At 39.2% G+C, this 132,461-nt stretch overlaps 2 protein-coding genes across 2 annotated transcripts; one reads left to right on the top strand and one right to left on the bottom strand.

Moving 5' to 3' along the window:
* Nucleotides 1–17,435: 17,435 nt before the first annotated feature.
* Nucleotides 17,436–40,722, bottom strand: LOC140231969 (bifunctional apoptosis regulator-like). The gene is made up of 8 exons (XM_072312119.1): nt 40,618–40,722; nt 33,585–34,121; nt 28,639–28,840; nt 27,583–27,742; nt 23,918–24,072; nt 20,974–21,150; nt 18,817–19,013; nt 17,436–17,658 (listed from the first exon to the last, which is right to left on the bottom strand). The coding sequence occupies exons 2-8, from the start codon at nt 34,085–34,087 to the stop codon at nt 17,496–17,498; spliced, it is 1,557 nt and encodes a 518-aa protein (XP_072168220.1). The 5' UTR covers nt 34,088–34,121; nt 40,618–40,722; the 3' UTR covers nt 17,436–17,495.
* Nucleotides 40,723–50,174: 9,452 nt separating this feature from the next.
* On the top strand, nt 50,175–115,432 carry LOC140231934 (poly(A)-specific ribonuclease PARN-like). Its single transcript, XM_072312081.1, has 19 exons — nt 50,175–50,233; nt 52,593–52,738; nt 53,119–53,186; nt 54,347–54,428; nt 55,613–55,673; nt 56,334–56,517; nt 57,378–57,440; nt 59,637–59,675; nt 61,681–61,726; nt 62,638–62,718; nt 63,869–64,003; nt 65,193–65,279; nt 67,263–67,338; nt 68,990–69,167; nt 76,118–76,173; nt 92,855–93,016; nt 109,458–109,749; nt 111,098–111,213; nt 115,195–115,432. Exons 1-19 carry the CDS (start codon nt 50,215–50,217, stop codon nt 115,245–115,247), a joined length of 1,944 nt encoding a protein of 647 aa, XP_072168182.1. The 5' UTR covers nt 50,175–50,214; the 3' UTR covers nt 115,248–115,432.
* The last annotated feature ends 17,029 nt before the right edge of the window (nt 115,433–132,461 follow it).

The raw sequence follows: 132,461 nt of genomic DNA, 5'->3' as shown, positions 1-132,461 counted from the left end.
AAAAGTTATAAACCTAAGTTGCAATACGAAAGACATTGATTCTCACGAAAGGTACTCAGGGCGTGTCATTTTCGCTTGCTTTAAATACAAAGGACAAGACTCGATGAGTTTAACGTATTGTTCCCATTTTAAACGGATGGGATCGTTACGGGATTGAATGGTGATTTTTAAAGGGACTGTGCATTTAATGCATGTTGACTTTTATTGATTAACAATGCCCTCATCATCACTTATGTGTGGCAAAAAGACACAAGGAATATCTAAATACCATATATTTTCTGATTATATTTCTATACACTTTCCAAACCAAGTTTCTGGATGTCAGTGACATCATCTGTCAATCGTTGCTTAAAATACTAAAATATGCTTAACAAAAGACATTGGAATGCACCTTCAATTATCCTATGTAGATTATGCACAACTTCTTCGCTTGCATTCAATGTCTTTTGTTAGTAACATGGAAACATTATATGCATGTTATGCTCAGTCTATGGTACAGTGCATACCAATGTTTCGACGTTTGTACTTCATCATTATGCAAGACGTCTTCATTTCTACCGACATCAAAATTATTCCATTTTGGAATGCATGCTAGATCCATTAAAAGTTGTTTTTTTTTTCATTACTGTTGCATAAAAAGTTGCATTTTTCGAGTTTTTATGCTATTCAAGTGCCGTCATCGCGTTAATAGGCCAGTATATGTTTTCCGCTTTAAGGGTACATGGAGTCAAGTATTCTCTCATTATACAAGAATATCAAAAGTACATGTAAGTGGAATTCTCTTCAGATTTTTATACCGTTCCACTTCTGTGATTTCACGAACTGAAGCAGTCTTTCTATCCAGGTTATATATGACGACGACACATGGATTCAACCGAAACTTATGATATTAGTGTTATTTTTTTAATGGATTGTTTGATTTTCCTTATACTTCACCGATGTGTTCAGTCTTCCACTCTATTTTCTAAATCAACATAATATTGTTCGGATAAGATGATGCTGGTTATTACGAAGATTCGTCAATCCCAAACACACAAATATGTTGTACCTAGATATTCATTTATTCGAATATGGCTTTGTTCCAAAGGTTCGTTAATTCGAAAGTGGAAAAAAAAAAGCTTCGTTGTTTCAAATATTTGTTAGTCCTAAATAAAAAAAAAAAAGGGGGGGGGGGAGTGCGTTAGAACGCACTTTCGGAATGGAAAGTGCGTTAGAACGCACTTTCGGAATTACGAACCTCATTTCGTTTTCGGATTAACGGATATTAGGATTAACGAACCTTCGGAATAAAGAATCTTGCTTCATTTTCTGAATTTTATGAACCTATAGGAAATAACGAAATGCAACCTCTGAAATGAATTCCCCATGAATCTTATATGAATTGTAAATGCACACAACATCAGCCATAAAGTTTGCCATTTCATTTTGGCTGAACTCTGAAAACAAAACAAAACAAAACAACAGACTCCAAAGTTAACGGACTAAGTAACATATTTCATTTTAATCCAACAGCTAACCACGACTCAGTCTGATTTTTCCTTGTAGAGTCCCCAAAAGGGAACTGTAGCTTTTTAAATACCTTTAACCAAACGTTATTTTGATATGAATTTCCAGAAAAAGAAAATGCCACGGTCTGTTCTCTTTAACCTAGCAACTGTAAATTCTTCACCATCTCTTTCAAATTGAATTTAGATCGCAGTTAAAAAGACTACGAACTCCCTTATTGAAAAACAAGTGACAAATCCTGACAAAACGAGTAAACGAGCAAATGGCAGTTTGGATATTTGGTACAACATCTGCAATTTTGAATTCTTTCTGTCACAGTCTTTTGAACGCCGCAAATTCACACCCGCAATTTACATAATGCTCAGAGTAGAATAAATTAGTTTGCCCTTGCCCCGAAAATCCCTTGATGGCAGAGTAAACTCAAACTCGAACCCCTGGGTAACCTCAAATGAGTTGATGGATATTTCAACGTTCAAGCAATGTGGTCCACAGCTATCAAAGACAATATCGCCTTTCTCTTACAGCGAAGCATCTGTTATGACGAAGGCGTCTTTGCTTTCTTTCTTTCTTTTTTTTCAGATGGCAGGCAAAACATCAGCTGTAATATATCGGTGGTAAGGATACCACCAGTAGCAGTATTTGAGGTAGACTCATCAAACGTAGGACTAAAAGAAGTAAGATTTGATATATTTGAGGGTGAAATATTTATCCGCAGCTAAAATGGGAGCGGATAAAGTCAAAGCCATTGGTGCATGATGAGTACCCTATATTATTATCATTACTACTACTACTGCTACTACTACTACTACTACTATATACTACGACTGCTACTACTACTATATACTACGACTGCTACTACTACTTATACTACGAAAAGTACATCAATGTCAGTAGAAATATCGCTGTCACATTACACCGGTACCCCTCTGAAGCTACTTTAGCTGACATATTCATCTTTTACATATTTGCTTCTGGCATATTATCTGCGACATAGTATGAATCTGGCATCTTTTTTTCCCCTACCGGACCCGCTGTCAACTCTAAAAACAAGCGCTTACTTTGACATGTCCGCTTGGAATGGACAGGACAGTCCCGATTCTTCCAAACTATTTAGGAAATAAATGTCGATATCCTGACATGCCTGAAGGCGACACAGTAGCGTAAAATGTAACTTCATGCACAAGTTGCTCTCGGATCGATAATTGAGCGGGAAAAAAAAACCCGCATTCAGAATGGTAAATATCACAATCGGAGAGAATTAATAAGACAAACCTATGCTGTCACACGACAGTGATAAGTCACTATGTCACCTAATAGCATATTATGCGGAGACAAGAAAAAGTGATAAAGTGATTACGTCATCCTTTGAAAGTCTTAAAATTTACAAAAAGTCATAAATTCTCTCGCTATCTTTATCATATGAAGACATCATCGTAAGATACTATTGACTTAACAATGATATATTTAAGAGAAATAAATTGTTTTTGCCCACTTAGCGAAAAACCCTTAACACACACACACACACACACACACACACACACAATATTACCATATCTCCATCCATGAATCAATGCAATATTAAGACGGTGTCATCGCCTTATAGTTAGTATAGCTGTCTCCGATGACATTTTTTTCTTCAGATAGCATTATTAGTGTCTCGTTTGTTAATCGTGTATACATGAAACCTTACTTAATCACAATTTAACAAGTTTTCTTTAAAAGCTTACTAAATACAGGAGTGATAGATGTGTTACATTAGAAACAAGTTACATTATTTGATGCGTGACCCTTATACTTAAAAAAAAAATGAATTGTCAACGCAGTCAACGATGGTGGTAAGGAGACCATTGTTTGAAATGGCGCGATTTGTTCCTAACTATCAATTTACAAATAATATATTTTTCCCGCGTACTGTGTCGCTCCCCGTTACTTGAGCACCGATGCTGACCAAGCAGCACGTTTCAGCATCAAGATGTTTATTCCAATTCGTTTACCCTTTGAGCCTCGGGTACTCGACTGCTGAGAAATAGGTCAAGATCACGTCGATATTTCGACTTTCTTCTTCACGGGAAAGGAAATCAAACAGATAAGAAGTTTGAAAGATTTTTGCTTGTGATGTGAAAATCGGGAGAAAATTACTACTGAGGTGGGAGACCTTTACAAGAACAACCTCACACAGGTTCTCCCTGAGACTCCATTCGTGATAAACATAAATGAAGAGAAAAATAAATGCATACAAGAGAAAGAGAAAAGGGTTTCAAAAATACTTTCTCTTTCGTGGGGAAGGATCTGAATGACGTTCATACGCCAAGGCTGTTAGGAATACAAATAATACAAGAAAACACCAGCCTTCTTATAGAATGGTTCCAGATGAGATGTTTTTAGTTTTTTTAAAGTGATTTCCCTTTTTAATAATTGGTGATCACGTCAACGGGCAAAAAGGCAAACACCCCTCCCCCGGAAAAACAAAACAAAAATAAAAATAAAAAGAAACACAAAATAAAATAAATTTTAAGCAAAGCGAAAACAACATAAAACATCCTTTAATGGAGAAGAGAATATTTCCCCCTAAAATATAGTAAAAAGGACAGTATCACCAATAGCAACAAAACAAATAACTCATCGACTTCTTCAAAGAATCTTAAAGATGTTTTATCATAATTTCTCAGCACAGCGCAGCGTGACTTGTCTGTCGACCTCAAGCTGGAAACACGTTTGTTTGCTTTTTTTCCCCCACCAGGCGTGATGTACAAAGTAAACACGAAATGAGGACTATACTAGTATGTATTTTCATAATTATATGATGCATAATATCAACGTTTGCCATGACGTCAAACAAGCAAGTGAAATAAATAAGAATATCGGGGCGGTATAGCGGCGGCGCTAACAATGTTCGTCTCCAGAAGGTACTACAGTACTTCATATCCGGTATAGCAAAAATTCTAATGTAAATCAAATTTTATTGAAAAAGATGATAACACCATTTCCTACCTTTAAGTGACGGTTGGAGAGGATATTGCTCATTTTTTAATTCATTTATTTATTTTTTCAATAATATGATGATTCTCTGATGAGGCTTAGTGGATGAGTCCACAGACCCCTAACATTCTAATGGGATAGATATATATCTGACGACAGATTTTGGCGGCGGTCATTTTTGTCTAAGGTGAAAGGTACTAACACTTATGATCTGATAATATCAGATATCATTGACGTGGCAAGATGACAGCTTTCGATAGTTCAACTTAAGATGTATATTAAAGTCCTATTGATTATTTTGTTTTATAGGATGACGATCTGATGATGCGTTTAATGTCTGGCAAGCTCTTTCAAATTCTCTTTTCCGCCGTATGCATTGAATTATATAAGTAAATATTTTTAAAATCTTTCTATAAGAAAAGATAACTTCACAACAAAACGGTGATAATAAGTAATAAAATAAATGTCATTTCTAAAAACTAACAATACTGAATAGGATACGCATTGATGCTATTAATATAAACAAAAATCCTTTAGAGAGGTCTACTTTTTCAACGACAACGGCAAAAAGAACAGGAAAAGAAATTTAATTTGTCAGTATCACTACGCCCTATCGGTATGCCGCAAAAATCTTACGTTTTTATATAGTCTATTGTCCTTTTTCGTTTCTTTGACCCAAGCCTCTTATTAAGGGGTGTATGTTTTTTTTTTGTTGGGCAATTCTATCTATAGAACCCACTTCACGGTCAATAAAATAGGAAGTGGTTTCTTTCCTCCTTTTTTTAATGTTATTTTATCTAATTTTCGCTATCTCCATTTGACCATGAATTAACTAAATGTGATTACGCTGGGACGATTTTGTAAACTTAAATGGTGTTTTCAGCCTCTTTCTTTTTTAAACACCAAGGATGCTTTGACGGTTTCTGTCTATTGCCACCAGCGGCACGGCCCACGCAAAAGTCTTGTTTTGAGTGGGTGAGTTGAAGATATAGAGAATGTTTGAATATTTGGCGGTTGTAGGGTATACAAACTCTTTGGCATGACGCGAAATAGAAACAAGAAACAAGAAGGGGGAAAAAAGATCCTAGATCATATAGCAACTCACCCGAAAGGTGGTAAAGAGATGCGGCTAAAGTTATCGATCGGGAGGACCTCCAAGACGGCTTTCTACCAGTGGATCTCTCTTGCCCGGTTCACGCCAAACTGGGCTCCTCACTGCTTTCACTCCAAGTCTTGGTGTGACGAGCCTCTTCCTACGACCTTGAGGTTAGTTAGACCTTAAAGGATGCTGAGGCCTTTTTTTGCTACGCCTTTTTTTTTCTTACCTGCTTTATCATCATCGTTACCAATGTGAAAAAAAAACTCTATGATTTTTGCTCCAAATTGTCTAAGCTAAATCTGAATCAACGTTTCTTTGCACTTTCTATAGTTATCACATTAACTATTCTTTTTTTTTCTTTTCTAGATACGAAGAAGGCTGTTCAGATGTCTAATTAGGGACAACTTTACTACAGACGGGAGCAGAGACTCAACAACTAAGAGCCAAATTCTAATCATATCGCTCAGTTTTGTTCCCGTGTTTCTACAATGATCAAAAAGTCAGATTTATGCGTTGTCAAAGGATGTTAGTTTCACAAATACTCTTGGGAAATGTGATTGAGTCACATGTTAAATAAATGAGGTTGTCCCATGGGTCACATGTTAAAAAAACTGCTGTACCTTTTTTCTTCTTCTTCATCCATTTGGGACTGTAAATGCAATATTACGCAGATTGCCCGGTTTTGTAACCCCATTTGGCAATGTAGGTCCTTTCGTGTACAGGTAAAGAGCTTTTCTCTTCTTGAAACCCGACTCTCTCGACTTCCAAGACATTTCTCTACAACCCCCCCCCCCTTTATTTTCCCTCATATTCCCAGAACGAGAAAGTGATGATGAAGTTGTTTTGCTCCCGCACGGATCTGAGAAAGCATGTTACCAATTTTCCTTCTCTTTAAAGTGAAACACCTTCCCAGTTGGCAATGAAAAATACAATATGTTGGCTTCTGGTAAAGTTGGTTTTTATGAAATTACAACAAAATCAAACATTTACAGAAAGATAAAAGTTTCCTTCCAAATGAACAGAATATAAGAACGCATAAGGACACCCTAAAGTTGCTGAAATTTGCACGAAATAGTGATGCAAGGACTTATGCAAATTAGATGAGGTCTGAACGTCGTCCTTTCACAGATATCTCATTAACATAATGCATTTGCAATATGCATGATACATGTATGTGCAAGTCATATTTTTTCTGTTTTTAAGCGAAATAAAAAGTATCAATTACGGGGCTTTCGCACTGATTCATTATGAAAAACAAAATAGCGCTGATAACTCTTGAAACGGAGAGGTTTGCTTACTACAATACACATACTACACGATTATGGCAATATTTCTTTATGAAGAAACTTCATCTCATCTTCAACTTTGCAGAAATGACGGGCGCGTCCAGAGTCACTGTCTTGTGAAAACGCGATACAGTGGACTCCCTTTATAATGAAGTCCTCAGGACCGGCAGTTTTCTTTCGTTATTTCGAAACTTCGTTATAACCGAACAAATAAACACTAAAAAATAAAGAGCGGGTAATGTTGCGGCCGGAATTTTTACTTCGTTGTCACCAGAATTTCGTAATAACCGTGTTCGCCATAACGGGAGTGCATTGTAATAGTATCTTCAAAGTCCGTAATTTTTCGTTTCTCGTCCGATTCTAATAAAACTTAGATTTTAGACAAAACTTTACGATGTAATGGTGATGTAATGCTCAGAGAATGTGATGACCTTACTTGGCCGAGGTCCCTTGAGGATGCCAATTTGACCCTACTCAACTTGAAGTGATAGTTACATCATTCATCATTCAGTCTTTTTAATCCAATAATGCATTTTGCAGCTTATCCGTTGAATCCATACGCAAACAAATAAGTTCTCCTTTCTTCTTCAAGTCCTCTTTCATATTTAACATGAGGACCACTTCCGCTTTCCGAAGGGCATCGACTTGTCCACTGAACCACATCGGGTATTGGTATCAGCTCTGAAAGTTTGTTCAACTCGCTCATGTCAAGAGTCTGTAAGGTTCTTTTTGACATATATACAATTGTTTTACACTGAAAAAAGTCATACAATAAATATTTGTGTTAAGTAAGAAAAAAAAACTTTAAAAAAATCACCAAATTACGGGTGTTGCGAGGAGAGGCAACAAAATAACTTACTTAATAATGAAAAATTACGAGAAGATCACTGACAGGTACTACAGAAAGAGTGACATATTAAACAAGAGATCAAGTTTCGTTTACTCTGTGAGACATGAAACCCCGCATAGGGCAAGTTTAGTTCATGAAAGGAGCGCACATATTACAGTACCCGTCAGTTGCGTGTTTGTTTGTTTGTTTGTGTGGTTTTTTTTTTTCTTTTTTTCGGGGGGGGGGGGGGAGTGAGATGGGGTGCAAGAAGTTCCGCCGCCCCTGGCTGCTCCACCCCCTTTCTCTTACTACTCGACACACCCACCTCACTCCTATATACCACCTACTCAGGAGTGACCCTCTCGGAGCAGTTTACCTCATACTGCTTGCCACGTAACAGAGAATCCACGCACATCATGTCACCTATTATCTTCGTGCAGAGGTTAAACAGCAGCCTATTTGGTCTGTCTGGGGGAGAAAAAACCCCACAAAAAACAAAAACGAAAACTAAGAAAAAAAAAAGCAGAGAGAAAGCAGGTGCTTTTCAGTGTCTGACCCAGGTCTATCACTCTCACAACTATCACCATTCCGTCGCATCACCATTAATTTTGTGTGCCATATGCAAAGTCAATTTTCACGATGTCGTATGCCTCTTTCACTTTAACCTCTGGTGGAGGGAGTGGGGTAGAAACAGACAGACAGACAGGCAGACAGACAGACAGACAGACCATGGAGGTGAGACACCTCCCTGGACAAAGAGGCATATAATATAATAGTATATCAATTTATAAAGCGCAAAACCTATAGACATATATTCTTCTGCGCTGCAAAAGGTTCTGATGTGCTTGATGATAATGAACAGTTAAATGAAAAGATGTGATTTGAGTTGTGATTTAAAGACTACTACAGTTGGGGATTTCCGGACAGTTTCTAATGGTAGATCATTCCAGAGTTTGGGAGCTGTACAGGCAAATGCTCTGTCTCCCAATGTTACTTTTGTTTTACGTGTTGGAATTTGTAAGAGAAGAGTGTCCTTGAAACTACCCTGCAGCGCAACTTAGGAGTATGTCTATGAGATTTAAATACTAATAATTCGGATATGTAACTGGGGGCTTGACCGATGAGTGACTTATATACAATCAACAAAATCTTAAACAACATTCGTTTACGAACATACACAAAGACAGACAGACGGATAGACAGACATACACACAGACAAAGACTGAAAGCTGCACATTTTGAGCAGAAATAAAACGTCTACACGGTCCCATTTGTTTGTTTGTTTGTTTGTTTGTTTTTTTTGGTCACACCTTCCGTACCTAAGGGTAATATTCACAAAGTCGAGAAAAGTCGAAGTATTCATTCATTCATTCATTCATTTTATTTAACCACGGTACTAACATCAGCCACGGCTGTTTTTCAGTTAGTCCGTGCAGTATGTAGAGTTCAACAGAGAGAGAGAAAGAGAGAGAGAGAGAGAGAGAGAGAGAGAGGGAGAGAGGGAAGGAGAGAGTTTTTAATACAAGAGGGGCCCACACTCTACAAGCATTGTCTTTTTAGTGGGTCCCTCCGTTTTTTTCACACAGTGCATATTGACAATTCTTTCATTTTCGTTACTTCTGCAACAATTGCAATGTATTGATACTATTAGTTTTTCTCATTATTGTTGGTTTCTTTGTACGAATTTACATACATTGTTTCTGTCACTCAAGAAAGTGAGATTTATGTCTGTATGATTTTATTGTAGAAAAACGAATAAATTCGAACTTGAACTCGAACTTGAGAGAGACGGGGTGAAAAGAAAAAGGCAGCCAAACAAAGGCACGGAGATTCAAGTAGAGTTTCATGTTTATTTAGACATAATTATCCTTATTTAATTCAATTCAATTTCACTCTATTTCCATCGAACTAAAAAAAAAAAAGGATTTTCAACAAAATTTAATGTTTTGGATTATGAAAATCTGAAGTCTTGAATCTTAATATCTGTATTTAAATGTATGTGTGTGTATTTTTTTCTATGAGTGGTTCTATAAATGTGTGTTTCTATGACTATTACATTTGTGTGTCAAATTATCCTTGACATAATTATGTCAGAAACAAGTTGATGGAATGTCTACTTTTTATGTTTGAATGTGGAAGAATAAAGATTATTTTCGTTTAAAAAAAAGTTATGTGGAAGGCAATATAATGATTTCCAATACAAGTAGTTACTATCCTCAAAATAAGTGGCTCCAGCTAGCTTTTAAACCCAAATAAAAGATTGAGCAATGTACAATATTGAAATATTGACAATGAAATAATTTCCAACTGCCACTCTTCTCTTGATACACCCACAAGAATGTTCACACTCAGAGAGTTTGAAATAACATTTTCAGTTTATTTACATAAAACTACTCATTCTTGATAAAAATATTCATGCTCTTGTACATTTGAAAATAAATGTACAAGCTATCCATAAAGCATAATCATTTTCACTGAAAGAAAAAAAAAATACATGAACTCAGTAAAACTTTCATCAGTGGTAGGATAGCATGAAAGTTCACAAAGTCACTGTAATTTGCCAGATATTACGAATATTGTATGATGGTGGAAGTGATGTAATAATGATAATAATAATAACAGTAATACCAATAATGATGAGACCAATAAAACTTTATTAAACTTTGGATCTAAATGTCCTGTACTGTACTGGGTTTTTGTGATTTTTAAGCAGATCTAAAATAAAATAATGTTGAATTACCAAAGAAGAGTTCGTTTAGCGGGTATATCACCTTTATACGTTTTTTGTTTTTTATGTGTTCAAGATTCTCATAAAATTCAGCATACCTGCTCTTTAGTTCCTTAACAAAACACAATAACATAATTTCAGACAGCTTCCCTGCATAATACCTTCATAATGAGAAACCACACAAAAAGCATCATACAATCTCGCCGAGAAGGTACAAGTGATGCTGTATAGATGAGCATTTACCTACAGAAAAGAAACACAAAATTTATAAAGGACTCGGATATAGGTGCAAATAAATGCGCATTCTCACAGGGTATTTGAAAAGAAAACGAAATAAGCAAACAGACAAAAAAGATTAGATTCATACCAATGATCAATTCTGCAGCCATTAATGGAGATGTACATGTCGGAATTTCTACTTCCAGAGGTACTGTTAGCAAATCCTCTTTGCTTATTTTTTTAAACATAATAACTACATAATTCAAATTGGCAGCAACTTTGGAAAAAGTATTCTAGTTGGTATGTACTCTGATTGAACAGCTTTAAAAAAAAACCCAGTGAAATACATATATATTTAAGACCCCAACTATTCAAAGTGCATAGAATCTTTCTTCCTTTTCATCTGCGTGTCATAATGATCAAATTGAGAGATGGACTTGCCAAGTGAGGCATCCATTAAGATGCTGCAATAAAATGAATTCAGCTAAGAGTTTCCCATCTCCCCGTCCTCCCCTCCCCATCCTTTCTCTCCACCCCATGCAATGTACACCCCTTCCCTCTTTAATACTTATCCTCAAAAAAGAAAAGCATAAAAAAGATAAAAACCACCATCCAGTCTAATCAAATGCATTATGAAAATAAAGACTCTAGAACAATATACATACTTGCACAAGTGAAACAAGAATAATAATCTTTGGACAATTAACCTTATTGTCCAATGACAATAAGGTTAATTGTCCAAAGATTATTGAGGTCAAAGGTTATCATGACAAGTGTCAAAGTCGGGAGGGGAGGGGCATGTGGTAGCAGGGCAATATTTCTGTGGCAAGCATTTCATGTGTAACTGTCAAATCAGTGAAATTAAATAACAACAATCTTGTTCAGAAATTTTTTGATTGTATTGAATTAGTCATATACATAAAAGTTACAAAAAAGGACATGACCACTCATTCAGGCATGAAATTTTGTAGACATATCTTTCTGCAACAGTGTAAAAACTGTATTTACAGTTTTATACACATCACATGCAATTAGTATCATACTAATTGCTGTGTAGAAATAATCTACAGATCACCATCACATTTAATGTAACATAATTCACAACGCATGGCCAAAATGATGCCAAATTATCAAGACTTGTGTGCAACTCACTGCTTAGAAATATTCTGATATCTTTAATTTCTTCGAATGAAGCAAGGAGATTCACTCCCCCTCAAACCTCATGCTACGATAACGACTGAAACCTGTTGATTACAGGACAATGTCATAATTAGCCAACACAGGATGCCATAATGTTACAAATTTCACAAGGAATCCTGATTTTGGGGCATTCCTTTTTCACTCAATACATCTCATTGAGAGTTATATATCCAGCTAAAAACCATTAACAATATGGCCACATTGCAAGTCAAAACAATATACAAGACTAGTCCTAAACATATTGAAACTGAGCTCTGTGAAATTTCCAAATCTATAAATTCTGGGACTGTAAGACATGTAACAGTATTTGTGATATAGTATGCCCTGACCTGAACATTTTGTATGGGGGATTGTTTCTTACACTTTATAGAAATATACTTATTCAAAAAATCCTTAAACAATATCATAACATCATCAGAGTATAAGAAACTCAGTAGTGTTGTATACAGGCTGCTTGAAGAATCAACACTTTCTACCGCTTCTTCAGATATTCTATGGTATGAATGTAACACTTGCCGCAAACTTATAGAACACATGTCATATACTGTTAAAATCAGTTTTCTCAACATACATTGTAAGCTTGACATCTATAGATTAGGCTAAATTATTTGATATACACAGAGCTATGGGCAGACAGACAGACAGACATACTGTAAAACATGATATATTCGCAGCACGAAATTTTCACGAATTGGAGCCAACAGCCTTTTTTTGTGGCATGAAATTGTCGCGAATTGCCACTGGCGTTCAATGCATATCGTGTAGACAAGAAATATTGCATGCATTTGAATTTCGCGAATCTTGGCGGTCGCGAAATTCGCAAAATCAAAATGCATGCGAACATTTCTCGTTTTACAGTACTTTTTTTTCTGCAGTTAATTCTACACAGGCCACAAGACATACTGTCCATCCTGTCACATCTGCAAGAAGTACGTAATGAACAATGAGAAGCTAGAAAGTTAGATGTGAAAGTCTTCATAACCTTCAAGAAGAAAATTTTACAAGATTGAATTTCTTTTTTCACTCACTGCCAATTTTGGTGATCTTCAATTATACTCATAGCTCTGTTGATAGAGAGTATTTTGGTCAAAATTCTAATATGCAAAAACAAAAACAAAAAACAAAAAAAATAAAAAATGCTTGTTATTGTTATGCACTAATTCTGTAGTGCACAAAATTCCCCCCCCCCACAAAAAATAAATAAAATCACTGCAAAATACTTTAAATTTAAAGTGTTAACTTTTTGCCTGTTTCTAACATGCTCCATAAAGTAAATGAATACACCTATATTTTGAGAAAAGTGTGGTAAATATCTCAATTCCTAGCTTCCAAAGAATCACTCTATCGATTTCAAAGTGTTCACCTCTTTTTGAACACCACTCCACATCTGCTCCTTAACAATTTCATCATCTCTGTAACATTCCCTAATCCCGTAACTTTCCACTGGCATTTTGACATACTCCCATAAAGAGCCTTTCATATCAGACACAGAATTCTGTGCATTCGATCATTAGAAATCACAGCACACATACAGGAACTTCAGGAACTCAAATAAGGACCCTGGTAGTCCAATATAGACACAGGTATTCCTAATACTTTCAGCTGCTACAGCCCAATTGCATTGCTACTAGTCACTTTGTAGACGTGACATATATGATACACTTTCAGTTATCAAACCCCTTTTTGTTGTTCTTGTCTTATGTTCGGTGCACGTGACACACAATACAATCGCCATGGTAACAAATGCACAGTTTTCATACTACACCAGAGATCTGTCCCAGTTGGGCTGACAGAGCACTTTGGTCTATCTCATCCCACATTTCCACAAAACTGTGTGGTGCAACCCTGTCCCTTGAGGACAGCAGTCCCTTCGGTTCCAGATTCTGGATTTTTCCCCAATAAATGATCTCATGGCAATGGTTTTTGACTCTGCTGTACCATTTCACTGAGAAATGTCTACGATTCTAGCATGAAAGGATGAAGCTTTTCTGAGCTGTTTCAACACACGATACCAGCTTTTGTCATTTCTTTTTTTTTTGCATCTTGAAATAGCAGAAGGTGGAATACTGGAAACTGGATCAACAAGTACTTTGGCAGAACAGCTCAATTTTTTGACTGTACGATCTGAAATATACATTACGAAAGTACACATACAGTTGTATACTCAAACTTGTCTTCAAGAAGTATAAGATAACCCTGCTTTTTTTCTGTCAAAATGAACAGAAAGTGGACACTCAAACTGTCCCTTCTGCTCCCCACTAGTTACAAATGGATCACCTTTCTCCACTGTGTAACCTGAATCACTGACCTGCAGCTGTATAGATCTATCTTTCTTAATAACACACTTATAATATAACTTACACATGATATCAATAACATCATTTCATTTTTCAAGCAGAAAAACAAACAAACAAGAATCATACATATCATTTTTTTTACCTGAAGATATTTCAAATGACATTTGATTCCACAATATAATCGATTAGTTCAAACAATGCACACACAGCATCGATAAAATCTAAAGGAGTGAACATCGCTAAGTTTAGGAAATGAAAACTACTCACAATGCCCCTGTGTGACTGGTCAAGGATGGGATAGTCTGATGTCTTCCCTACAAATCATGAGTCTTGAAAAAGTATAAACTGGAGAGTTTTCTTGTCAAATATGTCTGCTGTGAATGTTTCCTTCTGCATTTGAATGCTAGTTGTAAAATATAACCATCCTCAGAGTAACAGGACTAGAGATCTGAGCAAAAGAACCTTTAGAAATAATCAGGAAGAGAAATAAACTGTAATCATGTGTATGATGCAATTTGGTAAGTTCAGTGTGGTAGTCACTTTGCAACTGATTGTCAAAGTGCCCAACATTGACGTAAATAAGCACCATATTAATCAGTGTTCAGTCGTAGCCACAATCAAAAAAAAAAGAGGGAAAAACATAAACGAGCAGAATTTGAACCTATGATCTCCTGATCACCGAACAGGTGTCTTATCCCCTCGACTACCACACTTTCACCCGACAGCCAGTGCTGGTTCTTATCCTCATAGCATGCAGCGGGTTCTGCATATTTACTCAAATTGATAAATTCTTTCATCTAGATGTCTTTTATTTATCATAAATACGACATTGTTGAAGGGCAATTTGTCAATCAGTTGCAATATAAATCAGCATGATGCAAAAATTTCATTAATTTAGATATTCATTTTATTCTAAAAATTCAAACTGTAAAATCTTTGAATGCATGTTATCAATCAAGTTCTTTTTTGAGATGAAGCTCCAAAATGATGGATATATTTGCCATCATCGCTGCTGGTTGGATTTTGAAATAAACATGTTCCATGCACTCCCCTTATAAAAAACATGGTTATACCAAAATTCAGGTTACAATGAAGTAAAAATAAGGGCCGCAATGTTATCCACTCTATGTATTTTTATCGTTTATTTGTTCCGTTATAACGGAATTTCGATATAATAAAAGAAAACTGCCAGTAAAGTGGACTTCGCTATGACGGGAGTCCACTTCACAATCGTCTGCCACAACTTTCGTAGTGATATACGAGCAAGAATCATTGTCATCTAAGGTGTTAATCGTCTCTTTGGGCAAATTAAGACTTACATTACGTGGGAGTATTTCATACATGATTAATCTAAGAATATGGAAAGTTCACAAATGAACTGCAAGGTAGAATGTCTTGCCCACATAGAATATGACATCCACTATTACAGCCATCTACAAGATTACTTGCCCATTTTGCCTATTTTTTTTTTTTTTTTTTGGGGGGGGGGGGGGACGGATAGGGCAAAAAAACAACAACCCAACAACAACAACAGAAGGATGGCACAATCAGCTTCATTCATAATCAAATGAGAATCATGATAATGAATTATATCCAAAGAGGGACTTTGGTTGTACAATAAAAGTCTCAAGGAAAACTTATTTCCTCTTTACCATCTATTGCTGAATTTTAACACCCCTTGAAGAATTATTTTGTTTTGTGTGAGGGAAAACAATTTCTCTTAGCAGCAATTCCATTTAGGCAGCTATGAAAATTATCTATAGGACTAGCATTAGCAGCTAACATATACAGACACACACAAAACAAAAAAGAAAAATAGCTCATGATAACAATGAAATGTTGATAATAAAAACTCAGGCAGGTAATTAGAATATCTTTATAACTAGTCTGCCCTCAAGTAATGCCAACAGTGTAAGTTTCTCTCATACCACGCCCATGGTTTTCACTGCTGTGGCTACAAAGCAGGGACACATTGACCAGGGGGTGGGGACACAGCAATGCACTTGTCAATGTAATGACGCACCCCACTACCCCCGGACATGGGTGCGTCATGGTCATTTTTTGACTGACCACGCGGGGTTTTTGACGGACACCACAGTCACTTTTTTGACAGACAAAACGCTGCAAGTGACGAACACCACGGTCACTTTTTTGACGGACAACACGTTGAAAGTGACGCACACCTCGGTCACTTTTTTGACGGACATCCTCGGTACATTTGACACACCCCCGTAAATACTGAAACAATTTTTGCATATGTTTTATTCAAGCAATTTCATTTTCTTTTGGTTCTTAAACATAATTTGTAAAAGTTTCGGCAAGTTTCCCTTACCATGGCCCTGTAAGCACCGTACCGTCATTCACCGTACATCACGCTGCTGCTATGATATTCCGTACAGTAGTATGTATTCTGTGCATGCAATCCATACATGACAATCACATGTGTGCAGATGCGCTGTGTGTGCACGGCCATTGCTAGTCCGGTGGATGCATACTGCTGCAGCGCAGGTACACACCACGCCACGGCATTCCCGCGAGTAACTACATACAGCCCAGTCGCTGTACGTAGAGATTTGCACAGTTAACAGCGTCGTGCGTCTGCTGGTCGGGCTATCCCGCGAGCAGAAAATGGCATGCGGCAGGCAGTTTCTTCTGCTGCCGCTTCTTTTACTGTCAAAAATTTGCCTTTGTCACCACAGAACATCATTTAGACGCACATTGTATTGGAATGTTAACGAACTTTCTTCGATAGCGATGTGTGTTGGTGTTGCATCGCAATATGCAACAGGCACTAAGTGTTCAACAGTAAAGGTTGAACTAAGTTGTTACATCGCTGAACAGTCCCTGGTTTGAGATTGAGTATGCATGATTTCATGGGTTTGTTGGAGGGAAAATGTAAGGAGAAAGGGTGGCTTTTAAATGATTTGCTTGCCAGATTCTGGCAAGCATTTTTCCCTCTTATTCCAAAACGCTTCCCGACTTTGATTTTCACTTGCCGCGGGAAAGCGCTCACTGTAATTTCACTAGCGGTACGTGTATCCGGTACTGGTAGCGTGCAAAAATGCGTGCAGTTTTCCATAGCCAAGTGACGTACCATGACGCACCCCTTGGTCAAAATTTTGACCGACAATGATGGGATTTTGACGCACCCCTCGGTCAAAAATTTGACGGACAAAGCTGGTAAAATGACGAACACCTGGGTCACAAGTTTGACGGACCAAACGAGGAAATGACGCACCCATGTCCGGGGGTAGTGGGGTGAGTCATTACATTGACAAGTGCATAACTGGGGGGTGGGGCCTGGTGCCTGGGGGCGGAGCACAGTGATTGGGGGGCAGAGCACAGTCCTGTGCTACTGCATAAAGACCTCATAGAAGTTGATGCAGGGCGAGTAGTACATGGAGATGTAGAACATGAGATCGGTGACGACGGTGGGAATGATCGGCCACAGCAGGCAGCTGAAGAAGATGACCACCAGGGTGTTAGTCTGTCGCTTCAGGGAGAAGAACGTTGTCCTGTCGTGCAAAGAGGACGGAGAAATCCTATGAGGGGAGACCTCAAAACACAGGGACCAAGTTCATGAATCCTCACAGAAAAGTTCATGGAGGGAGTTTTCTGGTTGTTTTTTGTCCGTTTGTTTGTTTGTTTGTTTGCTTTTTTTTTTTTGTTTTTTCTGTTTTTTTTAAAGAAATCCCTACAGGGAGGAAGAACAAATTCCTGTCTGGCAAAAAGTGGAATGAAGATAACAAGAGTGAAACTGCCAACATGAGTTCAAGGGGGTTCATATGAGGAGTCCATGACTCCTTTCAAGCAGAAAAATTTAGAGTTTATGAACAATGTACACGCCATAATATTTGAGTATGTAACAAAAAGCTGCATCACTTCGGTGATACCTTGCATTTATCCCCAAGTTTCTTATAGGTTATCCTTCAGGTTTATGTCAGGTTCAAGTGTGTGCATGTGTGTCACACACATACACACTGCTATAGCTTCTGACCATTTGAGCATTGAGAATTAAGGGTTTCTGGGATAAAAACTTCACTAGGGCTTTCTATAACTCAGTTGGTAGAGCACCGGGCTAGCAATCGGGAGGTCTCCGGTTCGAATCCCGATGGAATCCCATTTTCTTTGCTCATTTTTCCGCCATAATATTGAGCTAGTTTAATCTTTAAAATCATTACCAAAATTGTGACCCATCCAGCCCAAAACCCACAAAAAGTCGCAGATTAGGATTCTGTGTAGTAATGGACCAAAATACGTCATTTGGGTTGACCAACTAAAATTTTCAAGCGTGTCTTACCCGAGAGAGTAATCTCTTCTCTTCCTATGTAAAAATTTGGCAGCTTAAAACAAAGCTAAAATTGAGATATTAGGGTTTTTCTAGACATTTTTTTTTTCATTGATGCTTCTGCACAACATGCCCAAGTGACCCTAATTTTTATGAATCCTCTTTTCTCCCTTTTCTATGAAACTGCACCTTCTAACTCTCGCCTTTTTCAATCACTCTTTGAAAGGGTCAGGATGGTGTAAAAAAGTTACATATATCACTTCAAAGCTTGGAGCTTATTTTTCTGAACTATGCAGAGAAGTGGAAACACATTTTGGGCTTACTTTTTGTGGGTTTTGACTGGGCGGTCACGATTAATCTTGGGAGTTTTCCTAGCCACACCTACCTGACACCTCTCCTAAAGAATGCGGTGATGGCTTTTGCCTCGACCATGGTGAGAAAGGCACAGTTAGCTAGAGTAAAAGCTACGGGCAGGGCGTTGACGTCGGCGAACTGCCACGAGAACTCGGCATACAGGTAGTAGGGGAGGAAGAGGAATTTGGGTATAAACTCTACCCACTGCTCCCAGGCGATATCCTCACTCTGCAGAAAGAACCAAAGAAAACATATAAAGAAGATGTCAATTTAATACCTCCGAAAAGGAAGGAGGTTATGGTTTCATCGGCATTGGTTTGTTTGTTGGTTGGTTAGTTGGTCTGTCTGTGTGTAAAATAACTGAAAAGATAATGAACGGATTTGGATGAAACTACAGGAAAGGTTTGAAATGACACAAGGAACAGATGATTAGATTTTGGTAGTGATCCGGGAATTTTTATAAATTTTATGAAGGTTTTTTAATATTTTGGCTGGTAGGGTTAATAAACATGGGAGTTCCATCTTCATGTATTTGAAGTTTGCATACGTGCACTAGGCCGGTGATGTGCAGCGCAGCTGGAAGTCGATGATCAATGTAACAAAAGGCTTATATATTGGGAAATTGGGTGACTTTTAGCATGCATACGTATGGGTGGAAATCACTAATCTCATTCATTTGGAGAACACGATCAGTAGTGGAAATGAGCTGCTTGGCAGAGGTATGCAGTCTCAGAGTGCTTCTCTATTTCTATTTTTGATTTTGCTTTTGTTTTTGGTTAAAACAAAACATTTATTCAGTTGGAAGCTGTTTCAAGTCCAAAATATGTTTGCTCTGCAAAAAACTGTTTGCAATCAGCTGCTTTCAAAAAAGCTGTATTTTTTATTTTAAATGAAACTCTTGATTTAGATATTGAAGTTATAAATTCTTGCACTATAATTTCAAATCAGATAGAGCTTAAAAGAGAACTCCACATAATTTTCAGACTTTTGCACTTGAATAGCTATAAATCAGACAGAGTCAGACCGAGTACAGACTTACAAAATTCATAGTGAGTGGGATAAGGAATAAGAATGTTTTAGATTTTTATAACAAGTCACAATGAACGAGGATGATGGCATATCAGCTTCACCATAAGAATGTGTGATTGGGCACTCATGGAAGCAGAACAAAAGAAGAAAGCAGGCATAAATTCTACACAGGTGAACTTGTTCAGCAAAGTGGTATGGTAATGGAATTTCAGTGCTACAGGTATATGTACTATGTGAACCTCCTGTGTCATCACCATTGTTCAGTGCAATTTGTTTTGGGTTTTTGAGAGTCTTGGTTTGTCTGCTCAGAAACCACAATCAAATTCCACAAATCTATACATGGCACTATCGATTTATGTACTAAATGATGCAAAATTATGAAATTATCTGGGATTCCCCTAATAACAAACTATCCATTTAGGATGTCATTTTCTAATATGCATGGCTCAGGTCCATAATTCTCATCTGAAACATTTATTGGTTGAGCATCATTACCCAGAAGATTCAAAATGGGACACTGTCTACCTAGCTGCTGGTTATTTACTGTGACATCTACAGACTGCCATACACAATAGACATCAAACCAAGGTTATGCTGCAAATACATGGATGTCAACCTTTTAAATAGCATTACAGTATACTGAGCACTGAAAAGGCTTTGTGCGTGTGTGCATGGAAATAATAATTGTTACCTTCCCTGCATGAGACATGTGTATTCACACAATTTCGGAAAAACTGTATTTTCCATCAACCCTGCAGTATTTTTGGCAGAAAAGCAATACAAAATTCTGAAAAAAAAAGCAAGTTGGCATCTCTGAAAATACAGTTCCTCTTTATAACGCTATGACTAGGTAAAAAAAAAAAAAAAAGTCTTGTATCCGCTGAGGCTTTTAATTGATTTGCTGCAATGTCAGTCTTTGTGCAAAAAGGTATCCAAATAAAAAAATAACACAGACCAACAAAACTGCTCTACTTTAAGATATACTTAGTGTTTTCACAGATTTTACCCAAAGAGTATACGTACACAGAATCACTACCAGTACATCTGTGCGCTTAGAAACATTGTATTACGCGCATTACAAATGTAATGTATTATTATTATTATTATAATTTGTCTTAAGTTTCTCAAAATGAGCCGATATGTCAAGGACAGTACTCACATAATATTGCACTATGATGTCAGTGTCTCCCAGCTTTGAGGATTGCACAGGACACACCATGTGGATGAAGGGAAGGAAGACGTCTTCGTAATAGAACATGTACATGCCTGTCATGGTGAGGCGGGGGAATTCCCTGACCGTGTACGACAGGAATGTGGCCAGGCCTTGGTGTAATGCCTGGAGGTGGAGAAAATGAGTCACAAATACAATAGTTACGTTCAGACAGTGATCCTTAACCTCAAGGATAGCTAATCTTCGAGGATAAACAGGCCCCTTAACTACAACACTCGTTCACACGACAAAGTCTATCCTCGAAGTTATCTATCCTTAAGGATAGGCTCACTGCCCCCTGTAACCACACTTATCCACAAGTCCCCATCGAGAAGTTCTGTCCACACGATGCATAACTTCGAGTGGGGGGCTTGTTGATATATAGAGCGCTATATAACCCTGAGATATCTCATGGATAGCTGTCTTTGAGGTAACTTCAAGTTAGCTATTAATGAGTGCATCTAAACAGTGCTTAACCATGAACTTATCCTCGAAGATAGCTTTCCTCGAGACTAAGGATCAGTCTGAACATAACTTATGTACCCTGGTATATTAGACATCTTGAAGGTATGCCTACATATGTTGCAGTCGTCAAAAGGAATGTTGCTGAGACACCTTTCTGGATGAGCGCCTGGCGCATATCAAAGAGGATTTAGATGGACAGTTTACAATATGTATAATATCTCGGTGCAACTTTTGCTTGGGTGTATGATACAAACTGTGTCATCCTTTGATGGGTGTAGGATCTTGGTGTAATGTTTAAATGGGTGTATGATATCTTTGATGGGTGTAGGATCTTGGTGTAATGTTTAAATGGGAGTATGATATCTTTGTGTCGTGCTTTGATGGGTGTAGTATATCTTCGGTTGTAATGCTTGCATGGGCATACGATATCTTAGTGTAATGCTGGCATGGCTATATGATATTTTGGTACAATGCTGGGACAGTGTACGATATCTCAGAGCAATTCTTTTGCGGGTGTATGATACCTTATTATAATTCTTGCACAAGTGTACATCCTGGCATGATTTTTGTATGGGTGTAGAATGTCTTAGTGTAAGTCTAGTATGGGTGTATGGTATCTCAGTGCAATTTTTGTAATGACATAGAAGTACATCTTGTATGGGAGTATGAGATCTTGGTGTAATTCTTGTATGGGTGTAGAATGTCTTGTTTTAATTCTTGTTTGGGTTACACAAAGCAAAATATACCTGTAATCCAACTGTCAAAGTTGCAAATAGTATAACAATAATACAGGCGACTGCGTCTGTACAAAGTCCTTGGGAACAGCCATTTGTCTGTTGTTTTTTTCTCCATTATAATGACATGTCGTTATAGCCGAACAAATGAAGAATATTAAGATATACAGATAATAATTTGGGGATCTGAATCTTAAAGGGACTGTACAGTACTGGTTGAGGTGGGGATTCATGTTTTGGACATTCCTAAGTGAGGTAATGAGAAACCTCTTATGAAATATGAAAGAGCATGTATTCTTAAGAAGGATTCAACGTTTATATGATAAAAGTTGGTTTCCAAATGGCTGAGATATAAAAAAAAAGTGATAATAATAAAAGGCGACAGGCCACGCCTTTTATTAGGATATCTTTGTTTCACCTTGTTTTGGGATATCTCAGCCATTTCAAAACCGATTTTCATCAAATAAACTTTTGATACCCCTTAGAATTGCATGCTCTATGACATCTCATAGAGTGGTTTCTGAATATCTCGCAAAACTTTAAAAGCTAAATCCTAACCTCAACCAGAACTGTACATGCCCTTTAACTTCAATGTAACAAATTTGAAACTTGTTATGACTGTGTTTGTCATAAACTGTAATGGGAGTGCACTGTAAATGAACATAAATGAAATAAGACAATGGAAATGGTAGTGGTGTCACCTTTTCAACTCCTGTATTGATAATGGCCTCTTTTTCTATTTTTTTTTTCTTTTGACTGGGTTGCACCTAACAAACATCCACTGCAAAAATTGGCACCTGGAATTCTATGAACTGCTTCAGGCCACACAAACAGACACATTTCTGCTGAGGCATGTTAAATCTTGCACTGGTCTTCTACAATTGCCCAGTAAATTTCACACAGAAATTGGTTTGTTGTACTACATCTGGAATGATAATTGGTAAACTACAAGTTGTAAGAATATCAGACCACTAGTTTGTGGTTGCAATCTCTCATAAAAGAAGTTTTCACCTGAGAACATTTCTCTGAAGATAGAGAAGAACTAAAAGCTGAATTTTCTGTTTGGAGACATTGATATCTTACTGCCACCCCCCCCCCCCCCCATTAACATCATTACAAGAAGCTGTACGTCTCTGGGTTCCATGACATCTGCTCATGCGACAATTGCTCCCATGAAATATCTGCACCAAATATAAATTCTACCCACAAACATATCCCTAACCCTAATCCTCCAATCAAACTAAACCAAAAACTCTATCACAACCCTAAGCCTCATGGTGTGTCCGTGGAGAAAACAAGATCGGAGTAATTGTCGCAGGAGCAAATTCTTCTCTGACCCCACTTGCCATCCCCAGATGTCTGAGGCTTGTTTGAATTATTAGAGTTGATAAGCAGGCAAACTTGTAGAGCCTTTCCCACAAACTGTAAAGCTTGATTGCTGTCTGGAACCTTTCGGGGCATGGGAAAACAGTACATTTTGGTGCATCGGAAAGCAGCAGCAGATGACATATTCAAATCCTACTGGTTCCTTTTCCCTCTGTTTTTTAAAATGGAGATCAGCGGTTGCGATCTCACGAATACATTTGTAAACAGGGTGAAAATTGATAATCTGTCCTACAGCAGCACATCTCCATGCCTCTGCATTCATAATCTCTTCCTTTCAGATGACGTTTCTTTTCCCAAACTTTCATCACCTTGTACTCCCAGAGGTCCCGCGGAGGTTTGCCCCCCAGCTGCTTCACTTTCTCCAGGGCGATGTGGATGGCTTGCCTGTGCAGCGAGTTGTTGATGTTGAACGGCTCTGTCTCCAGCTCAAACTCTGATTGGAGACCCTCCAGGAGCACACCATCTGGGTGAGACAGGATTTCAGATTTGGGAGAACAGGACAGGGAAGAAAGAGAGTTAAACAGGAAATGAGATGAGTTATTCTCTCATGGTTGTTGTAGAGGAAGTACACTACTACAATTTAGAAATGCTAGATTTGTTTCTTCTGTTTACATTAAAACTTTGGAGCAAACACAGTAACTTTTGTGTAACTTCCCCTATGAATTTGTCAGTGTTCAATATCAGTCAATATGAGATTTTAACTTACAAAATGGACAGATGAAGCTACAAGAGTATCCTGTAAAGATCCTGTCTTATGTAAATACATTCAAAACTAATTTCAAGGTAAAGAATGGACCCTGGTGGGAATTTGCAGAAGTCTAACGTAGAATTAAAACGATAATATCAATGAAATAATAACTTTTCAACAAATGCCATATCTCCCGTACTCTTCCCATTTAATTTGATACTTTTACACATTCATTATTGTATCCCCCCCCCCATTTTTTTTTTCTTTTTCATTTTGCAAATTTCAAAAAGTTCTTTGGCTTTCTGGAAATTCATTGCATGTCAGCAGGAAGTCTGTTCAAGGCATAATTTTTGCAGATGAAACAAAAACCCAGCATTAGTGCTTTAAAATAGTTCTAAAATGTTAGGGATAGAAACAACCACTGTAAAAAATTTGAATTGGTTAAATCGATGTTAATGATTGTTAAATATACAAAATGTGAACAGTATAATAAAAATGTTTCCAGTCTAAACCGTCTACAGTTACGGTTTATTGAGAAAAATACAGATATCACAAAAATTGTAGGATAGGATGTTTTTTGGTACAACAGACCTACACATATGCATTAAATGTCATATCTTGAATCTTTTTTTAATCACTGTTCCCAAAGGTAAACAGGACCTTTAAAATCCTCAAGTCTAACTGAATTCAGTCAGGAAATGTTCCATCATGGGGTGCAGAGTCTGGCTCAAGATCTTTGCTAAATCATTCATAATATAGCATTGTAGCACTATTAACCTGTAGTATCGGGTAACTGAAATCATTGGGGCACCAGCCAGAAAATTTCATGTAAATTGTTTAATGTGTGTTGCAGCTACAAGTATTCACAGTCGCATCATTACAGCATGTTTGCACAAATCATCTGTGGAAGGTGAATCCTAGGGAACTTAATAACCATGCATTCAGAATTGTGGTCCACACAGTGTATTGATTGTTGGCCACACTATGCATATACAAACTGTACAATATACTGTGAATTAGATCTTGTGCAGGGCAGAACTCTAGCTTGTATAGATATGCTGACTGTGGACTAACCAACAAAGTTTCCTGTTCAAATTCCTGTTCACCTTCTACTTAATATTCCTATTACTGTATACGCCATGTATTCAGCGGGATCTTATTTTTGCAAATTTAGTCAACTCTGGTCCCGACATGAATTTGATGTACACTACTCTATCCATTTAATACTGTATGCCAAGACCACGTACTTTAACCAATTGAGAAATTGTTGGAAGCCATGAATAAAAAAAAAAAATAGACTCGTCAAATATGGCATATTATACAGTATGCTGATCCTGACTATATCACACTATTCTTGTTTCATTTGATTCTTACTCTCAACATTTTACATCATCTCATGTGATTCTGAAAAAGATTCTTTCAGACATTAATTTGACATAGAATCTCACATAAAGAACTCGCAATTGCTCTCATTAGCTGATTGACCCTACGTTGGTATAAAGGCTGCCCTCCAACAGGCAAGTCATATGTTTCACGTTGATGAATAACATAATTTTAAACAACTGGAGAAATATGACTGAATAATGACCCAAGTGTTGTTGTTTTTTCTTTGGTCATAAGTGTAAGGCACAATGACTTGGTTCTTTTAGAATTATAGCCCAACCAAAGATAACTGTTCCTTCAGTACATTAATAGGAATAACCCTACAAATTGGGTTTTTTAAACAAACAGACAAACATACAAAAGAAAACAAACTGAGAAATAGAAAGAGACAATGAGAGACAAAGAGACAGTCAAATCTCGGTTGACAAAACCAAAGGTGAAAGCTGCTGCTCTGTCTCAACAGCTCCCATCATTAGTTCACCCTGGTTGCACAACTTAAAGGACAAGTTCACCTTCACAGACATGTGGGTTGAGTGAATGCAGCAATATTAGTAGAACACATCAATGAGAGTTTGAGGAAAATCAGACAATCTATTCAAAAGTTATGATTTTTTGAAGTTTCTGCTCAGTCACAGCTGGATGAGAAGACTACTATAGCTTGTGATGTCACATGTGTAAAACTACATGTATATAAAGAAAGTACATACGTATAAAGAAAATTCAACATATTTTCACTTTTCATGCATAACAAAAGAACACTTGACTTCTCTCTCTCAGAAGGCAGGGGGAATAATATTACCCTTAACATACATCAGTAACAAGTCGAAGAAATGTGCACTTTATTCAAAAAGTAAAGTTTTGTGAAATTCTCTTTTATTTTCCTTATATCGTTGTACGCTTGTGACATCATACACCGTAGTAGCCTTCGCATCCAGCAGTGATTGCACAGATACTTTAAAAATTCATAACTTTTGAACATATTGTCAGATTTTTCCCAAACTTTCACTAATGTGTTCTACTAATATTGTTGCATTCACTCAATCCACATGTATATGAAGGTGGACTTGTCCTTTAAGCTTTGATGTGAGAGAAACAAAACTTGACTAGACTCAGACTGCCTTGATAGTACAAGGGAATTTAACAGAACCAAGGATATCTGGTGCACATCTAGTGTTACACTGTACAGGACGTGTGACGTCAAGGGTTACAATCTAAATGACACAGGGGTCACTTTTGATATGGAGCTGTGCAGTAGGAAGTGGTGGAAGACATTGGAGGTAAATGTAGGACTGTGCTCTGAGTGCACTATATATGAAGCTGCATTCACACACAGGAGTTCTCAGTTTTTTGCATCGCACTGCAAAAATGCAGCACAGGCAAATTATCACTAGAGTATTCGAAAAGAAAAAATCTTCACTTCTACAGTACTCTGAATCTTAGCCCCAGGCATCCAAATGTGCAGATCTACATACAGCAGGAAGTTGCATGATGGGATTTTAAAAAATGCTGGTGTCTTTACAAACACTCAGCAGGGCAAATCATTGCGAGGTGTTTTTCTGGGGTTTTTTTTTTGTTTTCTGGTTGTTATTTTTTTTTTTTCAAAGAAAATCTGGCTGGACTGATTTTCACTCATGACGATGCAAGTCGCGAGAGTTAACAATTTTGTGTGTGTGTATACACACACACACAAATGAACAGTTTTCACATCATGTTGCAAAACCTGATTTTCAAAAACGGTTCATTTTGTGTATGTGCCATTGTGGCTAATCAGACATTCTGTTCTGGTCTCGGGTTTCTCATAAAGATACACTGTACAAGAATGCATTCACATACATAAACACCTACACCTAGATTGCATAAAAGAATAGGAAAAACATGTGAATGTAATGCTCAGTTTCTTACTTATTCCGTTTTCTTCAAAATGATGGCAATAGCCCTCCGCTGCCCACGTGCCCAGCTCAGACAGCCACTGTGAGACGTCCGCTGGTTTCCACCTGGCGAGGGGCTTGTACACCAGCATTTCGCTGTCCTGGCGATTCCAGTTGAGCAGAATTTGGAAAAACTGGAATGGGAAAGAGAATGGTTGTATCATTGCACACCGGTGTGCCTGACTGCACTTTCAAGACCTTACATTAAAACAAACAAAATAAAGATTACACAGGACAGCTATTCAACAATCATGAGTCATGAAAAACTGAGTCTTGTTAAGATTTTACAGTTCAAATCTTGAAACAAACAAACAAACAATTGAGAAGTCTGCACATGTGTACACCTGCATATATAGATTTCTGGAAGAACCTATCTGCTTGCTACATTTACCATAAATCTTCAAACTGGGATAATATTCATTTCTTTATTTTGTCATACTGTAACATTGCCCATCTGATCTCACTGGGCACCCTTCTACAATGTACTTGTTAAAGGCAGATGCAAGCAACCAACCACTATGTCTGATCACACAGCCCCTTGTAAAATGACTCATCAATTCTCAATATCTCCAAAACCAAGGTGCCGTGCGCAGAGCTGCATTTTAGATGCATTATGGGATAGCTCAGGGGATAAAACTGCCTCGGTTTTTGCTGCATATGCACTCAGGTCACGTTCCATCTTCATCCAGGGGTATTTTTTGCTGAAGATTTCTTTGCTTTCCATCATGTGACCAGCACAATGAAGCCTTGCAGTAGAGAACCATGACTTTAGTGACCGAAAATCAGTAAAATTTTGAAATCTTACACTTTTTTGTTGACTTTTGATACGTGTTAGCAAAGAAAAAAGTAGCAACGAAAGAAAAGCAGACTAAAATTGCATTGAATTGCATGGAAACTAAGACACACATGTGCAAGACAACCGGAAGCGACAATGGCACCAAGAATTCCACAGTGCATCCGCGACAGGGCTTTTTGGCGTGCGCAGAAGTTTTCTGCACACTTGCGATACCGAAAATTTATAGAGACTCACAAAGACAAGGCCGAGGGTGGTGAGGACGCCCCAGACGAAGCCCTTTCTCAACCTGTCCTGCCTCCCTCCAGCCTCCTGCTGCTCTTTCTCCTGCTGCTCCCCAAACTCCTCAAACTCCTGCAGGAGCCGGATGTTTTCGTACGAGTCCAGGGAGGCGGAGCGCTTCCTCACAGTGCTGGGGTGGATCTTGTCTAGCGTATTCCTGGAGAGGGAAAGGAAGGCAGGGGATAAGAAGAAATGGGGATGCAACAGTGACAACTACAATGTAATCAGAATAGGATTTGGATACAGTGTATGCCAACAGCACCACATCTTTGCATTTTCAACTGACAGCTACATTCTGCATTTATATCATGCCTTCGGTGTGTGTTTTTTTTTTTTTCAAGCGTTTAAAGATCTAAAAGGCAACAGTGGAATGAGGTACACAAATTGTTACAGTTCATTTTTGTTTGTTATTTTTTTGGCAGGTGTATAGTCTACCATTGTTGAAACACTTAGATGTAAAACCTCCTCATGGATGGAATGCTATTGCAGACATTGAATTTATTCTTACTAATAAAGGTGCTATGTACACTGTATGTCAAGCTTTCCACCATAAATCCGTAGCATGCTTGAGGGCTCATAAAGGTCCACTATGGTTGTATAATGTGTTATAAAACAAGCATTGCCACAAAAGCAGGTATGGCACACATTACGATAAAAACACAATGAAAGTCATCCATGTGAGTACATAAATACCCTATTAAAGGTATGTGTACATTTGAAAAGTACACAAATCATTCTACGGAGAAAGCCTCTGCAGTATGCAATATGATGCTGGCACACACAGACACACACACATAAAGGCAGATTTTAATGCTTTGTTCACTCAGGTTTACAAAAGCACACATGATGTTTTACTGTTGCTAGCGGAAATAAAAACCTGCAAAATTCATCTTGTCTGACTGCTAAAAATCCTATTGGAGTTATGCTAATACTTTCATTTTCACTACGGGGTAGAAAATTGTCAGCCAAACATAATTTCTATAAACAAGGCCAAAGGTAGATACTGGAAGTCCTGAGGAAGATTAGTAAAATGAAACAGGACTCTTCTTTCCAAACAAAACACTCCTCTCTTTATAAATGTTCCATTTCTTTATTTTTGTATGAAAGAATTCTGAGTCATTTCAAGGATATTTCAAAGATTAACTATATTACACATGACTCAGCTCCATCAACAGTTCAAATTCAAATAATATGGCACCTTTCTCATTGAAAATGGCACAGGTTTCTTCAAAACCATCACAATGATTTCACACATGTATGGTGGGCATAGGCAGTGCACACTGTTAGACAATATTTAGACCTTCGTGCATAAATGGCTGCTACAATGATGATACGCTTCAATGGCATATGAGACAGACTTTTGGTATGGCCAACTTGTTTCTGGCAATAAGCCAGTTCAGGGTTTCACTTTGCACATGAGTAGAAAGAGGTCATTTGACCAACAGGGCATGCTGGTTTTTTAATTCACTGATATATTAAAGGGGATGGCTAACTGATCAGTGGGAATAAGAGGGAATGTTGGGGGATGATTGTTCCAATTCTTGTTGGATTCATATAAGATTACATTATGTACATCTGTATCTATTGTTGTGTGGAAATTATTTGCTTCAGAACGGTCTCATATTCAAGTAATGTGCAGTTTAATGCCCCGTCACTGTACAGGCATGCTAAACCTGGAAACATTAAACTCCACATTACTTGAATATGAGACCATTCTGAAGCAAATGACTTTCACACGACAATAAATATATAATGTACTCTTAAATGAATTCCACAAGGATTGGAACAATCATCCCCCAGCATTCCCACTGATTCCCACTGACCAGTTACTAGCCACCCCTTTAAGCATCTGTGATGTAATGATTATTCAATACAATATAATCCATATAAATGGTGTTTGCTAAGCACTTTATCCACCTGACAGCAAAAGTGGTATTTGGCAATTCTCTATCATTATCAATAGAAAAAGAATGTTTATACAGTCAATGCAAACTAATAAAATGAATGTTTTCCCAAGTGTTAACTGGTGGAGCATGTTGGTCACATAGTCTACGCAAGTTCATCCTTTGTTTGGACACGATTGATGTATTCCATAACTTGAGCTTGTGAAATGCATTACCTTGCTTTGAAAATGACAAATAAAAGAAGAAAAAAAAAAGGTCATTTGTACCCATACGCACACTGAGCTAAACTCTGAACTGGCTTAATGTAGGCTCCATGTTAAAAGTATGTTTAAGCATTGGGGGTTAGAAATTCACATGGTCTGGATTATCTTTGTGCAGGGCTGAAAAATGCATTGTATTGACGCCCATGCTGCAAATCTGCCAACAGTAAAACTCTACTGTTACAAATCTCCATAATCTGATAGTCTTGCTTACGTGTATTGAGTCAATGAAGGTACCTGAGAATTTAGAAGAATTAAAACTGATAATTTTCCCTCCTTCCTTCTCTTGCACCTTTTTGCTTCTTTCTTTTGTTCCATTTTTTCTTTCTTCAGTCCTTCTCTTCTCCTCCCCCCCCCCCCCACCATGTTGGTACATTTTGGCCGCCTGAAACCCACATGAAATAGAGGTCATAAAGATTGTACACTTGAGTGGGCTTACTGTGAAAGCAATCAGGTCTGATTGTCCCCTAGTCTACAATACAACAGCAGAATCTGAGCTTGTCCTCCCAAATCAAAAGACTGCAATGACAGCCACAGCAGAATGACCAGTTGTATGGAGGGTCGTAACTACAATGGAACTACAAGCTAGGTGTATGACAGACCAAGGAGCTATTGTGTAATACTGTATCATGTAGCTCCTTGGACAGACTTCCCAATCTGAAGTTGCAAAGTGGCTTTATACATCTATTTATCAAACAAGGGTATCCAATGTTTCTTTGTCCCTGGTTTGATCCTACACTCGAAATTTGACTCATTTTTGGTCTGACTATTGTACGGTCCATGTACTGCCTGTATTTGCAATACATAACAGATACAATTCATATGGGATAGGACACCCCCACCCCCATTACATGTATGTCAGCCAACTCTTCTGTACATGTATTTCAAATATTTGTTTCTCCAACAACTACAACCATGTACTTCTTAACATAATGTATACGCCATATATTTCGCAAGTCTAAATTTTTGCGAATTGGGAATTCCCAACAATTTCGCGAGTTGTTAAATTCGCGATCGTGGAGTCCTGTACTGAATGGAGAAGTGGGATCAGGACCAGAATATTTTCACGTGTCTTTAATTTGGCAAATAGCACCTCACTCGCGAAAATAAAAACCTCGCAAAATATTCGCCGTATACAGTACATGTATGCTGTATTGTATTCAGCCTGCATGAGATGTTAGGGACATTTTGGAGAAAGGTACTCTTACTACTGCAAAACTTGAAGAAAGTAATGAAAATGGAAAATTTCTTTAAAATCCTTCCCACATTCTTCAATTTCAATTCTGATTACTCTTGAAAGGATAGTGCTACAGTTTTTGAAAGTCAGTATGAGTCATGAATGGAATGTGCGAATAGAGTGTACAGAATTTCAGCTTAACCTGATAATTCCTTCATTGTAGATGCTACAATGTTTACATAGAGTTTTGCATCCTGTTTTTTGTCCCACTCATTGCACAGAGCACAACTTGGTCAAATTAAGCACTTACATACATGTACACCCTAAACTTCCTGGCCTTTTTCCAAGTACTACTAAACAATTTTTCCAGTGTATACTTTCTTTACGTTATTGCGATAGGTGACGGAAGTCCATTTTTGCTGAATAATAGATCATTATAAAGCTAAGAGTCTGCTCTTTCAGGTTCTATCCTTTTACTGGAAATCCATGTCTGGTGACGTTTCGGTGGTTTTGTGATGCAGGGTCACATATTATCAGCATTTCTGTGTCTACCCACATGGGCCACAACAACTTCAGCTGCCATTCGAACCATGTAGAGCAGAACAATATGGATGATAGGTCAGGCCAACAGCACAATACACACTCTTTTGTATGTTCACTTTATTCATGTTCACAATTTCTGATGCTGACTTACTTTCAGGAAATTCCAGTCAACTGAATGCGCACTTGTGTTGCAAGTTAGTTTGGGCTTATATTTGCTGTTTTTCCCCAATGACAGTTTACTCCATATGTTTGTTTGACCACTGCTTAGTAATTGTTTGGTGTGTACTTGCAATATGTTTTGGAATGGCAGTATGCTGAATAAACTACAAACCCTGACATGAATGACAGGATAAAAGCCCAGGCAGATGGATGCATTTATCATTCAAAAGAATGAGAATTCATCATGTCTGCACATGAAGGAGATACAAAAAAGATAATGCCTCCGGCACCACTTTGTGGCGGAGGCTTAAAAACAAAAAACTTTCTTTCACTTGAGAGGAGAAAAGTAACTTCATTGAAGTGTTATCAAAATTGATGCACAGAATATCATCTGTGACTGAGACTCTGCTGAGCTACACGTACAGTATAAGAAAACACCTTTGTATGAAAATCAAAGAAATATCAAGAAAGACACACTGGCACCCAAAATGTACATTACCAGTGTTCATCCCATATTCTCTAAAACCTCAAATAATTGGTGCTTTTGTTAGTTTGGCTTGTTCGCTTTAGACTATAAAAGATATCAATAATCAGGAGTACAAGCCCTCAAAATACAAACAAACAAACATGAAGTATTGATATGTTGTCACTGTCTGGCAACAATATGGTTTGGTGTGCTGTATACAAAAAAAAAAAATAAAATAAAACAAGCAAAAAAAAAAATAATAATGATAATAAAAAAACACCAAAATGTCAAATGCAATGTACCAACTAAACTTGACTTTGCTAAAAGACTGGTGTAACAATTGCCTTTGTGCGCCAAAACGCAGCTCCACTACTTTCCTTCATAATAGATACCTGATGATAATGTTCACGTGCGGAAAGCCAGACCACGGTTGCCGGCATTGCGGACATGTGGTTTTTTGTGAGGTCCTCCACCATTGAGCCAAACACAGCCGGCAGAAACTGTGGCCGCAGTTCAGTGTCGTGGGCTGCACCATGAGATCGTAGCAGCACGCACAGAGAAAGTTACTATCCAACGAGCTCGTCTCTTCCTCGTATGCACCATCCTCGTCCTCAACGTTCGCGGACGGAACCGAAATTGAGTCCTCCGGTCCCAATCCTCCTGATGGGGGGAGTCTCCTGCCCCGAAACTTTGCAGCTGGGATATCGTCCGTCGCGTACAACCGATCCGCCGAGTGCTGGTGACGCAACTTCCCATTCAGTTTCATGACTGTTAATGGCAGCCGTTTCTTTGAGTGACGGCCGGACGACTTGTCCTGTAGTGAGCTCATTCTCGTTGGATGGTGTGTGTCACATGAACGCCAACGTTTCTGCTGTAAGAGGTTGCCAACTGCCATTGCTGTACTCTCCCGTCATGGTTAATATCCCAGTCTGTTGAGAGAACAGAATTACACGTATTTAAGAGCATGAAACATATACTCTCATGGCTGTGTATAAAATGACTCTTCATTCAAGCTGTGTACGTATGTGTACATTAGCTCCCAGCATGTCTTTGCACAATCTACTAATCATTCCCATGAAAACTACTAAAGTGTGTTGTTCTGCATAGAAGCACAAATATATCTGATCAATATAAAAATTAAAACAGAATTTTAAGAGGCCAAAACAATTTCATAAAATGCTAAAATTACAACAATGTTTATCATAACAATCTGTTCAAGCAGGGTCAAGTACAATTTTTGTATGTATACTGTAAGATACAACGGTGAACCACACACTTATTATTCAAAACGTAGAGTCATTTACACCGAATCTGCTGATGGTACATACAATAGACAGATCCTATGCCATGATATTGGTACCTACTGGTATTTGGATTTCATTCCTGGTGGCTGTATTATCTGCCCTTAAACAATTATCTAACCAAAGCAAGCAGACTGTTTGCTTGTGAACCGCCTTATCTTTAAAAAAAAAAAAAAAATAGTACATGTATTTGTGAACAGTACTCAGGTACAATGTACGACCAGGGAGGTGTGGTCCTTCAACCTCCCTGGTACATGTACTGTACGACCCACATTGCACTGATATATCTAGACCCATGGCCTTCAAGAAAAAAAAAAAGGGGGGGGGGGGGCTTGCATGATCTACAGGCCCTGCATGGGAGCCCAAAAGGTAAAGGTTAAAAAGGCAGTGGATATTTTTGAACTACCCTTTAGCTCTATGGCTGCAATCTGAGAATTTTCAAGACACTATCCACATTGTACAGTGAGCAGTTTAAAATCCATGAGATGCTTATAAATCCATGAGACCGACAATGCAGCCATAGGCTTAAAAGGGATGGTGAAGTACTTGTATCAGTTGAGATGTGGATTGAGCGTTTAACTTTTTGCAAAATACTAAGAAACCACCCGAAATTTTACAGAGCATGCAACTCTAAAAGGAATTAAAAAATTATAGGGATTACTTTGTTTTACTTTGTTATTGGATATCTCAGCCATTTCAAAACCGATTTTCATCAAACCAATTTTTAATTCCTCTTAGAAAACAGAATTGTAAGTCGCCACCTACAGCTGTACATAAGATGACAATATAAAGAAAACGAAATTTAGCTACCACATACATGCACAAGTTCCCTCCTTTCCTGTAAGGTAGACTTTGCTGTGCACTAGAATTTCGAGGAAGAAGATGCGGATTTCTGCGTCGCAAAGTCAAGTCTAGCAGTTAACAATGCCATCTGGTTCCTCGGTATTACAACAGACTGACTACAATATTGTTCATATGTCAATATGGTATGGCACCCACCTGGAAGTTTAATACAGCTGTAATCTTTAAAAAGCCACATGAATTGAAGACGACTCCTGGCACTCTGAATGTGGCTACATTGTACAACATTTGCAAAAAGCAGCTTGCACCATTCTGCTAAACTTTCACAAATGCGGTGTGTTAAACCCATACAGGATGTAATAATGATAATATGGTCTTTTTATCCAGGGGAGTCTCTCCAGTATTAGCACTACTCTTCTGGAGGGGCAGCCCTACCATTATCATTATCTTAGCATTGCCAAGTACCTAGGTATATTTATACACTTGGGTTAAGAGGGATATGGTGGGCAAAAAATTCTCAGCTACAGTGTAAGGACATTAGTTTTTGTACTTGGCAGGATTCTAACTACTTGTAAGTGCTTTTATTTTTGCAAGGGTTTTCTTTTTGCTAATTCTGCAAATCACTGTTGGACAGTGAATTTTACCAACGTGCAAAAACGTCACCATTTGCCAGGGTAATAGTGCACTTCTGAATAGTCTCAGTGTTAAATCACAGAAACAACATATTAGAAAATGTCTGTAACCTCTTCATTCAATAGCAAAAATAACAGCTTACTGTATACAAGTACATATGTACCTCTGTTGAGTGATGAGTCCTGTGTGTGACCATAATCCCAATAAAGTTCAAAGTTCAGGTATCTATCACATCTCTTCATCGCAATCCACATCCCAGAGTGACAATAAACACAGCTCACAGACACTACGAACAGGACAATGACCATGATAACAGTCAGTGACATACTGATGACAGTGACAGTATTTGAGGCCCTGGCTGGAGTGGAGAGGTCTACAAAACATGTAGATCTAATATGATACAGCACCAGGCCCACTGGTTAGAACTATGTGCATGAGATGATCACTTCAATAGTACTATTTTCTGAGGGGCAGAGTCCCGAAAAAAAAAAAATAGTGCTTCTACAGTCACTGAAGGTACATGACCTTAGTTTAACCAAAACCTTGAACAATGGCCTGGTATATGTTTTACTTTTACAAATATCCCTCTAAACGAATTTAAACAGTAACAGCAAAGTACAGTATGAATAGGGTGTCTGGAGTATTTTTCTAACTTTTGAAATTCTTTCAAAAGCCGATTATGAACCATTTCATATGAAAGAGAATTATGTTATTAAGACATATTTCAAATTTCATGACGAAATGATGATGATCCTATCTCGAGAAATTAAGCTTTGAAATTACGCCAATATTAGAACTTTTTCTCGCTGAGAACGAGCAAAACACGGCACAAATTATGTTCGCAAATAGCGCTGAGAAGCTGCTTGAGCGTGCGGATCTTGAGTGAGAAGTTAATGAGCGCACAGCGGTTAGCTAAAACGCGTAACCAGCGCAGAAGCCACTCCCCCTAATTGTGTTGTCATACCCATGTGCGCTAGCGCGCTGTGTGCGTTCGTACGTGCTCGCTATGGTACATGGTCGTATCGCAGGCGTAGCTAGCCCCACCGGTAAAATGTGGGAAGCTGAGCGGAGAACATCGCGATTTGTCGGTGGCAAGGCGGCCAGGGCAGCCGGCATGGCGAGCATGGTTCGAAGAAAATGTAGCCAATTGTCGAGAGCAGGTGCAAGCAGCTCGCGTGAAATGTAAGCTGTACTACAAATACGAGTCTTCCGAAATCTTTTGCACGCCCTTTTTGTCGATCGGGTATTCATACATTTGCAGAGTACCGCTACCACAATAGTACAGTACGTACGTTGGCAAGCAGACATTCACAATCGACTTCTCCGTGCCAATCTAGACTCGAGCATCGCGAGTGCACTTTCGAAAAATTAACAAGAGACCCGCGGGTCTAGCGCTCACCTGAGTATCACAAGTTCACCTTTCACGCAGTCACAAATCTAAATTGTTCGCAGCTCTACTAAAATTTGACCAGGCATTCTCAAGCAGAAGATGAAAATGTACAATAAGGGCCCAAATTTTTTAAGATTCCTTAATTTGGGGGGATTGGGGCCCCCTGGGGTCCTCTGGGTGGGGCATGGAGCCCATTTTGATAAATTGAGATCCTGACCCCCTAGGGATGCTACCTGCCAAGTTTGACAAAAATCCATCATGAGGTTTTCAGGAAGAAGATGAAAATGTACAATTCAGGCCCCAATTTGGACCTTCCCAACCCCCCCCCCCCCCCCCCCCGCCCCCCAAGAGGGGCGCCCCTGGATCTGCTATGAACAAACTTGAAACTACAGTCATTAATGTACTCACTCATAGTATTATCTTAGCTCTATAACTTCTGATTCTAGAGAAGATTTTTAAAGATTCCTTCATTTTGGGGGGGTTTGGGCCCCCCTGGGGGCCCCTGGGTGGGGCATGGTGCCCATTTTAACAATTTGAGATCGTAACCCCCTAGGGATGCTACAGTGTACCTACCAAGTTTTGGTGAAAATGGGTCATGGGGTTCTCAAGAAGATGATGAAAATGTACAATTTAGGCCTCATTAGGACCCCTCCCCACCCCCCTCCCCTGGGTCCCAAGGGGGGCACCCCTGATTCTGCCATGAACAAACTTGAAACTACAGTCATCAATGTACTAACTCATAGTATTAACTTAGCTCTATCACTTCTGGTTCTAGAGAAGAAGATTTTTACAGATTCCCTAATTTTGGGGGGTTTGGGCCCCCCTGGGGGCCCCCTGGGTGGAGCATGTTGCCCATTTTAACAAATTGAGTTCCTAACCCCCTAGGGATGCTACCTGCCAAGTTTGATGAAAATTGGTCTTGGGGTTTTCAAGAAGAAGATGAAAATGTAAAAAGTTTACACCCGGCGGACAACGCACGACGGACGCCGGACGAAGGGCAATCGCAATAACTCACTTGAGCCTTTGGCTCAGGTGAGCTAATAAACAACTATAAGAACATTACCAATCCACATAATACCGTAAACTAATACTAGTACATAGAACTTCAGTAGAGTCTAGAGCTAGATAGATGTTCTCTGTTTTCAAACTGATTAGCCACGGTACGTGATTTGTGAGCGTGACTGTATCCAAATGTACAGAGTGCTATGTGTGATGTGTGTTAAAGAGCTATCGCAAGCGACAGCTCAGTTTCCTGCAGCTGCTCACTGATCGGCCGCATACACACACACACACACACACACACACACACACAGGTAGCTCGCTGCAGTGCTGCATGCGCGCACGCGATTCACACACACCACAGCAGAGGCCATGTGGCAGACGCGATGCGTATTGAATTTACATAATGAGTGCCTTCGCGCAAAGTTACTATGGATTCTTGCATACGAAGCCACGTCTAAAACGTTCGATGTGACCAAAGAAATTATTGCAAGGGGTATCTTCAAGGCGATATCCCCACACCTAGGCGTGGAGCTAGCGAAAAACTAACCACACCATCGGATTCAGCATATCCTCAACTACTAGCGTGTCTCGCGGTGATACAAGTACCAAAGCAGACGCTGAGATATGGGGATAGATGTGCTTCTATCGATTTATACATCAATTTATCGTCGGATTCATATACCGCCCTTCTGATAGGATATGGAGAAAAACTTCCTCTTTCATATGATACCAAATTTGTCAGGATTCGTTAATGGTATGGTCTGGGGATTTGGCAATAAAGGCGAAATTTGGCTAAAAAATGCTGGGTCAAAACAGCGTAGGCGTGCGGCTCCATTGCATTCTATGGGACTTGCGTGTTACATTGTATAAGATAGGGGCGCCTCTTGTTCGAGGGTTAGCAGTGCGTGATCAGACACCCTAGTATGAATGAAAGTGGGTGGCTGACCGATCTACAAATTACAATTAACAACTTTAAAAATGTTAGATCTACATTGTACGTTATCTAGGCCTACCTTCTTTATCTTAAGTGGAAAAATGAGCAAAGAAAATGGGATTTCATCAGGATTCCAACCCGAGATCATGAGACCTCTGGATGCTAGCCCTGTACTCTACCGACTGAGCTACAGAAAGCCCTAACATGTTAGTTCAATGTTCATCCCCAAAACCCTAAATTCTCAATGCTCAGATGGTCAGAAGCTATAGCACAGAGCTACCAAGTCTCACGCATTTTGCATGAGACTCAAGCATTTAGGGTCCGTCTCACGATCTCACGCATGACACCCATTTATCTCACGCATTGGGACCATACAAATGTAGCCTAAAAGGATTAAAGTGAGAGTTGCAGTTGAAGGCATATTTCCCTTGTCTTTCAAAATAAATAAAAAATAGTCACTTAAGTATGCACTACTAGCTTGCACCATTAAGAGCTAAAAATTGAAAAAGCGCCCTACTGTGGGAGGGCGGACACCCCCTCCCATACCCTCCCCTCGCTCAGCTCAGTCACTTCTTCTTTGCTCCCTCGCTCACGCACATGCGCGTGCGCCAAGACATCAAGTAATGAAAATCTCACTCATAAAAATTTTTTAACTTGGCATCTATGATAGCAGTGTGTGTAAGACACACACGCACACACTTGAACCTGGCGGACAAGGCATAATATATGCCTTGTCCGCCTTGGACTACTTAACATAACAATGTCGGAATTTCGGAGCTTGGATATTTGTTCCATGTTCATCGTGTCACTGCCGGCAACCAGGGACAGCCTGGTGGTAGTGTCGCTGCCCGGAAAGCAGTAGATGACAGGTTCCAGTCCCACTGGTTCCTTTTTTCTGACATGTTTGTTAATCTACAGATCAGCAGTTGTTGCGATCTTAATTCATCATGCTTTAACGTTACCAGGTTACTAGGTTCTAACGTTACTGCATTGAAAACACCTGAGAATGCCGACACATGGATGCAGCCCCAAACAAACACATACATCAACGCAAGTAAAAGACACAACTACGGTACCGTACATGAAGATAAAAAACCGTGAGGTCAAGGTACAGAGATGATTTGTACAACTAGGCCTATATTATAGTTATAGAACCCAACCTGCAGCTAGCTGCGAGATGTAGAGCCGTAGAGGCTCGTTGGAGAACGCGTACGGACACAGTCCAGTGGCGGTAATCATGAGAGGAACCCGACTGCGACTTGTATCCACCACCGACCACGGCCGTACCCGTGCAGCAGACAAGTCTGTGCAAGACACCAATCAGCAAGGAAGAAACTGCTACGTTCGTATGTCATTATACTCACCTTCATCTTTCGAATACGATCACATCTCAGTGAAGAAATCCGAGAATCACATCGAACCTCTTCTGACAGGAGTTATGATGCAGTTGAAGACAGCAGAATTTTCTTTCGATTGCGTCACAGTCAGTATTCTCAAAATTGAGCACACGTACACGAACGTACACACACTATTTTTACACAATTCACATACTTTTCTACGCATTTTCTCTCGCGCTCATCTCGTTGTGAGAAAACTGGACGTTAGTGCTGACTAGAGGGCGCTATTTCTGATGGAGAAGAGAAGCAGTTTTCTTTCCGAATCCTGCTGAGACGAATGTATGCGACTTAATATAACCTTCAGCTTTTCTGTAACTTGGTATGATTTTTGATTGATTGGAAATGCATTATAATCTATTAAGGGAGATGTAAACCACGATTGACACAGAATCATATGACGATATAGAAAATTGCATAACACTGAAATATAAACAGGCTAGATGAACATAAGCTAAGGGAGAGAAAGTCAGTGAGTGAAGAAAGTGAGTTAGGGGATAAGTCATTTGATCAATATGATCAATAAAATATTTCAAACATCGTTGTCATGAACTATGAATGATTCCATTTCACTTGTGTGATTATCAAGTTATTCCATTTACTATTAGTGTATAAGGAACAACAATGCCCTCAGTAATACCGCCAACACAGTGCAGACGCGAGGAATTATAGGGATTGAAATTATCATGTCGACAATTTAAAAGGATATACTTTTGATGGGGATGGCAGTAATAAACATTCGTGGTGATGAATAAAAAGGAGGATGGAGATGGGAGGGGGATCCACTAAAGAGCAAAGCTTGACTGTATAAGTTATTTGGGTCCCACCACTTACGCTACACAATGATAATTATTATACAATAATTTATACTTTATTATGCAAAACAACCTAGAAAAAAGAAATGCGCTCATGGTCACCAAATCCAATTCTTTGATGAAATGCTTAATCAGTATTAACGAAATTAAACGTGAATAATGTAAATAGAGTGTTGTTTAGGGGGTTGATAAAGCCTAGTGCAAAAATCCAGCAGGGCGACTAATTTACAATACTGATTGTATTGATCCACAAAATTACTCATTAACTGCAGTGGACACGTTTTATTATGATTGCAACAATCTCCATTCTAGTTTTCTTTTCATACAAATGACGGGGGCAGTCTGAAATCATACAATAAATCGCAATAAAACGCATGCAATCATAACGTGATTACTTTTCGTTTTGATCTTGTTTATAAATAAAATATCCAACCTAACTTGTCAATTTCTACAAACTGTATAGTATGTTAATACAATCATTCAAACGCAGAAGCACCGAGGTCTCACTCGGGCAATGGATTTTGAATAATGCTGAAAGTTGTGGAGATCATACGTAAATGAGAAGCAGACACAAATCGAGTTTCCGAGTAAACAGTCACCTTGAAGGCATTTAATGGAACCCAGCTTCAGACCAGATACCCAGCAGTGTGTAGCAGACAATAACGCTACAGTCACCGAGAGGTGGCGCTATATAACAAGCTTGACTTGTAACATTGATAATCATTAACAACACTGGCGTGATTGCCTTTCTTTTTTACTCTTTCATTTTTCACCTGAATGATAAAGAAAATATAAAAGCTCTACTTGAGCTTAACAAACCATTACCTTTAAAATGAATAAAGGTGTAAACTATTATAACATACAAGTAGTTGCACTGTTCATGACCTATGATACTTTCAAGAGTAAACTGCCATGAACTATAATAGGCTAGCTGGCTTATAAAAACACTAAGCTAACACCTGAAAATAACAATTACACTAACACCTGACTTAGACACCAAGAGTGTAATCATAAAAACTTATTGGGTACCGTACGTTTAACAATAACACCAGATACGCATTCTACCATCAATTCTTCTCGTCAACGTTAAAGAAAACAAAAACAATCATGAATTGTTACAAGTATATAACCATCACATCATACCAATACCTCTCTCAGACGTGCTGACACTGAGTTATACAGTCCTGATTGACATGAAACATACCGTTCAGCAAAAACAACAAATTTGACAATCATGTACGACCTGATGGGGCAAGCTAGGATGGCATGAAATAAGTAGCTCCTATAAAGGCATAGACTTACACAGTATAAACAAAAATATGAAATGATGTACAAAATGTTCATGAGGGGACACAGGAAATACACATATCTATATGAAAATAGAATTACATATGCACGTAGCAGAAAACATTGATATGTACGAGTAAAGGTGCAATTAGGGACAGGCACCAAACAGACACCAGAGAAGTAAATATATAAAGGTAACTGGGAAATATTAAGAAGATAAGGGTATGTGATAATAAACCTGGTATTACATACACTCAGAAACAAGAAGGCGTATGCACCCACTAAGGATATAAGCATCATATGTTATACACAGCACAAAGGGGCAAATCACTGAGACATAAGCGGGGTGACTGAAAAAAAATACACCTATAGAACATATCCACAACTAAATTATACGCAGAACATACCAAGACAGCTAGGTGAGAGACAATAAAGATAAACAAGGATGTCATACAAAGACGGTTTGGTAGAAATGAAGAATAAACATGATACAAGTACAGCTTAAAAGAAAAACAAAAAACGCCCATTTGGGGCACCTCAGAAAAAAGGTTATGTTAAGGGACATAATGTAATAAACCAGATGGGGGAAATGAAATAACATATGCGGCACCAGGATAACATGGCTATAAGAGAGGTACATTGTAAGGATACACAGTGAGTGAGGGGGGGGGCATTAATCTGAGGTAGCCAACAGTTCGCACAGAAAACAAAATACATGTACATTGTATATCATTGATTAATACATCAAATAATCATCAAACCTAGGTGGGAGGCGTCGGGAGCGCTGAGGGCGCCCAGTGGGGGTCACATGGGTGGGGGGACAACCTGGACCGTTAATAGTCGGAACAGTGGGGGCAGGTTCCTGGGGCAGAGGGGGAAGGGGGGCTTCAGGAGGGGGCTCCTGCAGGGGGACACACGGGACATCTGGCCCAGGAGGCAATGAGAGTTCCTGTGGAATGTCTCTGCAGGTGTCCGGGGGGAGCAAATCTCGCTCGTCATCTGGGGAAAGCAAGTCTGTCTCATCTTCGTCGGACATCTGGTGCTGGGGAGGAGCCACAAGGGGAACAGGGACCCTCATGCATTGCGATGTCTTTACACGATATGACGATTTTCTGAGCTGAGAGCCAATGAATTTGCGAATGTTACACCACTTGCCATCTATTGATGTTACAAGGTATCGAGGGCGTGCGGAGGACTTGCTGCGATCTGACCGGAGATAAACAAGGTCCCCAACTGCGAGAGGGTCATCATTGGGGAGGATGCGGGAGGGAGCCTTGGAACGCTCGCTGTGGGGATGGTTCGAAAGGCGCTGTTCATGTTGTGAAGAGATGAGGTCTGCATCCGACAGTGGAATTTGGCTGTGCGTGAATTGGTCGCGCTGAGTCCACATTTCACGTGCAGAAAGGCCACGCGAGCGAAGACGGCTATTGAGTCGGGCAGTGGCGAGGGACAGGGACAAGGATGTCAGTGGTCCTCCGGAGGGCTCATGCCGCAGGATTTCATCTTCGAGTTCACGAATGGCCTTCTCAGCAACCGGGTTCTTATTGGGATTTTTGGCATGACCTACTTCAATGGAAAGGTGAAACTGGGCGAGCAGGGCATCATCTTGTAAGGAGGCGAAACCAGGGGCGGGGTCGGTGCGGATGACAGCAGGGGGCCCATCGAGCGGGCGAAGTTCCACACAGAGACGGATCAAGGTATCGCGAAGAGTATCTCTGCGCTCATCTGGAAGGAAACAAGTGGCGGTGTAGGAAGTGACACATTCGCGGAGAAGTAAAATCAGTTGTTTCGAGCGCTTGATGACATCAGCGGCGAACGATGTACCCACGGCTGCGGGGGGATCGCCAGTGGTCTGAGGGACAACCGTGTGTGGAGCATTCCGCAGGGATGCACACTGATGGCAAGTGTCGGTGACACGTGTGATGGCAGAGTCCATGTCCAAGGCAAAAAAATGCTGGTTGACAACGGTCTTGAGTTGGTGGTGGGTGGGATGATCAAGTTGGAGATGGAGTGAAGTAAGCAGGCCATCAAGAACGCTACGGGGGATGATGATGCACTCGCGAGGTGACAGGAGAGCCTGTTCACGGCGGACAACCAACAGCCCATCTCTAGCTATGGTAGCAACACGGAGATAGCGTTTGACGTCTTTGATATTGGTCAGTTTCTTAGAAGGTCGGGTGCCCTGGAGAAGGTGAGCATGAGTGCGTCGCAAGTCTGGGCACTCAGATTGTATGCTGACCCACGCTGGACGGGAAGTGAAGGGTAACTTCTGCTTCCCTGTGAGCACGTCTGTAGGGGACACTCTGTGAACAACAGAATCCTCTGTCTGACGAATGAAGAGGCATACCTGACAAGAGGAATCAGTGCACTCTGGGGCATTCCTGCTAGCAAAATCTGACGGAACATTGGCGGATCCAGCCAGATGGAGCACGGCACATTGGAACCGGCTAACTGTGGACAGGAAGGTTGACACACGTGGGCTGGCAGAGAACTCACCACGACAGAGTTTTTCAAAAGCCTGTACACAGGGCTTGCTATCTGTGAGAATGCATGGCCGGTGCTTGGACTGCACAATGTACGGGCTGAAATACTTGCAGGATGCTGCAATAGAAAGGGCCTCTATCTCACATGGGAGCCAAGTAACCTGCCGATCACGAAGTTTGGAGCTAAAGAAACCAGCTACCTGTGGCTTTCCTTGTCGTGTTATGTACAATGTGGCACCAATACCATGATCTTTGACAGCACCATCAGTAACAATCCAAAGCTGGTCGGATGGTCGGGGAAGGGTAATGGCACGGGGGGAGGCTAAGGCTTCCTGAGCGGTCTTGAAAAATGAACGCAGGTCATCGGACCAATCAATGCGATCATTCGACTGACCACCAGCAATTGCGGCGTCCAGTGGTGTGAGGAAGATAGCGCAATGTGGGAGAACACGGGCGAGCATCTTATATGCCCCAATGAAGGAACGCATTCCTTTCACAGTAGTAGGAGGGGGGCATGAGGCAAGCGCCGCAATGCGATGAGGGCTCGCTTGTAGGGTCCCTTGGGACCAGATCCAGCCCAGGACCGTGGTAGACTTTGGGCAAATCACAGTCTTACGGGCTGAAAGATGAAGGCCTGACTTTCGGAGGGCATGCAGGACACGTGACCAATTCTGGAGAAGCTCCTCGGGGGTATCACCACCAATGAACAAGTCGTCTGCAAGTTTCACAACAATACCTTCCACAAGTAGATCCCCAAGCACGCGACACATCAGCTCTTCAAGAGCAGTTTCTGAGCCTGGCATGCCCATGGCACAGCGTGTATACACACGGACTCCACGATAGGGGGTTGCAACACCACAATACTTCATCGAGGCCTTGGACAGGGGAATTTGATAAAAAGCATTGGTGAGATCTGTGGCAATGAGATGTTTCCATTGACCAATTTTTCTGAGGGTGGAATCCACATCAGGCATAAGGGAGGGCTGAGGCTTGGCATAACGGCCTACATCGGCAAAAGCTGTAACAAGGCGGAAGCCGCCGTTGGCCTTCTTCACAAGGAAGGATGGATTCAGGTACTCAACAGAGATGCCCACATCTTCTGGGCGAGCAAAGACACCCTGTTGTTCTAGTTCATCGAATTTCTCTTGGAGATCAACCAAAGAGTTACGGGAGTAAAGTGGCAAGCGACCCTTGCGTTGGGGAGGCTGAACCGGGCCCATGTTGACAACGGCCTCAAACGGGCCAACAGCACCATTATACCCAGTGAAGGCAGGGTCAAAAACATCATCGAACTCCGCATGGAGAGACTGAAAGTCATGTTTCGTACCAATGGGGATAATGCAATCAGGATCGAGCAATATTGGGTCAGAAAAACGATGCTCAGTATCACGTGAGACACCACTGGGCACGGGCCTATCGGGTACACGGGGGAGGTCATCAGACTGAGGCTCTGAAGGAACGTAGACCGGACGGACCTGGCAGAAATGTTCATGTTTACGGATCAGGCGGGGTTGAGGCGTAAGATTAGGGATACGCACTTTGCCTGCTACACTGGAGACCATGCACGGTTCAGGCCAAGATGGATCAGTTGGGGGAACACCTTTCTGAGGGACAATCCTGGGCTCAAGGGCAAGTGTGTCATGAGACAGTAGCTCATCAGGAACTGACAGCTCGACGAATTCACCAGGCAAAAGCACAGTAGACTGAGATGGGGCACGAAGGACATGAGCACGGCGAACTGCATGTGTCGCATTGTCCGAAGGCCTGCGAGAACCATATGAAATGATCATGTCATCACCCACACACACCTGGCGTTTAGCAGGACGAACCGACACATCATTGTGCTCCATGAATGGGGTACCTGCGAGTACTTCTACATCAAGATTATCAATGACCAAACCCTCAAACACGAATGACTTGCCGTCACGAGTGAAGGACAGAGTGGTCTCCCCAACAACATCAAGGGGGGAAGACCCATCGGCTTGATGAGCAGACTGCGAGCTGGGTTTTATGACACCCTGGAGGGACTGGACAGTAGAAGCTCTGATCATGTTACCAGTAGCACCACTGTCGACAGTGATGCGAACGACCTGGTGCCCGCAAAACGCATCAAAATATGGAGACTGACGGACCTGGACTCTGAGGGCCGATGAAGAGTCGCTGGTAGCCGTATCATCCTTCAGAGGGACAGGCTCAGACAGGTGGACCTGTTCAACTTGGCACAAATCATCAATCTCATCATCAGACTCTAAAATATGTGCAACCTGGCGGGCCTTAGCAATGAATCGCCTGTCTGCTTCGGGTAAGTACGTACACTCACTTAAATAATGAGTGTCTGGCCGGCGCGCTTCACGACAGAGAGGACAGTATTTACTGTTGCGCTGGGGGGTGCGAGTCTGCAGATTGCGGCGACTGCGGGGCATTGGAGCACGCTGGGGGCGTAGGCCTACAGGGCGCGGGGAAGGGGAGGTCAGGGTGCGCATAGCACGAGAACTCTCTGTGGTGTGGATTTCATCCAAAAGACTATCTAATGCCTGAGAGATTTCGGGTTTCAGTGAAGCTAGGGTACGAGAGCGCAATTCTGTCCCGTAGCGCTGCTTGACCAGGCGAGGAAGATCTGAATGAATGAGTTGGAGCCAAGTGAGGACGATAAGGTTTTCCAACGTGGGAGTAAGCTCCTCATCTTCGCTAACACGCTTACCATGGTGAGTTATGCCACCTGCGGATGTGAGCAGGTTGTCTTCGATAAAGGCCACCACCCTTTGGTAGAGGTCCTCAGGACGCTCATCCGGCTCTAGTTTGATGTCACTGAAATCAAGAAAGTGAGCGCCGGTACTTTGAAACCCATAATGAAGCCTGATCTTCCCCCAAATATCGTTGAGGGAGGTGGAAGTCTTGACTATGGAATTGCGTGAGATAATGGGACAATAATTAGCAATCTGTCCGAGCATAAGCTCAAGCATACTGGCTTTCTGGTGTGCTGATTTTCGAGACCCAGTCGGGACGCTTTCTGGGTCATCAACAAAGCCACGGAGTGGGCAAGATTTAGATTTTTGAGCCCATGAGCAATCACCATCTAGGAACGGCGCAAAATTTGAGTCTAGGGTGAGAGTGTACACTAAGTTTTGTCGCCAATTTTCGAATGAATTGACTGTTTCACGTTTGGTGAGACACCATTGCTTGGGTGCTCTTGGAGCTGAGGCCATCACTAAAGCCTATAGGTGGGACCGTAATGTAAGAGAAAAACAAGGAACTTACACCAACTCTGGATCGTTGGCCGATTTGGAGCTCAGCAAGCTTAACGTCTGCTTGTGCAGGTGAAAACAAATCCTCAGGAGTAGGTAACGTTTCCAGAGCTGCCACCACGTAAATGAGAAGCAGACACAAATCGAGTTTCCGAGTAAACAGTCACCTTGAAGGCATTTAATGGAACCCAGCTTCAGACCAGATACCCAGCAGTGTGTAGCAGACAATAACGCTACAGTCACCGAGAGGTGGCGCTATATAACAAGCTTGACTTGTAACATTGATAATCATTAACAACACTGGCGATACAAACTCACACGTCTTCAATATACATACCGAATATTGATCTTGTTTGCAACCACTCTTCAGACGTGAAAATCTCCTCACGTATAGATAACCACAATAAACTCATAACTTTCGATTTCTCTTTTTTAAACATAAAACTAATTTTTGACCGATAATGGCATTAACTAGTATTTCCCTCTTTAAAAATAAATATTATACACGTTGACCGGAAATTTCTGATTTTTTGTTTTGTTCTATGGTTTGTATACTAATATCACAACAACTATAATCTATCATGAAACCAATATAAAGGTCATTAATAGCCTATATTCTATCTCGCCATCAATTCACTGTTGTAGGCCATAGGAGGGTATGAAAATGACACGTTTGTTCGCGGGTCGCTTTTAACCACTGTGTTGGCTGCCAGATTTAACACTGACTCTGTGTTAGACTAAGATTCCGGTGGACGCTATTGGTTTGTGATGACTCGTGCGATAAACCCATCACAAGGAGAAAATCAATTTAATCAAATTCATGGCTCAACGGTTTTACCAGGAATAGCTGCACTTTAAATCAGAATACATCAGCTTGCTTACTAAATAAAGCAACCCCCCCCCCAAAAAAAAAAACAAAAACAAAAACAAAACAAAACTTGAATAAACAGATGATGTAGGCACACTGACTGCGCACTTCACGGTATAAGATTATCATTTGTGTAGGCCTGTATGGAAGAGTATGAAAAAAAAAACAAAAAAACTCAAGGAACTGTAAACTTGCACGTGGTTTTTCATTGCTCAGTCTATACATTTGTGGGTAACAACTGTTCCTCTCGAGACCGTCTCTTTTAGGGTCCTACTGAGGAATCTCTCGATGAATTTAATATGTTATTATACTGCTTATTTGTCGATATGATTTATCAATTGTATTATGCTTTTGTGATAAAATGCGTATAAAACGGATAAGAGTTATTGTAAAGCGCATAGGGAACACTGAATTGTAATGATAGGCCCTACAATCTGCTATTTCATGTATTATCATTATGAATTAATATGAGAGTAACATCGGGATGTTTTTTTTTTAACTTTCCGTTTTGACGGCTCAAGTAGAGCTCATATAGTATTTCACTCTGGCATAAGGCTTTAGCTAAGCTATAATCTGGCCAATGGGGGGGGGGGGGGCGATGGGCGTGAAAAAGGGACAATATTGATACAGAAAAAAAAAAAAAATGGCACATACATGGGATTGTGTAGTTGCGTTTACTGTCCAATCCCTCTCCCCGCGGAATAGGCCTATTACGCAATGAGAGTGCCTGCGAAGCGCGAAGTTGAGAAATCCACATCACACACACACACTACAATGAGTATAGAAGCGCACGCGTGCGCTTCTATACTCTTTGCATGGTATACACAAACAAGTGCGAAAGTGCCGAAGTTGAAATCTACCAATCAATCATGGAAGTAACCAGGGAAAGTAAGTAGAACCTAATTATGAAGTCTGTCTATTGTACTAGAATTTTAGACGACAGCTAATTTCTCATCGAGTCATCTGCCACAATTAAACAATTGTAGTTCTGTTTGTGTTGGAAAAAAATGGAGGGTAAGCTGCGCTAGTCTAAGCCGAGGGCAACCACGAGCAGCGATATCCTCTCGCCGGCGGCGTAGGCGGCCAAAGGCTCGCCGTGCTGTTGTCGATGTGACTGCTTGCTTGAATGCTGGACACGGCACTGCATGAGTATCCGTTCTATCTAACGTTAGTTGGATAAGCTGTACATTACAATAATATTCACTGATGTGATTTCGAAACACCTTGAATTCACGATTGTTTCTTTTTTTTTCAGTGCATAAAGTAAATGCTGAAATTACTCTCAGACTGAGTCTAATATTGTGTAATAAAGAACGGAAACGGCGTCAAGGCAATATTAGTATCGCTTACACAATATACTACGTATGGGACTGAGTAAATGTGTCCATGCCTAAATCTTGTCATGACTCATAGTCGAACTAAAGACATGGCACAGACCCACAGTTGAGAAATGTTAGCACCCTTCTTGTTGTGAACAATCAAGATGACTGTGTAAAATATTTTGAAGAGAATCTAATCTGCTGTCTGCCACTGCACACGCACACCGCTTTATACACAGACCTTTTTTCTTTTTTTTGTAAATTGTAGGAAGTCTTGTGTGGATATTAAACAAAAGACAACTACGAACTCACTCTAGTCTGACTAACATAATGCGGTAACAAACGGTTCAGTCTCTATTTGGTTTGTAAATTTTGGTGACTGTCTGTCAATTTGAGTGAGCTTTTGATTTGACACCTCTCTGTCTGTGCTTGTCTCTTGTACACAATAAAAATTTAACACAGTCTATGTTTAGCAGTTATAGATCTAGCAGTAATCTGAGAATGAATGTCACCATACATGTAACAGGCTGTGCATGCTATGCACTAACAAAATTATCATCATCATCATCATCATCATCATCTGTACGGGAGTTGAGGGTGTCCTGTAGTTCTCCCGGTCGAACGCCTTCGATGCAGATGTCTCGAAAAACTAAACTTTAACTTTGTGTGCAGCATGCGTGGATGTCAGACATAATCGAATTGCTTATCTGCCCAAAAATTGTCGAGACCATTTTTGAAAATATTCAAACTTGAAGCAGTAACCAATTGTTCTGGCAAACTATTCCAAACATTAATAGTACGTTTGCTGAAAAAACTGCTTCTAAGATTAAGTCTGCAATGAGTGCTGAAGAGTTTCATAGAGTGACCACGGGTATGCTGATACTCTGCCCTCTTGAAAAAATGTTCAGGATTTAATCTATCCATGCCATTATCGTTATTATTTTAAGTATGATATGCCAGACTATATGCCAAGATATTTAAAGGACAAGTTCACCTTTGTAAACATAAGGATTGAGAGAATGCAGCAATATTAGTGGAACACATCAGTGAAAGTTTGAGGAAAATTAGACAATCGATGGCAAAAGTTTTGAATTTTTAAAGTTTTTGTGTTGGAACCGCTGGATGAGAAGACTATTACAGCTATTACAGCTGGCGTAAATACTCAATCTTGAGTGATACATGCCATTAAAACCAAAACAACAACAACAACCACAACAGTCATATGCGTACAACAGTATAAAGAAAATGTAAAGAAAATTCAACATATTTTCACTTTTTTCCCCATTTTAAAAGAGCACTTGACTTGCCTCTTTATAAAGGCAGGGGGAATAATATTACCCATAACATATGTCAGTAACGAGTCAAGGGAATGTGTACTTTTTTCAAAAGATGAAATTTTGTGAAATTCTCTTTATATTTTCCTTATATTGTTGTACACATGTGACATCATACACTGCAGTAGTCTTCTAATCCAGTGGTGACTGGACAAAAACTTCAAAAATTCATAACTTTTGAACGGATTGTCCGATTTTCCTCAAACTTTCAATGATGTGTTCTACTAATATTGCTACATTCTCTCAATCCTTATGTTTATGAAGGTGAACTTGTCCTTTAATTTGTCAGAATTTTGTATGCCAACTGGTAAATTGGTGATCACATGAAAAATGGAAAGGACAGTATGTCTGATTTTGTTATAAATGTTTGAGAAATTTGTGCTATGTACAATTGTAGGTCTTACTCTTACCTTATGTTTTTTGCAATGCTCAAAGTGAATGTTTGATAGGGCCAAAGATGGCAAGGTGTACAATGTTATGATATCACTCAAGATTACATTCATTCTATTTTTATATATTTTTTTAGTTTAGGCTAGATTTACCTAGAATACAGAAATTAATATCCAGCTCTGTATTGCCCTCTTTTAATCATAGACCTGAATGAAGCGTTGAAGTTGATGGCAGCAGCTCTGGATCACTCATCGTTTGTTGCCATCGACGGAGAGTTCACGGGACTTCATTGTGGCTCTGCTGCCAACCTCTTTGACACGCCGGAGGAACGATACCAGTACCTGAAGAATGTAAGTGATCCGCAGCCAATTTTGTGAAAACGTGATTGAAGTAAAATGTGAGGGCTTTCATTCTTAAACCAAAGTTGACATATTTCATTCTGAAGAAATGTCTTCTATCTTTGTAAATTCTAAAAATGTGCATTTTATTTTTCAAAAATTAAGGCTATGACATTGGCATAAATGGTACTTATATGTCTACAGTATTTTATATTTTTCCCCCTGAAGTTAGACAAATTTTACTAGTAATGATGTTACTCTGCTCTTATTGAATTAGCACAAATGAATCATGGTGTCTTTAAATCATGAAATATGTTGTATTACTTGTTATAAAAAAAGAAAAAAAAAGAGAGGATAGATTGGCCAAATTGTCGCATTGATTTGCTTTGCAGAGTTGCATGGACTTTTTACTGATACAGCTGGGGATATGTATCTTCAAGTTTGACAGACAGAAGAGAGGGTAAGTGATCTAGATATTAGTGTGGAAGTTGCAGGCCCATGACATTTGCTCCTGCGATAATTGCTCTTGCAACAATTGCTCAGACTGTGAAATATCTGCACGCTCAGGCAAACACAAATGCTAACCACAAACTTAACCCGAACCCTTATCCAATTCCTTACATCAAACTAGACCTAAAACCCTATGACAACCCTAACCCTATCCCTATGTCCTTAGAGAAAACAAAATCAGAGTAATTGTTGCAGGAGCAAATATTATGTTACCACTCATTTCCTTTCTCCCTCAAGTTTCCCAAAGAAGGGTAATAACAGTACATTCTATATCCTACAATTATGTAAGAAATATGAGAATTATGAGAAAACAGGGAATAGGCAACAAAAAAGTTTCAAAAGTGGGATACTGTGATTTCCTAATCAAGAAGTGAGATATTCAATGTGTATTATGATTGGATTAATGTGATTATATGCAGATGGGCATGGTGGGAATAATGTACTTCTTGATGCAGAGCCAGCGGAAGGGGGGGGGGGGGGGATGTGAGGAGGTTCAGGCCTCCACTTTTTGCACCCCTATAGAGGAAATACATAGGATGTCATCACTTTGGGCCCCCCACTGTTTTTTACCCCGGAAGTGGCACTAGAAAAAAATAGAATGAAAGGAACATTTGAGCATGTTAACGCCTTTGTTTTTGAGCGGAAGTTGCACCAGAAGGCCTTTTTTGTTTTTTACTTGTTAGCTCATGACACCCGGAAGTGGGCCCCCACCCCCACTTTTGAAAATGTTGAAAACGTGCCGCCAGCCAAGTGATGTTTATGTTATGTGAATTTATCTGGTTTCAAGCTTTGTTCTGATTAGTGTATATTAGCAATGTTGTAGAGATGGTACCATTAATCAGATGGAATGATGAAGGATGTACGTATATTTGCTGTAAATTGAGATTCTTCTTTGGTTTATCTCAAACTTTCATTGCCTATTTATTAGAAAATAAACAGAGACCCATTCCAAAACAGAATTAGCAATGAGTGAAAGAAAGAAAGAAAGTGACTGTAAAAGAAAAAGTTATACATCTTCCATGTATGATTAAAATCCTTACTCAGAATTGCTTTGTAAGCTGTGGTTATCCATCACTAAAATGTTTAATCTTTTTCCCCTTGCCCAACCAGATATGCGGCTCATCCATTCAACTTCTATGTGTTCCCAAGACCGGCAAGTCGACAAGCACCTGATCAGAGGTTTTTGTGCCAGGTACACTAAAATGGAGCTATGCTGTCCTTCCTTCTCGTACGGCACAATGTATCTTGGTGATACTGTTAGCTGACTATTGCGAGTCACCTGGGGCAGACCGTGATGGGTCGGCATCTCCCACCCATTTCCTGTGTGTATTGGGGGCAGACCACTTTACCGGGTCCGCACCCTGCTCTTTGCGAGTACAGTGGACTCCTGTTATAAGGAAGTCCTCGGGACCGGCAGTTTTCTTTCGTTATATCAAAATTTCGTTATAAACAAACAAATAAAGAATAAAAGAACATAGAGCTGATAATGTTGCGGCCTGAATTTTTACTTCGTTGTGTTGGAATTTCGTTATAACGAGAGTGCACTGTAGTGAAGCGGGATTGTTTACATATGTGGGTTGTGACTCTCTCACACATGGCACTTCCATTTTATGTCCTATTTGAGAGACAGAGTGTTTGCAATACATTTCATGGGTGGTGATTACTTCTTCTTCTGATTCAGATAGTCATACATTTAATGCTCTTAAAATGGTTTGCTTAATGAGTCTGTGACATCTTGTATGATGTTAGCAGCAATTTAGCTGTTATATTCCAGTATCTTGGCATAGGAATTGGTTTGTAATTGTGAGGGCAACTATGAATATTAGCTAAATTTCTTTTTTTTTTTTTGCTGTTGTTTGTCATAAAAAGCACACATTCCATTGACTTGTTACTTACATATGTGAAGAATGATATCATTACCCCTGCTTTCTGAAACACGTAAATCAAGTATTCGTAAATTATGCCAAAAAAAGTTAAAATATGTTGGATTTCCTTCATATTTGCTCTATATTGTTGTCAATAATGATGTCATAAAGTATAGAAGTCTCTTTATCCAGCAATGATGGCACCGAAACTTTAAAAGTTTGTAACTTTTAAATTGATTGTCTTATTTTCCTCATACTTTTACTGATTTAGTCTACTAATATTGCTGCTTTCACTCAATGCAAATTTCTATTTAGACTTTGATTTCCTTTACATTTATATTTGTATTATAACACTTACCAGGTACAAGAATATAACAGAAAGTATTTGATATGGGCTAAATGTGTGCACCCATACTTCTATTAGACTTTCTCAATACCTATAACTATGTTTGCTCTGAATGTTTGTGATATTGATATGTTTATATGCATGTGTTTATTTCTTTTTCTGTAGAGTTCAAGCATAGATTTCCTTGTGTCACATGGATTTGACTTCAACAAGGTATTTTACAAAGGTTGGTATGACACTACGAAAAATAATTCATTCAATTCTTTTTGAACATGTACGCCTTTTATACACTTAAATCAGGACAAGCAGCTCTCGCATTTTTAACAATCAATGTGATTGAATGACGAATAATTTCGACAGGATATTTTTTCACTGTGGTATGAGGCTGTCTCCTTAGCTGTAAAACTTTGACTTGTGCTCAGAGCATTTAAGTTAAAGGGTGTGTACAGTTCTGGTCGAAGTAAGGATTTAGCTTTTAATGTTTTGTGAGATATTCAGAAACCACTCTATGAGCTATCCAAAAACAAGGTGAAACAAAGAGATCCTAATAAAAGGCGTGGCCTGTCGCCTTTTATTCTTATCATTTTTTTTTGTTGGTATCTCAGCCATTTGAAAACCAACTTTCATCAAGTAAACGTTGAATCCTTCTTAAAATTACATGCTTTTTCATATTTCATAAGAGGTTTCTCATTATCTCACTTAAGAATGTTCAAAACATGAATCCCCACCTCAACCTGTACTGTACAGTCCCTTTAAATGTGATAGGAATGATTCTCTTTCTGCAGAATTCAAGCATAGTTTTCTTAGTATCACATATAATCTGTCACTTTTATCTATGAATCTTTGAAAATGGTCAAGAAATCCATGCCTCTCATGCTTCTTCCAGGTATCGGCTACCTGTCGGCCGTTGACAGGGACAGGGTCAAGGAGTTGATTGTGCAGAGGCATTCTCAGTATGAGGGAAGCGTTAGTCTCCTTTCAGACACCAGCCCCAATTTCAGCTCGCCTTCTGTGGTCAAGAGGCCAGTGGAGGTGCCTGAAGAGCATAAAGAGTTCATTGACGATGTGATGTGAGTATAGCATATCTATGTAATGATACCGGCTGGCCTTGAGGGGGACTCTTGAGGAGTTTCATTGCAAAATGGGCTAAGTGCGATTTTAAAACATTTTAAAGTAAGTCCGTCATCAGATAGAGCAAAATAAAATCTTTCCAGTGATACCTCACTTGTAACATAACAAGGAATATTTGTGAAGTTATGATTAGATATATCCCATATTTTCTTACTATTTGCTGTGTTTTATTAGCAGCTTTAACTGCAAATATCTAAATTTGGTGAGAATGGAGTTAGCTCGTTTTGCAGTAAAACTCTTCACTTGAATGTATTGCCCATGCTAGGACCAGGTCATCCTAATGACAGTATAATTCTTCAGTCCACTGCAAATGGCATGCAATAGTACAATGTATTATCAGTATTTATTCATGTATGAAGTGATTTAGTTTAATGCTCATGATTTAATCTAAGTCTTAGTAGAGTATGATATTGGAAAATTGACAAGTACTCCATAAAGTACTAAGCTATTTTGTTACCCTCAGCAGTTCATTGATTGGTTATCTCAGTGATGAAGACTTTGATTAAGTCATGGAGAGATGAATGGATATGAAATAATGAAATATAATGTAAATGGCAAATACTCTTCACAATTTGAAGATAAAAATTGTTTGTGAGCTACATATCTGTTCGTACTTTACTGCTGAGATTTTTTTTTTCTTTTGTAGATAAGGGTGAGTTTCATTCTCATCTCATCTTTTTTTTTTATCTCCCAATCTCGTTTGTGTGAGCGCATGATTGCTAACATCACTTTTTTTTTCTCAGTTATTAATATTTTTTATCCATAGTGTATTATTGATTGCTGCTATTGAATTTTTCAGCACCCAGGTTCAGGAATTCAAGGCAGGCAGTGAGGAAGAACTATCACTGAAGCCATGCTCAGGGTAAGCATTGGATGAGTCATCTTTTCAGACTATTTACATATCAGTACCGTATCCATTCAACATGCATCATCCCGCCTGGATTTTGGCAATGACCTCTTGTTTGGTGTGCCGCACAACTAATCAGCAAAACTTCAAAAATTACAAAATGCAGCTGCTTGTGTTGTAACTGTTTCCAACAAACACATTCACATCACTTCAGTTCTAGAATCTCTCCATTGGTTGCCTATTGAAAAAAACCACATCATTTTTAAGATTCTTTTGCTTTTATTTCACTGTTTAAATGGCTCTGGTCAACCAATACATTCCTTCTAGATATCTACGTTCTCAGAACTCTGGTCTCTGTGTCATCCCTAGATTTCACACAAAGTGGGGGGAGGGGGGGGGGGGAACAAACTTTTGCTAACGCCAGGTCTTCTTTGTGGAACTCACTCCCTCAATTCTTTAAGAATAGTAATTCTGTTGAAGTATTGAAGAATAATCTCAAGAAGTATTTGTTTGATTTGGTTTATAATAATTGATTATCATTATTTCATAATGTCCTGTACTGTTTCACTTTGTCATTTTCCCTCTCTCTTATGAATCTGTAAGTAATTAATATCTTGCATATGGTTAAGTCTAGAGCATTTAATTATTAGACAGACATGGCACCTTCCAATGGGCCCATATATTATCATTATTATTATTAGAGAAGAAGGATTGGTACAGGAGTTGACCACAACAACAACATCATCAGTAGTAGTCATACCACAACATTTATTTTGAGGTCCTGTGTATTCTTTTTTTAAATGTGAATTTCCTCCTTATGGTATTTGGTTATGCAGTGTCTTAAATTGATATTCCCATGAAGAATTCCTAAATGTTGACAGTGTAGTTACAAAGAAATGGAAAAAGCCAACAGCAGCTGGAAAAATCACTAGTATAATTGTGAAGCAGGGACTATTTTCCCTCCCCCTTCTTTATCTCACACTGAACACACCTTTTGAGCCATTCTGGGCTGAAATCTGACTTATCATGGTTTTCTACCAAATGCCAATCATTGGGAACATCTGATTTAAAAATTATGGAGGAGTGAAAAGTATTGTCAACTTCCCAAAACTGTCAGGACATATTGACATGAAAATGAAAAGCTCCCTCTTGTGATGGGATATGACCAATGCCTTGAAGCCCACAGGTTTGTTTTAATAAGCTGACATTTATGAGACTTTTCCCCCAGGACTGCACAAGTAGGTCTATAGTCAGATGAAAGGTGTTGTTTTATTCCAATTTTTTTTGTTGTTGTTGATGAAATTGAAGTGGAGTGTATATTATGTGTTTGAATGTAAGTGGTTGTAAGAGCAACTTGTGGATTAGCTCATGATTACGGTGTAGATCAAGTGTGTTATTCTGTTTTGTAGGAAAACACACTTTCTTGAAGATCAAGTATCACAACTATACATGCAATCGTAACCTCTCACTATCAGTCAGTTGTGTTTATCCTCATATATGGCTTGTTTTTTGTTATTGTATGGAATTCACTCTCTGTAAAATGAGAAAGCAAAGAAAATTCTATAAATTTTAGATGTATGGAATGTATTCATACAAAGTATACAGGGTATATAGTCAGTGTCATGTAACAGCGATTGGCTGAAACAGTTGATTATAAGATACTGTAATACAGAAACATTCATGGCATGAAACTTTTGTGAATTGCCAGTGGCATTGAGTGCATTGTGTAGATAAAATCTTTTGCATGCATATTACTTTCGGGAATCTTGCTCCTCTCGAAATCCGCAAAAGTTTCATGCACAACAAACATTTGGGGTTTTACAGTACTTTGAAGTTGCACACAGGTTTTTGTTTTGGGGTTTTTGTTTTTTTGCGGCTGATTGACAAATGACTCTCCATTGATGTAAGTAAGCACTGAATTGATCAATGTTTCAGTAGTAGCTATGACAAGAGAAATCATGGGCATACAACTGTACATACTTGAGCAGGATTCGAACCTATGACCTCCTGATCTCCCAACAGGTGTCTTGTCCACTAGATGATCAAGCTTCCGCCCATTAGCCAGTGCTGGTTCTAATCCTTGTAACGTGCAGCGGGTATTGCATAATTATTCAGATCAAAACAACTCAGTGAAAGAATTTCATGAATTTGATTAATTAGATTGGGAAATTACAAAAGTATATCAATTTTATGTTTGTTTGTTTTTTTCAGATTCCAGCGGAAGCTCATCTACCAGAGTGTTAGAGCAAGGTATGATGGGATAGAAAATAACATTGAGTCGTGTGACATAACGAATGACATAGCAAACCATCACACCACACTGTACAACAGCATGACATGCTTCACAGCTCTATACTTTACTACACCATGCCACAGTGCATCACATCACATCACATCACATACCCACTACACAAACTCGCAACACTTCATACCACTGTTGCTGCACCACACGACATTATCATACACCACACCACACACACCACATCAGAGCCCTGTTGCATGAAAAGTTGGAATCAAACATAAGTCAGAATACGGTAGTATCAAACATAAGTCAAGTATCAGCCAATCATAATTGAGTATTCAGAGGCTTACGATTGATTTTCTGATTTATGCTTGATCTCAACTTTTATGCAACAAGGCCCTTGTGACACAATGGCATGCCACATCACATCATATTTATTATCGCATTATACTTCACATTATGTGGCATCACACACAACCCACATCACCACACTACATGTACACTGTACCACACCATACTACAGCACGCTATGTTGCACCTTTCCACACCCAACCACACCCATTATACTTCATCACACTACTCTACACCACACCTTACAACACATCACCAAACCAAATCACATTATATTTCACCACACTGTGCATCCCAACATCACATTATACATTACATCATATTACATTTTAGTATATTTCATCCAGAATACCTTATCTCCGGGTATTTAGCCATTTATATGGACTTAAATTGATATTTAGTGATTTAGTGATATTTAGAGAAGTATGGGAAATGATAATGAAATGATCAGTTTATTGCAATGGTTATACAATGTATCTCTTAAAGCACCTGCATTAGGGTTTGTGTTAGCCTGATTTGATTGGTTACCTTTACTTTAACTTAAAGGGGCTTTCCAGACAAATTTCATAATTTCACATCATGTACACCCGTGTAGTACATGAATTGACAGCTCCGTGTATAGATTTGTGGAATTTATTGTGGTCCTTGAGCAGAGAGACCAACACTCTGAAAAATCTTGAACAATTTACGCTGAACAGTGTTGATGACATAGGAGCCTCACATATTTCAGAAATCTAGCCGTGTAATTCCATGACAATACCACTTGCTTAACAAGTTCACCTGTGTAGAATCTATGCATGCCTTCTTCTTTTGTTCTGCTTCTTTGAGCCCCAACTTGTGCATTCTTATGATGAGGCTGCCATGTCATCATCCTCCTTCATTGCAATTTGCTTTAGATTTTGAAAGCATTCTTATTCCTCATCCCAATCACTATAAATTATGAAACTCTGTACTCAGTGTAGAGTTGTTAAAATATAAAAGTCTGAAAAAATCATCCGGAGGTTTCCTTTAATGTCTGTTGGTCACCGACAACAGTTGTCATTTTGTAATATACAGGGTGGTCCATCACTTGAAATTATCACATGTTGCAAGAAAAAAAAAAATGTATAAGGTACAAGTATATATGTTAAAAAAAGAGACAAAAATCAGGAATGTATTTGGGTGAAGTCCCTTCCAGCTAGGCCTATGGACCACTCCAGCTCAAGGGTTCTAGATGCTCTCTGGTGTTATCGTAGCCTTATTCTTGAATACTTGATTACAGTGAATGAGCTGTATTCCTAAGGTAGATAACTCTGTTGTCAAATATGTATGTATGTATATGTTTCTTTTCTCTTCTCTGATAAAATTGCAGACACATTAAACTCGTAGGTAAATTTTTGTTTATATTTTTAGCTTGTCAGTGTATAGTACGGTGTTTGAAATGTCGCATGTTGTTGTAGGATATTCAGCAAAAATGTTGGCTTGTTGCTGTTATACATGGCAATTCCTGTTGGACCACCATGATATAATAGAAACAAAATGCTATTATTGTTGACCGGTGTATTGCTGTATATGATGTAATTTAGTTGACATTTCAGCACAGGAAATGCAAGTGGCCACAATTATATCATCTTTCATTTTAAAATGTTGGTATGCTTTTTTTTTACCCCATAAATCTTGTAGATTTCCCACTGGCTTGCACCTGGATACACACACAAGTGAAGACAAGGTAAGCTGTCTGTGTGTTGCCTTTGGCTGACCACACACAGCAGCTCAGTATGAGTAGTAGTCAGGGCTGCATACTAACTCATGTTTTCTACTCGTCCAATCTGCCTGTCAGACCAGTAGGTACCCAGTTTTTCCCTTTTTTTTTTTTTTTTTACTGGTCCATTCCTGAAAAAGTTTCTGGTCCGACAGTGATTTGTACTGGTCCCTGACAATTGAACTAGTGCCAGTGTGCAGCATGTAGTATACATGTATACAGAACCACCAACATATCACGGTATCGCTTATTTTCCGGCAGACTCCTTGAGAAATGCATTAGTCTCCAGTCTGACCTCCAATCCCAGTGTAAAGCAGCTTCATGATTATGATTTTAAGAGGTTAAGACCTTTAGCTCTATGATTACCATCATACGTTGTATGTAGTATGCAAAATGCTACTTGGGCACATTTTGACATGTGTAGTTACAAAAGTATCCTTTTTTCGCTGTTACCAGACAATTTATTGGGTCACAATGTGTTTGGTAAATGCCATAAGTGTGTAGCTGTCACAATATTGTTTTTCTCATAAAATATATGATGATTCTCTCAACAGCCATTAAGTCATGGGGATGCACCAGGAAATTGAAAACAAAACAACAACAGAGAGAAGAGATCTTTGCCTTGGAACTCAATTTCCTGTAGATATAAGCAGATCATTTGGGGAAAGAGGGGAAAAAAGAGTCAGGACAGGGAAATGTTGGCAGATTGATGGAGTAGAAAGTTTTAACCCGAGATGAGTAGGCTGCATAAATATTTCATTATCAAGCGTCATACAATTTATTCTTTTTCATGTTCAGACACAGTGGAAATGCAAGTTGATCAAGAGATAAGGTAGTAGATAAGGTTTTACCCTTCTCTCACCATCGTATCTTTGCAGAAGGACAGGTTCATCGTCATCTCCAGGGCAACAGAGGATGATAAGAAGAGATTGGCACAGGAGAAACTACAGGCGGAGCTGGTACGTAGACATGCTCAGATGTGTCTGACATGCCCAAATAAATGTACGCAACACACACACACACACACACACACACACACACACACACACACACACACACACACTCACTGGCAAACATTCACAGATATGGCATACCTGCCCATTTCTGTATACCAGGAACATCCCTGTTTGTTTCAAGAAAGCATAAGCCTTGGTCAACGTGGTGTTCCTATTGTTGTGAAATCTTAACCCATTGAGGACGGCCTGATTTTGCTATAATGCACATTTTCCATAGACTCCTGCCCAAGTATTCTGGGGACTCGTCTTCAACGAGTTGATAATAACAAGTATCATGAAAATGATGATGATGATGAAAAGATGAAAATTCCTCTTATAGCAAAGTTTACATGCATTTGCTGAACACCAAAACCACTAAATTGTTCCTGTTAAATTAGAGTTATTAATGTTACGCCAATCACTCTGGCCTCAATTTTGAATTAACCTTATCTTAACCCGTTGAGGAAGGACTGATTTTGCTACAACACGAGCATACTCGGGACTAGTCCTCAATGGGTTAAAGTCATCAAGCATACTAGTGTCTTATTTTCTAGGCTTTAATTCATCACTCTCAGAATAAGGATAAGATATTTAAGATAAGTTAATACTAGATGTATCAGCAAGCTTCAGGCTTTAGTTTTTATGGTAATAATGGTAATCATAATTATGGTAACACTCAAAGTCCATGCCATTTTCAATGTCAATTTGGATGTCTGTTGCTTAGAACTGTAAGTTTAGAGCTATTTGGTTGCTGCGAATCAAGCAAGGTGTATGTTCCCACATACTAAGAAAATGATTTTAAAGAGTGAAGAATTCATGTCTAGTGGAATCTCGCTGTAATGATAGTGATTTTCTTCCCAGATATAACAAGATGCCTGATATAACAAAGAAATTTAGATGGTCCCAAGCAGCATGCTATAATGAGGTTCCCCTGTAGTGGTATAGTGTAGCTGGTGTGTTGTGGCCAGTTGAATATCTTCACATTCTGGACTCGGTCAGATATACAGTATATCACTTCTGACCACCAGATAAACCCCTTTCAGAAAGATATGGGCATTCAGTGACACTGTATTCTTTTCAAGAATTTGATGGAAGGTTTCGCCCTCTCACACAGGATGAGGTCGACGAGGCGTCTGGAATGAGCCGTGTGCTCAAACTGATCTCGGAGTCCGGTAAGGTCGTCGTCGGCCACAACATGATGCTGGACGTTCTCCACATCATGCACAAGTTCACTGGACCCCTGCCAGATGTGAGTGCCACTTTTAATTCCTTTTTTTTATTCTTTGATTTACTTGTTTGTCTCCGTTTATATGTTTCCTTTAATACCAAGTGATCAAATAAAATTTGTTTTTAATGAATATAAGAGGGTATACACATGAGAGAAAATTCGTCCGAGAAATGATCTGTAATGAATTAAAAAATCAGAAAAACGACATGTGTAACTAAACTAAAATTATAATTACATTCATATCACAAATATGAATTTAAATTCTACCGTGGAGGGGATTTCTAGTAAAAAAGAACAAAACACTGAAATCATGCAAATCACAGTGCGGATTCTCACGTCTAGCCTTGACTTCTAAAACATGATTCGGGAGGCAGAGCTTTCGTGATCTTCCATTGATTGACCTGATATAAAACATGTAGTAAACTTTAGTTTGCACAGGGATTTAATGCATAGCTGCCACTGCCCTCTGGAACTCAAACTTTTGATCGATGTGGCACGGGGGATTAGGCCACACCTCCTTGAAACTTTTGATTGACATGGCACAGAGGATAAGGCCACGCCCACTTTCAAGAATTCACATTCAAATCATATGGTTTCCGAGGTACCTTGTGCATGGCCTGATTATTCTAATTCGAATTACAATCATCATTTTAATGGTCATCGCAATAATGATTTGTCTTGTTTGTAACCACTCTAAATACAATGAATTTCACAAGAACTCTGCCAGATGCGCGTATCACTTTCATCCTTAATTTTGTCCCTGTGTTTGTTCAGAATAGATTTGTATTATGTTGAACAGCAGGAAACATCAAGCAATCAAATGTACAATATTTTGTCTGTCGTACTGTCCGTCCACTGAGAGTCTGTCACGAAAGAAATAAAATGTGATATTGTTCTGTCTATTAAACTCAATTTGCATATATTGGAGGAATTACATTGTTAGACCAGACTTTTTAATGATTTTGTTTTTTCAATTGAAAATTAATTTGTTTTTGTTTGGAGTTTTGCTCGATTTGTAAGTGGTCAAAGCCCAACTCTGATTTAGTGTTCTGTACCTCTTCTAACTCCAAGTCTTCTACCATAATCTATGAATTGCATTACTTTTTCTCCTACTTTTGTGGATATTCTTTTAAAATTGTGGTACAACAGGCAACCATATTTTGCCACAGTGACAATGTTTTGTGTCGTGGTATTGTCACATTTGGTGCAGGATCTATCAGAGTTCAAGGCCATGGTTGGCTGTGTCTTCTCGAGGCTACTAGACACCAAAGTGATGGCCAACACACAGCCGTTCAAGGTAGGTGTATCCAGTGGTTCCATGATATTTGTTCCCACAACGATTGCTCCCATGAAATAGAAGCACTCTACGCCAAACATAAATTCTACCCACAAACACGCCCCCGACCCTAATCCTAATTCTCACATCAAACTGAACCTAAAACTTTTTCACAACATAGACCGGAGCAATTGTCACAAGAGCAATGTCGTGTCACTCTATAAAGTACTAGTGTGTATCATAGTCTCATTCAAAGACCCAAAGTTGAAATAAAAGCCTAAACATGAAACAGCTATTTGTGCCAAAACTGTTGGCCAAAATGTTCAGATGTTTAAATATTAGAATGTGGAGCTACAAATTAGACAAGTATTTTTGGCAAATGTGTAAGTTAGAATATTCAAATGTTCAAATATGAAAATGTAGAACTACACATAAGACCACTATTTTTACCAACTGTGATAATGAATTGAGTGTAGACACCAGTATTTGTGTGTGTGTGTGTGTGGGGGGGGGGGGGGGAGGGGGAGGTTAGGAAAGAAGGGTCTACCCCTTTCTGGCTTTGAGTTGAGACTATTCTCGATCCAATCCCCCTTTCCATCATTTTCCATCATTGGTCTCGGATAAACAAAAAATAGTATGTGCTATGCATTCAAAAGCAAAATTGGTATGACAAGTTGCCATGGACACCATTACTTCATGCATGAAGTCATTATTTGCAAGCTTGTGTTAGCGATGCAACCCGACCCTTTTGTGTATAGCGTGGAAAGCACAGCACTCCATGGATTGTAACACATACATGTGTATTAATGTTCCCCATGCATTGTTATGTGGGCCATTGTTGATCCACAATTTTTTGCCATATCTCCATGTTCATGTGAAAAGATCTCCCCAAAAGAGCCTCCTGCCCCCCCCCCCCCCCCAGTTTGAAAGTCACTTTATGTTCTTATCTATTTTCGTGATGGAATTTAAACCCTCTCACGGTGGAGTAACTGTCTGGGCACCATCGTAATCTCTGTTGCGTGCAGCAGTGTGAATACACGTACTTACTGAAATACACTGTAAGGCAGGTAATAGGGAACCAACGGCTATGGGAAAGCCAAGCAAAGTCATTGTTGGTGTCTATGGTGTCTTCTCAATGTGTAGAGTGCCAATACCACACCCTGGTTAAAGGTGCATATTCCTGGTGTTTTAGTCAAATGCATATTCTAGTAGAATAATGTGATTAGGTGTTTCTCAATGAGTCCTCTTTTCATTTCTTAAGAACCCTGTCCATGCTCATCACTTTCAACTCCAATAACTTTAGAAGGGATGATGCTACTGCTTTGAAAGTTGGCATTGATCATTAACAGAATGTGCTAATCAAACAGGCAAAATTTCAGCTTAATCTGATAATTTCTTCATTGTTGTTCCTCTGGTGGTTATCCTGTTATTTGTTCCATTCATTGCACAGCTCATGCGGCTTGGTAAAGATTAAGCGCTTGAATAGACCCTGTTCTTCAGAGCCTCTTTTCTCAGTTCACACTTACACAGAGTGTGTACCTTCTTTCCAATATTTAGATAGGTTAGAAGAGTCCATATGGATTGAGTTATATATCATTTTAAAGCTTAGAGTCTGTTCTTTCAAAATCTGATCTAAACTAAAAATCCATGTCTGGCAACTTTTTGTTGGTTTTGTTGTGCAAGGTCACATATGCACAATTCATACAACCTGTTTCCATGGAAGAGCGGCAGCACTATGATTGTGCAACTGAATATAGGTTAGCTGGCTGTCCTGTCTTGTACAGATGGAAAATAAGAACAAACAAACAAACAAAACATCACCCAACTTTATTAGATTTCATAAATTTTGTATTTCAAGACTGGTTTTGACGAGACTTCAACCAGTCTGCTTCTGTGATTGTAGTATATCTCATAAAACCAACCCAAACTTGGTGTGTAAACCCACTCGGAGAAAAGTGGCAGTGCAGAGTACAGTATATTCTATTACCTTTTCCCGTCTCTCAGGAGCTGTTCACGATGCATGCACTCTCAGATCTGCTGAACAAATGCCAAGAGGAGCCGTTCAAGAAACCAAATATCGGTAAGTGGATGCTTTCAACATCTTTATTGACAGGTTGATCCTCTATTGCTTCTTCCTTTGCAATCGATGTTCAAGCTGAACTTGAAATAATTCACTCTGATGTAGTGGCATAGTGATGAAATGATATGCATTAAGCGTTTCATCTGCAGTCATGTTCAGAATATATTCACTCTCATATGTATTCTATATATAACTACATGTATGATTATGTGATTAGAGTGACGTACTGATGAAATGCAATGTATTAAAACATTTTATCTGCGATCATATTCAGAATACTCCAGTATATTCACTGTCTATTCCATAATATTATACACTCTATATACTCGCTGAGGCAACCTAATATAGAAGATGAGAACTCAAATGAGCACAACTCTCTTGAGAGAGGCATCGATTTGTGTCAATAAGTTCCGAGTGACTGGTTTTATAGCAGCTAAGTATCTGTTCAGCTCTACCAAGCCAGAAATGTTGATATTTTGTGCAGTTTGCTGTGACTCAGATGAACGTGAGTTTGTTTTATCTACCCAGAGAAGGAAGACGTGTTTGTCAGTGGTTAGAGTGCCTGCTGTTTATTTCCTCAGCACTATTATGTTCTTTTCCTTCCTGCAATTACCATCACATGCGGTTTTCATATTTGCGTAAGCTTGGTATAAACTGTTGGAGCTCTATTTTGCACATAATCGATGAATTTCCAGAAATCTTGCAAGGTCTCCAGGTTTTTGAAGCCATTTGTATTTAAATCAAATATATTTTCTTCCCCATGCGCTCTTTTTCTGCCCAAATTTCCATAAAATTACATGCATCATGCAAAGGCATATAGACTTGCCTACACATGCATATGTTTGAAAGACTTTGAATATGCTCTGTATACACACAGCATATTTTGCTAAAATTTCATTTCTGCAAATTTTGCAAGTCAACTGAACTGTGTGGAAAATTGACAACTCACAAAAATATTGCCAGCCATAACACAAATGCTGTAAGTATTGTCTCCATGGCAAATAATCAAAAACTTTTCTACTGAAATAAGATGATACTTCCATAGTCCACATTGTTTGCCGACTTTGTTCTTCTCTTGGTTTCATGAATCTTCACTTCTCTCTCCTATCTCCATGATTTTCCAACATTCAACTCCTCCCTCTTCCTCTTCCCTTTCATCCCTATTTCATCTTTCTCCTTCTAACGATGTCCGAACATCTTACTTGATTCTCACTCTATTCTTCCTTACCACTCTCTCTGTTCCTTTCTCTACCGTCTCCACTAGTGCAACTTCAACTTCTAGCCCATTACTGTCCCCCACTCTTCACTTTTTGCCCTCCTTACAACCCCCATATGTCGCTTCCCTCTTCAATTCTCTTCTTTCTAGGCTCTTCTGCCAAACAACGATCCGGTTAAGGACTACATACACATGGTGTCACCGCAAATCTTTCTCCCTCATTTACTTCACCATGCAAACCTTCAAACAACACATACGATGATACTTCTTTCTCATTTCATCATTTTGGTTCTTAATTGAAAATTCATCCACTAGTAAAATTGTCTTTCAAACTCCAATTCGTGAAATATTGTACGTGTGAAATATATGCCGTATACAGTACATTTGGGTGTGAATGCTGGCTGACATGCACGTTGCCATCTTCTGAATTCACAGCGATACCCTCCCACTTCCCGGACTACACGGCCAGCGAGAAGTTCCACGAGGCGGCCTACGACGCCTACGTGACCGGGGTGTGCTTTGCCACCATGGCCAACTATCTGGGGACGTTCTTGACCCCGCCCAAACCCAGGGTGTCCCCAACCTCCAATCTCATAGAGCCGTTTCTGAACAAGTAAGAGCAGTGTCCAGTCTGTCCGTCTCTTTTTATCAAATCAAGGAAAATTGTATAAAAAAATATCTGGCAAAAGGTGTCTGTTTCATGAAGTCATCACATAAAAGTCTGTACTTAGATTTTGTAATGGCCGAAGTCGCTCATATGTACCTCTGAGAGACTTTCAAAGAGAAGTAAAATCCATTTCATGAAGTCTCATAAGTGTATCTTATGAAGTTTCGTGAAAGGACCACTGATCACAGATATATGATTTCATGGTTGTTGTGTTGATTAATTTTTTTTTTTCATGTATATAAGGTATGTGATGCATCTCCATCTATAAGAGTAACATTAGTCAGGAAGGAATCTCACACCATGATGTAAAGGTTCCATGAATTTGATAAACAATACATGTTTTCATTTTTCATTTTCATTTGATTTATTTTCATCATTCGACAAGGAAACCCCCCCCCCACATTTATACATAACGTACAAATCAAAACAATAATGACACAAAGTATTGATACATGTACTATGCAATTCAGCACAAAGTATACAATAGATGTAATGATGAAAAATGGAATGTACATAAAAAAGCCTTTATATGGGCTGTAAGACTGTACATACTTTATAGTGTAAAGAAACAAATTGGAACTGGCAAAAAAGAAAAAAATGAAATAGTCAAAATACATAAATATATCACAAAATTTAAAACCAATACTTTAACACAGAACATCAGTATGAACTCAGAAGAATCTTTTTATACTGTTTTGTAAAAATATTATTGAATTGTAGATTAAAAACATAATTCACATTCAAATAATTCCACAATACAGGTCCAGTATACTGTAGTGAATATTTAGACTTATCACTTAAAAAAGACCATTGGTGAAACTGATAACATGATCTAGTATAATAAGTGTGAACATCAGCATTTATCACAAACACTTTCATAAAATACGGAGGAAGAGTTTTTGAATGATAACGTTGCATCAACGAAGCAATTTGCATCTTATTTACATCTATTAACTTCAAAAGTTTTTAATGATTTGAATAATTCAGATGTGGGTGCTTGATATGCAGAGCCAGTGCAAATAAGTATTGCCTTTTTCTGTAAAACTATCAGCTTTTGCAAATGGGAAGAGTATGTATTCCCCCAGATAGAGTTACAATATGTCAAATGTGACAGAACATAGGAATTGTATAAAATAAATGTTATGTTAGCTGTAGGTCCCAGGTTAAAATCAGATACAGTGGACTCCTGTTATGTGGGCCAGGTCCCACTGCACTTATGGATGCAAAGAGGATGTAAAACGTAAAAAAGATCTTGCCATCCGTTGGAAAACGCTACGCATCCGCTGTGTTCTCATCGAATACGTGTTTCATACGCTCTATCCATCGAGCATTCGTCCATGCCGATTTCATCCGCGCAAAAAGTTTTATGCTGCTTAAAACTTTTAGAACGGATGAACTTTCCGCCGTGTACGATGTAAATCCGCGACATATACGAGCAGCAAATGTTGTATGTCCGTTATCATCCGTTAAACGTCCGCTGTATCCTCTCTGCATCCTCTGGGCATCCTCGCAACTAACATCCGCTGCAGCTTAAAACGGAAAGAGTGAGGAAAGATATCCTACGTGGAACGTCTATACATCGTTAATAGCACGGAAATAGAAAGAATGTAAGCGTATGCATTTCGTATATAAAGTATTTAAAACAGACAAAGCGTTTGTTTCCGCTAGGCGTACATGATGCATCCGCTTCATCCGCTCTGCATCCGCTCTTTCCGCTATACGTCCGCTTTGCAATTATCCCCGGTAACCCCTTCGGAACTGTCATCCACTTCCATCCGCTTTCATCCGCTAGGCTTCCGATGAACATCCGTTTAACATCCCTGCTGCATACTACCCACGTCCATTCGTTTTCCGTTCTGTTTTCGCAGATTTTCTTCAATTTTGTCAATTTTTGGAGTGGATGAAAGCGGATGGAGCCATCCCCGAAATTTTGCTCGTCCGCTGTGTCCTTTCTGCATACGTTTTGTGTCCATCGGCCAGTGGGACCGGGCCTTAAGGAAGTCCTTGGGACCGGCATTTTTCTTTCATTATATTGAAATTTGTTATAACTGAACAAATAAACAATGATAAGCAATGAGTGGATAATGTTGCGGCGTGAATTTTTATTTCGTTGTAACTGGAATTTCGATATGACCGTGTTGGTTATAATGGGAGTGCACTGTACAAGGAAATATGGAACGTCGATATCTATTCAGACCATATGATTGAGAAAAGAAATAAGATTAGAAATGTAAAAAAAAAAGATAAAAAGAAAAATCTAGTACACAGGAGATAAAATTAATCATTTTGTGTGTGTATGTGTGTGTGTGTGTGTATGTTTGGTATCCAGTAATTGCATTTTATTTCATTTAGAAAGGAGGTTTTTCTATTATATCGTCACAGAGGGACCATTAACCTGTTTTGAGCCAAGCACATGTTCTCACTTGCCAATTTTTTATTCATAAGCATTCAGTAATCCATGCAACCTTGGCCTACTTTTTAGATTAACAAGTCCACTCAGGTATAGCAATACGCCTGAATCCACGGTGACGCAGTACAGATGGGGGAGTAGGTAATCGTTATTCATGGACAATTGGCTTCCAAACATCCGTGCAAGTTGGCATAGAAAGCGCCCCAGCCTGCATCCTAATGGGGGGAACAAAGCGCAATAAGAGTCGAAGAAAACTGCAGTTTCACCACACAAAGAAAGTAATGAAAGCAATGAAATCTTCATCTACATTTTAACCTGCTGAGGATGAACCGATTGTGCTATACATACATTTCCCACAGACTCCTGCCCGACTGTACTTGGGGAGCAGCCTTCAACAGGTTTTAAGGAAAACGTGCAGTTCCCACATGAAGAGCAAAGTTTATTTTTCTTCTTTTAAAAGGAGGATTTCACCTTCCTCAGTGTACATGAGCAATTAGTTCTTGTGAAGTGTCATCCTTTATTTCGTAGTGAGTTCTTCGCCCAGTTTATATTATACAAATATACCAGGCCTGAGAGGCTCTGGTTGAAACTATGCGCATGAGGTGACTTCAGTAGCACTATTTTCTGAGGGGCACAATCCCGAAGAAAATAGTGCTACTGAAGTCACCGAAGGCACATAGTTTCAAGTGGTGCCTTGAAAAATTGGCCTGGTATATTTGTTTTATATCCCTCCCAATGAATTTAAGAGCATTCGACTGCTGGTATTCTGTAATTTACCTCTTTTTTTAAGGGCATCTTGCTTTACTTTTCAAGAAGATTGACTAGTCGTTCACGCTCGGGAAAGCAGCTCAGCAGGATCACGGCAGCGCGTACGCGTACTATGAAGAGACAACTGCGCGCTCAGCCGCTGAAGTGTACTCGGTGCATTGCTGTTCAACGTACTGGTAAACATGCGCAAACTGCAAACTCACTACGCGCTTCATACATGCAATACGCCTATCCGATCTGTCAACAAGTACGTTCGGTTGCCAGTGCGGTGATTGTGCGTGCTCGAGCTGATCAACGATGCGACTGTGAGCTGCAGTTGATTGTGTTTTCTGTCGTCTTTCTACCTAGCTGTCTGTACATGAATATGGACTATCATTTCCTGTTAAAATGCAAGTATACATTGTAAATTTGGGTAGCATTCAGTAACAGCGTATAAGGTTAGATTAGGCAGTGGAAAAATTCTAGCAATTAAAGCATCGAGTGCCACTGTAAATTTGTGTGATTCTTACGGTGTTCTAACGTAAACAGTAAACAAGTTAAATAGACTGTAACTAACTCGCTAGACACTCTAAAAAATAATTATTAGGAATGAGATTACGGGAAATAGGGCCTACTGTTAGACAAGTAGAACTAACGTTAGGCTTAACTAGCGCTAAACGTTAAAGCAGGCCTACTATCTACTGCAGTTTCGTTTGTCAACATCTTTTGTTTGGGTGGGTCGCTCGAGTTAGTGAACTGCGAGACTAACTTTCAAACGGCGAAGCATGAACTCCCCAAAGGCCTACGGTACATGTACGTCGAAGAACCCTAGCTTGCTTATTGTTGTCTAATTATAGAGCTACGATATCGCCTACTCTGTTGTAACGTAATACAATTTTGTTCTTTTTAGGTAGAATGAGGGCTTTATAAGAGTCTCTCTGAGTCTCTCTAACGTAACCCGTGTCGCATTGAGTGTATGCGTGCTTTGTGGTTCTCGCAAAGTGCAGTGATCTAAGGCGCCGCGATACCCATTCATTTGTACATGAAATCTCTCGCGAAGCAATGGTGCTGCGATACCCATTCATTTACACGTGAAATATTTCGCGACGCGACGCGAAGCAAAAAAGGCGCGAAAATCACCAGCGTGGTATAGTTTTTACCATTTTCCCTAGGGAGTATAGTCTTTCGCGGATTTGTATGGTAGAATTATGTTTTGAAGTTTACAGTGCTCTCGACCAATCAGAGGACGAGAAGCAATTTGTGAGGGATATAACAGTATCTTTGGTGCAACAAAGTGATGTGGATAAATGTATGGAAGGCTCATTGTATGCAGCGTTTTACATGTGCGAGACCTATCTGCACCAATCACTTTATGTTATCGCATATCAAAGAGCATTTTGTCCTTCAGTTACTGTCACCGGGACAGCAACCCTAAAGGTTTTGCTGGCAGCAGGCAATTCCTTGTTTCCCACCCTCCAGTGTCCTTTTCAATGAGTGTTAAGTCCCAACAATGGCATAAACTCGCAATTTTTTTTTTTTTTTTTTTTTTTTTTTTTTTTTTTTTTTTTTTTTTTTTTTTTTTTTTTTTAATGTTCCCTATCATGCTGGGTTTTTCCACACTGGGTCCGTCATAGGGGTCCTGTTGGTCCATGAGTTTTTGCCTCTTTTGTGACACATGCTTTTTGCAACACCTCTCTTGTTCGATTGTTTTCCCTCTGTCTCTGTACCTGGCAATAAATGTAGTATATTTTCTGTATTTACACAGTATGGGTAAAGTTTTGTTGCAATTATACATTCAAGTGAATATCTGAAGCAGATGTGATATGATAATGGCCTGATGGTAACATACACGAACTGCCCAGTGATCAATGGGAAAATATACTTTGTACCATTCTTATTTTTATACATTTAGGTCTTTTAAAACACATCTACATAGCATTTAAAGGCGTTGGTCCCGTGGTTGTGTACCCATAAGTATTCATTGCTTCCATAGTGGCCATGTAAAACAGGTTGAAATAACAAAGTTGTGCTGTTTGGGAAAACGCATTCGTATTAAGAAATAGAATATCATTCTAATTTCCATTGCTACCGAGAGAGAGAGATATTTAGAAACTGTTTATTTATACTGTAATTTCAGTCCTTCATATTATACAGTACTAAACCAGGGATCTAAAGAAATACCAACTAGAGAAGCACTCTGAGAGCGCAGACCTCTGCCAAGTAGCTCATTTCCACCACTGATTTTGTTTTTCTGTGGAGATCAGTGATTTCTACCCATACGTATGCATGCTGAAAATTGCCCAAATTTCCCAATCATAGAAACCTTTTGTTATGTCATCAAAACCAGCTGCGCGGTGTGCCTAGCCATGAACCAGAAACTAGAGCATGCACTCTCAAGCGCATATGAAAACCTCAAAAATATGCAGCCTGAACTCCCAAGTTCTTTGATCCTACCTGCCAAAATATCAAAAATCCTCCATAAAATCCATAAAAATTCCCGGATCACTACCAAAATTTAATCATCTGTTCCTTGTGTCATTCTCAACCTTTCCTGCAAGATTCATCCAAATCCGCTCACAACTTTTTGAGTTACTTTGCACACGGACAAACAAACCAATGCCCATGAAAACATAACCTCTTCTTTTGGCAGAGGTAACAAGCCATGTGACTAAGGCAGGATTTTTTTTTTTTTTCACTGCCCAACATTTAGAAGTGTCAAGTGAACACCGTGATAGTAAAAAAAAGAAAGAAAAACAAAACAAAACAAAAAAGGCAAAAACAAAAGCAATCCTTGAATGTGGTATAGCCCTTTTTACACTTGTGTTTCTTAACCCCGTACTTTCTCTGACCCAGGACTATCGTTAGTCCCGTACCAATTTTTCCAGCTTTTTACACTCGCCAATAAATCCCGTGCTAAGCTCTTGTCCTGGGCCAAGGAGAAAACTGACCTTTTTACACTCGTATTTCTTAGTCCCGTACTTTCCAAACCACATGAATATTCATGATTACGCTGTGCACTGTACAAGTACACGCACGCACTGGCAGCACTTGATTACCTCGTTTCTGATTGGTCAGTGGGGGGTTGGACTTCGTCTCCGTCGCTTAGCCCCAGATTATTTTTTCGTTCTGTTTACACTCGCTAACCCTGCTTTTTTGCGGGGCCAGATAGTATGGGATTATCGGTGGGGCTAGCCCACTTTGGCAAAAACAAGTGTAAACGGAAAGTGGGCTAAGGAAAGTCTGGTACCAACGGTGGGGCTAAGGCCCCCCCTTAGCCCCACCGTTGGTGCGGGATTAAGCAAAAATTTGCAAGTGTAAAAAGCCCTTTAGTTCTCACTTCTTCATTCTTTCAGGTTTTCTGTGATCTATAGCTTCAGCCTCAATACTCGTGTAATTCAATACAGAACAAATTCTCCCATAACAAATGTGGAATGTGTGGTATATTAATGGGACATAAATGCATAACTTTTCCCAATGAAAACAAGGTAAAGAGGCAAATTTGGCCATTGTGTTACTATGGATTTTCCCCACCTGTAAAAACAAGATCAAAAGTGATAGATTTGGCAGACATATGCATAACTTTTCCCAGTGAAAACAAAGTAAAGAGGCAGATTTGGCCATTGTATGTAAAACCATGGTTTTCCTAATGATGTCATCACAATTTTTCACTATTAAGTTCCTCATCTTTGGTTGTCCTCCATCATACTAAAGTTTGTTTGTTTTTGTTTCCCTCACACAGGATGTTTATTCACAGGATTGCTGACATTCCATACCTGAATCTTGCCGGCCCAGACTGTGAGTACCTCTGTCTTCTCTCTGCACTCGTAATTTTAAAAGCATAGTTATTTACCGTAAAAGTGGATATTTTCGCACAAATAATTTTTCGCGCTTGGCCGGGTAAGAAGAGTTCGGCATATTTTTAATTCTGCATAATCAAGACATCAACTACTGGAGTATATGGCAAGCAAGGAAAAATATTTGCAAGCTTTTATTTTCGCGCTGGTTTCTCGTTGTGCGAAATGCGCGAAAATTTCAACACTGCGAAAATGTCCACTTTTACAGTGTGTCTGTGTCTGCATACAATCACATAGTGCACATCTTTATCGTCTGTGTAGAATATACATTGTATGTATGCTGTCTTTTTATAAATACAGACATACAGTACATGCATCTATGTGAACATACAAATGTGTGTGTGTGTGTGTGTGTGTGTATATGTATGTGTATATGTGTGTATGTATATAATAGAGAGAGAGAGAGAGAGAGAGAGAGAGAGAGAGATATGCATGTATGTGACCCCTTTTCATGACAACTTGTGGGAGAAGATCTCAAACTATATCCAATCTTATACTTTTTTTTTTAGATCGTGATTTTTTTTTTCAGTACTCATGCTTTCTTGTAATGGTATATTGTTCAATTTCTTATGTAACATTTCATTGTAGTGTTTCTGAGCTCCATAATCCTCATAATTAACTGAAAGATTGATATTGACCATAACTCAGTTATGATAGAAAAATAAATAAATAACATCTAAAGAAATTTTGAAATATTTTCACTTTTCTAGCATGATGAAAGAGCACTAGACTTACCTCTTTCAGAAAGTAGGGAGAATTATGTAACCCTTGACATATTAAAGTCCGTAACAAGTCCAGGAATGTGCACTGTTCATATGAAGTGATTATTTTGTAGAATTTTCTGTATATTTTCTTTATATCGTATTGCAGATATGATGTAATGATCTTTAGTAGTCTTCTGATCCAGTGATCTCTCTCCAAAATTTCAAAAATTCATAACTTTTGAATGGATTGTCTGATTAATCTCCTAGTGCAAAAGCAAACATAATTCTAAACACATTCACCTTCATGTTCATTATGCTATGCATGTACACTCACATTGCTATATATTTAAAACATCAGAATTAGAGTTAAAATCTTCATGTGTTATTAAATTTGCAAGTAGTACCTGACTCAAACATTTCCGAAAATAAAAACTTTGCAAAATATGGTGGATGCAGTATATTGTCACTATCACAGTCAACAAGGTAGTTTACTGTTCAACACATTAAAGTACCAAAGTGATGAATGAAAATCCAATTAAATGTGTAGACTCCTATGCTAAAAGAAATAAAAAGGAAAAAATGAACTGGGTATATTTGTTGAGATATTGACTGTTTTAAATACTGATCATTTTACAGTGTCCATTTCACACCCTGAATAATTCAATCTCCTGCACTGCTGGTGAAGGTTTACTTCATGTAATGCCAATTTGAGGATCACTATTTGAAAGGAACAACAAGAAACTATTGCCTCCTAAACAGCAACAATAGCAACAAGTCAACATTTCATTGCAGTCGATTATCAATAGATCTGTGATCCTGGATGCCTGCAGCCATATAACCATTGTGAAAGGCTATAAAACAATACTCCTAGTAATTGCAGAAAAAAAAGCAATGTGTGTGGGTTTTTTTTTCTCATACTCTTGATATTGGCACCCAGAACATACACAAAACCAAGCTACAAAGTTATGACTTACTTGTCATTGATGGATATGAGGTGATATGGGGCATTTCTATTTATAATGTGGTTTGATTGATTATTGCAGTGTGTCGTTTATTTTTTATTCCCCGGGGACTCTGTTCCACGCTCTAGATGACATGACCATATCCCTTTCGTCACAGTCTGCTTATTAAGGGTAGTCTTGATGAGTTTCCTCATTTATTTTTTCTTTACCCCATTACACATAGGAATGTGAAATTTTCTTCTGATTTGTTTTTTAAAACTCTTTATGTGCCATGGTGGAAACTCCCTGTGTGCTACATTATACTGAGACACCAATGTAATCATGCTTTGAGAAAACATTCTGTTTTTCAAATCTATATAACTTTTATTGATTTCTGTTAGTTGGGCATGTAGCGAGCAGAGTTGCAGAGACCGCCAAACTTTGCTTCAAAATGACGTAAATTGTATGACAAATCTATGAGTCTTTTTCTGTCAAAGGACCAGTAGCTACATTACTGTAAAGGCATGACTTTTGCACACACGAAAAAGTAACAGGAACTTGTAATTTACACACAAATCGAGTAAAGAACACCGCTTGCTAGTCAATCACTACATAAAATGCAAGCTACATCGTATATATGAGAGGAACGGAATCGCGAGATATGCTTTACAGTGGCATTTGGCGATTGTATCGATCAGTTTGGGCGGGTTTGTGCATTTGAGCAGAATATGCGAATTTAGGCACACTGTTGACCGAGCTGGGTGTGCGAACGTGGTACATAAATAGTTAAGTTATCAACAAGCAAACAAACAAAAAATGATCTCACCCAGTCCCTATGTCACCGAGGGTCCTCAGGCATTTTTGCTCATTTGGTAGCCTATCATTCCATCTTTATTAACCCTTTATGTGCCAGGGACTTTGGACAGTGTGAACAGTGCTACTTGGATTTTCTGTGCTAATTGGTACTCAAAGCAGACAAAGATTACCTCAAAAGTTTCCCTGAATTTCCTTGTCTTAGTTTTTTTTCAGGTTAAAGTACCTTTCATATAACTAACACTGTGAGACTTTGTCGCCCCAAAGTGCTCTCATGTCTTAGTAATCATGCAATAATGGTTTCGTACCAGAGCCGCCGCCGTACGGCGGCGGCGAGGTAGTACACGTATTGTGCGAAACCATTATTGCATGATAACTGCGACCAGCAGCGTGCAGCCCCATACGCATACTGTGTAGCTAACTGCGACCAGCAGCCCCATACGCATAGCTAAATGGGGCTTCGCATTGTAGCTTACAGGATCATGACAGATTTAGTATCGCGGGTAAATATCAACTTAAAATCCAAAAATTTCTTCAATTTGAAGACTTACCAGTTAAGTTGAAGTATTGAAAACAGGCTGTGGGCAACGTTTGGTTTTGCCAATAGTCCCTTTCTGTTCGAATTGATGACTGAATGTGACTCGGTCGAGAGGACCTTGGGAGAGCTACACTGAATTGACGGCCAGCGCATGCGCACACAAACATCTTATCCGTTCATGGATTTGAAATTTGTTCGCATGTGATGTGTGCGTATGCGCTGGCCGTAGTAATCAGTGTATGTAGCTCTCCCAAGGTCCTCTCAACAGAGTCACATTCAGTCTTCAATTCGAACAGAAAGGACTATTGGCAGAACCAAACGTTGCCCGAAGCCTGTTTTCAAGACTTCAACTTAATTGGTAAGTCTTCAAATTGAAGAATTTTGTGGATTTTAAGTTGATATTCACCCGCGATACTAAATCTGTCATGATCCTGAATGCTACAATGCGAAGCCCCATTACGCTATGCGTATGGGGCTGCTGGTCGCAGTTAATTGCATGATTACTAAGAAATGAGAGCACTTTGGGGCGAGTAAGTCTCACAGTGTTAGTTATATGATAGATACTTTAACCTGAAACACGGAAATTCAGGGAAACTTTTGAGGTACCAAAACTTTTTATTATCTTTAAAGGTCCTGTTTACCTTTGGGAGCAGTAATTTAAAAAATGTTCAAGATATCACTTTTGATACATATGTATCGGTCTGTTGTATCACAAAACATCCTACCATATAAAATTTTTGCAATAAAACCTAAAATATGAGGAGATATCAGTATTTTTCTAAATAAACCATAACTGTAGGCGGTCTAGTCTGGAAACATTTTTATTATCATTGTTCACATTTTGTGTATTTAACAATACTTAACACCGCTTATATGCGGAATCAAATTTATACAGTTAGTTGTTTCTATCCCTAATTCATATTTTAGAACAATTTTAAAGCACTAATGCTGGGTTCTTGTTTCATCTGCAAATGGTAAATCATGTCTTTAAGTTCCATTGATATATTAGTATGCAAAAACCAATTGTGTGAATTTCAGCAGAGCATACAATTGTACGTACATTGACCTGACATAAGAGGGCAATTGTCAAAGTAGATTTCAATCTTCTCACCTTTCTGAGATAATCACTTTTCGATGTGATTTATTGAAATTAAATGTAAGTAAAAGTACATCTGTACATGTGATATGATTTTATTTTACATTTTAATTGCACTGCCAGGTCAGTGAGAAAAGTTTGTCAATTTGTATCCCCAAATATAGTGCTCAAATGGCATCATACATTGAATCATATTATATAGATGATGACTGGCGGGGGAGGGAACATACCAAATGTTCCACCCGAAGGGTTTGAAATGCTATTGAGGGACTTACACAGCTTCCTGAAATAGCATTTCAAACCCTGAGGGTGGAACGTTTGTAGGCCTACGTTTGGTACATGTTCCCAACAACAAAAGTCATCATCTATTATGTTATATGGGTTAGTCAAATTATCACACTTTTGTACGCATTTAATACAATAATCGATCATCTGCTTTTCGATTGCGTGAAAAATTATTATCGTTCAATCGTTTGGTATCGTTTGTCATTTGTTAAGTAAAAATTTTTTCCCATGGGAATACATTACAAAAATGTTCTGCCCATGGGCGAACATAAGCAATGTACCTCCATCACGTGACTATGTTAAGCCAATCACTAACCGGTATTTGACTAACCCATTTAATATAATATTATACTGTATTTATGGTAATGTAGAACATTCTGTTTATATCAGGTTAACTTACGATCTGGCATGCTGTTATGAATGCATTCTTTTTTTCTTTTCTTTTCTTTTTTTATTCCGCCAGTATTGACAGTCTTTTGCCTTTGTAGTCGGGCATAGTTACACAAAATGGTCTAAAAAGCAGTGATTTAGGACTTTTACTATTCCCATCATCCTTGACAATATCAATATAAAGTAACACTCAATTAAAACTCCATCAATCAATCAAGAAAACACACGTTTTACCTTGAAATATGACTTTTACAAAGAAAATCTTGTTTTGCAAATTGTTTAATGTATAAAGTGCTCTTTTGACATATTGGTCATTTTGTTGTGCTAGATCAAGCATATAATCCATTTCCCCCTACCTGTAAGTCTGTACTTATGCACATAAATATAATATGTATGTATCTTCAGGGAAGATTATTATCTTTCATGTTTACATGATACAGTAAAGGAAAAAAAAAGTAGAAAGGCAGGTGAATAGATAGATGGTTAAGCTCACATGAAATGAGGAATTCAAGTGTAACGCATACGATGTCAGTAAGAATTATCCCTTTTATCACAATCTGCCGCTCTTCACTGAGTAATTGAGTAAAGTCTCACCATTGTACACCACCGTCTCACTTTAACAATACGCTCAAAATGCATTCATGCACGAATACATAGCTCTTTTCTCTGAACTCTGGGATGTTGCTCTGTTTGCGATGGCTCATCGGCATGACAACAAAAGTGCATGGCCGGGATGTCGCTCGCTCCGGGGTTGCCATAGGGTCTCATCTGCCCCCTTTTGTGTGTCAGTCGATCTGAAGTGAGCGACCATGGCGACAAATAGAACAATGTTGTACGTGCCGTGTCATTTCGTGTTATGTCACTCTTTGTCCACGATGAGCGTCGGCTGACTGTGCACTTTTTTTGTCACAGAAATTCTTCTAGTGGCTGTGGATAACATTCAACAACAGCATCATCAACAACAACAAAAAATATTTAGAAGTGCATATTTTTCACAACATTCCCAGTATTATTGATAGCCCAGCTATTTTTAAATGTAGGTTTCATGGACATGTAGTGCTTCAATCCCTTTATCTATGTACAAAGAAGGTAGAATTATATTGGAACCCCACCTCTCCCCTCCCCCCCCTCAAAAAAAAAAACAAAAAAAAAAAACAAAATCATTTTGTGTTAGTTATAAAGGATTTAAGCTGTTGTTCCCTTTAATCTTATGTGATATGTTTCAATACTCCACTATCAAATTAAGTTAGAGCAAAGCTAAGAGGGAATAGAACAGAAAAGCCATACCAATTCTGATTAGTTTCTTCAAAGTGTAATGTTGTACAAATGGCTGAAATACTGTCAGAAAATGACATGGGAAAAATATCTTTGTGGTTTATATTGAGGTTTTCAGAGATCCAGGGTAGCCTAGATTGTGTTCCAGAAGTTTTTTCCGTGATGACCTTATGTGAACTATACACAAACATCACACGATATGACGCATTATGGTCAATATTGCAGTATCAATATGCCCCGTTTTGCTATTGTATGGGCTGAAATATATTGCACAGTATGTTGGATGTTTTGCAGACACTGCACTGTGTAATGATGCCGGGATTTATCAGACCGTGAAATCAATCGGATTCATTGTCACGACAACGAGAGCATCTCCATCCATTGGGCCCTGTTTGATGCGTGGTCGCCATGGCGCTGCGGTGGGCCAATGTGCACTGGCGATTTCTGTGGCACGATACATTAAATTACAATGAGGACTCGGGTGGTTTAAGCGATTGACAGACTGAATTCCTGCTAGCGGAATTGGTCATCGTGGGATAATCATGATATATCTATTATCACTATCTATTGCTATCAAGGTGGAGGAGGCAGTTACTAGGGAACCATTACATTGCTAGGGGGAGGGGGAGAGGGAGAAATGATGTAAGGGGGTTCTGTGCACACAAGTGGTATCCAACATCCATTCTCCACAGGTGTCCCATTGATGTATGTAAATCTGATGATACACATGCGTGTCACCAGCCGGCTTGAAAGGGACTGCACTACAATGGCGCTTTTCTTGCCAAAATGGCACATCAAAAAATTTCATGTGCCGACACACACAGAAAAAGAAGGGCACCAGATAGCGTGCGAAGTTTTGTTCTCCACCAACAAAGAAGAGATCTGCGGGCATTATGTGCTCAGCTTCCCTGGTAAAGTGAGGATTATGAAATTTGGGGATTGTTCATGGAATATGGAATTGTATAGAGTCCAGTGCAGGCAGGGTCCCAAAAACATCTAACATAGCTCGGATGAAACCGTAGATTGCGTGTTACATATCTTCTTTTGCAGTTCTACCACAACACATAAATGATTTCGCCTTTTCAATATCGAGCATGCACAAAGTTCTGTATTAAAGCTTGTTCTCATTTCACTACCTGCTTATGATCAAAATGGCTGTGAAATTTTGGTAGAAACTTTGTTCCCTCTTTCATAATTATAAATGAATATGACTGGCATAAATATATCTCAATGCAGAGTCAAAGCTGGCTACAAGTTGGACAGTTTGACTTCAGCATCAGTTGCCTGACTCAACAGTGGAGGAAAAGTAAATGAAAGATTGGTATTGAGACTACTTTTCAACAGATGGCCACTTTACCATGATTAGGCTCATAAATTTTCCTCTGTTTCTCTGAAATGATAAAAGTTTCATGTAGTCTTTGAAGGGTTCCATTTTTGTTTATTAATGACTGCACCTGAATATTGATACGAAAGTACTGTTTAAAGGGATGGCACGGTTTCGGTGGAGATGGGGCTTCAGGTTTCTGACATTATTTGATGATAATTTTTTGAAATGAAAAACCTCTTATGAAATATAAAAAAGCATATCATTCTATGAGGAATTCACAGTCTATATGACATGTGTTTGATGAAAATTGGTTTTGAAATGGCTGAGATACGCTGTATCCATAAAGAAGTGATCCTGATAAAAAATGGGTCCCACCTTTTATTAGGGTGGCTTTATTCTTCTTTGCTTTTGGATATCTCTGCCATTTCAAAACCGAATTTCATCAAATAATCCTTGAATTCCTCTTAGAATTGTATGCTCTTTACCATCATGTGAAGTTTTTTCTATTAAAAAGTACTTTGTAGGTTAAAAGCTGAATCCTCACCTCAACCAATACTATACCATCCCCTTAAACAGATTTCTATGCTGATGCAGGGCAGTCACCTATACCCAGTTTATACAGGGCATTTAAAGGGGTCCAGGAGCACTCCTGAATCCATTAGAGCTCTGTATGAACAGGTAATTGGGCCCTGGAGTGCTCTAAAGTTTATGCCCCTCTCCTAGAGGCTAGCTTCAGGAGTGCTTATAAAGTGCTATACACTCTAACCCTAACTCTTAGAGTTTTTAAACAGTCTCAAAGTTCAGAGTGTTCCGAAAGAGAAATGCAGTATGCACTGTGCATGCAGTTTATATGTTAGGAGTTCCCGCTTACATTACAAGAGTGTAGCAAAAAAAAAAAAAGCTGCTGAAAACTGCTTATCCAATAGTGGCGAGCCACTGGAGTAAAATGGAGTCAAAAGGGGCCTGAGCTTTCGTTCCTAGCAGAATCTTCGTCAGAGGCAAAATGACCTTCATTTTGTGCAGTGACCTTCATTTTGCCTCTGACGAAGATTTTGCTAGGATCGAAAGCTCAGGCCCCTTTTGACTCTACATTACAAGAGAGTAATGTACCCCTTTCAGTAACCCTACTGGCATGGATCAGGCCCGAGCTAAGTCCTAAAATATTGAGTTTATGAATGGGTCGGGCCAAAGTGGCCCGCGCCAGGCGTGGACTATTTTGGTGCTGCTGCAGCCTAGCACTGTCCAGGCGCGGCCCAGGCTCGGGCCTGGCGCCAATCGAAAAGTTTATGAACGATAGCAGCGCCAGGCTCAGGCCAGAATTCCCTGCACAGTCAAAGGTCACAATTACCTGGCCGTGCCTCCGCCGGAGCACGCGTTCAGTTACCATGGTAGTTATTTCGTGAGTGGGTCATCGTTAAAGTAGCACTGCTCTGCTACAGTTACTGAGCGCAATTTTTACTGCTTAGCGCAGGCCAATGTAGCTTGGGCCAGGAGCTGGCCAAAAATGCATGAGTTACTGAAAGGGGTATGAGTGACAGTTCTGCCTCTCTCAGCTACTTTGCCTGAGGTCACAGCGAGCAGTGATTCTCTGTATGAACAGACACACAGGGGCATAAAGTCGAATGCTTTAGGAGTGCTCCTGATCCCAGCTTTGTGTATGAATGGGGTATTATACACTCTGTCCAAAGTCTTCCAACACCTGTTATTTGTTGTGTGTTTCTGTCAACATCTACAATCAATTTGAAGTGACTGCCATGGTGTAAAGATATTTGATGTATGTTTCTGTCAATATCGACAATCAAATGACTGCCTACCATGGCATACATTTTGCGGTCCACCTCCCTCGAAAAAGAACACATTTTCCCCCCTTTTTACCATGTATCTTACATCTTTTTGTCATTTCTTACCTTCACCTTGAGTATCCAGTAACACAGAATGAAAAGATGATGGGATCTTAATAGTTGCTGCATCCAAAAATATGGAATAGTAGCATGAACTGAAAAGAAATTAAGATGATTTTCCTCTATGAATATGCCAATCTGCATCTGGCAGTTTCTGTGAGAAACCCTTTGTCTCCTTTTTAAGAGAACATCTCGGATGATATCATCTAGGTATCATCAAACTTCAATATCATATGATTTTCAAACATGCACAGTTGTTGCATCTGATGTATAATTTCATTTTGTTATTACAATTATTATTTCAAACATATGCTTATTAGGATGAGCTTTTTGCATATTTGAGTGTGGCAACATTTAACAATTCTCTTCATTATTTTTAGTTTTCTACAAGTTGATTAAGAGACGGCCATCATTTGGTTCCGTAAAAGAAATTTTTGTCACTAAACGCTACTCTAACCGTAAAGAGGATGGCTAGTAACCGATCAGTGGGAATCAGTGGGAATGCTGAGAGATGATTGTTCCAATCCTTGTGGGATTCATTTGAGAGTACATTATATATCTATTGTTGTGTGAAAATTATTTGCTTCAGAACGGTCTCATATTCATATAATGTGCAGTTTAATGCCCCCATCACTGTACAGGCATGCTAGCCTGGAAACATTAAACTGCACATTACTTGAATATGAGACCATTCTGTAGCAAATAATTTTCACACAACAATAGATATATAATGTACGTATTCTTAAATAAATCCCACAAGGATTGGAACAATCATCCCCCAACATTCCCACTGATCTTACTGATCAGTTACTAGCCATCCCCTTTAAATGAGAAAAGAAAAATATGATTGTAGTATTTTGCTGTTTGATTACATATGATGTGCCTAGGAACTGATTTGGCATAAGTGAGTAAAAATTATCATTTTATCTCTTATCAGTTGAGTTTGATTATTCTGGGGTCAGGTTCTTTAATCGAATGGAATATTTTTCCCAGGCAAGATTTCGTGACATGCATGAGATGCTCTTGACATTATTATTGACCGTCACTCTCTAAAATGATATCAAAACTACAACTTAAACCCTCTTCAGAATTGCACTTTTAAGAACTTGTAAAGTATGTGAAATATATCCAAATACAATATCGTTTCTCTCATCTGAAGAGAGGTTTTCCCAGATTACTGGAAACCTATGGATTGCTGTTTGTCGTAGCCGTTTGGTTCTGGCTTTGAGGAAAAGAAATCTGACATCATGCTCTTCATATTGTTTACGGATCAATATATTACATTGCACAGATTCACAGTGAATGAGATTATGTACATCGTCTTCACAAAAGATAACATCATCAAATAAGACCTTCTTGATTCAAGAGTGTACCAATTTAGCACAGGCAACCTTTCATCATATGACATTTCTTGCTGCCTCTGGCGCAAGATCATTCGTGTTGCCCTCCTCTGAACTTTCTCCAACCCATCTGTGTGTTTCCTGGCATGAACCATGGAAGGTGAGCACCTCCCTGCATGAACAAACCAAGCTGGTACCCCATACTCCAGAATAGGCAATACATATGACCCCCCCTACCCACAATGCATCAGTGCTCGCAGTCATATGGTTTGGTGCTGTTTGATACCGAATCAGTTAGACTTTCCACTCTACTGGGATCAAGGGGAGGAAACCCAGGAGCTTACTGCAGATATCTTTCATGACTTTTGGCCTGTGAGATGTAGGCTAGATTAACAAATTCTCGGAAATTTGTAGGATATGTTTAACTCAGATAACACCTGCTTTTGTATGTTGTTGAATTACAACTGTTTGCTCAAGATCTCATCCCCAATAGGAGCATCACATGGGGGTAGATAAATTACCAGACTTGTGGACTTTGGTGATACTAATCGCCAGGCATCCTAGACCAGCCCGCCACTCAAGTCCATGGTGCACCAAATCAGTAGTCTCATTCACACGCACCCGAAATTACCGGTTGTGAAAAATGGTTTTGCAATGTGATGCAAAAACTGTTTTTAAATTCCTGTGTGTGGACACACAAAAAAATGTGTAATCATTGCGATAGGCATTACCATGCAAAAATCAGTCAAATTTGATGTTTTTTTTTTGGGGTTTTTTTTTTTTGAGGGGGGGGGGGTAGGGGGTGAACTCTCATGATAATTTGCCTGCATGGGGTATGTGAACAGCATGCAAAAGAAAAACCTATCAAGTTATCTAATCCCAGAATGTGACTTAGCACACGCTCTGGTGCTCTGGTCACAAGTTTGTAGTCATTTTATTTTAGGCAGTGAAAATTCACAGTATTTCATTTTGAGCTTAGTGATTTTTAGTTTTTTGTTTATTTGTTTGTTTGTTTGTTCTTTTTTTTCTTTGGTCATGTGTGAGTAGAGGCTCATAAATTGATTCTTGCCACTGAGGAGGAAGTTGATCAAACTTGCCAAGGTGCCAAAAAGCCAGGGCAAAGTTTGAAAGTCACCTTCTTGAGTTCTTAACCTAAACAAGGTGTAGGCCTCCCCAAGCAAGTTCCAAAGAGTCACTCTCCAACCTTCTCATGCCCCCTTACTTCCCCTCCCTGTCCTCAAAAAAGAAAGAAAGAAAGAGAATAGAATGAAACTAGAAATAGAGAGGGCCTAGACGAGTGAAAAAAAGTTGCTTCCTTGTCTGAAACAAGGCGCTAAAGCGAGTTTCAAAAAGTTCCTCGCCTTTTCTTGTTAAACAAATCTCTCAGGAGAGAGTGAAGAGAGTCGCCTCGGTGCCTAGGCCAGTTTTCAGAGAAGTCCCTTTATTGCGTTTTGTCCAGAAGGCCATCTCGCTCACTGCAACTTCAAGCCTCTGAACTCATTTTTAATACAATATGTTGGAGATGTAGACATCACAGTGATGTTTACTCATTAGAATCCAGACATGTGTTGGATGAGTAAGTTCTTATTCCGTGAAAGTTCACTGGCATGAAGACATCTTTTGTCTGAGGACATCAAAGCTATGTTACCCCACTGTTCAGACGCATGCCATTTTATACCAAAACTCTATAACGAAACGATGTATAAAGAATCATCGTATAGCCGACAGACTGATCAGACACTAATTTCGACCATTCTGGGAAACGTCATATAGATGTACAGTTTCCCACTGCACATGCTGTTATAGTCATGATGAGTGACGGCCGTGGGGTCGCCTTTCCTGCGCGCTCTCATTAAGCCCCACCCAGTTATACCATTCTATGGTCACAATACATTCAGACATGCACAGAATGCTGATTCGTTATCGAGTTCTAGTTCAAAATGATGCTCTGACCGTCAGTTCGCTATACGTCATTTCGTTAGTCGGCTTTCAGACGTATAAATTCATCATATAGCTATACTGTTTTGGTATAGCTATGCCGTTCTAGTATAAATCTTTTGCGTATGTATGCCTTGTTAGTTTAGCATCAATAACTGCGTTAGGAAACCAAATGCTGTTTAACTTTGTCCAATAAATTATTGAGGCATGCAATTACTCAAATGTCATCAAGTCATGAGAGAAAGACATAAAGGGGAAAAAAAAATGTACCGGTTATTTGTTCACTAAAGTGCTATTACTCCAATTACTTTGTATTAAAAGTTCATTTGCTCACCTTCATACACATTCACCCACTTGGGTGTGTATAGTATATATGTAATATGTATGAACAGAAAAAGAGGGATATTGTCAAATTCTGATGTTATGTTTCCCTAGTGTCAAGAGGATCACCAAAGTTGATCCTCAAAGTCAGTGGGTGAAGATGAGAGTGTGGCGATGTATCAGTTAGTACAGTAATTGCATGAGAAGGCAGAGACATGATTGCTGTCAACTGCATACTGTAAAAACTAAAAACGAACTAGAGAAGCACTCTGAGAGCGCAGACCTCCACCAAGCAGCAAATTTCCACCACATGATCTTGTTCTTCAATAGAGATCATTGATTTTCATCCATATGTATGTATGCTGAAAATCGCCCGAATGCCCAATACACAAGCCTTTTGTTACGTCATAAATCCTGAGCTGTATGGCACGCCTTGCCGTCGCAGAAACTAAAGCATGCACTTTAGTGCGCATCTGAAAACCTCAAAAATGCACAGCTTGAACTCCCAAATTTATTGACCCTACCTGCCAAAATGTTGAAAATCCTTCATAAAAGTGAAAAAATTTCTGGATCACTACCAAAATTTAATCATCTGTTCCTATACCCCGTGTTCACATTGGTCCCCGCGTCGCGGGGACAGTCACAAGAGATCTTATCTTTTTTACGACTGACCGTTCACATTGGTATCTCATCTGTCCCCGAGCTGTGGGGGCATTTTGGGGCTTGGAGCGAACTCTGCCACTTGAATCCAGGCATAGCGCATGCGCACATTTGATGACCACAGCTGGACGCTATCAATTGCGCCCCAAGGTCACTCTCCCCTCCAAATCTTGTCCCCGTACCCGACTTGCTTCGCGGGGACGAGGGGACAAGTCCCAGCGAGCGTTCACATTATGGTTTTTGAGGAGAAAGTCCCACAGCTCGGGACTTTCCCCGCGTCGCGGGGACCCATGTGAACGCGGGATGTATCATTCTCAACCTTTCCTGCAAGTTTCATCCAAATCCGTTCACGACTTTTTGAGTTGTTTTGCACACGGATAAACAAACAAACGGTAATGAAAATATAACCTCCTCCCTTGGTGGAGGAAACAAAAATAAAAAAATCATCATTTATTTCATTGACATGTGTTCAATCCACAAAGTGTGATGGGCTCTGGACAAAGAAGACCAATACCAGTCACTCTCTGATTAAATATGAATTTGTTTGCTGTATCACTCTGTTCTGAGAAAAACTGTGGCAGGATTTCTGAGAAAACAGAGCTGCAAACATGTCGGGTTTTTTTTTTTTTTTAATACAACTTTGGCAGGATTTCTGCAGGATTTGTAGCAGGATAAACTGCAAGGACAGATTTCCTTTGCTTCACATGTGATAGATACATTGTAGATCAGCAAAAGCTGAAATTACAGGTCCTGGTCTAGCCTCCGCCTCCGATCACTTGAGCAGTGCGGTGCAACTCGCACTTGAAGAATCAGAACATGTAGGATCAGTTAATCAGTCAGTAGAGTGTGTTTTGGCTCTTGTAAGAATTTTGCTGTGCCCATGTTTAGTGTATTGCCCTTTAAACACAGTACTTGCAAACACCGGGAAGGGGTATCTGCAAAGAGGAAATGTTTCCCCTGTAATTACCATACATGAGAGGCTTTGAGGTTCAGGTGAGCGTCCACACCCCTCCCCCTTCCCCTCCTCCGCCTCTTGCATCTTACACATAGTAATCGCTGTTCACTCTTCAAGAAACCTGTCAGATTACCAAGCACTAACATTGTCTTTGACATCTTCTATCTTTAACCCGTTGAGGACGGACTGATTTTGCTACAACATGCATTACTCATAGACACCTGCATACTCGGGACTCGTCTTCAACTGGTTAAAAGTAGGTCAAAGGTTTCAGCTTTCATTCAGAATGGTGCTCGGACTGTTTTATCATACATGACATCCTGCAATCAATCATATAATTTAGTTTTCCACCCCTCTGCAATCGGCAGTTGTAATAGGATAAGTTTGTGTATTTAGCATTCCTTGTATTCGATGGCAACCGACGTGCTTACGTGCTGAAACGTAATGGCAGGTGCACGCTCCACCATCGAAACCCGAGTATATCTAGCTTTAATAACACATTCTATGTATACATGATATGTCCTCTATGCAAATGTGCACTTTGGACCTTTGAAATATGCCGCTCATAATACTAGTACTTTGTGAATGAGGCAGCGATTAATGTGTGGGCTAAGGAGGGTGCACAAGCTGGGAGCATAATTGTAAAAGGAGCATCTACCTCACTTAGCCCCCCTCCCCCCCCCCCCCAAAAAAAAGAAAAGAATGTCTATATTAGCGTCACATGCATGTCTGACCCTAAAAGTGCAAAATGGAGGTGTCTGGCATTGTCTTGTGGATTCGATAATCTAGGTGGAGGATGCAGCTATGGTCTCTACTGTCAAGCTTTCAAAATGTCTTTATGTGGCGAGACTATTGTCTTTGCAAAGCATCAAGTCTGATGTGGCAAGACTACAAACAGTGGAAGCGTGCAAAGCATCCACCACCTATATCCACTCGTCTTGCTTTATAGTCGTTGTTTTCTTAGTATCGACTATGAATCAGTGGCAGTTTTTCACGTCCCACTGTTTGTAGTCTCGCCGCATCAGACATATTGCTTTAATAGCAAAGACCATAGTCTCACGGCATCGGACGTTAGCATAACAGCAAATACAATAGCTGCATCCTCCGCCTAGATTATAGGCTACGCAAATTGTGGATACAGCTCTTTTAATAAGAAGCTTCAAGTTCAGGCCCTGTCTGTAGCATTTTCATCCCCATGCAAGACACTTTGTACACAAGTTGCCTCTCTTTGCTGTACATGGTACTTGCATGGTTGACAGCTGAATGTCATTGAAAGTAGCCACAGCCACTTGAAGTTTTAAGTTGTCACAGTTTTGCCAGAGTGTGACCAAAAACTTCCTGCAAACTCCTTGTGAAACTTTCCGTAAAACTCTCCACTAAAACGAGGGAAATATTCCTGAACCTCCACAAATCTTCTCAAAGTTTGTATAGTCTGAATGTACGTAGCTGAAACTTTATGAAGCTTGTCTCGAGACCAATCCACTCCATGTTTGCGGTACCTCAGAAGCTGTCAGATGGCACACGCTTTCTTCTTTGTTAGGCATGTGCACCAGTGACCCAAACTTTGAGAACTTTTCAAGAACTGAAACTTTGAGAAGTCTGGCTGCCAGTATGACTGGAGGAGCGAACTTCGTGGAGTGTTCTTGAAGTTAAACTTCATAAAGTTTTGCCAGTGTAACCACGTGTGTTAGTGTGATTCCATTATCAAACCAGGGTAACAGGTGTTGGAAAGATGCCCGAACAACACAGTATGGTAGAAAGGCACTTCGTATCAAACACCAACATTGATATATTATATTTTTGATGACAATATAAGGACAAAGATAAGAATGATAATGATGAGTGATGATATTGATGATGATAATAACACTGATAGTAATAATGACGATTGTCGTACTGTAGTAATAGTTATGATGATGGTTTAATGGTAAGAATCATTACACTTATAGTAGTAATGATGATATTAATTGTAATCATTTTTACACTGTATCATCATTGTCATTATCAATGCAATAATTTTTGCTACTTGTTTATTGACATGCTATTATTGTTATTTCTTCATAGTCATTAACTGCTCTCACTCCTGTTACCTATGTTATTATCATAAATCATTATCATTCTTTTACGAATCAATTCAGTACAGCCATCCAGAGACCATGTCTTCCATGTGACCTTCCCTCCTGAGTGGAAGGCCGTCGACCTCTACGACCTCTTCTCCCCCTTTGGGTCCATCTCAATCAGCTGGATAGATGACACCTCCGCCCTGGTCGGCCTGGCCAAGAAGGAGAGGGCATCATCGGGTGAGTCCAACAGTGATGGTGTTAGTCTGTCTCTCATCCAGTCTAGAGTGTTGTGGTGTATTAAAGGAACTGTACAGTACTGGTTGAGGTGAGGATTCAGCTTTTAATGTTTTGCGAGATATTAAACCACTCTATAAAATGTTAAAGAGCTTACAATTCTATTAAAGGGGAATCAGAAGTTTATTTGATGAAAATCGTTTTTGAAATGACTGAGATATCCAAAAACAAGGTGAAACAAAGAGATCCTAATTAAAGTGGTGACCTGTCAATTTTATTAGGATCGCTTTTTAGCTCACCTGAGCCAAAGGCTCAAGTGAGCTATTGCGATCGCCCTTCGTCCGGCGTCCGTCGTGCGTCGTGCGTCGTGCGTAAACTCTTTACATTTTCATCTTCTTCTTGAAAACCCCAAGACCGATTTTCATCAAACTTGGCAGGTAGCATCCCTAGGGGGTTAGGAACTCAATTTGTTAAAATAGGCACCATGCCCCATCCAGGGGGTCCCCAGGGGGCCCAAACCCCCCAAAATGAAGGAATCTGTGAAGATCTTCTTTTCTAGAACCAGAAGTGATAGAGCTAAGTTAATACTATGGGTTAGTACATTGATGACTGTAGTTTCAAGTTTGTTCATGGCAGAATCAGGGGTGCCCCCCTTGGTACCCAGGGGGAGGGGGTGGGAAGGGGTCCTAATTGGGCCTAAATTGTACATTTTCATCTTATTCTTGAGAACCCCACGACCCATTTTCACCAAACTTGGCAGGTAGCATCCCTAGGGGGTTAGGATCTCAATGTGTTGAAATGGGCACCATGCCCCACCCAGGGGGCCCCCAGGGGGCCCAAACCCCCCAAAATGAAGGAATCTTTAAAAATCTTCTCTAGAATCAGAAGTTATAGAGCAAAGATAATAGTATGAGTGAGTAAATTGATGACTGTAGTTTCAAGTTTGTTCATAGCAGATCCAGGGGTGCCCCTCTTGGGGCGGGATGGGGGGGGGGGGGGTTGGGAAGGTCCAAATGGGGGCCTGAATTGTACATTTTCATCTTCTTCTGAAAACCTCATGATGGATTTTCGTTAAACTTGGCAGGTAGCATCCCTAGGGGGTCAGGATCTCAATTTATCAAAATGGGCACCATGCCTCACCCAGAGGGCCCCAGGGGGCCCCAATCCCCCCAAATTAAAGAATCTTAAAAAAATTGGGCCCTTACTGTACATTTTCATCTTCTACTTGAGAATGCCTGGTCAAATTTTAGTAGAGGTGTGAATAATTTTAATAGATTAGTGACTGCGTTAAAGTTGAACTTGCGATACTCAGGTGAGCGCTAGACCCGCGGGTCTCTTGTTTGGATATCTCAGCCATTTCAAGGCTAATTTTCATCAAATAAACATTGAATCCTTCTTAAAATTACATGTTCTTTCATATCTCATAAGGAATTTCTCATTATTTCACAAAAAATAATGTTATAAACCTGAATCCTCACCTCAACCAGTACTGTACAGTCCCTTTAAAGAAGACTTGCTACAAAGAGATGTCTTTTATCACATGCTCTAAGTTTTTTTCTTCAATCAAAAATGAGAAGGTGTGACTTTCAAAGGTGACCCTGCATCACAAAACCACCAAAAAGTTACCAGACATGAATTTTTAGTAAAGGGAAGACTTATGCGGTAATCACATCTGATTTTCCCCTTTCTATCATGACTGAAACATTCTCACTCCACAACAAGGATACATTTCAGAGCTTACGGTTGATATTTCTTTTCACAACAGGTAACAGTTGCTTTGAAAAAAATCTACAAAACTGAACATGTAGTTTCGAGATAGAGATAATGCTCCGTGATTTTCATATAAGACCAAACAGAGCTCACGCCACTGTGCACTGGCACAGCGTTTATGGAAGTTAAAGGACAAGTCCACCTTCATAGACATGTGGATTGAGTGAATGCAGCAATATTAGTAGAACACATCAGTGAGAGTTTGAGGAAAATCGGACAATCCGTTCAAAAGTTATGAATTTTCAAAGTATCTGCGCAGTCACTGCTGGACTACTACGGTGTGTGATGTCACATGCGTACAACAGTATAAGGAAAATATAAAGAGAATTCCATAAAATGTTACTTTTTGAAAAAAGTGCACATTTCCTCGACTTGTCACTGACGTATGTTATGGGTAATATTATTCCCCCTGCCTTCTGAAAGAGGGAAGTCAAGCATTCTCTTATTATGCGAGAAAAGTGAAATTATGTTGAGTTTTCTTTATATTTTCTTTATATCGTTGTATGCATGTGACATCATCAGCTGTAGTAGTCTTCTCATCCAGCGTGACTGAGTAGAAACTTCAAAAATTCATAACTTTTCAATGGATTGTCCGATTTTCCTCAAACTCTCACTGATGTGTTCTAATAATATTGCTGCATTCACTCAAGCCACATGTCTATGAAGGTGAACTGATTTGAGTTGTTACAGTTATACCTGCACCACAAAACCAACAAAAAGTTGCCAGACATGAAATTTGAATTAAGAGCATATTCTTAAAGAGCAGACTCTAAGCTTTAAAATGATGTATAACTCAACTCAAATTGATTATCCTAACGTATATAAACAGTGGAAGGAAAAGTCTGAACTGAGAAAAGAGGCTCTTAAAGGACAAGTTCACCTTCATTGACATAAGGATTGAGAGAATGCAGCAATATTAGTAGAACACATCAGTGAAAGTTTGAGGAAAATTGGACCATCGATGCAAAAGTTATGAATTTTTAAAATTTTTGTGTTGGAACTGCTGGATGAGGAGACTACTTAGGCTTGTGATGTCATATGAGTACAACAGTATAAAGAAAATGTAAGGAAAATTCAACATATTTTCACTTTTTTTGCATAATAAAAGAGCACTTGACTTGCCTCTTTCTAAAGGCAATGGGAATAATATTACCTATAACATATGTCAGTAACGAGTCAAGGGAATGTGTACTTTTTTTCAAAAGATGAAATTTTGTGAAATTCTCTTTATATTTTCCCTATATTGTTGTACGCATGTGACATCATACACTGCAGTAGTCTTCTCATCCAGCGGTGACTGCGCAAAAACTTCTAAAATTCATAACTTTTGAATGGATTGTCCGATTTTCCTCAAACTGTCAGTGATGTGTTTGCTACATTCTCTCAATCCTTATGTTAATGAAGGTGAACTTGTCCTTTAAGTACAGGGTCTTTCAAGCCCTTAATCTTTACAAAGCCATGCTACCTGTGCCATGAATGGGACAAAAGACGTGATGTAAACTACTGTTCAGTAGCAACAACAATGAAGGAATTATCAAATTAAGCTGAAATTGAGTATGCTCTATTAACACATTCTGCCCATGATAAATGTTGACTTTCAAAGCAGTAGCATCATCCTTTCAAAAGTTATAAGAGTTGAAATGGAAAAGTGTGTACAAGGTTTTTAAGAAATGAAAAGGGGACTCTAAAGACACACCTAATCACACTATTCTACCAAAAAATGTTTGAGATAAAGTGCTAAAAAAACACACTTTCCTGCCCATTTATGATTCCAAATTTTAGCATGATGTAGAAGAAGACTTGCTCTTTCAGAAAATATGAAAAAATCAAGATTGGCTAGGTTGACCCATTTCACCTATTTTCAGTCCTCACACAAAATCAGTGTGTGCGACTTTTTGTTCGTTTTGAGGTGCACGGTCACATATGCAACAGCAAGAACTGTCTTCTAGACCTAAAGAAACTTCAGACAAGGAAATTAGAGATCATATGTGAAATTCACAGCCACTATATGGAAAAAATGGACATACAGAATTGCAACTCAGTTTGAGATGGCTCATAAAAAGAAAAAAAAAAAGGAGTGTCACAAGGAAATGTTGTCTTTTCTGGGAAAATGAAATTGAAACAGGGACAGCCTCAGTCTAACCTGACTCTCATAAAAGAAACAAAGAAAAAACAAAACAAACAAACAGACAGACTTCATCCAAAATTATCTTTACAGGAACCCAGTCCAGAAAGTATGAGGAAAACACTTCACGAAATAGAAATCTTATTTCCTCCATACACGCACAGATGTTTGCAGGGTTCATTACAGTTCTTAAGTTTTGTCAACTCATTCAAGAGTCTTTGTGTGCCTGCAGCAAAGTTTGGATTTTAGTTTCATCACTCTGAGTGCCAGAATTTGTCAGTCATTGATTCTTTGGCGAGAAATTGCAGAATCAAAGAAAGCTTTCAAATCACAAAAATTAAACAGCACAGTATGGGAAATCATCTACAGAATTATCTACTTCAGTGGAGAACTTAAAGGCCCGGTCCCACTGGCCGACGGACACAAAGCGTATGCAGAAAGGACACAGCGGACGAGCAAAATTTCGGGGATGGCTTCATCCGCTTTCATCCGCTCCAGAAATTGACAGAATTGGCGAAAATTGGCGGTAACAGAACGGAAATAGAACGGACGTGGGTAGTATGTAGCGGGGATGTTAAACGGATGTTCATCGGAAGCCTAGCGGATGAAAGCGGATGGAAGGGGATGACAGCTCCGAAGGGGTTACCGGAGATAATTGCGAAACGGACGCATAGCAGAAAAAGCGGATGCAGAGTGGATGCAGAGCGGATGCAGAGCGGATGCAGAGGGGATGCTTTCGAAATGCTTTATATACGAGATGCATACGCGTACATCCTTTCTATTAACGTGCTGTTAACGATGTAAAGACGTTCCACGTACCATATCTTTCCTCCCTCTTTCCGTTTTAGCTGCAGCGGATGTGAGTTGCGAGGATGCCCAGAGGATGCAGAGAGGATGCAGCGGACGTCTAAGGGATGCCGCACGGACATACAACGTTTGTTGCTCGTATGTCGCGGATTTACATCGTACACAGCGGAAAGTTCATCCGTTCTAAAAGTTTTAAGCAGCTTAAAACTTTTTGCGCGGATGAAATCACAGTGGACGGATGCTCGATGGATAGAGCGGATGAAACACGTATGCGATGGGTACACAGCGGATTCGTAGCGTTTTCCAACGGATGGCAAGATTTTTTGTACGCTTTACATCCTCTTTGCATCCGTAAGTGCAGTGGGACCGGGCCTTAAACCTGTATCAAACTGGCATTTGATGTCCCTTGTGTTAAAGGACAAGTCCACCTTCATAGACATGTGGGTTTTGTGAATGCAGCAATATTAGTAGAACATATCAGTGAGAGTTTGAGGAAAATCTGACAATCCGTTCAAAAGTTATGAATTTTTAAAGTTTCTGCTCAGTCACGACTGGATGAGAAGACTACTATAGCTTGTGATGTCACATGTGTACAACGACATAAAGAAAGCATAAAGCAAATTCAACATATTTTTACTTTTCTCGCGTAACAAAAGAATACTCGCCTTCTCTATTTAGAAGGCAAGGGGAAAAATATTGCCATTAACATACGTCAGTAACAAGTCGAAGAAATGTGCACTTTTTTCAAAACGTAAAGTTTTGTGAAATTCTCTTTTTATCTTCCTTATATCGTTGTACGCATGTGACATCATACACTGTGGTAGTCTTCTCATCCAGCAGTGACTGCGCAGATACTTTAAAAATTCATAACTTTTGAATGGATTGTCCGATTTTCCCCAAACTTTCACTGATGTGTTCTACTAATATTGTTGCCTTCACTCAATCCACGTGTCTATGAAGGTGGACTTGTCCTTTAACTCTGTGGAGACTGCTATAGCCACAGTCACACTAGCCTGTTGTCAAGGCCCTCTTGCTGTATAGTGAAGAGAGCCCAGCCGAATGGGGTTGCACGAGTGCCTTTTGAGATCTGCTTTGCATCCTTTTGTTAACTCTTTAAATTACTAACTTTTGCACCCCGATTTCAGGAGCAAAAGTCGACCAATCTGCTTGTCTGTCTGCCGGAGCCCAATTTGCATACGACGAATGCATGCCATAGACCTCCACAGGTGGTCAGTGATGCATGCAAACAGGCCGGACAATGCCAAGATGGAGGATGTTGGGAATGTGGCATTCCATTGGTCGACCGAAACCCATTAATATGACCATTCAGTAGGGTTCATGTGTCATGAATAATAATGTGTGAAGCAGATCTCAAAAGGCCTTTGCGCTGTTGCGCTTGGCGGGGGCTCACTTCGCTTGCCTATTACAGCCATCTTGTGGCAAGAGGGCCTTGACAAAAGGCTACAGTCACACTGGCAAAATTTCTATCTGTTTAGGTTTTCATAGTTTGGTCAGTCTGAATGTAAACTTCTCAGAGAACTTCTTGTGAAACATCCCTCAACCCCAAACCCAGGCAAATTTTAGATGAAGTTTGCGCTGTCTGAGCGCACACAGCTGAAACTCTGCGAAGTTTGTTACATGACCAGTCCACTTCCTGTTTCCTATGCCTCCAAAGCTGTCAGACAACACACACTTTCTTCTTTGTTTCTCTTACGTAGACCAGTGATATCGGTCACAGTCATTTTGGTCACAGCCACAAATTGCTAGTAACTTACATGAGCAGATGATGTAATCACTGGACAAGTTTCAATCTGATATGAACTTGAATGAATATGTTTGATCCATGATTCAGCAAATATGGCTTCACCATAAAATATCATTGGAAATGATGGGAAGGTCAGAGGTCAAAGTCACTGAACTTTGGCTGCAAAGTTTTCTAGCTGTAATTTCAGCTTGGAAATCTGGTAGGGCTGTGATTCAATAAGAGGGAGAAAAATGCAGTCAAACCTGTCTATAGTGGCCACCTGAGAGAGACAGAAAAGTTGGCTGCTATAGACAGGGTCTTTAACCCATTGAGGATGGGCTGATTTTGCTACAACATGCATTTCCCATAGACACCTGCCTGAGTATACTTGGTACTAGTCTTCAACAGGTTACATGGCTTCTCTTGGAGGAGGGGGAATTCTTTAGTGATCCCATGAGTCAGGTTTGCAGGTTTGACTAGAGATGGGTTCTCAATGTCAAAGGTCATGGTCAATGAACTGTCTTTAGTATACCATTAAAGAGCTCATTCTTTGGGCAGAATATAGTGATCATGTGAGAATGTGGAGGCATCCTGGTAGACCACATGTGGCAGTTGAATTGCTCTTATTCTGGTAATAAAACCATCAGATGGAATGTCAATCCAGAATTCCAATTTGTTTCATTGCCGCTTCGTCTCAGAGAGCACTAGGTCCTTCTGGTTATATGGTACAGATACATTCAGTCCAACATCCTGTGGACTAGTTCTCTGTAGGGTATTCATGTATCACAAACTTTACCCCACCAACTCCCTTATAAATCCTTATTTTCCTTTAATGCTGCAGTAGGTGATTTTGTTTGGCATTGTCCGTCCGTCCGTCTGACTGTCCGTCCATCTGTTCATCTACCCTCTTGACTGTCCGTCCTTCTCTCCCAGCTTAATTTTTGTTTAAATTCAAACCGGAATTAAGATGAAGAACCAGCAAGATACTCTATCCGTGAATGAGGCTGATTAAGAAAAATACTGTGGACCAATGACTTTACTTCTTTAGATCATATAAAACAGAACATTCTAAATATAAAGACACTGGCATTCTTTCTCATCTTCCAAATCCTTTGTAGTCCATTTTTCTCTTTAGGTCAGAAGAGAAATTATAATTTGTGTTGATGTTTTATAAGAATGGATGAGACATTCAGTTTCTGATTTTTATTCAAAATGCAACAAAGAATGAGACTATTACAGAAAAAAAAAATCACTTTTTGTAAGTGTATCCATCTTCTTTTTTTTTTAATCCTAAAAACATACCTCTAATGGAGTCGTTTGCAAATCTTCTTTTACAAAGCAAATTCATATAATTTGTAGAACTGTTATGGCAGTGTCAAATCACCTCAGCATTGGCATGATGGTTACTATTCATGTCGCGATCATCACATTTGATTATCCCAAATTAGATGATATGATAGGTATTGTTGATATGAACATACAATGTACATGTCATCTCTGACAAAATGTATTGTTGTTAAAGCAGTTTTGTTGTTTTGAACTTTGTGGTTGTTATAAAACCATCTTTTTTCTTCCATCAACCAATTCATACAAACAACTTTCTGTGAATGTTGACAATTCAGCTGGTACAGGAAGGTGAAATAAAGTCCACGAGTGGCTTCTAATTACTGTAAAAATCTCTTTTTTTCTCATGCATAAAGTGTGGATTTCATTTGTGAGTATTTACGCCATAACTCCTCCCATATCTCATAGAGAAGAATGGATAAGGATATTCGCTTCTACTCTGACACAGAGTTTCTAGGAACAAACCTACCAAGTTAGCCCGGAGCGATAGTTAAATTGATTCTCAATCTGGAGGAAATCTACGTTTGTATGTGTACATGCGATCACATGAATATGTGCATGTTGGAAAGAAATACCAGTACAGGTCTGACCTACAAAGGAAGTATTACAATCATATTATTTTTTTCCTGTTTTTTCCCTTGTTTCATTCTTTCTTTTCTTTGCTTTCTTTTTCTGATCAGTGAATTGAAATATTCAAAACCTGATAATGTCATCAGGATGCATTTTGTGGTGTTGAACGTTCTTTGATTTTTCCCCCCATCTGGGGTTCTCATTCTCGAAATACATCCTGGATTGCCTCTCTCTCAGCCAGATGTCTTTTGCGGGTCTCAATGTATTTCTAGCCTTTATGGCGGGCGACTACCCCTGCTCTGCCTGCAATAGAATGTTGCCGCCGTTCTCCATGTGCAACTTTTTATGTTAGAGGGCAGTAGTATGTTATGAGGAAGAGATAAATGTGGTTTAAATGTCAGTGTCTGTGATGCTCACTTCCTTAGAATTTAACTCATGGTGTCCTGGGAAAAGTTTGCAGCAGATGTTATTGTCTGATCATTATTAAATTGACTCCTCTAATACCCCCTTTCACCGTAGTCACTCCGGTGATCACCTGGGAGATTCAGCGGGGAATCAAACTGGTACCCCTTTCATACCAAACTTCTCAAGACGTCACCCGAGCGCACTCTAGATGGACGTCTGGGGTGTGATTTGTTAAGTAAACACAAGGTATGAGGCGAGACCTTTCATACCGGAACGACATCCATTGTTCATCCATTGTTCATCCACTGTCCATCCGCTGTTCGTGCTAGACAGTCTAGCACGCATCGCATCCACTGTTCATCCACTGTTCACCTGGTTGTTTTTTTTTTGTATCCCTTTCATACCAACAGTGGTCTAGCACGAACAGTAGAAGACCTCCGGACGTCATCCACTGTTCAGCATCTGGTATGAAAGGGGTAACTACATAAGAGTTAGCATATGAGTTCCCACTCAAATTTCTCTCACCTGCTCTTCTGCAGTGCAAGTACACGCTATGGCGCACATGCAAATAGCTTGCAAGACGCTGTAGACCTGTATGCTGACCTTTGCTTTTCACTCAGGAATTTATCCATGATGTTCATGCTATAGCATCACCCTTGAATTTGGGGGCACACCTGTGGGTTTACCAGGGAAGGTTGGAGGGTAAGGTTCCTGAAGAGTCACCCGGCATTTTACCCAGAAGTTTACCTTCGATGCCTTTTATGCTACAGCATCACCCCCGTGTCCCCGGGAAATCTTGGGTGAAATTTGCTGAGCGTGAAAGGGGTGAATAATTAATTTCAGAGTAAAACAACTCGGTGAGGATGAGTCCCGAGTATACTCGGGCAGATGTCTATGGGAAATGTGTGTTGCAGCAAAATCAGTCAATCCTCAAAGGGTTAAATGAAGAAGGTTACTTTGTGGGACCGATTGGATTCATCAAATCTGCACAAAATGAGAGAGAAAAAAAACAAAAAACAACAACAACATCAACAAGATGCCTTTACATGGGAAAGAAACAGGAAATGTAATTTTTAAAAATGTGTGGCAAATTCAAGAATTATTTTATTGATTTAGCAATCATGAGGCTAATTGAAAATTCTGCAACCAAAACAAACACTTATGAACACAAAGAACTCAAAGTAAAAATGTGTACTTTGTATAATGAAACCCCAGCAATGAATAGAGAAAAACAAATGTAACAAAAGACATCTCCAGACCACAGAAATGTCAACGGTTTCTGTGACATGAGGGGCTCAATAGCCACTGCGGTCACACTGGCAAAAGATCTTGAAGTTAATAAGATCTCTATAGATGTCCTTGCTATCTTCAGTTGTCCATCCATGCTGGCAGCCAAACTTCTCAATCTTTACGTGTTTGAAGTTTGGGTTGCAAGTGCACATGGGCAAGAGAGAAGAAAGTGTTCACTGTCTGATGGCTAGTGATGTGGCGTAACAAGGAACACCTGTACATCACAATGGCTGAGCGCTTCCAAGGCACCGCCCACAAACAGGTGGTGGACTAGTCACATATTAACAAATTTCGCAGAGTTTCAGCTGCTGACGTTCACACTGCCCAGAGATTGAGAAGATTGGTAGATGTCCGGGAAATAACCCTAGTGCGAGTGGGAAGTTTTTAGTCACACCATGGTCACAGTGGCAAAACTTTGATATCTTAAAGATCATGATCTTAAACTTCCCAAACTTTTGCTAAGTGTGACCATGGCAATTGAGATTCTAAGTTTACTGTAAAACAAGAATTCTTCTGCAAATTTTGCGAGGAGCCAAGATTCGCAAAGTCAAAATGCACATGAAGGTTCTGGTCTGCTCTGTGCTTTAAAAATTGATTTTCAGGGTGGACTTGTCCTTTAAATCCCCAGAATCAGAACCACTGCTGATAAAAAACAGTGAACAACCCCTTTCCTTACTCATGTGGAGTGTGGATATGTGGAAATTTGCTTCTTTTTTTTTCTTTTACTTGGCTTTGTTTTTATCATCCCAGTATCACTCCACTCTTTGATGTGATCTGCAGAGATAGTTTTTAATTTAATGCATCCTCCAGTGAGTAGAGGTTGACGATGTAAGAAACATCAAGGTCCCAGAGCCTTTAAAGGCATAGTTTGTCATTTGCAGATGAAATGAAAACCTAGCATTTTTGTTACTGCTTTAAAACAGTTCTAAAATGTGAGTTAGGGATAGAAACCACCACTGTAAAAATTTGAATCCATATAATCGATGTTAGTTATTTTTAAATGCCCAAAATGTGAACAATAGCTATAATAAAAATGTTTCCAGACTAAATTGTCTACAGTTATGGTTTATTGAGAAAAATACCGAGATCTCCTTATATTTTAGGCTTTATTGCAAAAATTGTATGTGGTAGGAAGTTTTGTGACACAACAGACCTACACATGTTTGTCGCCCCGTCAAAAATTGTCGCCCCCTGAAACAGGCAACAATTTTTGACGGAGTTGGCGGCTAAATTGTCGCCCCGTCACAAATTGTCATCTGGCGACAATTTATGATGAGGGCTGACGGCAAAAATTGTCGCCTGCCCTTTGCTGGGTAATATCATTCTTGACATAGTCATTGAAATACCAAAACATAACTTACATGGCTACATCCATGCAAACAAGCCATGTAAGAAGTCACAGTGAGGTTTCAAGGAAGTGTGTATGTGCGCGCGCACATGATATTTGAGTGTCCATTCGTGCGTGTGTGTGTGTGATGGAGCGCTGTGCGTGTTGTGGGAATTGTGTCGCTTGAATGTTTTGTTCCTTTTATCTCCTGTGGGCTTACGTAGACACACGAACGCTCGCACACAACACACATACGTATGTAGCCCACGTACACCATACCCCCAAGATAATTATACACTCATGCAGGCACAAAACTGCGCCCACGAACACGCATCACCACACACCCTATGCGCATACGTCACGTACCCACATACACACGTACGCATACAGGCACACGTATACACACAGACAAACAATCCACTACCACTGTACAACCACCACACATGCACAGTTTCCACATATTGTATTATTATACTCCAAACACACACACACACACACACCATCACAAATTGTCGTCCCGAGCCGGGGGCGACAATTTTTGACGGGGCGACAATTTATGTCGCAACAATTGTTTTTGCCATCACAAATTGTTGCTATCAAGGTCAAAAATTGGGAACTGCCCAAGCATAAAAAATTGTCGCCAGACGACAATTTGTGACAGGACGACAATCTATGCTGCCAACTCCATCAAAAATTGTCGCCCCTAGCCTGGGGCGACAACTTTTTAACGGGTGACAATTAATGTTGCAACACATGTACACAAATGTGATATCTTGAAAAATTTTCAAATCACTGCTCTCAAAGGTAAACAGGACCTTTAAAGGGTGCATTTATCGATTCACTTCCAGCACAGAATGAGTTAAGGTTTCCAAACAACTTTCAGAGTGTTTTTAGCAGTTGATAAATGCAAAGCTGTTTTGATTATGGGGTTAGAAACATGTTTCTAAAGTGCTGGAAAAAAGTGCAATTGCAAACAAGTTTGAGCCAGAAATGTGTTTCTAGGGCTGCATTCTTGCGAAACTGGAATTGCGTTTCTCAAAGCGTTTAGTCGCTAAACGTGTTTAGTTGCGTTCATGCGATTTTTCCATTTAAACGCATTTCAAAATGCCGATCTGAAATGCGGAAAAAAGGGCGTTTTGAATCATGATTCTGCCAGAATCACAATCGCAGAAACCGCATGAACGCAACCGTGATTTCAATCATGATTCTGGACGTCATTGTTCGCTGTGCGCATGCGTGTCTCACGGGGTATCCCACAGCTTCTGGTTAATTCTGTTTGTGCGCTTGTGTACGTCTTATGAATCGTGTGTTTCGGTACCATACCTGCACTAGTTTGTTTACATCAACACCATACACCGATTCTATGCTAGTATCTAGCTGGTTATTATAATAATACATGTAATTTCTCTCCGATTGAGTTGATAATATAATGGCTGCAGCTGTGTCTACCAAGGGAAACAATTGGAGAGACGAAGAATTAAGATTATTCCTCGATCTGTGGACAGAGCCTGAATGCCACAGCTTTTAATAGTGGAAGGTATTCACCGAAATAAAAACGTAAAGGCCTACAATAAACTGACTGATCAGTTGGCAGAAGGATTTAACAGGAGGTCAGGCTCGAGTTGCAGAGATAAACAGGGTAAAACTGCGCAGTGCGCTGCGCAATGGCAAAGGATGAGCTGAGCCAGAATCAGCGTTGCGCAAGCCCACATGAACACTCTTCTGAGGAGACCGTGATTTGAAATGCCGTTTTGAATCACGAAATTCGCATGAAGGCGCCCCAGAAATGTGATTAACACAAAATTGTTTTGAAATGCATTTAGCTCTGACGTGCCCATGCCAACCTCTGCCAACTTCTACACATCTCTACTCCTCCGGTCAAACTGCGCAGTGGAGCTGCAACATTTCAAGAAATCGAGATCAGAAAGGCATTTGCAAATATGCATTTGCAAACGCATTTTGATAATGGGTATTAAAACGTGTTTCAAACATGGGAAAGTTGATAAACGTAGCCAAAGACCGACAGTAGTGAATGTAATATGCACGATCATATTTTTTCGCTTGTTTGCGCCTAGTAGGACACGAGAGTTTGTATCTGTGCTTAAATGTTTAATTATCATCAATATTGATGCTATATCATTATCATTAACATCATTATGTAGGATGAGAAAGCTTACATTAGTTGATCAGTATGTGCACGCCTGTAAATGACTGCGACTGGCTAGAATGCTCCCCAGGGAGTGGAGAGTGAGCACTGTCAGTGCTGGTTAGAAATAATGTATCCAATGACCGGGGGTAATACAAGTCTGTAAAGCGCATTGAGATACTTCACAAGTGTGAAATGCGCTATATAAAAACCAGCTAATATTATTATTATATTATTTGTAGTATTATTAATATTATCATTATTTCATTATTAGTATTATTAATATTATTATTATTATTGTTATTATTATTATCATCATCATTAAATAATGTTATCACCATCATCATAAACATGTCTTCCTGCTGACACTTGCATTGGTAAAACATTGGACATCTAGAAGTTTGAAAGTAGACTTTATTGTAGAAATTGCACTGTGTGATAATGTGAGTGCATCATATCATGTTTAAACCCCTACGTTATCTGTAGATTCTCCTAATCTAATTCTGTGTTATAAGTCTAGTCTTACCAAAGTATATCATTAGATGTTACGTAGTTTTTCTATTCGACAATTACTGTCAGGGCTGTCTCAGTTATTTCTGCATATTTCAAACAAATTTATCTTGCAATATATTGAAACACTCTACCAAGAAATTTATCTGGCTGAAACAACTTACTGGGATAATCAGTTGTTTTGGATTATTTTTAGATCAAACAAATGTGTGACATAATAAAAATTGACATACCGGACTTTATTCTTCTTTATTCCTATAAAGTGCCCTCCCCGTTCAGTAGTGGGTACTTGTAGAACACTACAAAACATGATGATTGATTGAATCGTGCCCTAGCAGTGGTATTGAATTGCATGCAGCTTACAAGCTGTGGATACATGTACTCTTGCTTGTGATGGATAATGCATGCTATGGCCCAGTGCATTGTAATTTATGTAATTGTATATAAAACTTCACATAGCAACCACAACTGGGTATCCTCTGAGATTGCATTACTTTCGACGTACCCTTTGGGGTAATGTTTCACATTTTTGTCGTTACCAGACTGAAATTGTGTTATCAGTGTTATTTCACACATGTCCTTATGCATTTGTCTCTCTTTTAGAGCTAAAATCGACAGTTTCTGCAGTCATATGATAACCATGTTTTGGCTTTAAAGTTAGTTACTTTGTTTTGAAAGGTCATGGCTGATAGAGATCTCACGTAGGTGGCACATGATTGGTACAGAACAAAATTAGGGCCCATCACAGGTCATGCCATGGCTATCATCCATTCAATTGCAAAATATTCCTCGTGTAGGCAGGTCTACCTCATGCAATGAAGCCCCCCTCATTGATTTTAGCACTGCCTTGAAGAATACGGTAGTGCAAAAATAGGAGGCATAAATAGATTCAATGTCACCCGAGTGTGACAAACCGTGTCACACGCCTTGGCATGTTGACGATAGTGTTTTTGTAGAATCGCCATGCATTTGTAGTTTCACAGCCATTTGTAATGTGGTGTCCTATCATCTGTGACGTGAAGACCCAAAAAGATGAGGCTAGAAAAAAGAAATAGATTCTTGAGATCTGGAAGAATTTCCCTCTCCTGTACAGACATTATTAGGTCAGACTTGGATTCTGTTTATGGCATTTGGACTTCAAACTGTGGAAAAAAAGAATTGCAAACCTTTGTTCACACTCATATCTGAATCTGGAGACAGTCTAGGGAATACATCTCATTTGTTATATTGGGGAGCATTCACATCTGTTCCTTTCTTTCTAGAAATGATGATGAGTGAGAGTTCACACGTGATCATCACTTTGGGGCAACCAGCTAGCACAATGAACAGTGAGGGAAGGAGATCTTGCCGTTCAGTTTGTTTGCATTCTCCCATGCAATGTTGATTAGGCATTTTTACATTAGCCAGATGTTTCAAAATACTGCGCTATTTTCAGAATCTGGAGCTTGGATTTTCATAACCCGATGATGAAATACCGCGCTATTTGATAAATGTTTTGAAAGCTAAGCTCGAGAAAATTTCCCGATCCAAACACGGTGAATTTCCAGAGCAGCGGGATGATTTGCAAACTAGTGCGCTGTTTGATAATGTGAATTCGCCTCAAGAAATGAGTGTGATGCATCCCATCCTGCCGAACGAGTGTGACCTGATCGATCAAGGCAACCTCCCCACAAATCGTGGGTAATTTGTTGAAGGCGCGGCGCACTTTGCCAATGCTCTGCCATTAGAGCCACGCAGTCATGCAAAAATAAAGATGTTTACAATAGTTGGGATATTGATGTCTGACAACTACTTCATCAGGCTTTCATGGCAATGGATCATATGGATTTACAGTCATATAATTTGCTAAATTAATATATATCTTAAATTTATATGTTCAAGCATACGGACACTTACGGTCATGTATGAAGTTTGTGTCATTTGTCTTTTTAAAGGAAAACTCTGGATGATTATCAGATTTTTACATTTGAGCAACTATAGATTAGTTATACTGGGTACAGAGCTTTAGAATTTATTGTGATTGTGATGAGGAATAAGAATGTTTTCAACATTTGTTACAAATTGCAATAAACAAGGATAGTGACATGGCAGTCTCACCACAAGAATGCTTGAGTTGGAGCTCAAGGAAGCAGGACAAAAGAAGAAGCCGTGCATAGATTATATACGGGTGAACTTGTTAAGCAAGCGGTATTGTAATGGTTTCTGAAATATGTGAGCCTAGTATGTCATCATCATTGTTCAGTGTAATTTGTTAAAGGTTTTTCAAAGTATGGGTTTCTCTGCTCAAGGAAAAAAACAAATTCCACAAATCTATATGTAGCTGTCGATTTATGTACTACATGATGTGAAATTATGAAGATTGTCTGGAATGCCCCTTTAATTTCTGTCATCCTTCTATCACCACAGTTCTCTCCAGCATTGAGAAAAATCCTATCTACCAAGTCACAACCTATGCAGACTTCAAGAAGAGACAGTACATGGATGGGGACTTCACACCGTACCCCAACTTCCCCGACGCAGCCGAGCCCGCCGAGGAAGTCGGACCCACGGAAGATGTCCGGCCCTCGGCCACCGGAGATAGTCCCCGAGGCAAGAAGCGCGCCCACGACCACTCGCCAGACAAGCTGGATGAGTTTGATTCAGAGGTGGCGGGATTCATGGCCAGCAGTGCCAAAAAGACTAAACAGATGGACCCCAAGTAAGCTCTTTTGCTTTTATCCACAAATAATGAGCTCCGTCCCTCCCGTACTTTAAAGAGGAAGTCAACCCTTAATTTCTTTATGTGAATAGGAGCAGAAAAGTTAGAGGAACAGAGCAGTGACAGTTTGAGTGAATTGTGATCGAAACTAAGAAAGTTTTGATTTTTTTGAAGATGTGATCGATCAAACACAAATTGGCAATTGTATGATATCACATGCAAGCTCAGTCCCTGTTAGCTCTATACAATGAAATGACAAATTTTCATTTCCCATCAAGTAAATTTCCAATCATACCTACACCATTAATACAATCGTTGTAAATATTTTTCTGTATGACCCCTGCGTGAAATATAAATGTACTATTTCGTCATCAATAGTGAAAAAAAAAAGACAAACAGTGAATATGTATGGGAAAACTCTAATAGAGTGTCTCTCTTGTACTTGAATATCACACACTATGTTGTATCATGCAGATAGAATACATTGCAAAAATATCATTTTCTCCACACTAGTTTTTGCCTGCAAGCTGATAGCAAAGCAATTGTTTCTATTTACACTTATGTATTTTGAGAGAGACTGCAAATCTCTTTCTATCTATTTCATATATATTATGTCCTTCGCACATCTCTGCTTTTATCATTCGCTTCCCAATTCTTCTTTTTATTCTTACACTATCTGTTTGTTTGTCAATTTTCTTGTTTATCTATTTGCCTATCTCTATCTTATTGTTTTGTTTTTAATCATGACTTTATTCAAGTTCAAGAAAGTGTGAGAATAACAAGTATACAAAAGAACCAGGTCCACCGTTTCATTCAAAACGAATTATATGTGCCTAAATATCCATTTATCTGTCCATCTATATATCTGTTTGTTGGTTTGTCTTTTTATCTGTTTGTCTATTCATCTTCTATGCATCCATATGTCTGTTAATGTATTGGTATTCTATGTTTCTGTCCATTTATCCTTATCTATCTGTCTCTCTTTCTTTCTAATCTGTCTCTATCTATCTATGTATCTATCTCTATCTATATAATCTGTCTATCTATTTATCTATCTATCTAATCTATCTATCTATTTATATAATCTATCTAATCTGTCTATTTGATATTTGATCTGTCTATATCTATCTTTCTATCTACATGTATCTATATGTCTAATCTTTCTATTTGTCTATCTGTCTATCTTATCTATCTATCCCTTTGTCATTTAACCCGTCAATGCATATAACCATTCCTGACTCTTTCACCCAATCTCACTATCTATCCATCTCTCTACCCATCTTGCATGACTCCCACTCATGGTCCCAATCCTCTCTCTGCCCCTTCCTTTTCCTCCCACCGGTGGTAGCGCTGCTCCTTTTGTGTCCAGGAGAAGTGTGACTCCGCCCAGTGCTGGCTCCTCCTCCTCCGCATCCTCCGCCTCCGCTCAGCCGAAGATGGTTCGGACAAGCAGTGAAGAGAATGGTGAGTGGAAAAAAAAAAGAGAAGAATTAAGATAAGCGAAGGAGGTGTTAAAAGACAAGTTCACCTTCATAGACATTTGGATTGAGTGAATGCAGCAATATTAATTGAACACATCAGTGAGAGTTTGAGGAAAATCGGACAATCCGTTTAAAAGTTATGAATTTTGAAGTTTCTGCTCAGTCACTGCTGGATGAGAAGATTACTACAGCTTATGATGTCACATGTGTACAACGATATAAAGAAAGTATAAGGGAAATTTAAGATATTTTCACTTTTCTCGCATAATGAAATTACAACTGACTTCCCTCTTTCCGAAGGACGGGGGAATAATATTACCCTTAACATATGTCAGTGACCAGTCGAGGAAATATGCACTTCTTTCAAAAAGTAAAATTGTGTAAAATTCTCTTTATATTTTCCTTATATCGTTTTACGTATGTGACATCACACACTCTAGTAGTCTTGACATCCAGCAGTGACTGTGCAGATACTTTAAAAATTCATAACTTTTGAACGGATTGTCGGATTTTTGCTGACTGATGTGATCTACAAATATTGCTGCATTCACTCAATCCACATGTATATGAAGGTGGACTTGTCCTTTAATGTTAATCTGCAAGATATTGTTTAACGTTGAAAAAACAAATTGTACACACTTAGAACCTGTGTTTGATGACATACTGTTAAATCAGAAGTGTTTGCTTGCAAGAAACTTTCACAAATTTCATAAGGAGCCAAGATTCCAATAGAAAAAGGCAGGCAAAAGTCACATTTAGCAATTCACGTGTGTACACTGTACGTAGGAATCACAGAAAAAGTCCTCTCTAACTTTGCAGAAAATGTTACCTTATATTGGTGTCACATGACAGGATTCATAGTGCACACTAAAGTCTGGTTTCATTTTAAGTGATCGGCAGACGCTGGCTTTCTCAGAAATGTTGGTCCATGACTCTTTCCGGGCCGAACTCCGTTCCTGCAAATTGCACTCTTGTGTCCAACACAGAGGTCAACAAGGAAATTACTCAAATCCAGCTGGGAGATTGTTAGTATCAGTAGCAGACACTTGCACCATGTCTCATAGCTGGAGTTCATTCCAAAAAGTGGGCCAGGAGACAAAGAATCCTACATATGACTTTCTGCATTTAAATCAATATTTTAGCTCATTGTTCAACATCAGATTCGACTTTTTTTTTTCTTTTTTTTTTCAGTGTGGTATGAATGCCTGAGAGGATTTTTTATAATGTTAGACAGTTAGGTCTTATTTGTGTACTTTTTTGTAGCTTGACACACAAAAAAAGGAAACATATTATGAAAGACATGAGCTGCAACGACATTTTAATAGTGGCTATTGAAACTTGCTTCAAACATGGGAAAGATGGTTTAATGCAGCCCGAGTTTCTCCAACCTGTTTTTGACCTTTTGACCTTAACTGAACAAAAATTGTGTGTTGCAAGTTTTGGGTTGGTTTTGAAATGCACAGTCACACAAACACTGGCCTACGCATCTTGTGAGATGTCATGTCCCTAAAGATTGTTCCTGTGCTCATAGTCCTGTTTGTCTGAAGACAAAGATTTTCCCATTCTGACCAGAAAGGAGTTTCAGAGAAAAGCACTTTGGTACCAAGGAACGAATGGTACGGATGAGAACGGTGATATGTGGTAGCACGTATACATTATCATTTTCTCTCTATTTCTCTGGTAAGTATCAAGTGGGAATCATATCGGGGAAGCCCTGAATGAAACCGGCAGTGGGAGTGTTTGGTTTCTGTACTTTGCACAGATTCATGGGATATGATATGCCCTGTGTGTGTACACACATTAATGTCCATCCATTCAGACAGCTGCTGTATGAGATCAAGTTTAAAAATGTTTTCCTGGTTTGTGAAATGGAGAAAGTGTCACTGGTATCGAGTCGTAGAGACAAAGAGTGGCTGTGAATTGTACTAACCTCAAACAGTTAATGAATACTTGATTTGTGGAACCACATAATGGTGACACGACATTTGCTCCTGCGATAGTGGCTCTTGTCTTATATTCTCCAGGGACTTAGGGTTAAGATTGTGATAGGGTTTAGGATTAGTTTGATGTTTGTGATTGGGTTTTAGGGTTTTAGGGTTTTTTAGTTTGATGTTAGGATTAGGATTAGGGGTAGGGTTATGTTTGTGGGCAGAATTTATGTTTCACTTTTATAGTGTGCTGATATTTTGTGGGAGCAATTGTGGCAGGAGCAAGTGTAATGGAACCACCACAAACATGCACAAACACAAACACATACACACTCACAAACACACATGGACCCACACCCACACACAAACATTGATTGCATACAGACAAGCATACATATATTTGTAGGCCTGTCTGTCTTGTAGGATACAGGACTCTGTGCGTTTAAAGTGGGTGTACTGTATTTCTACCCAAATATGCAGTGGAGAGGGTAAATTGGCTGTGAATTGCTTCCGTAATGTACCCCCACATATGGCCAATTATATCAGAAATATCCAGACCATGATTTTATTATGCAAAGAATGTATGTGTGTCTCACCCGTTATATATAATAGAAATCCATGTGTAGATGTTTTTATTACTTATTTAGATTTCTTCCACTTTAAATACTGCAGTGTATGTAGCCATTCAAGTGAAAAGTGATAGAAAAAGATTTAACTTTTCTGGAATGAGCATGTATTTTTTATTTTACCAAAGCTACTTGAAACTTGCCCATTTCCTTGTTCCTTGATAATCAAGTGGTATCACGTACTGTCATAAGATATGATATTTTCTGCTCACATGGAGTAGTGGTTCCCATCTTCATCTGAAGTGCATAGTACTGAAGTGGAAACTTTTGAAGAGTGAAAATTTTCACGCATTTGACATGATAGCGCAACCCCCCCCCCCCAAAAAAAAAACAAACAAACAAACAAACAAACAAACAAAACAAAACAAAACAAAACAGGAAAAACAACAACACACAAATATTTGTGACACTATTTTACATTTTTATTCCGAGGGATCAAAAACACAAAAACTCATCTAACCTGGCCAAGCGCGAAATATCGCTTGTGCGAAAATTTCTGCTTTTTTTAATTCCCTACTGAAATTATACTGGTCTCACACTCGAGACGTAACAGACAGTTAATTGAAATAATACAAATATCAAACAAACAAAAAATGCACAAAAGACAAAATGAACAGTGGATTATGAATAGAACTTGTGTCTGCATACGAGGTCTACATAAAAGACTCATTTTAACATGGTGTGAACTATGAAGGAACCGCAAAAGCGGAGTTTAAAACTTTTACAGTATGTGTTACTTTGTTATTGAAATGATTATTATAGTATTAGCCATAATATGTGACCCTACATCACAAAACCTACAAAAGGTCACCAGACATGGGTTGTTAGTTAAGGGCAAATTCGAAAAGAGCAGACATTGAGCTTTGAAATGATGTATAACTCAATTCAAATGGACTCTCCTAACCTATCTAAATATGGTATTGAAAGTGTGACCAAACTGAAATTGAGCATACTCTATTTAATACATTCTATCCCTTTCTAATACCAACTTTCAAAGCAGTAACATCATCCTTTCAAAAGTTACTAGAGGTGAACGTGCAGAGCGCGTAAAGGGATTTTAAGAAATTAAAAAGAGCCTCTAAGACTTACCTAATCACACTGTTCTTCTTCCTTTCCTTTCTCTCTTCCTTTTTGCTTTTGTTTCGTTTTGTTTGTTTGTTTGTTTGTTTGTTTGTTTGTTTTTTAGCCCAGTGTCAATTAGGGCTACTTCCAGCCAATCAGCAGGGTCAGTCTCAGCCAGTCAGGGCTACTGTCAGGGCTAGTGTCAATTGTATGTTACATCTCTATGCTGTTTTGTGTGGTCAAAGAAGAATGTATGCTTTGAAAGCTGCTTCATATGATGCCCGAATAAGAATACAAGTTAAAAAATCTCGTTTTTATGTCAATCTATTTCTCTTTATCTATCCCCAGATGCCTCAGCTAAGGGACCTGCCAAGCTTTTTGAGGAACCCTCAACGTGGTGAATAGTGACCTCTGAGATGATGTAAAGACATTAGCCTTGTGGCTTCTAACTGGAAGATGTGCAAAGAGTTTGTTAAACAAACAGACATACAGACAGACAGACATGTCTTCAGGGACAGGACCAGACTGGGAGAAGACTGGAGGTACGATATTGTGAGTGAGGAATTCATGCTGCAAGGACGCCCTCGTGTTCCACGAGCTGGCAGTCTCAAGAAGACTGATCACGTCTGGCTGAGAAAGGCAGTGCGAGAGTGGGCAAGAACTTCTCCTCTGTGGTATCCGTGTGTTTGTGAAACGAGGATCGCTCCAGTTGCCATAGGACACATCCCATGTGAGTTCAACCTGGTTAGACTTTCTGCTGAAGTGACCAATGTGTGTCCCAAGAGGTTACAAGAAGAAGAGCCGTCCCATGTAGGCAAAGAACTGATGAGGTCTTGGTCTTTCAAATTCTCAATTCAAGACCGTTTTGGCCCCCTTTTGGACCTTGAATTTGCAATCTGCTTAAAACACTGAAGGTGGGAACTTCTGTAGGCATGGCTCAAATAATCATGAGGATGCAATCTCAAATACATTCATATTCTCCTGACAGGTGTTCCTCAAACAGGTTTTGATGACTTGTTGTTGTTGTTGTTGTTGTTTTTTAACATTGACATGTCCAAGGCTGAAAGGAGAGTTCTTTCATCCATATTTTTCTAATGCTAAAAGTTTGTCAACTGTTCCATTTGAGTTTATCCTATGATACTTTATTTTCATATTATTGGGGCATTTAATTCATCCCCCTTAGAGGTTACCAGGACACTTTGACCAGTTAAACAAGTGCCAGCCACTTTTAGGTTTGATTTTTTGTTGTTTGTTTGTGACTCCATCACCTCAAACTGGAATTTAGTGGGCACGCTTAGGATTAAACAAAACTCTACATAACAGACCTTTTGTAGATCAATATATCAGTGCCAAGAATGCTCACATTAATTCCCTTGGATTTAATTTGACGTCAGCATTGAGACATTAAATTCTAACAAGTGTGTTTTGAGGGTCCTAAGTAAATTTTGTATGGGGCATGGATTACCAAGTCTGAATTTGGGGGTGGGGGGGGGGGGGGGCAGAGGGGGTTGGGGTTGGCAAAACCAGGGTCCAATACTGCAATCATTTTTGACTAGTGTCTACTCATCTCCATAAATGAAGAATTCTGTCTATGCAATAGTAACAGAATCATGACCTTGTTTATGTGATGTGCATGTGTATATGTGTGTGTATGTGTGTATATATGTGTTTGTTTGTTTGTTTGTTTGGGTTTTTTTGCGGGGGGGGGGGGGGGGATAGTGGCAGAACTGCGTTTTAACAAGTAAAGAGTATGAAAAATCTCCAGTAATTTTTTAGAAACTCAAGTGTTGCCAGATTCTGGTGTGTAAGTCATTCCGTGTAGTCACCCACTGGGTGCAAGCGATCTCCTGTGTAAGGTGGTGATGCCATGTTGATCTTGTACATATTTTGTGTTGCTTTGGGTGTCCTCACATTGTATGCCTGATTCTTTGAGGCAATACAGTGGTGTTTCGAAACTGCGTAGTAGCGCCGAGGAATGCCTTTTGATGAATGGTGAATAGTTATTTGCCAGCTGCAACGATTATCATTTAAACTTTAAAAAGCGAGCATGTATCACAAGGAACCAGACCAGTCTCAATCCCTTCTCGTTCTTGCCTGCTATGTTTCTTGAAATCAGCAAATCAAACCAACGCCCAAATTTTGATTATGGATGCGGAAGTACATCCCCTATATCCTGGCTTTACTCTGTTTTGAGAGGAAAATAGTACAGTGGGTACAAAGCGAAAGATGTCTATTTAAGTGCACTCTCCTGCATGTTCATTTAGTTGCCTTTTTTTTTTTCCTCAATTTGTGATTGCGGCCTATTATCTTTCCTTGCATAAAAACATCTCTCTCTCTGTCTGTCTCTCTTCAGCTTACACGCACACTTTATCCTTGGCTTTGCCCTGTTGGTATGGTACCGCTGGCTTCCCGCCAGAATTTCGCTCGTTTACAGCAAGGGGTATTACGGGTCAGGAATCTCAGTAGTCTCCTCACACGCAGCCCCATTCTGGACTGCCTCGCAAAAATCCCAGCTATTCACAAATTCCCGAGCTCTCCGAGACAATCTCTTGTCTTTGGGAGCATATCACATATATGCAAAAGAAGCTATAAAATGGAATCAAGTTTTAGTCAGCTGCTCATGTTCACGGTATCAAGCTGATAAAATCACCATTGTAACTTTGCAGGCACTTCTTTTCTTATGAGGCATCAAACCACCATCATTTATTCCACTATGGTTGGTCCCACACTGTTGAGCGTACTTTTGTTTTTATTGCCGTCACTTAAGCAGTTCCCCCAGTTTTGCTTCATTTCTGTTGGACATCACACTGAGTCCATACTCTGTTTTTTTTTTTCAGGACCGATTCAGGGTGTGGTCTTTAAATTGTTTACACAATACCATAGGCCTACTTCATTATGTGTCGGCGAATGAATGGGACTATCCACTGGAAATTCCCCACGAACGCCTTCTCGAACCAGCCAGTCACAAAGGATGGGTACCCCACCCCACCCTCCCTTTCTCACTCAATGGTATCATCCCTCCCCCCCCCCCCCCCCACATGATGATGGCACAAGATGGAAAATTCCCTTGGCTATTGAGAATGCGGTGATGACCCAGAATTTCCCCCTAAGAGCTCATATTTGATATTAAGAGCGTGTGAATACTTGTGGCCATCAGGACATGCAATTATTTATGTGCTTGTGTGTGTGTGTGTGTGTGTGTGTGTGTGTGTGTGTGTGTGTGTGTGTGTGTGTGTGTGTGTGTATGTGTCGTGTGTGTTTGTGTGACATCAAAATGAATGCGACGGTAGAGAGGTATCTATTGTGTGCTGCAGAATGTTTCGCTTCTATGGCATTTTATGAGAGGAATTGAAGGGATGGCTGGTATGTTATATTCTGAATTTACTCTGTCATGATTAAGGGGCAGCTAGTTCCTCCCAGTATCTGTTTATATAGGTTACATGCTTTTGATGGAGGGCAAGTGTGTGTAGCAATCATGAGAATACTGAATACTCCCCCATCCCCCCCCCCCCCAACTCAAAAGAAGTTTGAAGCCATTCTCGGCCATACAAGTTACAAACCATTCCCACAATACAAAACCACTTTTCCGTTTTGGGCAGCATTGGAGTGCAATGCCAGTGACAATTTGCAGTAACGAACTTTTAAAAACTGGCTGTATGTTCGACAAGATCCTATTAAAATACTTTTCCACTTTGATATTTCCTCTTTTTCTTTTCTGTGAGAGTTCTGACAATTCTGTAAATCATGAAGCAGTCAAAAGAGATGTTTTGTATGTTTTCTGATGTTTTTCTTTGTATGTATCATCATGTTTAAAGCATATAAATTGTCAGTTTGCATCTGAAAGGGTGCCTTTTTTGTACATAGCATTTTGAGTGTATTTTAAGCTCTCTACCCTTTGTCTGATGCCTTATTGAATTCACTGACATGGTACATTTCCTTTGATCACTCATGGTTCTCAAATTTGCCACTGCTGCTAACCGTAAAAGTCATGAAATCAATATAAAAAAAAGATGAATTTCAGCAGCATGCAAATGTATCAAAAGGTGTGCTTTGGAAAGAAATAACACCATTCATCACTTCTTCTTTCAGGGTGAGAATGTTCCTTCCCCTGCTGATATTTGTGCATTTTGATTTTATCTATGATACAATTTCAGTGTGCCTCCATGTACATGTACCTTCAATCTCTGGCATAACAAAATTAAGACACTGGTGCTTGTTTAATCAAAATCTCCATCGCATGAAGCAGTCTTCGTTCATTCAGATGTGTGATTGGAAGTCTGAAATGTTGTCCAATGTGCCGTGGAGTTCGCTTTCGAATCAGTGTTCATTATAGCAGTATGTGTATGGCTGTAATGTGACCTCATACAATGTACATGTACAAACATTGCCAGCAACCTGACAATTACCTGCTGACTTCCGTAGTTCGTGGGTTGTTGTTGCTGGGTTTGTTTGTTGGTTCGTTTTTTTGTTTTTGCTTTTTTTTCCAGATAGAGATTGTAAAATATTATACTTTAGTGTATAATAAAGGGCCTCATTAATCAAGGAGAATGAATGCCAGGTACGTGTATTATGTGATCATGTGCTACTATGGGATTATTGTGATGTGATGATTTCCATGTTTTTACAAAGAGAAAAGTAAATGTCTTGAGTATTGTAATGGTGATTATCAATTTTCCAATTACATGTTTATATTTTCACTGATTTTTTTTTTTTGCCACATACCCTTCTTTACTCTTTAACATGAAAAAGAAGGCAATCCTTGGAGTACAAGTAAATATTCCTAAGAAGATTATCAGAATATGATATTGTGGGTATCCTCCATTTTGTGAACACGTCAGTTTGAAGCATTAGTGTCATAACAAGATCTAATGTGATATATGTAGCATCTTTGCTAATGTGTGGGTTGACCTCCAAGTTTTGTCCATTAATTATAATACATAGCCTGTCTTCTTAGCACACTCTTGGTATTTCATTTCATTTACTTATTATTATATTTTTTTTTTTTTGAGCAGGTGCAATGTTTCTACATTCCCACGATCAAGCCTTCAATGCCCTTATCTCTCTAGTGGTGTATTCATATTTTAGCTGTGTATTTTCACCCAAAAATCATTCAACCTGACCCAAATTCCACCCGCCCACACCCTTCGCTGTAAAGTGCTTTCATGTGCACAACTGTGAAGTAAATGCTTTTGTACAGAAATGATGAGGTACACTTCTATTTTCAAAATGTTTTTTATATGTGGTTTTCTATGTACAATGTATGAAGAGAAATTTATGTGTTGTGTTGCCAAAAATGGCTAAATACCCAAAATATCCAATAAATACGAAAGATTGATTAAACAAAAGTGATGCCTAATGTTTCGTATTTTCGAGAGTATTCAGTTTTCAGAGTATGAGTGTATAATTGTGTCCAACTTTGCAACTTCCAGACACAAAACATAATGGGAGCACCTTTAAAGGTGCATCTTTGCTCCTTTCTCGTCTGAAAGTTGTTAAGGTGCAAAGTTGATTTGAAATATATTTCTTCGAGTGTAGAGTGTAGACCCTATTATACATTTTTATTTTCATAATGCGGTTTTGGTTCCAGACTACTAGTTTAGTCACTGAAATCAAGACTTATTTAACAGCTTGACAGTCTCAATCTATCAACTACCTTACTTTAAAGGCATTATTCACCATTTGCAGTTAAAACAAAAATCCACCTTTAGTGCTTCAAAATAATTCTGAATGTGAGTTAGAAACAAGCAGTGTAAAAAGTTAATCAATGTATTAAGCAATGTGGAGTATTGTTACATATGCAAAATATGAACAACAGTTATAAAAAAAAGAATTGTTTCTAGACTAAACCATCTACAGTTATTTCTTGAGTGAGAAAAATAGTGATATCTCCTTTTATGTTAACATTTTAGGCTTTATTGCAAAATTTTTATACATGCATTGTAGGATGTTTTGTGATACAAGTGACCTACACATATGCATCAAATGTGATAACGCATTTTTTTTTTTTTTTTTTTTTTTTTTTTAATCACTGCTTCCCGGAATGGTAAACAATACCTTTAGATTTAATACATCTGTCTACTGTACTCATTCTGATATCCTATATCATGCATGCTAGTTTAATTACAGAGCTATAAAAGAAAATGGCAACACGGTTATGACCCTCTCGCTGAAGTATGTCACGTAGGCATCTGAAAGTAAGTACATGTAGTTAGATCAGTCAGCCAATTCAGATTCTATTCTTTTGTTATGTACAAAACTTGATATGCGTTTTGCAAAGTTTTTTTTTCTTCACGTATCCTCACACAGCGATTAATTAACTCTATTCATGGTTACAGCCATTATATAGGCCTCACACATATTGTTATGATTATCATTACCATTCTTCATCTTCATTTTCATTTTCATATTATTATCATTATTACCTGTATGATTATTAGTAACATAACAGTCTACTACTACTACTACTACTACTACTACTACTACTACTACTACTACTACTACTACTACTACTACTACTACTACTACTACTACTCCTACTACTACAGAGATGCCAAGTTCAAAAAACTTTTATAAGTGAGATTTTCATGACTCGGCGTTTTGGCGCTCGCGCGCATGCGCGCGCGAACGAGGAGGGTGTCACCCCTCCCATGGTAAGGAGCTTTTTTGAATTTTTAGCTCTTAATGATGCGATCTGGTGCATACTTAAGTGACTATTTTTTACTAATTTTGAAAGACAAAAGGGAAATATACCTTCAATTGCAACTATCACTTGAAACCTTTGAGCTATACTCCTTATTTTTGGCACAAATTGCAGACTTCACCCGATGCGTGAGAAAAATGGGTGCCCTGCGTGAGATCGTTAGACAGGCCCTAAATGCTTGAGTCTCACGCAGAATGCGTGAGACTTGGTAGCTCTGCTACTACTACTACTACTACTACTACTACTACTACTACTACTACTACAATTATATTATTACACACTTACAATAAATTGAAACTCCTCTATACTAAACTGTCAAGCATGAATGCATCACTTTCCGTAATTGTCTGGAAGGGCGTACATGGGAATGAGGAGACAAATGACCGCGTATTATATCCGAGTTTTGAATATTGCCTGATCGTAATATGGCTGACGATCTGATTCGGTAAGGCAGACACGCTGCGGTTGGACGGTAATTTGGTCTACCCTTCCATCGCCTTCTCGCGTCCAAACCAAGGAGGTTCTGGGCTCGCCAGTAGGCTTACCTCCTTGTCCTAACGAGAAACAGGACGATCGGTTTGACTTTGACTTGGCGAGGAATACGATGACAATGATGAGCAACAACGCAAGTAGGAACAATAATATGGCGATCTCTGAGATAATGATGGTTTTGCAAACTGCCGTGTTCGTGCGATTCCGTCCTATCATCATTAATTGTGTGGTCACTGCCTCCGGTGGCAATGTCTCTGCGGAGGAAGTCAGTAGGTGGACATGAAGCTTCCCAGCCCCCTGAACCGTGAAGCCGAGTAAGCTACGTGCAGTACAAACAACAAGTAAATTATCATCCGACCTTTCCACATCTAAGATTCTCATGTTCTGCTTCATGAAGCTCTTTTCTCTTTCGCCCAGATGAACTTGGTTGCCGTCCTTAAACAGCGACCATGAGAAGCTGACGATTTCATCTCCGGCTGACTGCGCAACAGCTTCACAAGAAAACCTGGCTGTTTGTCTCACCATGACGTCGTTGGTGAAAGGAGTCACTCCGAGACTCATGTCAGCCGCGGCGACTTCACCGAAGGAGCACGTTTCAGTCCTCCCCGTGGTCGATGTTTCCCATGAGCATTCGAAACTGTTCAGCTGGACGATGGCATCCAGGGTCCGACGGCTGACGATGCTCTCACCCAGCGAGAAATCGGACGTCACGTTCGTCCCAGACATCGTAATCCGAGCAGTGGCGTCCGAAGATTCCCCAGACGAAAAACTGCAGTTGAGATCAACCGTGAGACCCGAATCAGTTGGCACCACGACATACTGGCACACTGGACGAGTCTTGGGTTCTACCATGTCTACTACCGTCAATTCCACCGATCCCAAGAGACGAGTCCCTATAGATGTTTCATACCTGCATTGATACTCCCCGCTGTCTGCCAACTTCAAGTTTGATATCTGCAGGATAAAGCTCGAGTTGTCTTCATCTCTTAATATACTGTATTTAGACGCATCGACTGGGTTGAATAGGTCCCTATCTCGACTGATGTAGCGCAAGGTAGGAGTGACTTTCAACCAGATGACAGAGTAAGAACTCAGATAACGCACATCACAGTCAAAAGATGTAGTGCCGCCTGCTGATGCTGTGGTATCAACAAATCTCTCCTCCAGTTCAGGTAACTGGGCTTTCATAACTCTGAAGATACAAACAATGCTAAACAACCACAGTGGTCGGTATGCAGACTGCATCATTCTGTTTGGAGACTACCTTCTTTTGCTGGTGAAGTAGTGATAACTTATCAAGCCTTTAGATATCTCAAGATATTACCCCATTAATCGCTTCCGATCGCAAACGTAGTGCAATAATGTGACACAATAACGCGCAATCCTCATCCGCCTTCGTTAAAAGACAGTATTGAAAGTATAAATCAGATGTCCACTTATTTATCTGCACACAGCTAACATCCTGGCATGTGGAATAAATTCAGTAGCAACAGCTGTCAGTGCGTTTCGTCACGCACATGCAAGATAATTATATGCATACAAGTCCACAAAGACATGAGGTATACATTTAAGCTGTGAGTCAAATCAAAGAGTTACCACAGAGCTATATAACTCCTTGGTCCGATGAATAATCGCAAGAGCTCATAAAAGACCTGTTTAAAAGTGTCTCAAGATTGATTGATTGATTTGAATCGCTTTCTTCTTTGGGTTCACAGAAAACAGAGAAACAATCATAACTAATTTGTAATGATTATTACTATACAATAATATTTTGTCGGTTTTTTTTTTTTTTTTTTACGTAAAAAGATAATCAAAACGTACATTCTAATAACGTACACACATGTGCAACAAATGATGAAAGACAAAGTTAAGAGTCATAAGAACCAAAATAGAACCAAACTGGAGGAGCCTAAATCAAAAACACAGCTTGTATTACTTAGGCTCCCAAAATTATGTCACATCATAGAGAGAGAATACATAATGGAGTATATACCAAAATGTCTTTAAAGAAAAAGCAACTAGAAGTGAAACTCTGCTTTAGGAAGATAGGAAGAGTGGATAAGAAATAGAGGGAATAGACAGAAATGAAGAGAGGAGAGGGTATTGAGCGGAAGGAACGACAATTTCAAACAGAATATCTTTGTAAATATTCCTTCCTGCATTTTCACACTAGATATTTCTTTTAAACTTGTGTCCAATGAATTCCAGAGTTCAGACCAGGTGAATGAAACAATTTTGTTTGCAAAGTTCTATTCAAAGGTAAATGCAATGAGTTTGACTGTCTTGTTTGGCAACTGTGAACAGAGCTATCTTTGATAAACATTTCAGATGATATCATTATTGGAAGATCATTGTAAGAGAATTCATGCAAAAATTGTCCTAGATGAAATTCACATAAATCATACATTTTGAAAATTTCATAATCGTAAAACAAAGGATTGGTGCATGTGAGAATAAAAACTGTACAAATAATACGGAAAGTCTTTTGTAATAAATGAATTCTATCATTCTAAAGTTTACTTGTGTTGATCCTGCCCAAATGTCCATAATGTCAATGGGTAGGAATCGAAGCGGAATAAAGTTTGAAGAGAACAGAACGAGGAAAATTTCTTTTAATTTATTCATGACTCCAGATTTTCTACATGACCTGTGTGTACGTAAAGGCCGTGTCACACCTTTCCGGGCAATCTACCCGAGCTTGTTGAGAGGAGGGAATTTCCGCACGCAGGAGAATTTTCCGCGGGCGGACAAGAATGTTTGCGAGTTTCGCACTTGTTTCTTACCTACTAGACGCGTGCAATACTTACCTTCTTCTTGCGTGTATTCCGTGTGACCTGCGTGAGAACTTTAAAACCGTTCCGTTTTCTGTTACGAGCGACTTACGGGTACTGAGAAGTACCTGCGTTGGAGTTGCCTGCGAGGAGCTGCCGGTAAGGGTCTCCTACTGGTGTTCTGTGTGACAAGTGTACCACTGCGAGCGAAGGCCTTGTCATACCGTATCTGGGGAAGTTTTGCGGCTTGACTTGAGGCAGGGAGGTTTTTGTCTCACCTCCCTGCTTGAGGGGAAACAAATTTGCTACCCGGAGCTCTCCGCAGTTGGTCCGCACCTGACCGTACCTAGCGCGTATCTCGCCTGTAGTTGCCCGGATGTGCGCACGCAAGTTCGATTTAACTGCAGCCAAGTTTTAAGCACGATGACCAAAACTTTTTCCGGGTGAGTCGCGGGGATGCCCGGAGAGGTCCACGCAGAACGCCAGTAGGAGGCCCTTAGCGGCAGCACCTCGCAGGCAACTCCCACGCATGTACCCCGCAGTCCCCGTATGCAGCCAAGATAATGACATTCTGTGGGACTTCTGCCATTCCTACAGACGAATTGTGTGACACGGCCTTGACTGATATTTATCGAAATGTTCTTTCCATGATAAGTTATCATCAATTATCACGCCTAAAATTTCAAAGGAGTTCACTTGATCAAGTAGATAATTATCAAAACAAACTTGATATTGATATTGTCCGAAAGGAGGCAATAGTGTTAGTTTTTAGTTTTTTGAACATTCAAATATATTCTGTTGGTTTTCAACCATATCGCAAAACATTTTTGTAATTCATTATTCATTATTTGAGCTAATTTAATGGTTGTCTAAATAATAGAATCACCAGCAAACAAAACAAAGGAAACTTTCTTGAAGAATATTGAATATGTATAGGCCCTATTAAGAATGATAACGGGTCAAGGAGGTCTCCTTGGGGTACTCCACTTAAAAGATAGCGCATGGATTAAACATTATCATTCAAACAAAATATGTATTGTTGTCTATCTGTAAGATACGCGTAGTTCCTGAACCACTCCAAGGCCCTTCCTCTCATACCATAGTGACACAATTCATATATATATACAAAATAATATAGTACATTTTGATCAATAGTGTTAAATGCATTGGAGAAGTTCAGAAAAATTCCAAGAGTGTGACAAAGGCTATCAATTATTGCTGTAGTTACTTTATGAATGAATGCAAGTGTGGCATGTGCTGTGCTGTGCTTATTTCGGAATCCAAACTGATAATAATAATAAAAAAAATAGTTATTGAAGAAATTGACAATTTTGCGCGTAGACTGAAAAAAAAAACAATGAGGGTACAGAAGAACAAAAATGTTATTTTGGACCTTCAGGTAAAATGAATCGGAAGCAAATCAAGTGGACCACAACGAAAGCCAACAAAGCAACTTCACAATGACTGACGACATGGTATGTTCTTGGCAAGACGTGTGGATATAAATCTTTAAAATAGGAACAGCTCAAGAAGCCGGATATAAGTTAGATACACCTTTCTCCCTCTTCTATGGCCATCTCAAAGTTGACACACCAAAACCACAAAGCTTCTTTCAATATTTGCTCATCTGCATTCGTGGGCATCAGCTCCAAAGCGACTCCGGCGGTGCTCCTCAACCAGCGAGCATTTGGGATTTTGCGGGGCATTACGAAATCGGTGGAATTCCGAGAATTTCAGACGCAATGATACCCCCCAAAAGCCCACGAACTCGCGGTCCCCTTTCTGGTAGTGCAGGTCCCGACTGCGCCCCGATTCGCTAGTCTACGAGAGATGGACGCGTTGTATGGTAAGGTGCAAGGAATTTAGCCGTAAAGAGGAAATCCACCCCAAAAGTAAATAAAGATCAAAAGAAACAGAAAAATATGTCCTACAGAACGATACAAAAATGACAAAAATCGGATAAGAAATAAGGAAAAATATGACATTTTGAAATTTCACATTTTTTTTTTCGGAAAACATTTCTTGACCAGTCCTTATGAATATTCAAATCAGAAACTTGAAGATGTCATGCTATCACAATTTCTTATTCATTTCATAGGCAAAAAATGGAAAAAAATCTCATATTTCAGCTGTATAAATATAAAACTTGTCTTAAAACCACCCAAAATATCAAGGAACAAATGTTCACTCTGATATATCTTGGTATGGGAACATGCTTTTACTTGTCTTTGCTTGTACATTGTATAAGCTACAAATAAATTTTCCGAATTTTATAATTTTATATAACATACATGAAAATTGTGAGGGTATGACATCATCAGCTCACTCATGTGAATATTCATAACGACTGGTCAAGAAATATTTTCCGGAAAAAAAAAAAAATCTGAAATTTTAAAATGTCACATCTTCCTTATTTATTACTGATTTTTGTCATTTTTGTATGCTGCTGAACGAAGTACAGTGAGTGGTACCACATAAAACCTGACCAGTTCAACAGTTCAAATATCATATACCGGAGAACAGACTTAACAAAGGTGATCAGAAATGCCAATCCATCCGCATAGAGTAAGTCAACGAAAAATTCAAAGAAGAATAGCTAATTAAACCTCCAGGTGTTCCATAAAATCGTGAAATGGGTTGTACAACAATGAAACCCCATGATGCAATAAATAAGACCATCTCCTTACCCCGTGTCAATTGTGCTAAATAATTTGAATATTGAGTAGATATCAAATAAATAATTTTATTAACAAAACATGTTTATACAAGCCAAATACCTCTTCAGCTTCTATAATACGTTGAAAACGAGTGGTGTTTAACTATGGTGTTTAAAAAAAGGGCACTTTTCATCTACATCACAATGGTCCTCGCCATTCCGTCTGTTTGAAAATATTCTTTATTGAAGGAGAGTCAAGAGATGGTCGACAAAATCATGCAAAGTTTTGAAACAGGAATCTTACAACGAAAGAACGTCGGCATTATCCTTGATACTTTTTGTTTCATTTATGAACAGAGATTTTATTTCTAATTTTCCAATCACAGTTTTTTGTTTCTCAGACATCCAGAATTAACCAGATGACAGTCGCCTCTACAGTCGCCTCGTTTTTTGTTGTTGTTTTTGTTGTTGTTGTTGTTGTTGACGACCTGTTGATTACTTATGTAATAAGCAGAAAGAACATTCACATTCAAAATAGCCTGATCCAGATTAAGCAGATTATAGAATCATTTTTGAATAAATACGTTTTGCTCACAGTACTGTATTTCAGTTGAATTCAAATGAATTTATATCAAGTTTTCTTTCTAATGTCACAAAAATCCTTTCCAATACATTATTGAAAAAAAAACAACCCAAACAATGCACTGTAAATTATTATAACAACCATCTGATGACAGCGGTAGAAAAACAAACAAAAACATGACCTATATTAAACTATTTTGAACAAAATCACTGCTATAATCCCGACATAGAAAGGAAAACTCATTTCATATACAGTTGCACTCAGCGGTCAACACCACCTCCTTGGCCCGAATTCTCGAAGGTGGTACAATCTTTGTCCATGGTTTAAACCATGGACAAAGACCGTAGTTTTGTATGGGGCGCCAAATGTCGCATGGCCTATTTCATTACGAAATCAGTCATTTCGTCGACGAAATGAAAACATCTTGTCGACGAATAATGATCATTTCGTCAACTAAATGGTCATTTCGTCGACGAAATGACTGATTTCGTAACGAAATAGGCCATACGACACTGTGGGCGCTCCATACAAATTGTCCATGGTTTGAACCATGGTTTCAAGTGTACCACCTTCGTTAATTCGGGCCATTGAGTCTTTAATTTGCATTATGGCTATAAAAGCTACAGCTATTTTGTCAGGTAGGCAGAATATAGTTATGTGACAGGTGCATTGCATTCATTTGTTATGGACTGCCGAAGAAGCCAGAATTTCATTTTCTTTAATTCCGTTCAAGTTGGACGAAATATTGTGATTTCTTAAATAATATATCAAAATATTTATATTCTTCATTTTGGAAAAAGAAAACATACCTTGAACTTTCAAATCATATATGCTGATGATACTTTAAACTCTATAGTGCATACAAATCTTATTATTGCATCGAATACATAATATCCCGATAAGAATGGCAGGCCTATTTTAATAATACACTCATCTTTTGCCATACATGGCAGAATACCTGCATTTCAAAAGTGGCTTTCAGACTGCTTTCCAATAAAGTGTCGAAGTTCATCATGAGTTTTTTTTTTCTATCACTTTTATTTCCATTTATGATAACCAAATATACAGAAACAACACTGTTTCTATAATTTCTTAATCAGAGCTACATTTTTTCTCCGGGTCGATTGGACGTGAACCATGTCAGGTTATACAATATAAAATACTTTGCATACAGTGAGGTAAAAAGTATTTCAGAAGATATACTCTTGTCAAACTACATCATAAACACGCGAAACTCTGAAACGCTGTTTAATTCCTGCAATTCCCATACATGAGGCTAAAAATGTATTTAATTATCACTCTCACCAACATGTTCTAATTCTAAATTGGATTTTTTTTTCTTCATACTTCGACATGCTGCGTTCCATGGTCAGCTGTCAATACTTTCTTCAGTTCTTACCACCAGAATCAGAATTTGCATGTGAACTTATGTCATAAATGAATATAGTTTCTCTCACAAACTCTGCGTGAAGGAGATGTTGATTTAATAACACGTATGTTGTTCTCCAGTAAAACGAGGATAGTCGCACCCACATCAACTTCCACGAATGTCAAATGAATATAGCTGACGAACGATTTAGAATCAGTTAACGCGTGAATACTCATGATTTTTGAACGAGAGCGACTAAAATTGCAGTTGGGGATGAAACGTAATATAATACAGATTGCAATGCTTCGGATTCCATTTCAGGAGGGACGGATGAATAATTGGGACGACTAGAATTGTGCTTTGTAGTGATCCCGCCTGATATTCCCAGGCTCTATAAAATGCATGACTCTGCTACCGTTGAGGTCACTTACCCCGTGTCCAATCTAATCAAAATTGGTCCTCCAGAGTACTGGGGATGCAGCCTTATACACTTGTCCATTTCATCCAACCTAATTACACACAATACTATCATATCGTTTTTCTTTGACAACCTTCATGTTGATAATATTGCCTTCAAACAACATATTCTGCCGCGACCGTATAGGGAATAATACCAAGGAAAATAAAGATTGTTTCCACTGGAACATAATTTTATAGCTGCCGTATATGAAAACAAATTCTGCGACTGTTCGAAAAATCCCAAAGGGAAATAAAGCTCGTTTCCGGTCTAACATTATATAGATGATGACTGGCGAGGGAGGGAACATACCGAATGTTCCACCCGAAGGGTTTGAAATGCTATTGAGGGACTTATAGCCTCCCGAAATAGCATTCCATACCCTGACGGTGGAACGTTTGGTACATGTTCCCGACAACACAAGTGATCATCTGTTCTGTTGTTATTGTATGAGTTAGTCAAATACCATCATCTGTAGGCAAATTTTATCCTATCGATTTCGTGAAAAATATGATCGTTCAATCGTATCGTTTGTCATTTGTTACGTGAAAATGTTTTCCCATGGGAGAACATTACAAAAATGTTCTGCTCATGGGCGAACATGACCAATGTGCCTCCATCACGTGACTGTGTTTAGCCAATCACTAACCGGTATTTGACTAATCCATTTAATATAATTTCATATCCATGAGTATCAAAGCAGATTCTTAGACTGTCTGGAATAATATGAAATGAAAATAAAGCTCGTTTGCAATGGAACATAATGCCATATATGCCGTATGAAGACAAATTATGCGACCGCGCGGAAAAATACAAAAGAAAAATAAAACTCGTTTCCAATGGAACAGAATTTCATAAATGGTTTTGATAACGACAGAAATGTGATCGGGTTACATCTGGATAACATAATATTTGGATTTGTTTTTACTTTTGATTCAACAAATACATAAAACAGCCCTATTCTCCACCAAAGGAAAATACAATGTGTAAACTAAAACCAAATCAGACCTCAGCAAAGGACGGGTAACACAAGACACGGCAATTAGAAACTCATGTACAGCTTATATAAAGTAGGTTGTTATACGGTTGACTTTCCTGAAATGATGGCAGAGCAGGCGCGTTCTCACCGGTAGACTACAGTCTTCATCTCGACGATTATGTCCGTTCTTCTTCTGGGATTGTGCTGGCCAGTATGAACGCAGCTAACGTACAACCATACGTAATCCTCCTCCGTCAAAGACCGAACTTCCACAAAGTTGGGCTCTCGATAAAACGCTCGGTCTTTCCGTAAGGGGCACATATTAGCCAAGACAACCCCGGAAGTAAAAACGACAGTGAAATGGCAGGACGGCGACAGCATGGCTAACAGTACGTTTGTATAATGTGTATAGGATTGATTTCATGCGCTCAAATACGAAACTTAAGTGTTCCATGAAGACCAACGCATCATCCCCTTTAAATAGACATCAATGCATGTTGTGCTTTTTGGTTGTCATATCTGTTTTTGATTGATGATGAAAGAAGGGAGACTAAAGCAGTTTGAAAACACACGACACGAGGGTAACAACGGCTCATTCAGCAATAACAAATATTACGACATTCACAGTTTGTGAGATGTTTCAATACCTAAACATACAAAGAGAACTTAGAGCGGAATTGATGTATGTCCGGCATGTCCGGAAAGTAAAGTTATTGCGTCATTGTGTATTTCTACTTCGAAACAACAAACCAAAACCAACTAAGTTAAAAAGACCCCGCCTTTTAAATTGCTTTAAAAATGTTAATCGTATTAAGTACATGGCGCACGGATCCTCTCTCGCCGAAAATCCGTATGCTATCTAGAATAGCAAAACAGCGTTTGAGCAACCATCGACGAAATGGATCAACAATAAAGGCACAAAATGTTCCAAAAATGATTGATCTTTGGGGCCAATGCAATAGCTTGATATGGTTTCCAAATTTACACACATATTTTATGGAAACAAGAACATACTAACAGTCGAATTTCTACTTGTTGGTCATTGTCGTGAGACTATGTACTCTCCAGTGGTAAAAGTCAAACATAATTACTTTGTATGTGTGTATTACATGTATTATTTTATATATATATATATATATATATATATACATGTAAACATATGTATATACCTGTCATATATTGTATATGAACACACAATCACATGCAGAACGCAAATGACTTGTCAGAAGTATGTCGTTGTGCCATATTGGTTTTATGTGTTGATTACCATTTATCTGTTTCTTTTTGCTTCATGTTATGAGCAGTTATCTGCATAACTAGCATACACGGTGTGTAATTATAGTTAGCAAAGTTTTCAACGCTGCTATTTCAGATTGAAAAGAGGCATTTCAAACTCTACTTCAAGTTGCGAATTGCATTTTAAAAGGGGATATCAAATTTTCCTTCCTTCAATGTGCATATAAGAGATATTAATTTATATTTTTGTGTGTGCTACCCGCTTTGTAGATATACAGTAGTTTATTATTACTATCATTATCAATAATATTAGAAATAATACCTTTCGCCCGTACCCCCTCAATGAAGCGATCTAATTACTTGTGAACAAAC

The sequence above is a fragment of the Diadema setosum genome, chromosome 8 (assembly GCF_964275005.1).
Source record: "Diadema setosum chromosome 8, eeDiaSeto1, whole genome shotgun sequence".
NCBI lineage: Eukaryota > Metazoa > Echinodermata > Echinoidea > Diadematoida > Diadematidae > Diadema > Diadema setosum.
Note: the sequence above shows the minus strand (reverse complement) of the source record. Positions and strands in the feature narration are given on the sequence as shown.

Excerpts from the sequence above, each read along its gene's own strand:
- LOC140231969 (XM_072312119.1), bottom strand. The coding sequence starts at position 34,087 with ATGGCAGTTGGCAACCTCTTACAGCAGAAACGTTGGCGTTCATGTGAC. Across the intron at positions 24,073-27,582 it reads TTTTGAAGAAAACGGAATAA|ATGGTGTGCTCCTGGAGGGT; the intron begins GTAAGAAACTGA and ends TGTCTCACCCAG. Across the intron at positions 19,014-20,973 it reads ACATCATAGTGCAATATTAT|AGTGAGGATATCGCCTGGGA; the intron begins GTGAGTACTGTC and ends TTCTTTCTGCAG.
- LOC140231934 (XM_072312081.1), top strand. Across the intron at positions 69,168-76,117 it reads ATAGAGCCGTTTCTGAACAA|GATGTTTATTCACAGGATTG; the intron begins GTAAGAGCAGTG and ends TCCCTCACACAG. Across the intron at positions 76,174-92,854 it reads GAATCTTGCCGGCCCAGACT|TACAGCCATCCAGAGACCAT; the intron begins GTGAGTACCTCT and ends GAATCAATTCAG.